Source organism: Prunus avium, chromosome 6 (genome assembly GCF_965620075.1).
Source record: "Prunus avium chromosome 6, drPruAviu1.hap1.1, whole genome shotgun sequence".
Classification (NCBI taxonomy): Eukaryota; Viridiplantae; Streptophyta; class Magnoliopsida; order Rosales; family Rosaceae; genus Prunus; species Prunus avium.
The window spans coordinates 28,555,127-28,670,079 of NC_142289.1; the positions used below are offsets into that span (position 1 = coordinate 28,555,127).

Genomic DNA, 114,953 nt, shown 5'->3' on the forward strand with positions numbered 1-114,953 from the left:
TGACAATGATAGATGCCTTAAATTTTGAAATCTCGGTGCTCTGCCTTGTTTTGATAATTATGTTGCTTAAACTCTGCCTTTTGGGGGGAGTTTCTTTATGTGTAATGTGTACATATTGAAATTAAATTCAGCCACTTGATTTTAATTGGTTTGAGTATGATTCTTTGCAACTTGTGCTCCGTTTCTTATTCTCTTTAGCCTAATGCACTTTTGTGTTTGTTAGCTATTTATGGAGAGTTTGCTTGGTTAGTACGTCAAGGGTTCATTTCTTTATGTTATATTATACTCAAGGTATTAAATATCGATATTATCCCGATAATATCTGATTTTTGGGGGGCCGATATTTTAGCAACTAACCATGGTGTTATCGTCAATATATCGATATTATCCCGATAATATCCTGATAATATCGGGGAGATAACTTCAACATTTTTATGAATGATTTGGGCAATATATCAAGATATTATCGATAATATCCCGTTAATATCCCGATACGAAACCCAAAAAATACATGATTTTTTTTTAAAAGCCTCCCCTGTTGCACATAGAGGGAATCGAACCCCTCCCATTTTACTCCTTCAACACCTTAACTACCATATCACTTATGTTTTTGTGAAAATATGCTAAAATATTTATATACATATATGGTTTTGTTTTGAATTCTTTTTGCAAGAAACAAATTTTCACATGAGATGAGAATGAATCTTTGACCATTCCTTTTGGGGATTTATCATTTGATGACTACTCTTCACAATATACTTACTCTACACATAGAGATGATGAAGATAGTGAAAATTTTGAACCTCATAGGAACTCTATGTGGTACTAAGTCACTCATGTATCTTACCAAGTAATGTATAAAGTGTAAAATATTGTAGTAATTCATTATATATAAATGATTATGGTGTGTTTAGTCTTCTTTCATTAATTACTACATATTTTCTACACTTATAGTGTTTGCCAGCTCACTATATAATCAACTTAAATAAGTTAAATCCATCATGAAATGCATTTCCTTCCAATTTTTTGTGATAAACTAATAGATAATTGACTAAATAAACATATTGCAAAGTTTCAATAAAAATTTCCAAGTTTTTCTTACAATTTCCGTGGTTTTTATTCAATTTTTACCGATACCGATAATATCCCGATATTTCCATCGATATTTCCGTGTTTTTGGACTTCCGATATTTTCGATACCACCGATATTTTAGACCTTGATTATACTCAGGGGCAGTATGTTTTCTAAAGGGGTGCTTTGGTTTAGGGGGAGTTTCTTTTTGTGTAATGTCCACACATTGAATTCAATTCCATTCACATGATTCTCATCGCTTTGGTTATAATTCTTTGCACCTTGTGCTACATTTCATATTTTCTCTAGCGTGATGCACTTTTGTGATTGAGGGCCTTAGGGGTAGAGTAGATTTCTTATTTTTAAATGAAGGCTCTTATGTATTGTAACTTGCTTCCTTTGGTCTCTTGTCTCGCCTATTTTTCATCTATCGAATTTAGGGGGAGTAAGGCTTTGCCTTATTTGCACAGTTTCATGCTTGATACTCTTTTTATACTCATTCTTGTAGTGCTCCTCTATTGCATTATGGTTATTTGATTCATATTCTTCCTATGTTTTATTTTTATAAGTTTATTTATTTGTCTTTCCATGACTAAAAGGGGGAGAATATTTTCTACGATATGATGGACTTGCTCTTGGTCTTTGAGGTGTTTGTCTTTCAGGTGATTTACAATAATCTCTTAAAAGATTAGGTATAGGTTTGGGTTGTGTGTTGAGTGTGTAAGATTGGGGTTTTTGTCAAGGAAAGCCAAAGGGGGAGATTGTTAGTTTTAGGATTGTTAGAATTGGCTTTCCTTGCCAAATGTACACTTTCATGTAATTCCTCTTAGCTCATCTTTAGAAAATAGGCATTGGGTATTTGCTACAAAGTTGAAGTACATTGAAGAGCTTATGAGGCTACAAAACCAAGGTAATTGTGCATTCATTTATAATGGGCATCAATAGGAAAATCAGCATTTGCATCCATATACTTTGTCGAGATGACTAGTCATATAGGCCAAATCAGTATTTGCTACTTTGTTGAGATGACTAGTCATATAGGCCAAATCAGCATTTGTTACTTTGTCGAGATGAGTCATATAGACCAAATCAGTATTTGTTACTTTGTCGAGATGACTAGTCATATAATCCAATATTTCTAGCACGGGATTTTTATGACTAGTCATATAGGCCAATATTTCTAGCATGGAATTTTTAACCAAGGCACATGATTTTCCTTATTGTAAGTCCAATCATTGACTGCCAAGTGTCCTTTTGATCTACCAAAAAGGCTGGGGCTGGTCTAGACTCACCAGCTCTCACATTTACAATTTATGATATGGTTTTTTAGAGAGAGAGAGAGAGAGAGAGAGCTCTAGTGAGAGACTAGGTATGGGGTTTGATTTTTGAGAGGATTTTTTTTTTTTTGTCTTTGTCAATTTCAGAGAGAGAGGTTTTGAGAGTTTTGATTTTGCTCTGCATCTTCTCTCTAAGAATGAGGTCTGCATCTTTGAGAGAGAGAGAGAGAGAGAGAGAGAGTGGTCTTCTTCTTCTTCTCTGCATTTGCATCTGGGTATGGTTTGAGTTTTCAAATGAGGTTTTCTAATAGCTTTTGAAATATGTTTTTATTTTCGAAATCTACTTTACCTATTGAGAAATTTTGAGAGTAAAACTTATACTCTGCATTCTCTAAGGTTTTTCATTGTGAGATTTTGAAAAATGCTTTTTTAAAATCTGCTATGCTTTTTATAATCTGCATCTGGGTTCAGTTATGACTAGTCATCTTCTTGTGTCTGCATCTGGGTTCATTATGACTAGTCATCGTTCTTAGTCTGGATCAGATTCTTGGATGATTTCTTCAAGAGTATGGTTTCTTGAAGGAATTGACCCTTTCATCTCAGAATCTATATTTCATTATGTTTGTTCGATCAGGAGCTGAGTTGCCGGTGCTATGGAGTGAAGGAGCAAATGGACTAGCTGCCACTTACATGACGGACTAGCTACTAGCTCAACTAAGTTGGAGAAGAAGATTGCACAGAGGAGGTATATCTTGTTTCCTAAATAGATCTAGGATTTCTTGAGCTTACTTGTGTATTCTCTGTAAGAATCTTATTTGCTTAGTGGATTGCCTGGTCGGATGATGACCCCCAGTTTTTCGTAGTGGTGGGTTTCTGGGTGAACAATTTTTCTGGTTTTGTTGTTCACAATTTTCTGGGTTTGTGTTCTTGATAGTTGACTAGTCATCGCATGATGTTCATGTATTTCTGGGTTTGTGTTCTTGCGGTTGACTAGTCATTATTTGTTGTTTGTTGTTTACTTGATTATGATGCTTTCACACACTTTCACCATAGTTGTTGCTAGCACAGGGGATGCCTAGATTGACGGGTCCTTCTGAGTGCCTAGGTTGTCCCTAGTAATCTTCTAGGCTTGCAGGTACAGATTGGTGTGCTCTGTGTGTTCTTGGTTATGGCACTACTACAAAAAGGGCAAAAAACGACCAGAAAAAGACGACGGTAGAACAAAAAACCGTCGTTGTTTTTAAAAAGACGACGGTAACAAAAAACCGTCGTGGATAAGTGACTTAAACAACTAAAAAATGGAGATACTGTTGAGAATTTTTTTATAACGACGCACACAAATAAAAAAGCGTTGTCTTATTAAAAAGCTTTTCTTTAGATTTAAAATCTGACCAAAAAACAACGACAGCAGGTATGACAAGCGTCGTCTTTTAAAAATCAAGTGTCCTTTTTTTGGTAAAGACATGGTTGTTTTGAAAGAACTGTCGTCTATTATATGTAAAGATGATGGTTTTTTTTATAAAAAGGGTCTACTTTGAAGTAAAGACGACGGTTTTTTATAAAAAGGGTCGTCTATTATATGTAAAGACGACGGTTTTTTATAAAAAAGGGTCGTCTATTTTGAAGTGAAGACGACGGTTTTTTATAAAAAGGGTCGTCTATTATATGTAAAGACGACGGTTTTTTTATAAAAAAGGGTCGTTTATTTTGAAGTAAAGACGACGGTTTTTTTATAAAAAGGGTCGTCTATTATAAGTAAAGACGACGGTTTTTTTTATAAAAAGGGTCGTCTATTATATGTAAAGACGACGATTTTTTTTATAAAAAAGGGTCGTCTATTATAAGTAAAGACGACGGTTTTTTATAAAAAGGGTCGTCTATTATATGTAAAGACGACGGTTTTTTTATAAAAAAGGGTCGTCTATTATATGTAAAGACGACGGTTTTTTATAAAAAGGGTCGTCTATTATATGTAAAGACGATGGTTTTTTTATAAAAAAGGGTCGTCTATTATATGTAAAGACGACGGTTTTTTATAAAAAGGGTCGTCTATTATGAAGTAAAGACGACGGTTTTTTAATAAAAAGGGTTGTCTATTATATGTAAAGACGACGGTTTGAAAAATAGCGTCGTTTGAAAAACCTTTTACGTCGCTTTTTAAAAAACTATGATGTTGTTATGTGTGTACAACGTCATTTTAAAGAAATCATGGTTTAGAAATGCGCTCTTCGATAATCATCGACGGAAAGCAAAAAAACCGTCGTTAACAATATAAATAAACATGACGCTTATTACATCTATACCCTAAACCCTAAACCATAAAATATAAACCCTAAATTATATATATATGTTTAAATAATTTTAGAAAAGGGATTATGGTTTTACGGCCTAATATATATTAACCATAAACCCTAAACCCCAAAAATAAACCTTTATCCCCCTAAACCCTAAACCCTAAACCATTAAAGTATAAGTGATGTTGTGACTCATGAAAACATTTTTCTTTTTGGTGGTAATTTTAAATTTGTATAACTCAAACTTAATTTTTTAAAGCTTAAGGGGGAAGAAAATATCTCAATGACTTCATAGGAGTTGACGTTGCATTTTTTGGATTTATTTTAAATTTATTATGAATATTTCGAATTAAATAGAATAAAATATTATTAATAAAACCCACAAACCACGTCGGCATTAAGAAATTAAAGACGTTGTAAATCATAATAAACGACTTAATTTTAAAACAAACGAATGACGGATTATGTAAAGACGACGGTTTTTTATGAAAAGAGTCGTCTATTATATGTAAAGATGACGGTTTTTTTTAAAAAGGGTCGTCTATTATATGTAAAGATGACGATTTTTTTATAAAAAGCGTCGTCTTTTAAAACACGCTAAAAAAAGGCCGCTTAAGTGAATTCGCGCTCGACAAATTTTCAAATTTTCCCCCGTCTTTGAAAACCTTATCTCTCATTAACAAGCGCCGTCTTTTAAAACACGCTAAAAAAAGGCCACTTAAGTGAATTCGTGCTCGACAAATTTTCAGATTTTCCCCCGTCTCTGAAAACTTTATCTCTCCCTCCTTGAAACCTCCTGAGCTCCTCTCTTCTTGAAACCCTCCTGAGCTATCTGAAACACTCCATCTCTCACCTTTCTACTCCTCATACGTACCTACCAGCCATCGACGCTATCGAAACAGCGACGCCATCAACGCCATCGACGCAGCGACGCCATCAACGCCATTGTTCTTCGCATCAGTCATCACTAGCTGCCATCGACGCCATATTCACAGTCAACGACGATGATGTCCTTGAAAACATATCTAGAGACCTTGCGAGATGGGAAAATCCTAGAACATCAGATCTGGTCTTCGATGTCGCCTGAGGTTCGATGACAGATCTCCATCACGCCTTCTTGGTGAGCTCTCACCATCCACGTCACAGAAGCAACTCTAAGTTAGTCAAAATGTTCTTCTGTATTGTGTTACAAATGAACTTTTCCTACATAAGCTTATGCTTGTATAGATGATGCATATTTTTTGTTAGTTAAGATGACCTTGAAAACAGATCTAGAGACCTTGCGAGATGGGAAAATCCTAGAACATCAGATTTGGTCTTCGATGTCGCTTGAGGTTCGATGACAGATCTCCATCGCGCCTTCTTGGTGAGCTCGCCATCCACGTCACAAAAGAAACTCTAAGTTAGTCAAAATGTTCTTCTTTATTGTGTTACAAATGAACTTTTCCTGCATAAGCTTATGCATATTTTTTGTTAGTTAAAATGACAGCAAGATAATGTAATCTTATTGTGGTTTTTTATTGCTCAGGTAAGAGGACATGGCAAATAGGTGCTGCAGCTTATATCAAGTGTAGCTCAAAGGCCAAGATGACAACTTAGAAGAATATAAGATCCATTTGACCAAGATGACTTAGAACACTACTCCAAGATGACAGCTGAATGTGGAGAACAAGTACAAATTGTGGAAGATACAACAACCATAGGTTAATGCTTTGGATATGGTATTTTGTAATAATAGGGTATAATGTTATAAATATGGTATTTTGTATGGATATAGTAGGAATCAAGATTGGTAAACAATGTAATTACAATTGAATCTTCAAGTTTTATGAAAGAAATAATTTTTTAGGATATCTAAAATGAAATTAGTACATCATTTTTACAGATAATAAACGGCGATTTTTTGGAACAAAACCGTCTTTTTTAGATTTAATAGACGTCTTTGGATATAATAAACGACGGTTTTTAAGAAAAAGTGTCATCTTTACATTTAAATAGACGACGGTTTTTTCAGAAAAAGTGTCGTCTTTACATTTAAATAGACGACGGTTTTTTCAGAAAAAGTGTCGTCTTTACATTAAATAGACGACGGTTTTTTCATAAAAAGTGTCGTCTTTACATTAAATAGACGACGGTTTTTTCATAAAAAGTGTCGTCTTTACATTTAAATAGACGACGGTTTTTTCAGAAAAAGTGTCGTCTTTACATTAAATAGACGACGGTTTTTTCAGAAAAAGTGTCGTCTTTATATTTAATAGACGACGGTTCTATAAAAAAAAGTGTCGTCTTTACATTCAATAACGACGGTTTTTTCAGAAAAAGTGTCGTCTTTACATGTAATAGACGACGGTTCTTTTAAAAACCGTCGTTTTTACATATAATAGACGACGGTGAATTACCGTCGTAGTTTGACTTTCAAAAAGACGACTGTCGTTTTAACGACGGTTTGAAAAAGAAAAAGACGACGGGGAAACGCCGTCGTCTATTTCAATTTTTGTAGTAGTGTGGCTTTCATGACTAGTTGTTGACTAGTCATAATCATCTTTGATCAAGTTTTAAAGTGTGTGAATCTTGCTGTGTCTGTTTGAATAACATTTAAATTAACCCTTCGTCACCTAAGTACCAATTTCAATCTGAACCTTGATATAGGAAAAGTTAGGCATGTAGAAACAATCAAGTGCCCCATGCTCCCGTTTGGGAAGAAAAGTATCACTATACATCCAGCAGTGTTACAATACATAAAATAATTTTTGACAAATGTCCTATCAAATTAAGTATTTGAAAATAAATTTTTCAATCACAAGCAACAAATGGATGCTACAAGATCCAACACGACATGTATATATAAAAGGTGGGTTTAAGTTTCTGTAAATAAATGAACAATACGATGGTTTACAGATACAATCATCCATCTTGTTCTAGCTGAGAGTATTTTGACTGATATTTTGGCTGGTTTGCATGTATACAAGGATATTGCAAACTTATAACACATGCGTACAAAAATATTATTTTATTGTGTAATGGCAATCTATCGACTCTTCTGGCTATCACTTAACCATAACATGCTTTCGGAGGCCATGGATGTGAGTATTCATAATGTAGTCTTCCCAATCAATGCAATTCGGATCAAAGTTAAATATGTTTGCATCTATGTAACTCTCACTTGCCACCTTTCGCAGCTCCTCCGAATTGGTGTCATCAAAGCTATAATCAAAACACATCAGTTGTTAATGACGGAGCTAGAATTTTTAATAATTGAGGGGCCAAAATCTAAAACTTAACTATAAACGACTTTACCATCTTAAATGAGGCCCATCACTAGTTTAATTGTGAAATAGTATCATTTTTTTATATAGAAAGGGTTATAAAAGGGGTGAGGGCGAAGTTCAATTTAGACTTGACTTTGGCTCCGTCCTTCATGTAATTAAAATTAAATGATAAAACTCTATCTCTAATCATAGAAGTAAAGTATACGTACATGCCCTTGAATAACATATACGGTTTGTATAGCTCTACGAAGCGCATCACCAATTTGAGTTTTCGGCTATAGTTAACGTATGCATCTTGGAAATACTGGCCACATGCTTTGTTTACGTACTTTAATCCCTTCAAACAAGAATAAATCAAAGGAAATTAATGAGCAGAGAAAAAACTATAGCAAGTTTGATATTATAAATGATCACATATAGTGATAGAACAAACCTCCAAAGGTATCATGAAGCAAATTTGCATGTACATCCGGAAAGTAGCCATAGTGCTGAACATTGTGCACTTGCCAACCTTAACAAGGTTTCCATCTTTGTCAACCCACGGATCTTTGGTGAAGTGCCGAAACACAAAATCGTGAATTTCATTTATTTTTATAGGATTTCTAAATGAGGATCCCACATGGTAAATGGCAATAGAAGATTGATTTGCATTCACTGCCATCGCTGAAATTATTGAGTTTACCACCATGTCAACAGGAATCTGCGTTATTTCAAACATTTAACCCTTCTTTAGTCTTATACATACATATATAAATAACCAACAAATAGGTATATGAGTGTAAACTCACCATATCAAATACTGTCGTAGGATCAGCAAGTAGGCATGTGAGCTTCCCCTTACAATAACCGGCAATTACGCTATCAATGGTTCTGTAATCACCAAGAATAAACACATATATACAAATTTAGTTGGTATTTGCACCAACCAATGTATGCTTCATATTCAAAATCTAGCAAAATAAGAATTTGTATGAATATAATTAAGTTTGGTAAGAGAATACTAATTTTTTTTTATTTTTTTTTATTTTTATGGAAAGAAAATACTACTTATGTTAAAAAGACTATAGAGACAAATATAGAGAGTATTAGTCAGGGACGGATCTAGAATTTTAAAATGGATTAGACTGGATTTACTTTACAAACAAACTCAACGACGCGAACAAATCTGATTGATAACAAAAAATGATACACGTAATCAGGAAAGGCCATATGATACAAAGAATTTTGAATTGGTGTGCCTCGCTCGCAGCAGTCCACTTCGGTTCTCTATGGCTGCTCTCTGTTTCTCACGTTATTATTATTATTTTTTTAACTAGACGTAAATCAAACTCTTAGTTGACCAAATTCGGAATTTAGAAGAATATTATTTTCTTACGTAGTAAATTATAGGGGTTAATGATAGTTCAGAACGTAAAATTTGTAGGTGCAGGCAGAGTTCATTACCTAAAACCTTGAATCCAACCTGGAAATGGCTCTTTGTAAGTGCTGGTAACCACAGTTGGGCGAATGATAACTACAGATAGCTCATCTTTTGAGCGCCCCAGAAATACTTCTCCCATCGCCTTTGTAAATACGTAGGTGTTTGGCCATCCATAATGTTTAGCCCTAATTATTTTTGTATAAAAGAAATACAAATAGTAATTAGCATGAGAGAAAATTTAATTCCAAAGGCACAATATATGTAGAAATATTATTAATAATGTCAGCCTAATTTTCCCTTTTGATTCAGCCCGGGAAAATTAGGCCAAATACAAAGTTATAATTACGGGTTCATAGTGGCCAATTAGATATATCAATACCTTTCAATGCCAAAATCCTTCATTGTGCTTGTAATAACTTCTTCTGAAGCACCTTGTGCTTTTAGTTCAGTCAATTTCTTCTCCACGACGATCTTTTCTTGTTCTTTGAAATCAAATTTGGTGGTTTCCTTTACTATGTCGTCCGTTAATGAAGGTGAGCCCTCTGGTATGAGTCCTACCCTCTCACCACACACATAAGCTGGAAAATATACATATCAGTTAACCAAATTCAAAGACATCAAAACCAATATATATACACAAATTCTCCTATGCGGACGTCCGTACATTATTACCGTGTGGACACTATGTATTTTCAACTACGTTTCCCTAATTACAATGGCATCCACACGGTAATAATGTGCAGACATCCAGATGAGAGAATAACTATATATATATATAGTACCCTTCTATTGAGGGATCCCTCAAATATTTGAGAGACACCCTTTAGGATCCCCTACTAATTTTTTTTCAACGATCCAAACCATCTAATTTTTAAGTTGACATTCATAGATTATCTTTGCAAAAAATTAGACAAATTGGAAACTGTCTTGACATCTAATTGTATCCTACAAAATCAATGAACACAATGCTCCAAGAAATTGCTAAAATTTCTATAATCCAATTGAGTGGTTAAATGATATTAAATTCAAGTGATTTTTTGTGGAATCTTTGAATGAATATCTACAAAATAGACGGTTTGGATTAGTAAAATACAATATGGAGTGGGCCATACAAGGGTGTCCCTCAAATTATTTGAGGGATCCCTCAACTGAAGCTCCCTACATATATATGAATATCTACAAAATAGACGGTTTGGATTAGTAAAATACAATATGGAGTGGGCCATACAAGGGTGTCCCTCAAATAAATTTGAGGGATCCCTCAACCGAAGCTCCCTATATATATCACTTGAATCCGATATTATTTGACCACTCAATTGAGTTATTGAAATTTTAGTATTTTCTTGAAGCACAATGTTTATTGATTTTATAGAACACAATTGGATATCGAAACCGTTTCCGATTTGTCTAATTTTTTGCAAGGATGATCTATGAATATAGACTTAAAAAATAGATGGTTTGGATCATTGAAAACAAATTTGTAGGGAACCCTAAAGAGTGTCCCTCAAATAAAATTATTCACGGAATCCCTTCAATAGATGGGGACTGTATATATATATATATATATATATATATATAAGAAAGAAGCCAAATTTAGTCAAAGAAAACGTTAACAAAAACAACCAGTTGATACGTGGAGAAGCATCTCTAGCTTTAAACATTTCTTTGCAAAGCTCACCACATGCAGAATTCCAAATGTATTGACGTCCAGCGCAATATCATATCTGCACACAAATATATGGACAGGTTTAGTTTGATTAATTGAAGAGAATTATATGTTAAAAATATTGCAGAATATCAATATTTTGAATGCATATAAAATTGGATGTAATACATCACCTTTCATCAAAGTTGGTAGTTGCAGCAGAATTAAGTATGATTTCTGTTTCATTGCACATTTCTTCCCTCAATTTGAAGTCTTTCACTCCAAGGTTTTCAGAAGTTACATCTCCCGCGACAGCCACAACTTTTTGCGACACAAAGGAATCAAAATCCGCACCATGTTTGTCCCTGAGAACTCTGAACAACTCCTTTCCTATGATCTTAATTTTTATGAAAATATATTAATAAAATTATTTGACCAGTAATTCCAAAGTACATGAAAATGCAATAGCATTGTCTTTAATAATAATGGTATTGAAATATAAACCTCATTTTGCATGCGATCCGTGGCTGAGTTGGTATTGGAAGCTCTTAAAAGAAGAAAGATTTTTTTCACATCTGGTTGAACCCTTAGTATTTTCTCCACAAATACTGCATGAATAATTATAAAATAAAGTTACGATTAATAACACCACATCAAGGTAGAGAGGGAACACCGCGTCATGGTAGAGGGAGAGGGATAGGGATAGGGAGAGAGAGATGGTATACCCATTGCAACGAAGCCAGTGGCTCCAGTAACCAAAATGGTCTTGTTCTGAAGATATGCAAGTATGCTCTTCAACTCCATTTGGTGAAATGAGAGAGAGAGAGAGAGAGAGAGAGAGAGAGAGAGAGAGAGAGAGAGAGAGAGAGAAGTATTTTGAAAGTTGAGAAGGAAGTCTGGGTTGATCTGTATTTTAAACTAAAATTTAGGAGACTTCCCAGCATTGAGAATGATAGTGGGAACACTTGGTGGAGTGTACTTAACTAAAGTTTTGATGCTTTGTCTGAGATAAGTTCAAGAGTTTGGTTTATATTAAAATAAATATAAGCAAATCACAATTGTCCGAAGAGTATCATTTCGATGAAATCCAAACCTTTCCTGTAATTCGGTAAAAATTTAAAATTCTCTTGCTAAACTAGGTTGTAACTATGTAATAATGCATTTTTTACTGCAACGACTAGGTCACCCAAAACAAACGAATGCTTAAGAAAATAGATATCTTGGACAATGACAAAGGTTAGGTGCGTTGCCATTTTTTCTGATGGCCTATACCATATATAGCTAGTTTCAACTGAGACACCCTAGGGTCTACTTCGTCTTATATTTTAATAATCAGAACTGTCTATTGTTAAGGTTTTCCTTAAAGATAACATTTAGGGTTTAATACTAAACGTTAATTTGTCTATTTTTTTCCTGTTTTTTTTTTTTGCAAAGAATCATCTATGCATGAGTACTTGAAAAATAAACGTTAATTCAAATCATTGAAATAACATTCGTACGTAGCAGATCCCACAAGATGTCCAGCGAATAAAATTATTCGAAAATTCCCTCAATAGTAAGGAAACCCTAACATATACGTATAAATTACTTAATGGTAACAATATGTAGAGTGTGGGTAGTACTGTCTGACTTTTATTATTTAAAAGATAGCCCTTTTCAATACATAAAGGTTACCTGTAGACAAATGGTTTACTTCACATAGTTGAGAATGTTCTACGGAGGTGTGTACTCTCGCATCTTGTCTTCAACTTATAGTTAACCCCTAGGTTTTATCTATCACCTGCCAATCAACCCAGCAATTAATTTATTATTTTTTGTCATCACTCTCAACCCACTCTCCCTTTTTATGTATATTTTTTTCTTCCCTCGTTAGTTTTTCTTGATTAAATGTATACGCATAAAAAAAAATCAAAGAAACAAAATATACTCATCACATATTTCCAAGGAAGCCCAACCACGAAATGTTTAAGACATAAGTCACTCAAGCTAAATTAATGATTTTTTAAAGGCTTCTAATCCGACAGTGTTCTTTACCAACAAATGTAAATATCTGATTCAGGCCCTAATCAGTCCGTCAATAATATTTTAAAACTTATTTTAAGAAAAAAAACATTAAACACGAAAGGGAGGGCTTTGGAAATTTGGTTAGATGGGGTACCAAAGATAAAATCCCCTCAAAAAAAAATTATGACATATTAGGGCCCGTTTGATAGCCATTTTAATTTTAGTTTTTATTTTTTATTTTTTGTGCTAAAATATAGAGGAAAAAGAGGGAGAATGAAAATGAGAATGAGTGAAAATGGGAGAGAGGAGTAACAAAAGTGAAAACAAAAACTAAAAATTGAAATCTATTTGAAATTATCTTCAATATCAAGTTTTTGTTTTCACTTTTGTTACTCATTCCTTCCATCTTACCATCACATCCTCTCTCTCTCAATCTCATCTTCACTCCCATTACGACTCTCATTTTCCTCATTTTTCGCTCTACTTTAGCGTAAAAAAATAAAAATAAAAAATAAAAAATAAAATAGTTATCAAACGTGTATCTTTAATAGCCTACCTTAGGCTTACCCCACAATCTCCACTAGACACCATCAAAGTTCCTTACAATTTGGGTAAAAGGCCCACCTCCTTCTATTCTTAATTTATTTGCCATTTCAAGGAGGACTAAACTTCTCCTATCCTTATTTGGATCTTATCTTATTTTTCTTTGACGTGTCTCACTTCTGTCTGCACGTAAAATTATAACTTCGATTTGAAAAATGGAAAAAAAATCCCAACAGTTCAAGTGTCATATCCATTGAACCAAACTTCCTATTGTCGCCCACGCGGTCGTGCCATTGCCACATGCGAATTCACCAATATCAATCTACCAAACAACATGAAAAGTTGCAAGAAAAGTAAGTAATAACTCACACCAACACTCCATTTCAAGTTGGTGTATGCACATATCTCGCATGACTAACTTATTCAGCGAGTCATGAAAAACTCAACAGAAGATTCTGTTGTGAATTTTAAATAACCTGAAAACAAAGATTTTTCTAAACACAACTTATACTTCGTAAGTGCAGAAGGTCAATCACAATTTAGCAAGGTAAGCATGAGGTCATTCCCACGAGGATTGATTTTAACCTAATTTACTTTACAAAGAACTATAACTACTTTAATTAATATAAACAAGAAATTAAACATGTAGCTTATTCACATAAGCACAAAGGGGGGTTTTTGAATGAGCGATTCAATTAACTAAAACAACCAAAAATTAAAAAACAAAATAAATAATAAGTCAAAGCACACAAAGATGAGAAATTCAAACTGATGAAAGCACATGGACAATGAATTTACCAATAGTAATCTGATCTAGCCTATTATTACGTACCTATTAATTAATTCAATTGATGTTGCCGCTTAGTTTTCCTTTTTCATGAATTACCTATGGTATTTAGGGAAACCCAAAAATTTCTACATGCAATTCACCTATGGTATTTAAGTCAAATATCAACATATAGAAACTCATTAATTAAGATAAGTGAAAAACTCTAACAAGCATGTAACCCCTAGGAGTATGGTAATTACCCTAGCTAGAAGAATTACACATTGTATTCAAGAAGCAAGCCTCAAATTAAGTATGGTATTTACTCTAATTTTCATCAGATAAACTCAATTAAAAATCTAGATGGTGATCATGAAATTGATACTTAGGTGAAGATGGGTAAATTAAAGGTTATTCTAAAGACTTACCAACTACACAAATCTTAACTTAACCTGAGATCAATATGACTAGTCAACTATTACTCATAAACTAGCAACAATCACACATACAGACGAAACAACCAATACCTGCAAACCTAGAAGATCACTAGTGACAACTTAGGCACTCAGAAGAACTTGTCAATCTAGGTATCCCCTGTGCTAGCAACAACTAAGGTGAGTAGTGTGTGTGAATACATCAAGATCATATATATATAGCAACATTCAGATGATGACTAGTCAACAGCAAGAACACAACACCATAAAAACATGAACAACAAAGCCAGAAAATTGTTCACTCAGAAACCCATCATTGGGAAAAATTGAGAGTCATCATCTGACCAGGCAATCTACTAAGCAAAGAAGGTTCTTACAGAGAAATCACAAGCAAGCTAAAAGAAACCTAGGTCTATTTAGCAATCTTCTTTTCCAAACTTAGCCAAGCTTGTAGCTAGTTCTTCATGGCAATGGCAGCTTCCTCCTCAGCTCGTTCATCCCATGGCACCAGCTCACACAACTCAACTCCAAACAAGAACGAGAAATTTGGATTCAAAATGAAATGATCAATTTCTTCAAGAAACCATACTCTTGAAGAAATCAATTTAGAATCTGACCTAAATTTATATAAGAATGTGTTTGATTTAGCTAGATGCAGATTTCATCTTTCAAAGCAGTTTTCAAAATCAAGTTGAAAAACTCATTTATGAAAAGATGGAGAAATCACTCCAAAGAAGAGGATAGCAAAGGAGGAGAAACTCACAACCTCTCAAACACCCTTTTACTGAAGTGATGGCTCCAAAAGGAATGAAGGGACCGTTTACCCAAAATTCCTTGGTTTGAAATAGACAAATGGCATCAAGAGAATATCAGAGAATAAGACAAAATTCGTTAGGACCCAGCTGGAAAATGAAATGAGCTGGTAGACCTCATGATGCACAAAAGATGACTAGTCAAACATATACAAGTTGACTGTCATAACCTAATGCATTCTAATGAATGTAATGCAAAATTTATCTTTGGCATTCCTTGATTATGTTGAGCAATTGATGAACACAGTCAAAGGAAAACAACTAGATACAAATTTAACCTAGTCTAATAACCTTAAGCTTGAGAAATAGATTACATGTCCTATTACAAAGTTGGCAAGGAAGCTAAAGGAATACTAGCTAGAATACAACTCAACAGATCAAGCATAAAGAAAATCAATCAAGTTATTAAGCAGAGTGATTAAGAATCCAACATCAAACGGCAATCAAAAGATATGCAAAATAAGAAAACTAGATTATCATACTAGGGTTGCATCATGCCCTATCAAAAGAAACTTAGTTACACATAGTCATAGAATTCGCAATAAGCAAAGACATAAGGAAGAAATAATAAAACCCTAGCAAAGTTGCAGGACTCTTCCTATGCTCTCTAATTTCTCCAATCTTTCATCCTCATTGTAAGGAGTTGTTTCTCACGTTTATATAAAGCACCTCACTTCTGATCCTAGTTTGTTCATTAAGCATAAAGTTTCAGATGTCATTGTTTTATCGCTCTATATGGATGACATTATTGTGACATGCTCAAATACAGCTCTTGTTCAAGCAACTATTGAGAATTTGGCCTCATTATTTGAACTTAAAGATATGGGATTACATACTTACTTTCTCGGACTCTAAATCTCTTATACATCCACAAGAACTATCTTTGCTAACGAATATAAATATGCAAAAGAATTGTTAGCTAAAGCAGGCATGAGTAGTTGCAAGGCATGCTTAACACCTGCAAACCTCATTCTCAAATTCTGACAACAAATGGTGAACCTTTGAAGGATTCAACTTTGTTTCGCAGTTTGGTAGGAGCTTTACAGTAATTGACATTCACAAGGCTTGATATTGCTTATGCAGTAAACACTATGTGCCAATACATTTCAAATCCTACAGAGTCTCTTTTCTATCTTGTGAAAAGAATTTTATGATATATTCAAGGCACACTTCAATATGGCATCACATTTTCTTCTGGTCCAATGTAGTTGACAGCTTATAACAATGTTGATTGGGCTGGAGATCCGTTTATTCCAAGATTGTGTTTCTTGGTCATAATCCAGTCTCTTGGCAGTCAAAGAAACCAGGACCAATAGCTTGAAGTTCTACAAAAGAAGAGTATTGTGCTTTAGCTAATACTGCTGCTGACGTTGTATGGATTCGACAGGTTTTAGCTGATTTACATGAGTTCTTGCCAGAGCCTCCTTTAATGCATTGTGACAATCTGTCTGCCTTGGCTCTAAGTTCAAATTATGTTTATCACTCTAGGATCAAGCACCTCAATATTGATTTTCACTTTGTAGGGGAGCATGGTCAGCTCAAAGATCTTATTGTGCAGTACATACATACAAATGAACAACTGTCTTCATAGAAGGATTACATGGTCCTCTCTTTGCAAGAAATTGTAGCCAGGGCCGACCCTAGGCGATAAATCAAATGAGGCCCCTCCTTGATATACAATAAAGCTTAATACGAAAAGAAAAAAAAACTTTTCTCATTCATTCTTGTTGGTTTAAACATAATAATTTCATTCTAACAAAGCAAAGTACATGAATCATAAAATTTAAATTAAAAAAAAAAAAAAAATCATATTTAGGTCCATACATAGTCAGATAGCTTCTAACATTCAACAAAACAACCTATTATTTGACAATAAGTTCTAAAGTAGCTTGTTTTTTTTGGGCCAAAAGGTGCTCAAACCAATGAAGAGAATCAACAAACCACCTAACAAAAGATAGAGGCCAAGCCCCAACAACAATCAGTGGAAGGAAAAGCAAGAATAAAACTCAACAGAGACCAGTATATAGGGTTTACGGTGGGAAAAAAGTTCGCTGGATAGGAAAAAATATAAAGAAAAATTCATAAATCTGATTGCCTTTTCAAATTCTTATACTCCTCTTCTCTTGGTCACCATCAATCTCAAAGACAAAGATCAAAAAGAAAAATTGTGAGAAACTGAAAATAATAGATTGAAGAGAGAACGAGAGAACAAAGAATAACATGGTGGATTAAATAGAGAGCATGTTCCATGGAGAAACTAGGAGTAGGACAACCAAAGTCTTCTGGAAAGAGGAAAGTGTGGCGAAGAGGAAGCGCGTTTCTTCTAGGAAGAGGAATCGTGTTTTACTCATTTAATTTTAGCTTGTTTTTATTTATTTATTTTTTATAGGTTAGACGCTTGGTGTATATATATTAGGGCTGGGCATCTATACCGTATATACTGAAACCGTGTCAATACCGTGTCATACCATACCATATAATACCGTACCGAACTCCCACCGAATTAAAACGGTATCATACCGTACCGTACCACACTTGTATGACACGGGTGCGGTATCAAATATTAGCCACCGTATGCCACCGTACCGTACCGAATAGTAACCCTAAACAAAAATACACGCAAGTTTTTTCACTCTCGACAACACTCGATCTCTCTCACTCAGACCCAGACTCTCAAACTCTCCTCCCACTCCCAGCCAGCTCTCTCTTTCTATCAAACTCTCGATCTTTCTCAGTCGCCCTTGATCGATCGAACCAGGCCAAACCCTTGGATCTCTGTCTCTTTCTCACTCTCTCACTCTCACGATCTCTGTCTCACTCACTCAATCTCTCGAATTTGATCGATCTCTCGATCTCTGTCCCACTCTCGATTCAATCTCTGTTTCTCTCTCTCGACTCGATCTCAGTCTCTCTCTCTCTCGATCTCTGTCTGTCTCATTCTCTCGATCTTTCTCTCTCTGTCTTTGAAGCCCCAAATTGATGACCTGTTGATCTGTCAATCTGTCTGGAAGCCCCAAATCGACGAAGCCTGCTCCTCTCGATCACTCTCTCTATCTGGAACTGGAAGCCCCAAATCGAAGACTCAAACTCAAATGGTAAGTTTATGTTCAACAAATTCTCTGGCTGGAATTGAAACTTTTGATAATAAGCTTTTGATTTGCATTGATGAATTGATGAATTGATGAATTGATGTCTGGAATTTATGAATTGTTGCTGAATTGATGAATGATGAATTGGCATATTTATGAATTGTTGCTAAATAGATGCCCAACCCTAGATATATTTGTGTCGTATTTATGTATGCCCATCCCTAGATATATGTATGTTGGGTTCGGTATTTATGAATTGTTGCTGAATTGATGAATTAGGACAATATCTACATTTATTTTGATGAAATTGTTGCTGAATTGATGAATTGTTGCTGAATTGATTAAATATGTTGGAAAGAATGCATGTGAAGCAGAAACTGAAATGATTGGGGTTTATTTTGATTTTGTTAATTCTTGTCATACAGTCTCAATCAAGCAAGCATAAGGAGAACAATGGACTTGCTATTTCTTCAACGGCAACATCAGCACCACCACAGTGGTTGATTAGGATTTGGATGTTGAATTTGTTGATGAATATTGATTTGGTTGATTTGGATATTGATTTGGTTGATTTGGATATTGAATTTGTTGATGTATATTAATTTGGTTGATTAGAATTTGGATGTTGAATTTGTTGAATCTTTGAATCTTTGGTGAATTCATAGGTTGAATATTTAATTGGTTCATTTATGAGTTTTGTCATTTTGAATACCGAAATGGTACCGTACCATACCGATACCGATTCGGTATGGTATGGTACGGTACCAACTTTGGCAAACCATAATCCCATACCGAACCATACCGGTTTTAATTTCCGGTATCGGTAGCGGTACGAGCCCAATACCGTACCGTACCGAACCGTGCCCACCCCTAATATATATAATATAAATTTCTTTTGTGCCCCTCTTAATTGGAGGCCCATGGCCATCGCCCTTTCAGCCCAATGCCGGCCCTTATTGTAGTAATCCCAGACTAGGTAACCCAGCTGAGATTGAGGGCGGATGTTTGGCTAATGGATAAGATGACGGGGCATTGTTGGTAGCCTGTTTAAACAGACTCACGTGTTTTGCATTAGTGTGTAAGCTAAGTCTGTAGCATAAATGTAACCTTTGCTGTGTCAACATTTATTCAGAAAAGTGATAATAGAAATCTCAGATTTTTCTCTAAATCTTCATGAAGCTTCTAGATTCTTCTTCATCTTCAACCTCTGTTAGCAAAAACATACTCTTCAAATACAAAATAAGCCAACAAAAACCTAATGTATCTGAAGTACTGGAGGATGGTAGTAAGTAAAACACAAAGGTTTGAAAATTGACACGTCAACGGGAATCTGCAAAATCTCAAAAGTAGAATCATCCTTTAGTTTTACATTTTATAAAGAAAACGTGGTAGTAAGTAAAACACAAAGGTTTGAAAATTGACACGTCACATTAAAATAATTTAGATGAGACTCGCATATTTAATGTTTCCTTATGTGTAAGTAAAACACAAAGGAAGTCAATGGAAATCATTCCCTTTCTTGTCATTTCCATTACTAGTAAGTAAGCGTGAAGAATCGAGTCGTGAAATTTAAAATCACCAAATCAAGTACTGGTACAGGATCGGCAAGTATGCATTTTCCCCACACACATAAGCTGGAAGGCATTTACGGTCAGTGTATGTACGTGAAATTTAATATACGAAGATGAAATTTAGCAAAAAACAAAATAATGAAAATGAAGTTTAAAACAGAAAATATATTTTGATGCTAACGTAGTAATTAATTATATTCTCCTAATGGCTCCGCCCTACTCTGATGTGTGGAGACGGGGATCGAACTCGGATGCAAGAAGTCACACTGCCTTAGCCAACTAGCCTAATTCACATATGCTAGTGATGATTATAATTGGGTCAAAATCACATTCCGGTAAAATTAATTGACGTAAAGGCCATGTATCGTATTATAATCATTAGGCTAATAATTTGGATATTTCTTTTAATTCTGAAAACCTTCTACATATGCTTAACATGTGATATTTCTAACAATTAATCAGACATTAATGTGATTTTGTATATGCACTTAGATTTCACAATAACTACAACTTTACAAGTATGATTGCAAATATCTGAGTTACATAGACGAAAGTAGAATGAGATTCCAATTCTTAGTGATATATATTTTAATATTGAAAGAAGATTTCAGTACAAATTTTCGGTGTCCTGTTACAAAAAGAAATAAATAACTACAGGTGTCCAAAACATTAGTTGAAAAAGAAAGCAACAGTAACCTGTTGATACATGCACAAGTATCTCTGGTTTGAAACACTTCTTTGCAAAGCTCAGGATGTGCAGAACTCCAAATGTATTGACGCCCAATGAAATATCATATCTACACGCAACGCAAATATACACAATATTATATATCTACACATAATTAAGTAAAGTCGTGTGTGCATCGTGCATTATAGATTACCTCTAATCAAATTCGGTGGTTACTGCAGAATTACATATAATCTGTATTTCATTGCACATTTCTTCCCTCAATTTGAAATCTTTCACCTCCAAATTTTCGAAGCTTACGTATCCCGGGAGAGCGACAACTTTTTCTGATATAAAGGAATCAAAATCCATCCCCCATTCCTCTCTGAGAACGCTGAACAACTCCTTCCCTATGATCTTTAATTTAGAGAGAAGAAGTAAATTGTCAAATAAATGTTGGCTATTGCCTGCTCATGAAAACGCGAGTGCCGTTGTTTCATGTGGCAGTTCTGCATTTATATTCATTTGTAAACCTCATTATGCATGCGATGCCTGGCTGAGTTGGTATCAGAAGCTCTTAACAGGAGATAAATCTTCTTCACATCTGGCTGAACCCTTAGTATTTTCTCCACAAATACTGCATGCATATATTTGCAAGTAATTAAGTTACAGAGAGAGAGAGAGAGAGAGAGAGAGAGAGAGAGAGAGAGAGAGAGAGAGAGAGAGAGAGAGAGAGTACCCATTGCAAGGAAGCCAGTGGCTCCAGTAACTAAAAAGTCAAACAATATGGGTAGAATATTTTCAGATATATTTCATTCTCCGAAAGGAGGTATTTATAATACAGGTTACAAACCCTAATAGGGTTTAATTATGAAATAAGTGGAATCCTAATTACATAATATCTATACAAAAGGAAAAAATAAATAAAACCCAAATAGAATAGGATATATTCTACTCGCCAACACTCCCCCTCAAGTTGGAGCAAAGACGTCACGCATGCCCAACTTGTCAAGCGAGTTGAGAAAGATACTTGTAGAAACAGCTTTCGTAAGAACATCAGCTAACTGATACTCTGAACGGATGAAGGGGAAGGACACAATCTCCGCATCCAACTTTTCTTTAATGAAATTTCGATCAACCTCCACATGTTTTGTACGGTCATGTTGTACAGGATTATGAGCAATTGCAATCGCAGCCGTATTGTCACAATATAAATCCATGGGTTTATTAGGCCCAAAACCAAGGTCTTTCAACAATCTCCTCAACCATAGTAACTCAAATACACCATGGGCCATTCCCCGATACTCGGCCTCAGCACTAGATCTAGACACCACATTTTGTTTCTTGCTCCTCCACGTAACAAGATTGCCACCCACAAACATAAAATACCCAGATGTCGAACGCCTATCTGTGGCTGAACCTGCCCAATCAGCATCTGTATACCCTTCTACATTCGTATGGCCATACTTGGAGAAAATTAACCCCTTGCCAGGAGTTACTTTCAGATACCTTAAAATACAAGTCACAGCCCCCATATGATCCACACTAGGAGAGTGCATAAATTGACTCACTATATTTACAGCATACGCAATGTCCGGACGGGTATGAGCTAAATAAATCAATTTCCCCACAAGTCGTTGATAACGTTCTTTATCAGTCGGAACTTGATCGGGATATATCCCCAACTTATGATTCTGCTCACTAGGGGTATCAATTGGTTTACAATCCAACATTCCAGTTTTTGCAAGTAAATCCAAAACATACTTTCTTTGGGATAGAAAAATACCATGTTTAGATCTGGCAACTTCAATCCCAAGAAAATACTTTAAATCACCCAATGATTTCATCTCGAACTCAGAAGCCAGATACTTCTGAAGACTCTATATCTCTACATGATCATCTCCAGTCACAATCATATCATGAACATAAATAATTAAAGCCGTCAATTTACCTTTATGACGCTTCAGAAACAAAGTATGATCAGAGTTACTTTGCACATACCCAAACTTCTTCATCGATGCAGCAAATCTTCCAAACCACACTCTTGGAGACTGCTTTAATCAATACAAGGATTTCCGTAGCTTGCACATTACACCCTCCTTAGAAGTCACAGGGATACCTGGCGGAGGATCCATATATATTTCTTCCTTGAGGTCACCATGAAGGAATGCATTTTTGACATCAAATTGTAGCAGCGGCCAGTCACGGTTAGCAGCTAAGGATAAGAGTACGCGTACAGTGTTGAGCTTAGCTACTGGAGCAAAAGTCTCTGTGTAATCCACTCCATATGTCTGAGTATACCATTTTGCTACCAATCTTGCCTTGTAATAGTCAATGGAACCATCAGCCTTGTGCTTCAAAGTAAACACCCATCTGCACCCAACTGCCTTTTTTCCTTTTGGTAAAGGAACTAACTCCCAAGTAGCATTCTTGTTCAAGGCTTCCATCTCAACATACATTGCATCTACCCAATTTTGATCAGATAGAGCATCCTGCAACTTAGTTGGCACACATACACTAGATAATTGACACAAATATGATGCACATGACTTAGATAAACGATGAGTTGACATATAATGGTTAATGGGATATTTAGACTTGACATGTATATCAGGAGAATATTGCACTTTAGGTTTCCCACGGGTAATACGTGGGGGCAAAGAATAGGTAGGCACATCACTAGAAAGTACCTCATTATCACAACTTGATTGAGGCAATGGCAGGGCAGAGGGGGGTCTATTATCAATTTCATCTGTACGAGAGTCGCCAATATCACTGTTATGTCCTTCTGAGAGAGGCTCGAAAACACCAACAATTTCGTCTGGCGACCAGTCGTGGCTTTCCTCGCGACCGGTCGCGTCACTCGTATCGGTACTGTTGTCGCTCGTCGACGCGAGCGACCGGTCGCTTCCTATGTGCAACCGGTCGTTTTCATCACAGAGTCATTGGCGACCGGTCGCGTCTTCCCTGCGACCGGTCGCTTCCTGTTTGCCAGAAATTCCTTCTTCAGGTCCAAAAACTTCCATATTTTCCACTTCGAAACTCTTCAATTCACTCCCCCTCTCCCCCTGAATTGAAGAGGAGAGAGAGACATAGTAGGGTACTTCTTCATGAAAAGTAACATCCAAAGTGACATGTACCTTCTGAGTAGGCGGGTGATAACACTTATAACCCTTCTGAGTAGTAGAATAACCAATGAAGACGCAGTGGAGAGCACAAGGATCAAGTTTACTCCGTTGATGGGAGTAGACATGAACATACGCAACACACCCAAACACCTTCGGAGGTAACTTAGAGACCGAAACCGGAGGAGTAAGAGCACACAACACATCAAGTGGAATCTTGAAATCAAGAACCCGACTAGGAGTATGGTTAATCAAGTAGGCCGCGGCCAAGACACCATGTCCCCAAAGATAATGGGGAACATACATATCCAACATAAGAGAGCAGGCAACTTCAAGTAACTGACGATTCTTTCTTTCAGACACGCCATTCTGTTGAGGAGTGAATGGAGTGGTAGTTTGGTGAATGATACCGTGATCACGAAAGAACTGATTCAATGTATGATTCACATATTCACCGCCATTATCGGTCCGAAAAACTTTAACATGAGCATGAAACTGAGTAGACACCATGGCACAAAAATCAGGGAGAATAGAGGCAACATCATGTTTATTCTTCATCAAATACACCCATGTTAAGCGAGTGCAGTCATCAATAAACGTAACAAACCAACGGAAACCATTTGAAGTCACACGAGCAGGACCCCATACATCAGAATGGACTAACTCAAAAGGCAAGGCAGCTTTATTATTACTTAAGGGAAAAACAGTACGGTGACTCTTGGCCATTACACAAGTCTCACATTTGAAGCTAGATTCATCACAGGAGCGGAATAAAGATGGAAACAGACGCTTAAGGTAGCCAAATGACGGGTGTTCCAAGCGACGATGCCATAACCAAATTTGCTGTTTGTCTTTGACACTGCAATGTTGAACAGTATTAACGACACGATCACGAACTGGTGCAGAAGGTAATGTCAAATAATACAACCCCCCTATCCGTTTACCATGCCCAATCACCTCGTGAGTCTTGAGATCCTGAAAAGAGTAATGGGTAGGATAGAAAGTAGCAGAAGCATTAAGTGTATCAAGTAAGCGACCAACAGATAACAAGTTACAATAGATATTGGGAACTAATAACGCACGAGACAAGGACAGAGTTGGGGTGAGAGAAATGGTGCCCTCGCCAGTAATTGGAGAGGGCAAACCATTATCACTAGTTATGTATGGGTCACGGGTGTTACTAGACAACTCATCAAAAAATTTAGCATTATAAGTCATATGATCAGAAGCACCAGTGTCAATTATCCAAGTATTAGAGCCAGTACCTGGAATAGAGTCAGAAACACGCAAATTTGCAGAAGCAGCAACAGCACCAACAATGGAATTATCACCCATGATTGTAGCAGAAACTCAACAAATCACGCAGAGTATACAACAAATCACAGCACAGACACAAATATAACAGATGCACGAAGACAACAGAGGCACAAACACAGTAGAGGTAGATGCACGAACACAGTAGAAGCACGAACACGACAGAGCACAAGGCACAAACACAGTAGAGGCAGATGCACGAACACAGTAGAGGCACAAACACGACATAGCACACAGCGGAACACGGCAAAGGCACAGACACAAGAACCCTAAAAGAAATTAGGGCACACAGTAGAACACGGGTGGGCACAACACACACAGGTCACCAGAAAGTCAGTTCTGATGCCAAGTCAAACAATATGGGTAGAATATTTTCAGATATATTTCATTCTCCGAAAGGAGGTATTTATAATACAGGTTACAAACCATAGTAGGGTTTAATTAGGAAATAAGTGGAATCCTAATTACATAATATCTATACAAAAGGAAAAAATAAATAAAACCCAAATAGAATATGATATATTCTACTCGCCAACATAAAATGGTCTTATTCTGCAGATATTTCAGTATGCTTCCCGACCCCATTGAACTCAGAATAAAAAATTCAAAGTGATAGAGAGGGAAATTCTTGGTTGAGAAGAATTACAGGTTAGATGTTGTTTTGGATGAATTCAAAAGTTTTTTGTTGGGTTTATATAGAACTAAACTACCTTGATCACACAGTTATTATATACATAGATGTATAGTAGATGGGGGATTACAATCTATCCGAATTAAAAGAGGGAAATATTATTTGTTTTCAGTTTATTTTTATTCTTTGTTGCTTTTTTTGCGGTGTTTAATAAAATATTCTTTTCTCTGCTACATCCTGGTGGGGAAGAGGGTTTTAAAAAGGGTACAATATCTTAATCTAATTATTTATATTTTTGCACTTTGTATTTAACAGAAATATTCCAACTGCAAACGTCAGATTTAGTCTTTATAAAGTAAATTGCTTTTGTTGTTGGTATGTGTTATTATATTATAATTTTACATCATAACCAAGCAAGTAAAAGAGCACAACCTACTCACACATTCATTTTGATAATATGTATTTTTTTGTTGTTGCTCTTAATATGTATTTTTTTTCTCTTTATGATAAAGTTTTATTAGAAATTAGTCAATGAAGCTATAATTTATATGAATATTATATACTTTTATTTATTAAAAACTACAGGAACAATAAATTTTTAAGAAAAAAAAAATCATTAAATTTTAAGCTAAAAATTTTAGGTAGCCCATTCATAGTTCCTGCCAATTTTTGTGATTGATATTGTTACTAGAGAAGGTCCAGTCCAGCCGTCCTGCCTTATTATAGATTCGTTAATGTATTTTTGTGTGCATGTGCTTATATGTTGCTTCCATATTCTCATGGTGAAATACGTTGATTATATCCCATATACTTCGTGTAAAAAATAAAATAAAAAAAGGAATGATCTGTTAGGCCATCTCCAATGCAAGGCCTCAAACTCAAAATATTGCCCCAAATCTCTTCCAACCCAAGAAAATGAAGGACCAAAAATTTGGGAAAATCCAAATTTGGACCCAAATATGGGTCCAAGTATTGCATGGACCCAATACTATTCATTGGACCCCACGCTGAGGTGGCAGAGCCCATGTGCTTCTGAAAAATAGTGGGACCCGCGCTAGTCACATGTTCTGATGGGCTTGTTTGTGGCATGGGCCACGTGTCAGCACTAGGTGAGAGAGCCGTTGGGCTTTGGCTGTCTCCTTTAAAAAAAATAAAAAAAAAAATCAAATAGTATCGATTGGGCCCACATAGTCACTTTTTGGACTTAAAATTTGAGTCCGAAGGGTTGAGAGAAAAAACGATTTGAGTCCGGGCAAAACCCAAATAGTCACTCTTTGGAGGGGGAAAATTTGGGTTTAGCCCCTCATGGGTTGAAGATGGTCTTAGGTTTGGGATTGATCTTTGACAATAGGTCGAATCATACCAATTCAAGTATTTGAATCATCTATTTTATTTAAGGAATTATTCAAATAATTTTATTTAAGGGATCGTTCAAACAATGTTATTTTAGAGACACATTTTCAAGTCCACTACAAATTTTATTTAAATAACCTGAAAAGTCTATTTTCAAAGTCTTCATTCACAAATCATTCTTGCCAAAAGTTAGACAAATTAAAAATCATTAAGATATTTAATTGTGGCAAATCAAATAGACGAATACGGTGCTTCAAGAAAACACTAAAATGACAACCATTAAATTGAGTGGTCAAATGATTTCGGAATCAAGTAATTTTTAACAAAAACAATCTTTGAATGAATACCTAAACGATAAATTAATCGAATCATTGAAATACAAAATTCATCTCACAAAGGTATCTGTCAAATTAGCAGTATTTGAGGAACCTCTCCGTTAAAGCTGATTTGCGTCACTAACAATTGTTAATTCCTCGATTTCCCCAATATCGAAGTAAGGTGTTTCCTCAAAAGTCGTATATACAATTTAAGAAGAGCTCCTACTTAGTATTCTACTACATTATATATAGTAATCTCTCCCATATAAAACTAGAGGTTTTCACCAAACAGTTCCTAACAACAGTAGGTAGATAGTAGATAGAATAGGGTCCATTTTGTCATATAAGTTTTGTTACACCATTTTCGTCCGGCCATAAGTATTTGTTATTCAATGAAGTTCGGTTTTTCCTACCAACAAGACTAGAGGGTAGATAGACTAGTCTGGCTTTGAAAATATTACATAAACCCAACATTTGTTATTTTCTATTTTTTTTTGCTACCATATTTCTTGTGTCTTTCTTCCTCTCTCTTGTTAGCTTTTGTTGAATTAAAAACTTATATGGATATAAAAACAAAAATTATGGATCACATGCATTCAAAAACACACCAATAAAGATTTTAAGGTTTAAGTCACTCAAGCTCATGATATGATTTTTTATTTCTCGACCGTACGAAATTTTCATGTGGTCTAGGTATTTGAATGTGACCCATCAACAAATGCTAAAATTATAATGTTATGATAATTATATGACCCCTAATTTTATCAAACATTATGCCTATTCTCTCACTTCTCCTCCAATTAGAGCATCCATAATGGGATCCCTAAATCACCTCCTTAGACAAATTTTAGGGAGTAATTGGAACTATACAACTCTAACCATGCCCCTATTCACCTCCTAAAATAGGGAGACCTCTAGGACTAGGAGCTCCTATATCTCAGGAGAGAGAAAAGACTCCTAGTGACTCCCTATAATTTAATATTGCTTTATTTTATGCATAGTTTAAACTTTTAATTAAAACTATATATATGTTTTTATAGAGATAGACCAATCATATTGGATTAAAAAATAATTATAGTATTTATGACTCCCTAATTGGAATAGATTAAAGGAGAAATTATGTACTACGTTGAAGTTTCAATTTATAATGTAATGTTTGTGATATAATGTATGACTATGAATTATGAGTCTATTAATATTGTGAGTTCGAAATGGTTGTGTGCTGAAAGAAAAGTAAAAAGAAGTTGTGGTGCATTTTTGTGCATTCCAAAGCTTCACTCCCAAATTGTATTTGTGTTTAATAACTAAGCAGCTTATCGTGGGGTTGTAAATTCGGAGCGTGACACTTCTAGTGAGCCAAGTACGATTGTTGTGCAAACAATTTGTTCATTGTTTTGTACAATTTGTGGTTCTTAGCTATAAAACATATATATATCTATATGTAAAAAAATTCAATCATATTTCATGATAAATATTTAGCTATAAAACAAATTAACCAAACAACATAATAAAAATAGGTAAAAAGTCAATTTTGGTCCATATGGTTTATCACTTTCATTATTAAGGTCTCTTTGATTTCAATTTGAAGTTATTTAAGGACAATCCTCAATTTCTGTCAAATTTTTTGTTGTTTATGGAGAGCCAATCCGGTCAACAAATTATTAAAAAATTTCCTTTTAAAAATAAATATTAAAAACCAATAAAAAATAAGAAGAAAAAGAATCTTAAAAGAATAAAAAATTTAAAAAATTTAAATCGCAGCACTTGGCTCTTATACCGACCCCAATAAACCACCACCCGAACCAAAATGACCCACCCAACAACAACCGTAGTAAAAATTAAAAACAAATAAAAATAAAGAATAACTAGCATGGCCCGTACAAGAATTACTTGCATACTTGAGTATTGGACAATAAGTAAAAACAAATACCAAAAAAAAAAGACAAAAAACCAATAAATTCAAAAGGTCAAACGAAATAAAAACATGAATTTTGATAATTTAATAAAATAATTGAAGTTAGCAATTTAAAAAAAAAATTTAATATAAAAATTGTGATTATATTTTGCCTCTTTGTATGGATGAAGATTGAGAGAGATAAATAAAAGAAATTATAAAAATGAAAAAACAGAAGGAAAATGAAGAAGAAACAAAGAAATGAGTTGGCGGGTTGGTGGGTATTACATGGGTTGACACGAACTATTTAATAAACGGATTATATAAGTATTTTAGCGGGTTGATGGGTTGACCCGAAACTCACCTATGTATTAAACAGGTCATGGCAGCTTGACCTGAAAATGACCCAACAATTAAATCGTGCGAGTTGACCCTATAATTTTCCGTGTGGGTTTCGAGTTGTGTATCATGTCGTATCGAAAACTGCCACTCATACTCCCTACCACCACCTTCTATATCCCTTTACCATCTAAAGCAACCCCACCACCATACCTATCATACCCACAATTTAAATCATCATACCCACCATCAGGGGTGGTCCTATGCCTAGGGAAAGGTAGGCTGCTGCCTACCCCAAAATTTTCAACAAAAAAAAAATACCCATATATAATAGGCCAACTCATGTGAAACATACAAACCTATGCCCACCCAAAAAGTAACCCACATGTATTCATAACCTAAAATTTCTCTCTTCTTTAATTATCTCCTCTTTAATTACCTAACCCCAAATTTTAAGATGTTGTATATGACAACATTGAATCTAATATATTTTAAATAGGTTAGAATTATGTGTTCTAATCTATTCTAGTGTTTACTGAAGAATGAATTATAATTTGCTGACTTTGTTGAAATTAATTAAGTCTTTGATTTTTGGAATTTTGTTGAGATGTTTGATTTGATATTGGTATTGTTGAGATATTTGATTTTTTGTATGTTAAGTTTGATCAAAGGCATTGATGTTATTATGAGAATTTATTTGATTTTTTGTTGGGATGTTGGATTAAATAGGTTATCTTTTGTTATGTCGGATCACAATCCGAACCCCAAGAAAACAAAGAATTTGTTGGAATTTTTTTTTTTTAAAGAAAAAGAATAGTTTTTTTTGTTGCTAAACTTTTATTTATGTATAGAGATGCATTTGAGTGTAAGGCTTATTTGTCCTTTTACTAGGTGTATATTTTTATGTTTATTAATGAGATTCACTCATAACGTTGAGTTTTTAATGTAAGTTTCGACCAGTTGGATTTCGAATCTTGGATCCCCCACTGCCCACCATCTAAACCACGATATCCAAATCTGAAAACAACAAACAAACAATAATGGAGGCGACCTTGCCATCCTCCAAATTGAGATGGCTGAGATCAGATTTGGAGAACAATCTGTTCCTCTCTTTCTATCATTTTGTGCCGTCGTTGATGGATGACGTATTTTTAGGAATGGACAAAGACTTTGGGTTGATGGGTTGTGATGGGAAAGATGGGGTGGGTTCAGAACAAGAGGTGAGGGATGGGGAGGTTGTCACATCCCGGGATCGGCTTCGCTATAGCACGATATTGTCCTCTTTGGGCCCCCTCTCTGCCCTCACGGTTTTGTTTGTGGAAACTCACGAGCAACTTCCCAGTGGGTCACCTATCTTGGGATTACTCTGGCCCCCACTCGCTTAACTTCGAAGTTCCCATGACTCTGAAGCCAGTGAGCTCCCAAAAGGCCTCGTGCTAGATGGAGGCGGGCATGTACATATAAGGCACATCACCCCCTCTCCGTTGGTCAATGTGGGATGTTACAATCCACCCCCCTTAAGGGCTCGACGTCCTCGTCGGCACACTAGCACCACACAGCAGAGTGGCTGTGATACCAAATTGTCACATCCCGGGATCGGCTTCGCCGTAGCACGATATTGTCCGCTTTGGGCCCCCCCTCTCTGCCCTCACGGTTTTATTTTTGGAAACTCACGAGCAACTTCCCAGTGGGTCACCCATTCTGGGATTACTCTGGCCCCCACTCGCTTAACTTCGGAGTTCCCATGACTCCGAAGCCAGTGAGCTCCCAAAAGGCCTCGTGCTAGATGGAGGCGGGCATGTACATATAAGGCACATCACCCCCTCTCCGTTGGTCAATGTGGGATGTTACAGAGGTCATGGTAGGGTGGGTGATTGTGTAAGTGTCCTAGCTGGGCTTAGGAGAAAAGAGAGTTCGAATTGGAGTGTCTTTAGAAGTTTTGCAATGGGAGGTGGTAAGGGTTGGTTTTTGGCTGGGTGATGTTGGGTAGTGGGTTGTTGGGTGGGCTTGGAGTGGTGGTGGTGAGGGTAACTTGGGGTTGGGTGGTGGTTGAGGTCTTGTATGAGAGAGAGAGAGAGAGAGAGAGAGAGAGAGAGAGAGAGAGAGAGAGAGAGAGAGAGAGAGATGACATTTTTTTATTTTGTATTGTTTAATTTTAAAAGGAATGATTTTTTTAATAATTTAACCAAATTGCCCTCCACAAGTAACGAAAGGAAAAAAAATGATATAAATTGAGGATTGTCATTGAATTGCTTTAAATTGAAACCACATGGACAAAAATGATCAAATTGAAATCAGAGGGACCTTAACACTCCGTTTGGATGAAGGAATAGAAAATTACATAGAATTCTAAAATAATGTAATTTAGATTTCCATCATTTCAATTTCGGGCAATTGAAGATTTCAGTGTTTAGATTTATGTATGTTGAATTTTGTAAATGGCACTATGGAAATTCTGAAATGATGTCTATTTTGGTGGAAATTAAACTCGAGAATTTGATGCCCCAATTTTCACAATTTTTTCTGTGCGTTATTTAATAAGTTCAGGGCTTAGGTTACCAAACAATGGAATTGTCAATTTCTCCTTTTAAATTCCTGATTTCTAGCTAAATTCTGAGTTAGTTTCCCTAATCAAAACGGAGGATAATGGTCAAAATGATAAACCACATGGATCAAAAGTGACTTTTTACCTTAAAAAATATGTTCTTAATTGTGGAAAAATTACTCTAATCAAGGAGATTTATTTGGATAGTGAGTTTCCCAATGTTTTTATTAAATCTTATGAAGGAAATTGTGTACGTATTGAGATCGATGAATGTGCATTATTTTGAATACATTAAGTACTTCCAAAATAAAATTAGATATCCTTGGATGGGTACGTTACAAATATATATAAGTACATTAAATATACCTACAATATAGAAATGAGTATATGATCTATATTTGTATCAATATAAGAGTGGCCACGGTATATCCATGGCTTATTTGGAGCTTTTCTAGTAGTGAATATATACCGTCAATGATATGTAAGACAATTTATTATCTTAATCCACGAAAAGGTGATCTTCTAATCCTAAGAGGACTCGAGTTTTGGTCTGATCAGGAGATAGAACTCAATCCCTATTAGATAATGCTTGTACAGAGCTTATTAAAATCAAACACAAGTGTTATCAGGATTCCTAATTCAACATGGATTGAAACAAACCTATTCTAATGCAAAAAGGACACTCGAATGCTTCTTGATAGGCAAGGCTTTCATAGTGATGCATCTATAAATAGAGGTCCCTTCCCTTGCAGCAAATACACTCTCAAATCAGATCTCACCCTATCTAAGAGAAAGAGAAACTAAAGTGCTGCAAAAGGGAAGAAGACTCTCTACAAGAAATCGAGATACTCTACTGCTACCATGGCTGAACAAGGTTAGTATTATAGTTTAAAAGCTTAGTACAGACTTACATGTGGTATCAGAGCTCTAGGCTTTTCTTCTTTAATCTGACTAATTGATTGTAAGCTATAAAGTATGCAGTTTTTCTTTTGTTTGCAAATCTTAACTGTTAAAGAGCATAAGGTTATCTCTGCTCATAAAGTTTTGACCAAAAATTTGAAAACTGCTATGCAGAATGAGTAAGCCACAGCTGCTCAGGCTGTGTAGGAGTTCTTGAATTTGACAGTTTGGTCAGAAAATTGCATCAATGTTCGTAGCCTTCTATATGATTCTCCATTCACAGATGGAAAGTTGTACTGATTGATCACAGCACTTATGGAACAATCTGGACAGTTGATTGCACTGGCTTGTGAGTATCTTTACATCCACAGATGTGAATTACTTGCGCAGGAAGCTTGTCAAATTAACTGTTTAGGGTTTTGGAACATGTTAAACTTAAACCCACGGGTATAAGATGACATGTTTAAGTAAAGTTTTAGGGACAGTTTTATTTAAATTGTATTGCAAATTCTACAGTGAATCACAACTCCATCGAAACCTTGACTGGATCAAATTATAGCAAGTGGAAACAAGATCTGGAAATATCTCTAGGTTTTCTGGATTACGATTTTGTGCTCAGAGAGAAACCTCCCCAGGAACCAGCTGTAGATGCTTCTGCAGAAACTAAAACTAAGTTTGCCAAATGGGAAAAGGCAAACAAGATGGCTATGTTAATCATGCAAAGGGCTATGTCTTCATCAGTGAAAGGAACCATTCCTAAATCTAAGAATGCACAGCAATACTATGAGTCAATTGCACAAAGGTTCAAGGAATCTGAAAAAGTTGTCAAGAGTTCCCTGCTGAATCAAATGATTGATATGAAGTATGATGGACAGGGTTGTGTGAGAGCTCATATCATGAACTTGATTGACATAGGAACGAAATTACAGGAGCTGGATATGACAGTAGATGAGGACATGATGGTCCATTTTGCACTGAATTCATTGCCTAAAGAGTTTAAATCTCTCAAGGAAACCTACATTGCTCAGAAGGAGACCTGGACCTTGAATGATCTTATTACTAATTCTGTCCAACAAGAGCATAATATCATAAGAGAAAGGGGAGCCAAAATGGTCAACATGGTTCAGACTAAACAGAACAAGGAAAACAAGTATAAGCCTGCTGCTGGGAAAGAAAAGGAGAATAGTACAGATAAGGCTTTGAAGCCTACAACTAGATTGGGTTGTTTCTTTTGCAAGAAAGCAGGACACATGAAGAGAGACTGCAGGAAATACAAAAAGTGGCTGGAAAAGAAGAAGGGAAAAGGTAATAACAATCTGATTTTGGTCTGTTTCGAATATAATTTGGTTAATTTCTCATGTGATTCATGGTGGTTGGATAGTGGTGCTTCTATTCATGTGGCTAATTCCTTGCAGGAGTTTACAAGCAAGAGGCTGCCAAGCAAGGATGAAGTGAAGGTGTTCGTGGGAAATGGAGAAGAAGTCCAAGTTAATTACATAGGGACAGTTAGAATCAAGTTAGAATTTGGTTTTGTTTTGGAATTAGATGAATGTTCCTTCTATGAAGAAGGGTTTGATTTCAGTTACTAGACTTGTAAAATCAAAGTTCAGTTTGAATTTTGATGGAACTGGTTGTTCTATTTTCAGAAATAAAGATTTAGTTGGCAAAGCAAGTCTCATTGATGGAATGTTTCGATTAAACTGCAAAAGAACTAAAATGGAAATAAACACTGTGCAAACTAAAACCAATGAGATTTCCTTCAAATTATGGCATAAAAGACTTGGACATGTTTCAAAAGAAAGGATAACACAACTGTGCAAGGAATCTGTCTTACCACCATTGAATCATGAAAACGAAGATGAAGTTTGCATTCCATGTGTCAAAGGGAAATTAACCAACTTAAGAAAGAAAGGGGCATTGGGAAGCAAAGGTTTACTGGAACTCATTCACACGGATATATGTGGACCCTTTCCAAATCCAACTCATGAGGGATTTAACTACTTTATAACTTTTACAGATGATTTTTCAAGATATGGATATATCTATCTCATTAAAGAGAAATCAAGTGCATTGGACAAGTTCAAAATTTATAAGGCTGAAGTAGAAAACCAGTTGAACTTGAAAATAAAGGTGGTTAGATTGGATAGAGGAGGAGAGCACTATGGAAGGTTTGATGAGACTGGAAGGAATCCTGGACCCTTTGCTAAATTTCTTCAAGAAGAAGGAATTATAGCTCAGTACACCAACCCAGGTACACCTCAGCAAAAAGGAATTTCAGAAAGAAGAAACAGGACCTTGAAAGACATGATAAGGAGTATGATGAGCTGTACAAATCTGCCAATTTTTCTTTGGGGAGAAGCCTTAAAAACAGCCAACTATATTCTAAATAGAATTCCAACCAAAAGCATAAATAGAATTACCTATGAAGTCTGGAATGGAAGGAAGCCTAGCATTAAACATCTGAAAGTATGGGGCTGTAAAGCAGAAGCAAAACCTTACAATCCAGCAGAAAAGAAGTTGGATCCGAAAACCATAAGTGGCTATTTTGTTGGCTATCCTGAAAGAACAAAGGGATACAGATTTTATTGTCCCAAACACACTACCAGATTCATAGAAACCTCAAGAGTAGTCTTTATAGAAACTGACCAAGAAATAGATGAGGAAGAAAGTTTCAGTTTTGAAGAAATAACCTTGAACCATGACATGCCACAGAATCCAAGTGAAGAAATTGTTAGATTACCTCAAATGGATTTAATCAACACTCAGTTGGAACACACTGAAGAAACCAATGTCAATGGACCTGAAACTACAGAACCAATGGAATTAAATGACAATCAAGCACCGCCAACAGAAAATCAAGACATGGCTCAAGCACAAGAAGTAGGAGATCCAGAACCAAACTTGGAACTAAGAAGATCACAAAGGCAAAGAAAACCTGCCTTAGGAGATGATTATTTTGTATACCTACAGGGAGCAGAACATGATGTGAATACCATGGAAGATCCTGCAACATTCAAACAGGCCATGACAAGTGAAAAGGAAGAAAACTGGTTTGCAGCAATGAAGTCAGAACTGAATTCAATGGAGAAAAATGGAGTCTGGAAGCTTGTGACCTTATCTCAAGGTTGCAAACCAATTGGTTGTAAGTGGGTATATAAAACGAAACTGGACTCAAAAGGATAGATAGACAGGTATAAGGCAAGATTGGTTGCAAAGGGATTCACACAGAAAGAAGGAATAGATTTTAATGAGACTTTCTCACCAGTCTCAACCAAGGATTCATTAAGGGTTATCATGGCCCTTGTAGCACATTTTGACCTCCACTTGCACCAGATGGATGTCAAGACAGCCTTCCTAAATGGAGATTTGGAAGAAGACATATACATGGTACAACCTGAAGGTTTTGTTCAAGAAGGGGGAAAGGACTTGGTTTGCAAGCTAAACAAGTCAATCTATGGATTAAAGCAAGCCTCTAGACAGTGGTACCTAAAGTTCAACAAGGTAGTGAAAGACTTTGGTTTTGTTGAAAATGTTTTAGATGAATGCATATACATGAAGATGAGTGGGAGACATTTCATTATACTAGTTTTGTATGTGGATGACATTTTACTAGCCTGCACAAATCTCACCATGTTACATAACTGCAAGAATTTCCTATCTAAGAACTTTGAAATGACTGATCTAGCTGAGGCATCATATGTTTTAGGCATTGATATAAGCAGAGATCGAAAGAATGGGGTACTTGGACTATCAAAAAAATCCTACATAGAAAAGGTGCTCAAGAGATTCAATATGCAGAACTGCACAGGAAGTGATATTCCTATTGCAAAAGGGGATAAACTAAGCACTGAACAAGCACCTAAGACTGAGCAAGAAAAGCTGGAAATGGTTGACAAACCATATGCTTCACTGGTAGGAAGCCTAATGTATGCGCAGGTTTGTACCAGACCTGACTTGGCCTTTGCAGTCAGTGTACTAGGAAGATTTCAGTCCAATCCTGGACAAGCTCACTGGATTGCAGGGAAAAGAGTGTTAAGATACTTGCAAAGGACAAAAGATTATAAACTGACATTCAAAAGAAGTGACACGTTGGAATTACAAGGTTATGCAGATGCTGATTTTGCAGGATGTCAAGACTCCTTGAAATCAACATCAGGTTTTGTATTCATGTTTGGAGGAGGTGCAATGTCATGGAGAAGTGTAAAACAACCTCTGACAGCAGGTTCAACTATGTTTGCAGAGTTTCTAGCATGCTATGAGGCCACCTTTCAAGCCATATGGTTAAGAAATTTCATTATCAGCTTGAATGTGGTTGAATCGATACACAGACCAATTCAAATATGGAGTGATAACAGCGCAGCAATTTTGTTTGCAAAAGGAAACAAAAGGACAAAGGGTTCAAGACTATTGGATGTCAAGTTCATAATAGTGAAGGAGAAAATTGCTCAAGGCTATACTAATATAAGTCATATTAGTACAGACAGAATGATAGCAGACCCTTTCACAAAAGGAGTCCCAAATGCAGTGTTCCATAGGCATGTTATGAGCATGGGATGAAGGAATGATTTGAATGCTTAAATCAGTGGGAGCCTTGTTAAGTTTAGAGTAGTTTTCTGTTATAGTCTTAATTTCAGTTGGTTATGGTTTTCGATGGCTGTTGATTTCAGTTTCTGATTCAGAAATAAAGTTTTCTAGTTAAACAGCTTACACGTTTAATTGTTATGTGTATATATACTTGAATGAATTGAGCAGAAAGTTAGCTGAAGATGTCTGCGCATATGATTTTCATTCATGACACGATATCATTTTAAATGATAAGACCTTAGTAGTTAAATTAAGGGACATTGAATAGACATGTTCATAAAGCTTAACAGTGAAACATGTTTATTTTTTTGTTTAATCTTGATGGAAGCTTATGTGGTTTTAAAGAATGATCAATGTGATTATAAAGACTCTGGATCCTTATATATTCAGTGAAGTCTTGATGGTTCCTTTTCATTCTTTAAAATTGACTATTGCTTGATGGAATCAGATTGAGTTATATTTCACAAAGGCCTTAAGTGATCAACACAAACCTTTGGGATTAATCGATCAAGTGGGAGAATGTAAGACAATTTATTGTCTTAATCCACGAAAAGGTGATCTTCTAATCCTAAGAGGACTCGAGTTTTGGTCTGATCAGGAGATAGAACTCAATCCCTATTAGATAATGCTTGTGCAGAGCTTATTAAAATCAAATACAAGTGTTATCAGGATTCCTAATTCAACATGGATTGAAACAAACCTATTCTAATGCAAAAAGGACACTCGAATGCTTCTTGATAGGCAAGGCTTTCGTAGTGATGCATCTATAAATAGAGGTCCCTTCCCTTGCAGCAAATATACTCTCAAATCAGATCTCACCCTATCTAAGAGAAAGAGAAACTAAAGTGCTGCAAAAGGGAAGAAGACTCTCTACAAGAAATCGAGATACTCTACTGCTACCATGGCTGAACAAGGTTAGTATTATAGTTTAAAAGCTTAGTACAGACTTACATGATACAAAATATATCGACCAATCAATGCATTTATTTATTTTCTCAAGGACAATGCATACACCTCTCGATTATCGTTTCATCATAACATGTTTCTGGAGACCAGGAATGTGAGTATGCATAATGTAGTCTTCCCAATCAATGCATCTTGCATCAAAATTGAAAGCTTCCGCATCAACGAACTTCTCCCTTGTTATCCTTCGCAATTTCTCAGCATTGTTGTCATCAAAGCTGCATTTAAATCAAATTAACCTCAATGATAAAAACACATGTTTAATTAATAACCAAACTGGAGCTAGCATATACGTACATGCCCTTGAATAGCATATAAGGCTCGTATAGCTCTATCAAGCGCATCATCAATTTGAGTTTCTGATTATAGTTAACATACAGATTTTGGAAATATCCGCCAAATGCTTTGTTCACGAACTTTAAACCCTTCAAAGAAGAATTAAAGTAATATTATGCATATAAATATATAAATATAATATGTAATTACTGTATAACATTACTATTAACGGTGAAATAACAAACCTCTAAAGGTAGCAGGAAGCGAATTTTCATGTACATGCGAAAAGTAGCCATAGTCTTGAATAATTTAAGCTTGCCAACCTTGGCATGCTTTCCATCCTTCCCAATCCAGGGTTTTTTGGTGAAGTATCGGAAGATAAAACTCTGAATATCATAGAAAGTTACAGGATTTCTTAAAGAGCTTCCCACATGGTAAATGACGCTAGAAGATTTATTTGCATTAGCCACCATTGCTACAATTATTGAATGTACCACCATGTCAACAGGAATCTGCACATTTCAAAAAATTGATTTGCTCTTTATTAGTTTTCATTATCAGAATACTTTGGTCACATAATGTAAAAGTGCATTGAAAGAGAAACTCAATAAGAGATCGATATATGCCTAAAAGAATTCTATCTTTCGTAAATCTTGTTCTTTGACTGGATTTTCCTCATTTGGAGGTTTTTTAAGACAAGATTTTAATGAGGCCACATAGTTGCATTGCAAATTTCCAGTAAAAAATTTGAATGCTTGTAAGATGTTTATATGATTTGAATGAAGTTCATTTGCTTTCGATGAAAAAAAAAATTCTATCTTTGGTAAATCTTTTCTTGAAATTTCATTTTATTTTTTAAGAGATCTAGCACATTAATGCTTATGATGCCAAACTGTGAATCTAAACCACATATTCAGGAAAAACCAACCTAGTCAATGGTTCAAATTCATAATTTGACTAGATAAGCATATTTTTACCCACATCACGAAACAACAATATTGTTTTCTTAATTAACCTCAAAAGAATAGTAAGTTCCATACGTCGGGTTTCTGCTTAAACATTCATCATTGCGTGCCACTGTGATATTTGTGGTGCTATGAAGTATAAATAAACTTACCATATCAAGTACTGACATAGGGTCCCCAGGTAGACATGTCACTTGCCCTTTACAATAACCACCAATTACGCTATCAATGGTTCTGTGACAACAAACATTCAACGCATATGGGATTAAATTTAGTTATACTGGTTCTAGAACCTAGGGGATGATGACATTTCCCAAAGAAGTGTTTGCAAGCTTCATACCTGAAACCTTGAACCCAACCTGGAAATGGCTCTTTGTAAGTACTGGTGATCACGGTTGGACGTATGATGACATGGTGTAAATTATCTTTTGAGTGTTTTAGAAGTATTTCTCCCATCGCCTTTGTAAATACGTAGGTGTTTGGCCATCCATACAATTTCGCCCTATATCATTAATTGTTTGAAAGAATAAGAAATAATAATTAGACTATTTGACAAGGATATTAGTGCAAAATATACTAACAATTCCTAATTAGACATTTCACAGTACAAATTTTTTTATTTAAAAAAAGACATCTTGCACTCATTTTAATTATCTCAATTCAGTAAATGAGCAAGTGGGTCAGAGAACTAAGTAACTGACTTGTTTGTTACTTCCCGTTGCACTTATTTAAATTATCTTTCACGTGAATAATAACAACTCTTGCCTTCCCTTGCCTTTTGTCATGACAAATGAGGTGGAAATGCTCTTATTGATAAAAATTCTGTGTTTAAAATGTCAGATTTCTATGCATGCTCTTATCTTTTTTTCTTTTGCTTTTGATCAAAATTTGGAGAAAAATAAGTCCAAAACTCGGAATAAGTCCGAAACTAGGATAATGAGATCGATTCTAAACCTTTCAATGCCAAAATCCTTCATTGTGGTTGTAATAACTTCTTCTGTCGCATCTTCTGCTTTTAGTTGATTCAATTTCTCCTCAACCAGATTCTTCTCTTGCACTTTGAAATCAAATTTAGTTATCCCCTTTACCATGTCATCCATGCATGACGAGTCCTCCAGTATAAGTCCTGCCCGTTCACCGCATACATAAGCTGAAAAACACAAAATATCAGTGAAGCAAATCAAAGGAAATTGAGACCGAGAAAAAAAATTTGAAATTCTAAATAAAGTTGAAACTTAACATTTCCTTGAGTATATAAAGTTTAGAAAATGAAGGGTCATGGGAAACAACATATGTGGGTGGCAATTCCTGCTATTGAGTGAATGCAAATGCAGTTGGAAATTCCTGATATTAATGTATGGAAAATGCTAGGCTTATTACATTTATATACCATATTGTGTACCACATCTTTAATAGAGGTGGGCCCTATCGTATTGGTGGCCTCCACCTCTATTACAAAGGTAGTATATAAATGTGCTAAGCCTAGCATTACTCAGTATGTATTAACAATCAAATCTCACATACGCAAGCCTCACTCGAGAAAATACTAACCAGTTGACACGTGGAGCAGCATCTCTAGTTTGAGACATTTCTTCGCAAAGCTCAGTACGTGCCGAACTCCAAATGTATTGACGCTCAATGCAATATCATATCTGTAAACCAAATATTATATACATGTAAATTCTAACAACATTTTTATTTATTTATTTATTTATATACTTACATGCATATATAATAATTACCTTTCATCAAAATTGGTGGTTCCGGCAGAATTAAGTATGATTTCAATTCCATTGTACATTTCTTCTCTCAACTTGAGCTCTTTCACTCCCAGGTCATCAAAAGTTACGTCTCCTGCAACAGCCACAACTTTTTCTGCTACGAAAGAATCAAAATCTGTGCCCCAGTTCTCTTTGAGAACCCTGAACAACTCCTTCCCTATTATCTGAATTTATATACATGAAAGTCATTATAGGATAAAATAAAATTACTTGGTCATTTTAATATACGTATTTATACATATAAACCTGATCATGCATGCGATCTGTGGCTGACTTGGTATCCGAAGCTCTTAACAGAAGATAAAGCCTTTTCACATCTGGTTGAACCCTTAGTATTTTCTCCACAAATACTGCATGCGTTTGTAAATTAAGTTACTGAGAGAGAGAGAGAGAGAGAGAGAGAGAGAGAGAGATGAAATGGTACCCATTCCAAGGAAGCCAGTGGCTCCTGTTACTAAGATGGTCTTGTTTTGCAGATATCTTATTATGCTCTCCAACTCCATTGTGTAAGGCTAGAGGGAAAATGTCTAGGTTGAGTAGAGATATCAGTTCTCTTGGATTCAGAGTACTTATAGAAGGAAAGTTTACCTACTTTTAGGCCTCAATTAATGTTATTTTTTAAAACATTTTTAGCATGGAATGGGTCTATATTAAAACTTCTTAGGTCTTTTACCCTCCGGTCCACGGCAACCTAACCATTGACATGTGTTCTTCATTTTGAGTTCTGATTTTTTTCTTTTAGTCATAAATGTTCAAAGTCAAATTCAAAATTTAAGAGTAACAATGCCTTAATTCAAGGACTCTTAATTTGTTTTAATTATTTAACTAAAAGGGAAAAATAGCAAAGAATGTTTTATTTCCAATTGAAAACTAAAGAATTTAACCAAGGTGGTTGGTGTGAGTAGTTCGGCACTCTCATTCCTTAAGAGAGGTCAGGGGTTCGATCCCTGCTCTCGTACGGAGTCACCACTTTAGCCAACACTTTACCCCTTACGGGCCGACCTGGTGTGAGTGATGATTAGTTTGAGTTGTGGTTAAGGCTTAAAGGTGCCATCCATAGTTGGGGCCCATCCAAGACCACCTCATGGTTCAGACCAAAAAAAAAACTAAAGAATTTACTAAAGGCACCCAAAACTATAAAAACTCTTACCCTAAAGCCTTCCTTTTCCAAAGCTCAAAACTTCCTTCTTTTTTCTTTTTCTCTTTCAGAATTCTTCCTCTCCCTCTCCTTCTTTCTACTAGTAAAGTGAGCTAAAAACTGATATGAAAAATCCTTCTCTAACTTCAACTATTTATAGGTGAAAAAGTCATGATTAAATCCTATTACTGGCTCTTCCACTTCCTCTTTATAGCTGGGATTACTCAGCACTCTAGCTGGGATTACTCCGCCATATAAATTGCTTACAGAGCAATCTAAGTTCATCACCAATAACCACCTCCTATAGACTCTCCACCTCTTACCTAGCCCTTCCACCTCCTCCTTAAATCTTGCCACCACCAGCTTATAGAAGGAAAGTTTGCCTACTTTTAGGCCTCAATTAATGTTTTTAAAAAAAAAACATTTTTGGCATGGAATGGGTCTTTTAGCCTCCGGTCCAAGGCAACCTAACCATTCTTAATTTCTCAATTTCATTTGACTCACATACATTAAGTCTCGTATTTGTATTTGTATAAGACCTGTATAGCTTGTGTATTATATTGTTCAAAATAATCACAATTTCTAATTCCCTTTCATTTTCCAATAAATTATTAAAAATGAATATATTATACACTACTACAAAAAACACTTTGCGCGACGAAATTTTGGTCGTGCAAGTTCTGTCGCGCAAAGATCGTAAAGAAAGGTTTTGCGCGACGAACTATAACAACTTTGCGCGACGAATACTAACGTCGCTCAAACATATTTTGCGCGACGAATTATAACTACTTTGCGCGACGAATATTAATTACTTTGCGCAACGAATAATATTATTTTGCGTGAAGAAAGTTAACGTCGCGCAAATACACTTTGCACGACGAATCCTAATGTCGCGCAAATCTTTGCGCAACGAAATATTCAATTTTTATTATTATTATTTTTTAAAATTTTAATTAAAATAAACTAGTTTAATAGTTTGCGCGACGAAATATTTTGTCGCCCAAGGTTTTTGACATTTTGTTTTATTATTTCTTTTATATCAATTTCATTATATTAATTTTTCAAATTTTTACTTTTTAAATTTAATTTAATTGTATGATTTTTTTTAATTACTTTAATTTAAATTGACATATTCAAAATAAAATTACATATGAAAAATAGTGGTCAAATTATCCAATATATATAATATTCAAAATGTATACATAAATTAACAAAGTACAATAATAAAATCTACAACCCTATTGTGGTGGTAGTGGCGGAGGATATGTTTCGATAGCGTCCAAATCCTCAACTTTAGCTGTCAAAGTCTCGACGATTCCCTACAAAAAAAAACAAATATTGTCAAATAACAACAAAATAACAAAAAATTGGCATAAACTCAAAACTAACTCCAAAAACACATATTAATGAAGAAAAAAAATTAAAGTTTGGAGAGAATATACCTTTTGGCAAGATTTTGAGTGAGTGAGAATGAGAGGGAGAAGTGAGTGTGAGAGAATAGAGAAGATAGTGAGAGAGAGATGAAAGAGTGAGTGAGAGTGAGAAAAATCAAGATTTAACGGTTATTTCAACTATGATTTTGATGATTTTTTACAGCTACACTCCTTGACCCTATATGAATACAATGATTGCATTCGATGATCAATTTAAAACATTTACACTAGTGGATACCACAAAATCTTATGTTATATTTAATGAAAGTATAAATAAACTCTTAATTGTTAGTGAATATATTGTTTTGATGGCATACACATTCTATGAAACTAGTTTCAACGATCCAACCATCAAACTTGTTTGTTTACACATCGAGATCATATACGCCAAAAATTGGGAATTTTTTTTTTTTTTCAGAGATCAAGTAACGAGACAAAACATTTTGACGGTTATAAACGAAAAATCAAGATTTAACGGTTATTTCAACTCTGATTTTGATGATTTTTTTACAGCTACACTCCTTGACCCTATATGAATACAATGACTGCATTCGATCGTCAATTTAAAATATTTACACTAGTGGATACCACAAAATCTTATGTTATATTTAATAAAAGTATAAATAAACTCTTAATTGTTAGTGAATATATTGTTTTGATGGCATATGTATTCTATGAAACTAGTTTCAACGATCCAACCGTCAAACTTGTTTGTTTATACTTCGAGATCGTATACCCTAAAAATCGGAAAAAATAAACATTCAGAGATCACGTAATGGGACAAAACTTTTCGATGGTTATAAACAAAAATCACGATTTAACGGTTATTTTAACTCCGATTTTGATGATTTTTTTACAGCTACACTCCTTGAACCTATATGAATACAATGACTCAATTTGATCTTCAATTTAAAATATTTACACTAGTGGATACCGCAAAATCTTATGTTGTATTTAATGAAAGTATAAATAAACTCTTAATTGTTAGTGAATATATTGTTTTGATGGCAAACGCATTCTACGAAACTAGTTTCAAAGATCCAACCGTCAAACTTATTTGTTTATACTTCGAGATCATATACGCCAAAAATCGGAAAAAATAAACATTCAGAGATCAAGTAATAGGACAAAAATTTTCGACGGTTATAAACGAAAAATCATGATTTAACGGTTATTTCAATTTCGATTTTGATGATTTTTTACAGCTACAGTCCTTGACCCTATATGAATACAATGAACCAATTTGATCATTAATTTAAAATATAATACATTTAAAATATTATATTTTTCTAACAAAATAATTTTTTTTATTTTATTTATTTTAATTTTTGTAAAGACTTTGCAAGACGAAGTTTATAAATTCGTCGCGCAATGTCATGCAAAGATTTTTATAAAAAAAATTATTTTATTTATTTTTCTAAAGACTTTCCGAGATGACACACACTTCGTCGCGCAAGACTTTGTGCACCGAATTTTATTGTTTCGTCGCGCAAAGTCATGCAAAGATTTTTACAAATAATTTTTTTATTTTCTTTATTTTTGTAAAGACTTTACGAGACGAACCACACTTCTTCGTGCAAGACTTTGTGCACCAAATTTTATTGTTTCGTCGCGCAAAGTCATCCAAAGATTTTTAAAAATAATTTTTTATTTTGTTTATTTTTGTAAAGACTTTACGAGACGAACCACACTTCGTCGTGCAAGACTTTATGCACCGAATTTTATTATTTCGTCTCGCAAAGTTACTTTGAGCGACGATGTTTTGTCGTTGCGCAAAGGTTTGTCGCGCAAAGTGACTTTGTGCGACGATTTGTGTTTCGTTGCGCAAAATTTAGTCGCGTTTGAGCGACGAAGTTTAATTTTCGTCGCGCAAAGTCACTTTGAGCGACGAATTGTGTTTTGTCACGCAAAGAGTTTTTTTTACTAGTGATATTAGCCAATTTCACACCATATTGTTCAAACTCCTGAATCCAAGCTGATCTGTAAATACAAAAAGGCCTTGCAAAGTTAATGGTGGCGTCGCCAATTATAGAGCATCTCCAAGGGAGATGTCAAATACCAAACATCAAATTTAAATTTGATGGTTGATGGGGTTCAACGGTAGGAAATTAACTGGAAAGAGGAAAAAGGAAAAAAATAAAAAAGGAAAATAATAAATGAAAGTTACAGTCAGTTGTCTTTAAAAAATAATAAAATATTCATTTGACATCTTACTTTTGGGCTGTCAAAAATAACAATTGAACCTCCAACCTTCATTCCACATCAGCTTTGACAATTCGGTTGGAGTGATGTGAGATATTATTTCTAACCGTTAAATATCTATGTGGCACTTTTGACATATCGGTTGGAGATGCTCTTATAAGTCGGGAGCTTGAGGTTCAAGCCAAATAGTAGGGCCTGAAATAGTACAAAACCCACCCCTATAGAAATTCAAAGAAAAAATCCTACGTCTATTTTCAAAAACAAAACAACACTCAAAACACCTATAAATTACAACAGTGCCACCAACTGTTCCCAACCGAAGTTTCATTGAAATCCCAAACTAAATTACAACTTTGCCATCGCCTTTTGACAACAAAAATCCAAATTGAAGCTCAACTTGAGTTTCATTAAAAGACCCAAACTAGATTACAAGTTTGCCACCTTTAGCAAGATGAGTCCTCTAGTAAGCTGAAAAACATTCAACATATCTGTGAAGCAAATAAAAGGAAATCGAGATCGGGAAAAAAAATTGAGATGATAAATAAATCTGAAACTCGACATTTAAAGTTTAGAAAATGAAACTCGACCTTTAAAGTTTAGAAAACAACACATGCGTGTGGTCCATTCCTGATATCGAATGCATATAAATGCATTTGGAAATTCTGGATATGTAATGCACTAAAGATAATGTGGTAAGCCTAGCATTTTCCAATTTTACATTCTCTGAAAAAATTCTTAATTCGAACCAAGAGAAGAAAAATAAACACTAACCAGTTGACACATGGAGCAGCATCTCTAGTTTGAGACATTTCTTTGCAAAGCTCAGTACTTGCTGAACTCCAAATGTATTGACACTCAGTGCAATATCATATCTGTAACCTAAGGGCCTGTTTGGTGAGCCGGATTGGACAAGACTAGATTGGGCTTGGAGTGTTGGACTGGGTTGGCTAGGACTAGACCAGACTTTGAGTCTATTGTTTGGTGCTTTACTTAACTTTGGACTGTACTAGACTTAAGTCTAGTGCACTGTTTGGTACAAGACAAGATTGGACTGAACTGGACCTCCAAAAAAATTTTAATTTTTTTAGTGCATATTAAATTATTTAATATAAAAAAATTAATTTCATCCAAAAAATAAAAAAATAAAAAAATGTACATAATTAAATTTTAGAAAGCCCCATCACTTGCTAATTCTAAAATAGCTCAAAACATATCCAAATTTAACAAAGCAATTAAAATACCTATTTGGCTTTTGCCCATCAAAATATAACAAAATAACAACTCAAAACTACGTTTCAACAACGAGATCTATAATCTCTAAGAAGTGCCGTCACATACTCGTACCTATCATCACCCTCATCTAATGTCTTGAACACACGCACTTTTGCCGAATCAGTAAATAAAGTCAGCAAAGAGATTCTATCTGAAATAGAAAATTCCATCTTTTTTAACTCATCTCCAACAAATTTAAGATCATCATCTGCATTCTACTCCTTTAAGCTCTCAACCAACCTTTGCACTTTGGCATCAGAGTTCTCCACCATACTCTCAAATGCATTGGCAATTCTTCCCAAACCATCAACCATTTTATTTCCTTGTCTTACCCATTTGTTTCTTGATGATGATGATTTGGATTGAGCATGAGTTTGATCAATATGATGGCTCCCATCCAACTGTACATCAGGAATGTTACTCTCAGATGCTTCATCATCATCATCTAGAACCATCTCAGCAGGAGCTAAAGCAGAATTTCCGGTTGCACGGTCCTTGCCAAATACTTTTCAAAGCCTATCAAACTTTGCAAAAGATTTATCTCTCCACCCAACAGCATCATTATGGTGCTGCAATAAAATAAAACTAAGATTTGTTAATCCAACCAAAACATGAACTAAATTAGAAAAAACAAAAAAATAGAATGATGAATTACCAACCTCTGCATAAGCATTCCACACCTCATCGCTATCAACCTCTACACATTTCTTCTCATCATTCCAAGCAAAACCACTTTGGTTTAACATGTCAACAACAATACTATAATCTTTCTTCAATCTCTTCAATTTAGAATCCAAATGGGGTTTAACTCTAATAGGTGTATGTGGGATCAATAATCTGAGTTTAGTTTCTACCAATTTCATCGTTCCCGCTTTGAATGTGCCGGCGTCACAACGTTGACCACTCGCAACTAATTCATCAAGGATATTTAACAATGCTTCCTCTTCATTGGCTTGCCATACATATATATCTATTAGCCTTACCCTTAGACATCTACATAAACTAACAACCACGCATATGAACGTAAGTACAAAACACACATAAAACAAGGACACAAACTGTTGCATTCCTAAAAGGACACAAATTAATGTGCAAACAACCAATTAAAAATACCCGCAAGTGCACGAATCTATCGAAGTATAGATTATGTAAGTACGGGGTCGATCCCACGAAGAACTTGTCGGTTTCCTATAAGTTCTAATTCGAGTACAAAGAGAACACTTAATTAACACACCACAATGCACAAATGCAAATTTGAAACTAAAAAGAAAGTAAAGAAATGTAAAAGAAACAAACAAAACAAAAAGGAAATGTGCTGTGAACAGTAACCAGCGACCGGTCGTGAGACACTAGCGACCGGTCGTTTTTGCACAGAGTCGATACTCAAATTTTGACTTGATGAGCGACCGGTCGTTTTTGGGCAGAGTCGAAACTCAAATTTGGCGTGATGAGCGACCGGTCGTCAGGTAAAAGCGACCGGTCGTTTTTGCACAGAGTCGTTTTCTCTGTTTTTCAGTTTCGACATCTGTCCAGTTTTTGACCTATAACTTTCCAACCGTACGTCCAAAATTCACGTTCTTTATACGGTTGGATTCAGCACAGAAAATGAAAAAACACAACGCGGACCAAAAGTCCAAAACAATTACAGAAACAAATACAATTCAGTAACAAAGACACATAACGTGTCGAACACGCAACTCACACACACATTGGGGGGGGGGGTTTGATTTGTTTGAAGTGACCTATTTCTATTGCATGAAAGTAAATGGACTTTGAATTCAAATGAGAATGGTAAAGATGAATTATCAAAATGTGGAATTAAAATGTAACAAACACTAGGGTTTCGGAATCCACCCTAAACAATTCTACCCATGTTCATGGATACTCAAGTGATGAACTCTAAACGTGTTAATGAAGATGTTCGCAATCAAGACCATGGGTCGTGGCTCAAGATGCATTGGTTCTCTCTAATATACGTAAAGTGCATGGTTCGTGCTACAATACTTGTGCCCTCCCCATAACCGAACCTAGGTATGGTTCGTACTTCGATTCAATTACAAGGAGAACCCATTAAGTTCAAAGAGAATATGAACATCACAAGAATCCTAATAGCATGGTGTTTACATTAGGTATTCAAGAAACCAATTCACATGGATGATTCTTACTTCATCCATTTATTGCTTAGGATAACATGAAGATACACATAATCCCAACAATCTCAAGAAGCATGCTTTCAAAGATGGCCAACCAAGGAAAAACACACATCAATGATAGATTAATTTGGTGAATTGGAATTCATCAACAATATCTAGAAATTCATACACTCAAGCATCAAAACAATAAGGTAATCATGTTTAGGGTTTCAACCTAAGCCCTAGCTATGGAGTTTAGTTGCTCATAATTATTTCAAACACAAATTCGAAATATAACTAGAAAGAGTTTACAGATTTGGAAATGATGAAAAGCTTGAAGTCTTCAATGGTGGAAGTCTTCCTTTGCTTCTTTCCTTGCTGCACCTCTCCTTCCTCTCTTGGTCCAAGCTCTCCAAAATCTGCTCTCAATGTGTAGATTTCTTCAATCAATTGCCTTCTTACGTTCCAAAAACTCCCCCACTTCAGATTGCAATTCCCTTTTGCTTCCCTCTCTCCTCCTTTCCAGCTTTTACTTTTGCCAAAGTCTTCACCCATCATCCTTTGTCTCCTTCCAAATGATGAAGCTTTGTCCTCACAAAGATGCCAATTGCTTCAGAAAGTACTCATTTACTAAGGTAACTTCTTGTTACCAAGTGTTATGGTAACAAGAAGAATCAAAATGACACAATGGAGGTGAAAGCTGGCCAAAATAGGAATTCCAGAGCTGCTGTAACATATAGGATCAGTTGGATAGGCTAAACTTGTCCAATGGAGCTCAAATTTGGATATGTTGTAGTTAACATCCATTGGAACAAGTTTCATGAAGATCTTCACCTCATCCGAGCATTGGAGCATGCTGATCTAAAGCCAAGGAGTTGACCTACGAAAATGAACAAAAATCAGAATTTATAACTAATAATGCACTTTTAGCTCATTTTCATCCCAACCAAGGTAAAATCTAAGAAAACACAAAAAGGAAGTAAAAAGCTATAAAATGTCAAGAACTAACTCGAAATAGTGGGTGAATAACATGAAAAATCATGTGTAAAAATGAACCGAACACAAACCAAAGACAATATTGCAGATACATGTTAGATACATCATGCTGGACCAAATTTAGCTAATTGGCCTGTCATCAAATGTACAGCAAAGGATTGGCACGAAAATGAAGAGGGAATTAAAATAGTGTTGACAGTGCTCAAAGTAAAAGTTAACAAGTAAAAAATAATAAAATAGTTGGTAAAACAATTCAATGAAGCTCAAATAAATCAATGAAATCTGAAGCATTATCTACCTATGCATACTTTGCTAAGCATGCTCATAAACCGAGCCAGTCACGAGTTTATATTATGTTTTAACTTGACCAAACCCATGAATCTGTCTCACTTTGAGTTTAGGCCTACTGCCTCAAATCAAATTAAAGATTGTTAAATTGGCAATGTCAAGTTTACTAAAGCTAGAAACTTTGACATAACTAATGGCACTTAAGCCTATTTAGATTCTTTGTCAATCTAGTTTCTGCTTGAACATAAATAAATAACTACACCATTTCCTTTCTTCAACATAATAAGCATTTCAGAATTGAACCCAAAACCACAAATCATAAAAAGGGTCTATCTGATGCCAAATTCAGCAAAGAAGCCAAAGCCATTAAACTTAACAAATAAAAGAAAAAGAAAAGAAAAGAAAAAAGGTATTTGTAAAACTAAAAAGATGGAGAAAAAATAAACCAAGGTGGTTGGAGTGAGGGGTTAGGCACTCTCATTCCTTAAGAGAGGTCAGGGGTTCGATCCCCACTCTCGTATAGGGTCACCACTTTACCCCTTACAGGCCAACCCGGTGTGAGCGGGGATTAGTCTGGATTGTGGTTAAGGCTTAAAGGTGCCACCCATAGTTGGGGCCCATCCAGGACCACCTCGTGGTTCATACCAAAAAAAAAAAAAAAGATGGAGAAAAAACAACGTATTAATCCTGAAGATTGAACAAGACCCTAGAAAACCCACACCCCAAAACCCCAAATTAAAGACCCTAGAAAGCCCCAAATCAATGACCCTAGAAAACCCCAAATCAAAACCTAAAAAGATAATGCAGAATATTAGCATAATGAACAAAAAAATACTCACTTGGGTTTGAATTTTGAGGCGAAACTTCTACACAATCTCGGTTTTCTGAAGATTGAATGACAAATTTGTCAGCCATCAACCATCAGACGAATAGAACAGATGCAAAGAAGAATGACGTAGAGAGATGAAATCACAAGGAGAAGGCGGAGGTGACGAAGAGATGAGACGTGAAGAGGAGGCAGAGGCGACGAAGAGCAAAGACGTAGAGCAGAGGCGATGAGATGTGAAGGAGGAGGCGGAGGCTTCGAAACCCGTGGTTCAGCTTGGGTTTACAAAACCCTCATACGATGGATTCGTATCTGGAGCAAAAAAAATAAGTCACAACCAGTCCAATGTGCTATTTAGATTCACCAAACAACGGTTATGACTATAATCCATTTTAATTGGAAAAATCTAGTCCAGACCAGCCCACCAAACAGGGCCTAAATATATATATATATATATATATATACTTATATGCATATATAATAACAACCTTTCATCAAAATTGGTGGTTCCTGCAGAATTAAGTATGATTTCAATTCCATTGCACATTTTTTCTCTCAACTTGAACTCTTTCACTACTCTGGTTCATCAAAAGTTATGTCTCCGACTACGGCCACAACTTTTTCCACTATGAAAGAATCAAACTTTGCGCCCCATTCCTCTTGTAAGATCCCACATCGACCAACGAAAAGGGGGTGATGTGCCTTATATGTACATGCTCGCATCCATCTAGCACAAAGCCTTTTGGGAACTCCGAAGTTAAGCGAGTTGGAGGCTAGAGCAATCCCAGGATGGATGACCCACTGGGAAGTTGCTTGTGAGCTCCCAGAAACAAAACCGTGAGGGTAGAGAGGGGGGCCTAAAGCGGACAATATCGTGCTATGGCGGAGCCGATTCGGGACCTAACAATTTGGTATCAGAGCCACTCTGCTGTGTGGTGCGAGTGTACTGACGAGGACGTCGGGCCCTTGAGGGGGGTGGATTGTAAGATCCCACATCGACCAAGGGAGAGGGGGTGATGTGCCTTATATGTACATGCCCGTATCCATCTAGCACAAGGCCTTTTGGAAACTCCAAAGTTAAGCGAGTTGGGGGCCAGAGCAATCCCAGGATGGGTGACCCACTGGGAAGTTGTTCATGAGCTCCCAAAAACAAAACCGTGAGGGCAAAGAGGGGGGCCCAAAGCGGACAATATCGTGCTACGGCGGAGCCAATCCGGGACGTGACACCTCTCTCAGAACCCTAAACAACTCCGCCCCTATTATCTGAATGGAGAAAAATATGTAAATATTAATAAATGTTATATCATTACATGATAAAATAAAATTATGTTGTCATTGTAAAAAACATATATATATAAACCTGATCTAGCATGCGATCTGTGGCTGATTGGGTATCCGAAGCTCTTAGAAGAAGATAAAGTTTTTTCACATCTGGTTGAATCCTTAGTATTTTCTCCACAAATACTGCACGCATTGTAAATTAAGTTACTATGAGAGAGAGAGAGAGAGAGAGAGAGAGAGAGATGAAATGGTACCCATTCCCAGGAAGCCAGTGGCTCCAATTACTAAGATGGTCTCGTTTTGCAGATATCCTAGTATGCTCTCCAACTCCATTGTGTAAAGCTAGGGCCTAGAGGGAAAATGTCTAGGTTGAGTAGAGATATCAGTTCTCTTGGATTCAGAGTACTTATAGGGCGGGCCAGTTTGGCATTGTTATGCTGTGAAAATAATCGCTGTCAGACTTGCTGTGAGAGAAATTAGCTGGGAGAGAAAGCAGTTTGGCGTTTGGTAACACAACCTTTTTTGCGACGAAATATTTAGCGACGAACCATATTTTGGTGGCCAAAAAGGGATATCAGCGACGAAACGATTCCAATTGGTCGCCAAAAGGTTCGTGATATTTAGACATCCGTGATGACTTGAGTCAACTAAATAGAGACTAATTTCTTTGAAAGGGCGACGAAAGATTTTGGTGGCTAGACTAGGTCATGGCGACCAAATATATATTTGGTTGCGAATTTCTGAATTGTGTTCGCGCGAAACTCTAAAAGTTTTGGCGACGAAATTATTTGGTTGCTGAGGTTCAATGTTTTGTTGCTAAATTAGAATTCGCGCTTAAAAATTTCATGGGGTCGGCGACCACTTGTTTTTCGTCGCAGACCATCGTGCTTGGAAAATTTAAGCCATAAAACGACTTAGTTTTATATATGTTAGCTTAAGGGCGACCAAATAGTTTTTGGGGCCAATCTAGAGAGTATAAATACAAAAATAAAAAATAAGTAATTCCCAACTCGTTATTTCCTCTCAGACCCACTCTCCGCTGCTCTGACATTGGCAAAGCAATCCTCCACCGACGTCGACAGAGCAATCCTCCACCGACGTCGGCAAAGAGATCCTCCATCTCGCACGCCTTTCCATACCAGTGTTAGAAATCGACGGCCATCTGAAAACTCCATCTCCGAAATCCTCCTCACTATGTGTTTCAGCGGCAAGCTTCTGGTGAGTCTACCTTGTCTCGCTTACCTTCATTTTCTTTTGAGCTTTGATTTTCAGTTGTAGATTTCATTTGGTTGCTGAGAAAATAACCAAGGAAAATCAGAAATAGATACCCAGGAATTTAAATCGGACCTGATTTCAGTGCTTGATTTTTCCTTTTTGATATCTTAAATGCTTGAACATTCAATTGTCCAAGTATTCTGAATAAAATGACTTTTCCTTTTTCAAGTAGTTATTGTGGGTTCTGTGTCAAATTTGAGTAGGGTTTTGTGTCTGATATGAATGCCCTGTTTTCCATTTGATGTGGGTTCTGAGTCAAATTTGGGATGATTCACTTGCACACGTACCCATTATTTATTTCATTTTTTATGTTTTAATGCTTTGAGTCTGATTGATTGTTTTCCAAGTCATGAATGTTGGTTTGATACTTCTGGATTAAATCTGAATTTCTTTACTATCCGTGGGAAGAAAGAATATAACAATTCATTTATATAATTGAAGTAAAAAGTTAGAAGTTGGAAGTTGGTCATGTGGGTGTGTGTTCGTTTCAAGGTTTCTTTGCCTTTGTCTGTGAGCTTATGGTTTTGTTGTTGTTATTATTATTGCCAATCTAGCTTATTGAGTTCTCTTTATAGTTTAGATATAAGCTAGCTGTAGAGTTGTCTCTATATTTATATATAAGCTAGGTGCAAGGTCATGGTCCCATAGATTAACTCGTCAGTTTAGCAATTATTTTTCTTTCCCTTATAGCATTGGTGTCTTAGTGTAGTACCACTTAATTGGATGATAGAATTTAACTAATGGAGTATCATCCTTCAATGATGGTTTGATTGTTTTGGAAATCCTTTTCAAGCACTTCCAGCCACCTTTTTTTTTTTTTCTTTTTTAACGAACCATTTTGGCTTTATGTGATGATCACTGGTTGCTTGAATTTTATGCAAGGTAATTCAATTAGCTTCAAGGGTACATTTTTGTTAATTTTGAAATGGTTTTTGTCATCATTTAGGGCATATATAATTAAAAACTGTAAAGAATAATAATTTGTTTTGGAATTGAGATGAAGAGCCTAATTACTAGTTTCAGATCATTCATATACTACATGAGAGACATGTGACCTTAAGCCTGATTTTATTCATTGTACATGTTATAACTGTATAAAGTGGATGTGTTGACTACAATATTCCTTTGAACCATTTGGTTTTCTGTTTAGGCTTTTATCTTGGATATTTGGTGCTTCCTGCGATGTCTTATTATGTTACTATTTTGAGTTAACTCAGAAAAATAATGTTTTTGTTTAATGATGAGTAGTGAAACTTAGAGGGCGAAGGCATACTATTTTGAGTTTGAATACTAATTTGGACTCAAGCCCTCCAAAAATATAGTGTCTAACAGATTTGTGTTTTTTATTATTATTTTTTACGATACGGTGTTTGAATTACTTGCTTAAGAGGTATGGATAGCTAAAAATCTGGCTTCTGGCTTCTTCTTTTTTTTTTTCTGACTTGTGTCATGGGTTTATTATGTCTAACTGTTTTATTTTATTTTATTTTTATTTTATAACTTTTGTTTGCAATAGGTTGTTTGAAATACTTTCTTAAGAGGCTATATTTGCTTAAGAGGTATGAATAGCTACGATTCTTGCGCCTGCCTTCATTTCTTTTTTTACTGGTTTCATGGGTTTAGCTAAGTTGTGCAAAGTAATGTGGAAAGAATTGTATAAAAAAAAAAAAATTGTTACCATGATACTTACCCTTAAAAAACATATTTAATGTGGAATCTCTCTTTTTATAATTTTCCTGTGAAAGAGTTATTTGCTTGTATCTATATAAGTGTTTTTTTCTAATCATGTTATGAAATTTTGAAACTGCTTCAAGTCATCACCGATTGAATTGGACAAGGCCCATTATATGAGGTATAAGGAGACGGAGACAAGGTGTGTTAGAGATGTTCAATCATTTTTTGATAAATAATTCCTCTATCTCAAGCATGTTTGTGATGAGAATCGATGTCATAACAGCCGAAGTATGATATTCAATCATTTGGTTTTTTTTTTTTTTCAGGGAATGATCTAGTAGCATGTTGATGTATTCTCTCTTTGTTTATGTGTTTGTAAATGTGCAGAATGACACTTAAGAGGGCTACTACCTTAAGCAACAATAACAATAAGAAGAAGAAAAACTTCAACTCTACTGCCACCACAGCCACTTGAGCAACCATGTCAGCTGCCACAACAACAATCAACTCAGCCACAACAAGGTACTTTATCAGCCTCGGGAGGGGGTTCTCGCCAACAGGGTAACTGATACAATATTTTGTGCTCTTAATTTTTATATATTTATTTTGTGCACTCTAGTTACTGATTTTTTGATTTTTGTCTTCTAGATGAGGGAACGCATACTCAGACTTCTTCACAGGGGAAGAACACTCGTTGCCGAACTGTGGGAGCTGGCACTTGTGATGTTGTTAAAAAGAGGAAGAGTTTGTTTCCAATACGGATGGATCCATCCCAGAAATTGGTGGCAACTATTGAGGCTTAGAAACTGTTCGTCTCTGAGATTTGGTTAATCACTCGCAATAAAGCTCCATTGAATGTTTTAGGGATGAAAAAAGTGAGCTTGGAGTCTAAGAAAGATATGGCATTGGGATTGCAGGTAATCTTATCTAATACTGCTTTGTAGTATGTGCAGCTTAATTCATAATTCAGGGACTTGCAAATAAAAAGCTTGTGGCAATATATACAAGGGTAAGCCAATGTTTCTATTTGCATTGAAAAATTATAACTAATACTTGTTTTGTTTATGGTTAATTGATATTAGTTCATGTTTGATGTGGACTTAACGGATCCTAACTTGCACGAGCAACACCTCCCCCTGAAAAGATGTTTGGTACTCGAAGGACTCTAGAAGAGTGACATTATTTGGTTGATACGTTGTACACAAATGAGTAATATTAGGTATTTAATGTCTCATAACATCTGCAGTTTTCATTTTTTGATTGGGAACTTATTCTAAGTATCAAATAGAAAAAGAAAAAAAAAATTAACAATTCATGTATATAATCAAAACAGAAATGTTGCAAGGCCAATGCTGAGAATAGAGAAAAAAAAAAGAAAAAAGAAGTTTGATCATATATACATGGGGTCACATTCTTTCCTAAAACACATGGAAGGTGTTAAAGAGGTTTATAATTTTAGGCCACTTGAAATCTTTATTTATTTATTATATTGTAATAATTTCAAGTATTTCTCATTTTCTTTTTGTTGGGAAAATGTAGAAGGGTGAAAATCCTACATACATTAGCTACTGGAACAACATGTGTATGTGTAAGGATAAGAGCCTGTCGATCAATGAGGCTGCTGAAATTAAAAGGGTAAGGAATACATAAACCTGCTGACAATTAACTATTGACTTGCATATATATATGTGACATGCATGTACTCTTCATGGCTTTTTAGTTTATAATCTGCAATCAAAAACAAAATCAGCCGACTGGTCATGCAGGTTTTTGACGACCCATTATTTTAGATGCTAATTGTGTACCTTGGTTTTAGCATCATATAAAGACTTTATCCATTGCAAATAGAACTAATTAATTAGAAATACAAAGAAGATATGTGTAAGTTTTCTAAATTTTCCATGATCTTATATATTGATGACCAAAATAACGTGCATGCTAAGATTGTTTTGAAACCGAGCTGCCTGCAGTTGTACTTCTCTTCCTCTTTGGAGGCCCAATTCCAAACTCCAATTAAACAAATTCAGTTCTAATAACCCGTTGTGCTCTTAGAAGTTCAAATTTAGGCCCAATTATAAGGGGGCCATGTTGCTGGGCAAATATTTATAATCCCTGTTTTTCGAAGTTTCTTGTTTGTATTGTGCTTTGGGGAGATGCAGAAAAAGGATCTTATAAGACCTGTGAGTATTTTCAAACTTTCTGCAATCTGTATATCCAAAGAGATATATTCCATTTTTTATGTGCATTTTCCTTTTATTATTTGCTTCAAGTTGATTTTATTTTTTGTTTGTGACTGATTTGGATAATTGGCACTGCTAATTTATGAACGCCATTGGTGGTACTAGCATCCCATTCACTTCATTCTTTTTATGCATTTATAATATTGACATATCTTTATTTTGCTTCTTTTTGTAGAAGATGTATGAAGAGTATAAGAAGGCCAAGCAACAAGTGGCAGAGAGTTTAGGAACTCCACTAGATCAAATCGCACTCCCTATCCCACAACAGTTAGAGATCATGACTGCAGAACTTGGGGTTGCAAAGGGCAAGAGGATTCGAGGCTTGGGTTCTAGTCTCCGAGTGGAGAGTTCGCATAGTGGTCGAGTTGCCTCCTCTTTTGCTACAGAGAAAAAGGTTGAGGAACTTCAAGGCACAGTTGGTGAGTTGAAAGGCATAGTTTGCAAGCTGGCACAGTGGGTAAACTTTTGAATGTCATTGAGTGGATGCGGTCCTGTACCCTCACATTTAGATGTTCCATCCCAGCATACTGGTGATTCTTCTTGTGATGGTGATCAAGGTAATAGTGGTGGTTCACGTAATGTTTATGATGATCTTGATGATATTGTAAATATTCATTAGGTTGTGTGTACATCTACATACTTGATGGTTTTTATATGTAGCATACCTTGGGGGGTTCTAGAGGGTTTCTATATCTAGCTACTTGATGGTTTTTGTATCTTTAGCATACCTTGGGGTTTTTTGTATCTAGCTACATTGATGTATGCTTAAACTAGTATCTTCTGAACAGTAATTATGAGATTTTTATTAATTTCATCTATTTAGTGTTTTTCAGAAACTTTATGGACTAAATAATATTCTGTTACAAAGCTTGACACAAATTTTTATTTCAAAAAATAATAATAATCTATACACTTTTGGCGACGAATTTCTTTTCGTCGCTCAATCTGACAGCAATTTTTAGCGACCAATCTGTTCGTCGCCCATTCAGTAAACCCACTAACATATTCCACAAATAAACTCCCATCTTTGGCGACCAAACATATATTTCGTTGCTAAATAATTCCATTTCGCGGCAATTTTCGGTTGTTTTGGCGGGAACTCCCTCTCTATAGGCGACCAACTTGGAGCTAATTGGCGACGACGTGTTTTAGTCGCTAAGTTATTTTAGCGACGAAATTCTATTTCGTCGCATGGTACTTTTAGACACGAGCTTGCAGCGACGACCTTGGCGACCAAAAATATTCGTCGCTATTTATCTTTGGCGACGAAATATCATGTAATAGCGACCAACTGGTTTCGTCGCTAAAAGGGATTTTCCTTGTAGTATGAACTTTTTGTTAAGAGTGTTGTTGGTACTAATTCCCACATAATCAAAAAATGATTCCCGCATAGTCATTAAACCTAGCGCCTCTTCGAAACTGATTCCTGCATAATCAGAAAATGAAAGCACCTCATTAGTTGCTTTCCCTTATAGCTTTCTCTCACAACAATTTTTAACAATAAGTGATTTTCTCATAGTTTACCAAACGGGCTGGGCTTCTCAAAATTTTAAAAAAATCACTTATTACCCCAAATAAGCAATGCCAAACTAGCACATAGAAGGAAAGTTTACCTACTTTTAGTACCAAAAGTAAATAAATCAGTTACTGCGGCTTCCTCCATAATTATAGCCCATCTTAGCATAAATTTTTAATTTTTCTTTTCCTAATTTTATATTTATGTTTTCCTCAAAATTGATACTAAAATTTCGACAATCATGCTCTCTATTTTTCATAGGAGAAAGCTATTTTAGAAACTCTTTGTAAAATTTCAACTTCAACCATACTCCCTAGTTTATAGAGTCATAAATGCTTTCATTCTTTTTTACTTCATTTTTGAAATAGCGTGTGACTAGAAAAGAAGGGAGCATATCCAAATCTTCTTCTTCTTTCTTCCTCCTCTTCAAAAACCAACAGCTTAGTTAGATAAAACATAGGGAGATAGAGAGGCGCAGGGATGTGTTTGGCTTTTTGGAATTTTTTTTTTCTCACACTTTCTTGTGTGTTTTCTCGCTGAGAGAGGAGGAGGAAATGTGTGAAGACCCGTCATTACTACATTTTACTATTTACGCGATGATATTTTGCGCGACGAAGAGAAATTCATCGTGCAAGAGACACTCGCGCGATGGACAACAATATGCGTAGAGCAAAATCGCGCGACGAAAACATTTCGTCGTGCAAAAATACTTCGTGCGACAATAAGTACTATCGTCGCATAAAGCTAGGAAAAAAAACCGCAAACGAATTTTTTTGGCGTCAAAAACTTGCGAGACGACAAGTGTCGTCGCGACAAAACCCTTAGTGCGACAACCGTTCATTTCATCGCGTTAAGTTAAGAAGAAAAACACGGGGCTAGTTTTTTTGGCGGTAAACCTTGCGCGACGACGACTCTTGTCGCAATAAGTGCTCTTGCGTGACGACAAAAAACTGTCGTGGCGCAAAAAAAAACACGGGAAGAAAACAAAGGATAATGGTAAAAATGATAAACCACATGGATCAAAAGTGACTTTTTACCTAAAAAATATGTTAGTTGTCTTAATTGCAGAAAAATTACACTAATCAAGGAGATTGATTTGGATAGTGAGATTGTTACGTATTGAGATTCATTTTTTTTTTAATATCAAAGAATAAGAAATTTTCATTCCAACCATCAACCATACAAATTGCAACCAAAACATGGATGCAACAAGAGGTGGCCTCATTAAAACCTCACCATAAGAACTCCCAATGGAGGAAATCCGGTAAAAAAACAAGAGTACCACAGCATCCGAAACCGATAACTAAAAACAACTACCCACCCTCCATGTCTGTTACTAACAATGATACAAGCCAGTCAGGAGCAAGACCAACCCAGAAAGAATGATGCTGTTCTTGCAACCCAAACTGCGCCAAAGAGTGAGCTACCCGATTACCCAGATGTGGCTGAAAAAAAAAAACATCACTAACACACAATTTTGAATACATTAAGTACTTCCAAAATAAAATTAGATATCCTTGGAATGGGTACATTACAAATATATATATAGGTACATTAAAATTTACCTACAATATAGAAATGAGTATATGATCTATATTTGTATCAATATAAGATTTTGGCCACGGTAGCTTTTCTAGTAGTGACTATATCGTCAATGATAAAAAAAAATATATCGACCAATCAATGCATTTATTTATTTTCTCTAGGACAATACATGCACCTCCAGATTATCGTTTCATCATAACATGTTTCTGGAGACCAGGAATGTGAGTGTGCATAATGTAATCTTCCCAATCAATGCATCTTGCATCAAAATTGAAAGCTTCCGCATCAACGAACCTCTCCCTTGTTATCCTTCGCAATTCCTCAGCATTGTTGTCATCAAAGCTGCATTTAAATCAAATTAACTAACTCAATGATAAAAATACATGTTTAATTAATAACCAAATTGAAGCTAGCATATACGTACATGCCCTTGAATAGCATATAAGGTTCGTATAGCTCTATCAAGCGCATCACCAATTTGAGTTTCTGATTATAGTTAACATATAGATCTTGGAAATATCCGCCAAATGCTCTGTTCACGAACTTTAAACCCTTCAAACAAGAATTAAAAGGTAGTATTATGCATATAAATATATAAATATAATATGTAATTACTGTATGACATTACTATTAACGGTGAAATAACAAACCTTTAAAGGTAGCAGGAAGCGAATTTTCATGTACATGCGAAAAGTAGCCATAGTCTTGAAGAATTTAAGCTTGCCAACCTTGGCACGCTTTCCATCCTTCCCAATCCAGAGTTTTTCGGTGCAGTATCGGAAGACAAAACTATGAATATTAAGGAAATTTATAGGATTTCTCAAAGAACTTCCCACATGGTAAATTATGCTAGAAGATTTATTTGCATTAGCCACCATTGCTACAACCATTGAATGTACCACCATGTCAACAGGAATCTGCATAATTTCAAAATTTTGAATTGCTCTGTATTATTTCTAGATAAACACAATATTTAAATTCACAATTTAACTAGATAAGCATTTTTGGCCCACCCAACAAAAGATAGTTAAAATCGTTGTGTTCAAAATTATAGCAAATACCATATGGCTGGTTTCTGCTTAAAGATTCACCTATGTGTGTCGCTGTGATGTTTAATTAAACTTACCATATCAAATACTGACATAGGGTCCACGAGTAGACATGTCACTTTTCCTTTACAATAACCAGCAATTACGCTGTCAATGGTTCTGTAACAACAAGAAATGTTGGAGTTGAGTTATTCTGGTTCCAGAATTTTGTGGATGATTATATTTCCCAAAGAAATGTTTACCAGCTTCATACCTGAAACCTTGAACCCAACCTGGAAATGGCTCTTTGTAACTACTGGTGATCGCAGTCGGACGTATGATGACAATCTTTTGATTGGCCTAAAAGTATTTCTCCCATCGCCTTTGTAAATACGTAGGTGTTTGGCCATCCATACAATTTAGCCCTATCATTAAATGAAAGGATAAGTGAAAGGATAAGTGAGACAAAAATGACATTTTTGTTGCTATAAAAATTCCGTGTTTAAAATGCCAGATTTCTATGAACACTATTATCTTTCTTCTTTTGATTTGAATCAAAATTTGTGGCTTAGAATTGTCTTTGTGCATGCAGATAGATCAATGCTCAAAAAACCTTTCAATGCCAATATCCTTCATTGTGGTGGTAATAACTTCTTCTGTCGCATCCTGTGCTTTTAGTTCATTCAGTTTCTGTTCCACCAAATTCTTCTCTTTCACTTTGAAATCAAATTTAGTGATCTCCTTTTCCATCTTATCCATGCAAGATGAGTCCTCTAGTATAAGTCCGGCCCTTTCACCACACACATAAGCTGAAAAACATTCGACATATCAGTGAAGCAAATCAAAGGAAATGGAGATCGGGAAAAAAAATTGAGATGACAAATTATTATGAAACTCGACATTTAAAGTCCATGGGAAAACAACATATGCTTGTGGTCCATTCCTAATATCGAAGGCATATAAAGATAATATGGTAAGCCTAGTGCAATTTCCAATTTTACATCCTCTGAAAAGATTCTTAATTTGAACCAAGAGAAGAAAAACAAACACTAACCAGTTGACACGTGGAGCAGCATCTCTAGTTTGAGACATTTCTTTGCAAAGCTCAGTACGTGCTGAACTCCAAATGTATTGACGCTCAATGCAATATCATATCTGTAAACCAAATATTATTATATAAATGTAAGTTCTAACTAAATTTTTATTTATTTATTTATATACTTATAAGCATATATAATAATTACCTTTCATCAAAATTGGTGGTTCCGGCAGAATGAAGTATGATTTCAATTCTATTGTACATTTCTTCTCTCAACTTGAGCTCTTTCACTCCCAGGTCATCAAAAGTTACGTCTCCTTGAACAGCCACAACTTTTTCTGCTATGAAAGAATCAAAATCTGTGCCCCATTTGTCTTTGAGAACCCTGAACAACTCCTTCCCTATTATCTGAATTTATATACATGGAAGTCATTATAGGATAAAATAAAATTACTTGGTCATTGTTATATACGTATTTATATATAAACCTGATCATGCATGCGATCTGTGGCTGACTTGGTATCCGCAGCTCTTAACAGAAGATAAAGCCTTTTCACATATGGTTGAACCCTTAGTATTTTCTCCACAAATACTGCATGCATTTGTAAATTAAGTTACTATGAGAGAGAGAGAGTAAGAGAGAGAGAGAGAGATGAAATGGTACCCATTCCAAGGAAGCCAGTGGCTCCAGTTACTAAGATGGTCTTGTTTTGCAGATATCCTAGTATGCTCTCCAACTCCATTGTGTAAAGCTAGAGGGAAAATGTCTAGGTTGAGTAGAGATATCAGTTCTCTTGGATTCAGAGTACTTATAGAAGGAAAATGTCTAGGTTTATGTTATCCTCTGAATTGGCACTAACCTACTTGCATTGCATTGCCTGGGACAATACTTGGCAATTAAAATAAACTTAAATTAAAAAAAAAGAAAAGAAAACTTTGGAGGTGTACCAAACATGGGTTAGGGGTGTTATTTAAGCTAGTCCAATCCAAGCCAATCCAAAGAGGTGTACCAAACATACAGATAGAAGCAAAATTTACCTACTTTTAGGCCTCAATTAATGTTTTTTCCAATGCAAATTAGGCCTCAATTAATGTTTTTTTTAAAAACATTTTTAGCATGGAATGGGTCTATATTAAAACTTCATAGGTCTTTTAGCCTCCGGTCCACGGCAACCTAACCATTCTTAATTTCTCAATTTCACCTAAAGGAGCTCTTATTTGGGGACTCATCAAAGCTATCTTAAGTAGTATTCTCCACTATAGATTGTAATTTCTCTTATAGCCTGGAGGGTTTCACCAATAGTTCCTAACAACCAGGGCCGTCCCTGAGATTTTGAGGGCCCTGTGCGAAACTTAAATTGGGGCCTTGCATAATCTAATATGAAAATACTATCAATGAAAATTTGCAATAACTTAATGTCATAAATAATTTTTTATAACTAAAAGTGACCATCAATAAATATGTAATGACAATCAGAAATCAAATTCATAAAAATATAAATGTTCCCATTTGATAAAGTTAAATGTTTGGTACAAAAATAAGCTCATTGTGCCCCTATAAGGTCCCTTGCTGCCTCCAATAAGCAATTTGTGTTTAATAGGAAAAAAAAAAATTGGCAATCACAAATTAAAGAGTAGTTGCACACAAATGTCATTAACAAATTAGATCATTAAACATAAAAGCAACAACAAAAACATACATGACTATCCAAAAGTCATTCAAATTGTATTTGCTGTCTTTATTTGAAGAATTAAAACTATTACGAGAGCTGTTTCCCCAAAAGAAAAAAAAAACACAGCTAGTACAATACTAATGTCTGAAAATTGATCTTCATGAATTTTTAGAAGAGTAATCATCATCAAATGTTCATAATCAAGTTTTTCTAGAAGTTCACTTTCAATTGAAATCAAAGCTAGTCCGTTTAACCTTTCTTGTGACATAGTTGATCGCAAGTATGATTTTAACAATTTTAATTTTGAAAAACTTTTTTCTGCAGATGCAACAGTAACAGGAATAGTCAATAGGATTCTATATGCAATGAATGCATTTGGAAAACAATTTAATCTTTTCAAGAAAATTAATATTGCAGGTAGCTGTGGTATTTTCTTTTCGTAAAAGCTCTCGTAAAACTTTCAACTCAACAAATAAATCCTCCCCATCGATATTAGAAAACCTGTCATTTTTCAAAATGCTTTCCAAATGACTGCAATAATTCTTCAAATTGCAATCATCCAGTGAATTTAACTTTTATGAAGTAAACAAAAACCCAAAAATATTCTCATACTCTTGATATTGTTGAAACCTTCTCCGTAAAGAACCAATAGCTTTAAAGGCTTTCTGTTTTTATTTTTATTTTTTATAATCTTTTTTACTGATGTAAAGTTTGTAGTTATAATGCAAAAATAATATAAAAACAGGCAAATAGAAGTTATAATGCAAAAATAATATAAAAACAGGCTAATAGATCGACTTCAGCAAGATTCAAACTCTAGCACTTTCGTTAAATGGATATGTGCTCCAGCCAACCCCACCAAACACACTCTTGTGCAAATGTTCAGCACGCTATAATATATATACGATTCCTATAATATTAAAAAAAAATATATATATATATATATATAATATAAATAAATTTTTTTTGGGGGCCCTTAAGAATCGGGGGCTCTGTGCGGTGGCGCCACTTGCACCACCCCAGGGCCGCCCCTGCTAACAACTATAGGTAGATAGTAGATAGAACAATGCGGTACGTCCATATCCTCATATATATGTTTTGTTTAACAATTTTCGTTTTGTCATAAGTATTTGTTATTCAATGAAGTTCGGTTTTCCTATCAATAAAAACAAAGGTCTATCGCTACCCATGGGTTTGGCATGTGTGTTACACGGCTGGTATCTTCTGTCTTCTGCATTTATCTATCACCTGCTAACCAACCCCTACATTTGATCTTTGTTATGTTTGTGCCTGATAAATCACGGTCGTACACTGACCAAAGGGGTCTTCCCCCTCGGCCTCAGCACCTGTTCGCAATCCAAAACGCAGCACTTTTGCCTTCCTCAAAACAAAGGAAAAGTTGTGAAGGCATAGTCATCTCGGCCTTGCAAACACGGTATCGACAGGCCGAGGCCGAGGGACGAAGGGGACACGGCCGAAGATATTAAGAGTCAAAATCGTCACATGGCAGCAGGGTCCCACGCTTCATTTAATGAAGTAACGCCTCTGACTAGCAAACCCACTAGCCGCAAAAGGGCATTTAATGCACGAGGGAAGAAGGGAAGTGACTCAAGTCAGGATTTGGTGACAGAAATCAGAGTGGTTAGGCGCCAACATACTTACAAACATTCTTACAAATTGAGGTCATATCACCAACCACCAAACAAGGACATTAAATGCGTCCCTACAGCCAGAAGCGCAGAACCCACGATCAGGGCGGCGGCATGCAGATTTTCAGCCTCGATTACCAGGATTCATGGGGTCACACCACCATGCTTCACTATCCCAAATGTCGATTGGACTACCCACTTGCTTTGATCAGGCTCCACCATGCAGATTTTCAGCCTCGATTACTCCTCCAAGCGCTCCTCCTATAAATACCAAGTTCGAGCTACATTCAAAGGGTTCAAACACCAAACCAAAGCCTCCCACGGAGCAAATTATATTTTCCTGTAATGCACTTTCAATATCTTTACTTGCTTTCCTAGGAGTAGTGTTAGTTTGTAAGGAAAATCTATTCATCAATATATCATACGACCCTTGATTTTCAAGGCGCCGGAGCATCATCTCTGTTACTCTTTCATTCATCCTATATATCATACGACCGTCGCTCCCTGAGCAACGCGCCGGAGCAACGCCCAAAATCCACCATCAACACCACCATTAAACGGCCTTGTAGCTCAGGCCGTGAACCTGACGGTTGAGATCAGTTCCTCTCTCGGCCACAATCGTTTGATTAGGAGTCGAACCCAAACAGGCGCACCACTTAACCATTTTCATCCACATCACCATCTCGACGCACGGTAGACCGTGTTGGCACGCCCGCGCACAACCGCACCGCATCCAAAAGAAGGAAGCCACATATTAATGCACATCCCCTCGGCTGGGAACTCCAGGCCGTGAGATTTGCGTTGCAAACATGTTACCAATGAGAGAGTATTCGTGACATAAAATGTTGACTTTCCTAAGGCGGCAATTGAGCTCAACATCATGTCCAATCAGAATATTTTATTATTTTGTTACCTTTGACTCACACACATTAAGTCTCGTATTTATATTTGTATAAGACCTGTATAGCTTGTGTATTATATTGTTCAAAATAATCACAATTTTTAATTCCCTTTCATTTTCCAATAAATTATTAAAAATGCATATGTTATATTAGCCAATTTCACACCATATTGTTCAAACTCCTGAACCCAAGTTCTGTAAATACATAAAGGCGTTGCGAGGCATCACTTGTATTGCCTCACCAATTATAAGTCGGGAGCTTGAGGTTCAGGCCTAATAGTAGGGCTGCAATAGTACAAAACCCACCCCTATATAAATTCAATGAAAAAACCCAAAGTCTATTTTCAAAAGCAAAAACAACACTATTCTGGTCGCTCTCTCATTCATGCGAGGAGAGCCTTGATGGCTAGGGTTAGGGTTTCTTCAGTTTTCTTTACTCATTCTCTGTACCGTCTCTCTTAGTCTTCTTTGATTGTCTCTTTGGGTTTTTCTTGGTGAATCGGGTATGACGTTTTTTTTCCTCTTTTGTTCTCTGTGGGGTGGCTGCGTTGGCTTCCTTTTCGGGTTCCCAAGGAGCCCGTCGTTGGTGAGGGGTCTCCATCGTAACGCTATGGAGATGGCCACTGCCTCTTCTGCTCAAGGGGATGACCAGTATGCGGCACCAAGCGGGAATCAAAAGCATGCGAAAACTAGTGTTAGGCATCTGATTGTTAGTGGCATGGATTTTTCTGGTAAGCATAGTTTTTGTATCGAGGATTTTGTTGACAAGGCGGAGGAGACCAGCCTCGAGGGGTCTCCAAGATCTCCCTAATAATTCTCCTATGGAACGTTCGTGGGCTTAGCAATAAATGAACTTTCCTACTATGAAGATCTTTCTTCGGAATTTTCTTCATGCTAAGAGGTCAATCTTGGTCTCCATTGCTTGTCAAGTGGGGTTCTGGATCAAGAAAATTGGAGGTGGCGATTGGTCTTTGGCGGGATCTGTTATGATGCTCACAATACGTTTTTGACTCTGTACGAAGAAGTATGATGCTTTCTTTAGATCATAGGAGGCTTTCTTTGACAGTATCTGCGTAGTGGAAGAGATGTGTTTCAATGGTTTTGCGGTTGGGTGATTAGCTGGATCTATTTTGATACCCATAGTACGTTTTTGACTCTGTACAAAGAATTATGATGCTTTTTCTAGATCATATGAGGACTTCTTTGATAGTACCTACGTAGTGATGGGATGTTGTTTTAAGGGTTTTGTGGTTGGGGTTAAGGTTGGTTTGTTTCGTATAAATTGTTTGACTCTTCTGTTTAGTCAGTAGAATGGGTGACACTCTTTCCTACCCCAGGATTTTGTTTCTTTGGGAAGGTTTTAATGAGGCCGCCGTACGTTAACATGCTAGTTCTTACCACGTAATGTTCCTTTCAATTTAATAAAATACCATCTTTTCTCAAAACACAAAAACAAAAACAACACTCAAAACACCTATAAATTACAACATTGCCACTGACAGATCCCAACCAAAGTTTCATTGAAACCCCAACTAAATTACAACTTTGCCACCGCCTTTCCACTACAACAACTCAAAAGGAATCTCAGCTCAAGTTTCATTAAAAGACCCAAACTAGATTACAAGTTTGCCACTGCCTTTAGCACACAACCCAACAAATCCTAAACCTCCTTCGGCACATGACCCAAAGCATCCTCAACCTTCAACAGTGTATGATTCTCTCTACCCAACCCCTTAACTCCAAAAACATCCATAATTGCCGGCACACTACACAAACAATTTACGTTCTTCAAACTTCAACAACCATCGAATCTTCAGAAATAGCTCAAAAGCATCACAACAAGCTACAAAGGCCAACATTCAGCAAAAAAGAAGAAGAAAAGAACAAAGGTAAAACCTAAAAACCCATGTACTCCAACAAAGCCTAAATCAAAGATGACGGCGCATACCCACTTCTTAAAAAAAAATTCCATTTTCACAGCTAATATATGACGTAGCCCCATTTTATACTGGATTTAAACTTCTATTACTTACATTGCCTACTACTTTGAGTTCTAATTTCACTTGTAGGATTATTTTGAATTTTTATGACATTTGTGTAAGCACATAGATGAATACATTTAATCCAAATAGCATACATGCAAAGAACTACACTCATCATGTGAATTGAACCATAAGAACTAAGAGTACAAGAATTAAGTCTTACCTGATGAAGCCATTGATCACAACAGACAAGGAAGGCTTCTACTCTCTACAGCACCGAATGCTCTAACTAGTAAATAGGACTAGGTGTTTTAGAACGTGTATAGCTGTGAGAGCAGGGACCTCCTTATATAAGAATACAATACAAATCAGATCCCCCCTATCAAGGAATGTAATTGCTCCTTTCAGTATCTTATTTAATTAATACCAATAGACACACCTTATTAGGGCTTGATTGCCCTCCTTATTAGGATACTCTATTAGTCAACTAATCAGGGCTCCTTCTTAGTCTTAATCATAGTAAAATTGTGCCTTGTATAAAATCAATCAAAGCCCAAATTATCTTACATTCTCCCACTTGGGCGTAGATGGATTATACTGCATATATTTTACCATGAAAAGTCCAAGAGTCTTTAGTGATCACTGAGCCCATATACTTGACTGAATCCTAGAGCACTAGTCAAAACTAACTCTTAATACAGAACCACAGAAAAAATTCATGCATCTTAAATTGCATTACTGTTCTGTGATTACATGGATTAGAATCATAATTACAAGATACTTTCAATAAGATGCGATAGTGACAAAACCCTACAAGATGTTTCCACATGTTGGTCCTTCCTAATGGCACTTTATACTTCAGTAAAGAAGTCCTTATGTCTTGCTTAAACAAAACAATTGTATTTCTTTCAAGTCACTTTGCAGAAGATGACATCTATCAAAACAACAAATAAACAATGTTTAAAACAAGAGCTTGTGTTCTTCCTTAAATTCAAACAGTATAAAGAACTGAATTGAAAAAACAATAATGGCATTTATTTGCATAACTTTCTTCAAAACATAATGAAACTGAAACATGTATTAAGCAAACCTTACTCCCACTTATCAAAAGATTCAACTAATCCCATTCGAGTTACATGATCCTTAAAAACTCCCACTGGTAATGCCTTAGTCAAAGGATCAGCAATCATGGATTGAGAATCAATGTGTTCAATGATGATTTCTTCATTCTTCACTATGTCTCTAACAACTAGATATTTTACATCCATAATCCTTGAGGCAGATGTTCTTTTGTTGTTCTTAGAGAAGAATACTGCAGCCTTATTATCACAAAAGATCTTTAATGGCCTTGATACAGAGTCCACAATCACAATATTTCCAATGAAGTTCCTCAACCACACCGCTTGTTTAGTGGCTTCATAACACCCTATATGCTCAACTTGCATAGTAGAGGTTGAAATTTCAGTTTGCTTTGCACTTTTCCAAGAAATAGCTCCACCAGCTAGGAAAAAGATGTAACCGTTTGTAGATTTTCTATCATCAATGCACCCAGCAAAATCTGAATCTGTATACCCTATTACTTCAAGTTTATCCTCTTTTCCATACACAATCATAAAATTTTTGGTTCTCTATAAGTAACACAAGACCTTCTTAGCAGCTACCCAATGAGATACACCAGGATTTGCTTGAAATCTTCCCAAAACACTAATAGCAAAAGCCAAATCTGGTCTCGTACACACCTGTGCATACATTAAACTTCCTACTAAAGAAGCATACGGCTTGTCTTGCATGCATTTCTTCTCCAATTCATTTCTTGGACATTGGTTTATGCTGAATTTATCTCCCTTGCCTATAGGAACTTCACCATGAGAACAATTTTCCATGTTGAATTTCTTAAGCACACGGTCTATATATGCTCTTTGTGACAGCCCCAATAAATTCCTCCGCCTATCCCTCATAATTTCAATGCCAAGGACATATGAGGCTTCACCTAAGTCCTTCATCTCAAAATTGTTAAACAACATGGATTTTGTGTCTCGCAATAAATTCAAATCACTACCAGCGAAGAGTATATCATCAACATATAATACTAAGAAGATAAATTTGGAGCCATTGATTTTAAGATAAATGCATTCATCCAACTTATTTTCAATGAAACCAAAAGCAGTAACTACCTCATCATATTTAAGATACCATTGCCTTGATGCTTGCTTGAGGCCATATATGGATTTTTGAAGTTTACACACCATATTCTCCTTCCCATTTTCAACAAATCCTGGTGGCTATATCATATAAATAGTTTCAGCTAGGTCTCCATTTAGGAAAGCTGTTTTAACATCCATTTGGTGAAGCTCCAGATTAAAGTGTGCCACTAATGCCATAATAGTCCTTAAAGAATCCTTCAAAGAAACTGGTGAGAAGGTTTCCGTGTAGTCTACTCCCTGTCTTTGTGTAAACCCTTTTGCAACCAGCTGTGCCTTATGCCTCTCAATGTTGCCATTAGAGTCTCTCTTTGTTTTAAATATCCACTTACAACCAATTGGTTTCACAGCTGCATTTGCATCAACAAGTGACCAAACTCGATTCTTTTTCATAGACTGAAGCTCATCCTCCATTGCTTTTCTCCATAGATCAGCATGTTCACTTTCAATTGCTTGCTTGAAATTAGAAGGGTCATCTATATCTCCAATATAGTCAACTTCTTGAAGGTAAACAACAAAATCCTTATGAATAGCTGACTTTCTAACCCTTTGTGAACGTCGGCTTGGCTCTTGAACAATTGGTTGAATATTCATTGTAGGGTATGAAGGTGGTACTGAAGCACTAGATGACCCAATGTCTGGCTGTGTTGAAGGTAATGATTGATCAATAATTGGCTGGGCCATTTGTGCATTTACAGCTTCAGGAGATGCATGGATAGCTGCAGTTTCTGTGCACAACTTTAATGGTATAGTAAATGAGACATGATCTGGAGGTATAGCTGCATCAAACTTTTCTTCCTCAAAAATAAAGCTGCCATTTGATGAATTTTCTGCATCCAAATCCTCAAGAAATTTTGCATTATTAGTTTCGACTATCCTTGTGTGCAAATGTGGGCAATAGAATTTGAAACCTTTAGATTTGTTAGGATATCCAATGAAAAAACAACTTTGAGTCCTGGGATCCAACTTTTTCTCCATGGGATTATACAATCTAGCCTAAGCTCTACATCCCCAAACATGAAGATGCATAAGGCTAGGTTGTCTTCCTACCCACATTTCAAATGGTGTCTTTGGAACAGCTTTACTTGGCACATGATTAAGAATGTAATTTGCAGTCTTTAAAGCTTCTCCCCACAAAAATTTAGGCAATGTAGATTTGCTTACCATGCTCCTTACCATGTCTTTTAAGGTCCTATTACGCCTCTCTGCCACTCCGTTTTTTTGAGGTGTACCAGGTGTGGTATATTGTGCCATGATTCCACATTCTTCAAGGTAATTGGCAAAAGGCCCCTTATGTTGTCCAGCTTCAGGGTACCTGCCAAAATACTCACCACCCCTATCGGATCTCACTATTTTAACATGTTTTTCCAATTGTTTTTCAACCTCATTTTTGAAAATTTTAAAACAATCTAAAACTGAAGATTTTTCAGAGACAAAAAATATATAGGAATAACGTGAATAGTAATCTATAAACGTAACAAAGTATTGATTTCCACAAATTGTTTTAATTGGAAAAGGGCCACAAACATCTGTATGAATAATCTCTAGAAGTTGTTGACTGCGTGTGGAACCTAACTTTCTTTTATTTGTCAGTTTTCCCTTTATGCAATCAACACAAGTCTGGAAATCATCAAAATCAAGTTTTGGTACGTAGAATGTTTTCCTTCATTAAACGTTCTAATCTTGCCTTTGAGATATGCCCTAATCTTCTATGCCAAAGCATAGAAAAATTCTCATTGATAAGCATTCTTTTATTAGAACATTCAATATTCAAACATTCATGAAAATAAGAACATTCAAATTGCCACAAATCATTGTTCAAAAAGGCTCTTCCAAGTAAAACATCAAATTTATTTTTCTCAAACATCCTTACACTATCATTATCAATAATGAAAGCATAACCAGACGCGACTAATTTATTTGCTGAAATTAAATTCCTTCTCATAGAAGGTACATAAAGAACATTTTTCAGTTCTAAAAAAAAAAACTTGAAAACAAATGCAACTTGACAGTCCCTATAGACTCAACAACAACTTTCTTCCCATTTCCAACAAAAACTTTGAACTCATCCTTATTTGGTGCTCTCTTGTTTGTTAATCCCTGCAAAGTATTGGTGATATGCACAGAAGAACCAGTGTCAAACCACCAAGAATTCATAGGGACAGCAACAAGATTAGACTCAATGCACACAAAAACATTTGAAATACCTTTCTTAATCAGCCACCTTTTGTATTTGTCACAGTCCTTCTTCATGTGGCCAGACTTTTTGCAAAAATAGCATTTGAAAATTTCAGTTTTGTTGACTTTAACGTTTTGAGACCCTTTAGGTGGTGGTTGGGCAGTTTTGGCAGAAGCATTTGAAGACTTAAAAGCATGAAAAGTCTTACCAGAACCTGATGCACCATTTTTCTTACCATGAGTCGAATGCACAAGGTTGACAACTTCCATTTTATCACATTTCAGCCTATCCTCCTCTTGTACACACATGGAGATCAACTCATTAAGATCCCAATTTTCCTTTTGCGTGTTGTAAGAAACTTTCAATTGTCCAAACTTTTGTGGTAGTGAATTAAGAGCCACATGCACGAGGAAAGGGTCAGAGATGGTTACTTCCAAATCCTTGAGCTTATTGGCAAATGTCAATGAGTTTCATAATGTACTCCCTGACACTACTTTCACCATCATATCTCTTAGTGGTGAGGGCATTCATCAAACTTCCTGTCTCAGCCTTCTTTGACTCCTTGAATTTCTCCCCAACAGCCTCTAGGAAAGCTTTTGCCTTATCATTGCTCGGAATACCACCTCTCACTGTTTCTGTCATAGCCCTCTTCATAATGAGAAGAGACATCCTGTTAGCCTTATGCCATTTTTCATGTTGCCTTCTCTGTGCATCACTGCTTTCATTTGTAAGAGCTGCAGGTTCATCCTCTCGTAGAGCAAAATCCAAGTCCATGAGCCCAAGAACAATCTCCACATCTTGCTTCCATTTCTTGTAGTTACTTCCAGTCAATGTCTCAATTGAAGAGAAATTGAAAGAGGGATTCACAACTGATGAAGCAACCAAAACATATTATGTTAATTTACACTATCAAGAACAAAAAAAAAATGAACTTTAGTTTTGTTCTTTAAATCCCTAAGAAACTTTATGCATTATTATATTTTTCCTTCGGGCAAAAACATAGTATGCAATGAAAATTTTCTTTATTGTACCACCAATACAAAGAATACAAGGTCTATAAATAATCCCTACACCTTTAGGTAGAAGAAACCATTCACAACCAAGCACTCTAAAATTGTAATACACTAATCTCAAGTTGAACCAGATAAAGAGAACAATCTCCTTTGAGAGATTTAATTTACCCGTTATAACTTAGAAGATTACAAATTATGGTCTGTATATTTCAAATGAACTTTGAATTAAGATAGATTATTTAAACTATCCACTTTGGTGAACATCAAATATCTCCTTAAAACTAGGCCAATTTCTTGATTACCATACTTACAGTATGTACAGTAAAACCAAACTTTATGTTTATGCATGATGAAAACAAAAATAAACATAAATTTATTGTATAAGAATCACACACAAAGGTGTATACATCTGATTGATTAAGTACATGTAATTTTTTACCTTGTTTGCTTCTTCCTTAACCTGTGATGTTAGCGCAGCAAGAAGCAAGGTAGGAGTGGAATAGATCTCACCATCATGATCAATCAAAAACCAGCAGAAGCATTTGAAAATTTTGATTTTGGGTGAATTCAATTTGCCTGATGAAGAAATCCATATGCCCAAATTGAATGGAGATGAGAAGAAAAAGAAACAAAAACCCCAAATGCCCAGATCTAATGAAGGGAGGAGAGGACGAGACGTAAGGGTTAGTGGGGCCCTTTTTTATTTATTTATATAATATTTATTATTTTATTAATAATAACAAAACAACAAAAGGCAAAACCTGTACGTTTCGTCTTTTATCAAATTCCTTTTAACCAAAATAATAATGATAATTTAAAACAAACACACGATTGCATATTTCTTTGTTCAACAATTTAGTGAGCGAATTCTAAGCATATAGCAGGAGCTCTGATACCACATGTAAGCACATAGATGAATACATTTAATCCAAATAGCATGCATGCAAAGAACTACACTCATCATGTGAACTGAACCATAAGAACTAAGAGTACAAGAATTGAGTCTTACTTGATGAAGCCATTGATCACAACAGACAAGGAAGGCTTCTACTCTCTGCAGAACCGAATGCTCTAACTAGTAAATAGGACTAGGTGTTTTAGAACATGTATAGCTGTGAGAGCAGGGACCTCCTTATATAAGAATACAATACAAATCAGATCCCCCCTATCAAGGAATGTGATTGCTCCTTTCAGTATCTTATTTAATTAATACCAATAGACACACCTTATTAGGGCTTGATTGCCCTCCTTATTAGGATACTCTATTAGTCAACTAATCAGGGCTCCCTCTTAGGCTTAATCATAGTAAAATTGTGCCTTGTATATAATCAATCAAAGCCCAAATTATCTTACAATTTTCTCTAAAATATGACTTATAGTGCACTAACAGTGTACTTTATGGTATATACTATTTGTTGTCCAGTTTGTAATTTACAATTTAGGCTTTTTATCATAAATGGTCCTTGACGTTTACGAAATTATCACGAATGGTCCTTGAGGTTTTTTTGTGACACTAATAGTCCTTAACGTTTGGACTTTTTATCACAAATGGTCCTTGCCGTAAAAAATTATGTTAAGTGTATGATGTGGAAGATAAGTGGAGCCCATATGTACAATCACATCGTGACATGTGGATTAAATAAATAAATAAATATTTTTTTTTTAATGAAAATCCATTAAAAAACCATTTAGAGAGTAGAGAGAGAGATAGGCTAAATGGTTTTTTTAATGGATTTTCATTAAAAAAAACAATATTTATTTATTTATTTAATCCACATGTCACGATGTGATTGTACATGTGGGCTCCACTTATCTTCCACATCATACACTTAACAGAATTTTTGACGGCAAGGACCATTTGTGATAAAAAGTCCAAACGTTAAGGACTATTAGTGTCACAAAAAAACCTCAAGGACCATTCGTGATAATTTCGTAAACGTCAAGGACCATTTGTGATAAAAAGCCTACAATTTATACTGCCATATTTTCACTCTTTCCTATGATTCTTATCAATATAGAATTAGGACTCTCTACACATAATTTTTCATTCAAATGCTTCTTTCTCTACCTATGTTGCACTTCTATTACCAATCAAAAACATCATATATATAACACTGATTTACTATTTTGCCATATTGTAATTTACAATTTACAAATATTACTATATTGTCATATTGTGATTCTTTCTCTGCCTTTGTTGCACTTCTATTACCCAGCAATAACAGTACAGTAATATTGATTTCATATTTGTTTACTAGATGTGAGACACCTCACCAACAACAGAAGAAGAAGAAGTCACTCCAACACAAGAAGTAGAAGAAACCACACCACCGACACCAAAGGCCACACCGAAAACCAAAGCCAAACCCACATAAAAATCAAAATCAAAATCAAAACCCAAAACCACAACAAAATCCTCAAACAAATCCAAGGTAAAAGAAACATTAGGAGACCCCATACCAACAATAGAAGAAGAAGTCACTCCAACACAAGAAGTAGAAGAAAACACACCACCAACACCAAAGGCCACACCCAAAACCAAAGCCAAACCCAACAAAACCAAAACCCAAAACCACACCAAACACCACAAACAAAACATAAAGTAACAAAAAAAAAATCCAAGGAAAAATACCTAACCAGTTGAAAACAAAAGACCAAGACCAAAAAAGGCTTGATGACCCAAATTATGTCCAAATTAAGAACAACATGTTCAGATTTGCAGCCACAATGAAGGACATAGGAGAAAACTTGAAAAAAAGGAAAGATGTTGGGAGGATGCTATCAAAGACTCCATTTTTGAAACTTATTGAGGCTTATATGAAGAAAAGGTTCATAAAATAAGAATGTCAAAAGTCAAACAGAGACATAGTTAGACTGATAAAATACTATGACCAAAAGACCAAGCAATTCCAGTTTGGGCTAGGAAATAACTGTCAGATTACAAGCCGAGATATGGCTGAAATCTTTGGCTTGCCAAATAAAGGCAAAAATCTCCCGAGCACAACAACCTCGACAAGAATGAGCTTGGATTTTCTCAAGACATACTTCACGAGAGCTGAGAAGATCACAAAAACTACAATTGATAAATGTTTAGACTTAACATTCAAAGATGAAACAAAAGAGGGTCCAATGGATGTCACAAGATTGATAATCCTACAACTATTCATGACCAACCTATTCTACAATTTTTGTTCAACACTGACATGGACATACATAACAATGATAGACAATTGGACACATGGAGTGCTAGACTATATGCACTTTGGGCTGGAGAAAGCAACCAAGAACAAAAAAGACAAAAAAAAAAAGCAACCTAGTGTCAGTGGATGCCTTGTCTTAATACTGGTAAGAAACTAAATGCCATTGGTTATTAATACTATAATCATTTGCTCTTCATATGTATTAACACTTCACATTAAAAAACATGTTTGGAGTGTTGGTTGTGTCAAAGAGGTAACTTGATAAGTCCAATTTTTTGGAAGAGAAGACATCACTCCGACAGCAGCGAGATAGACCCTTCCAGAGCTGAACGCGAAGCTGACTCATTTACTATGACCCTGTTAATACACAATAGCATCTACTGACTCCATTACAAAAAGAAATAACAATTCCTAAAAATTAAGACAACAATGAAGAACAAAGAGTGATACTGAGCGTAATAATGGTAGAGATGATGAAGATAAAGAAGAGAATCAAGGTGTAGAACCAATGCTTCAACAACTGCAGAAAATATATAAACACGCGGTTGAAGTCGAAGATCAAGAATTGGAATTAACTTTGAATGATTGGGTAAGCTAACCTAGACTCCACAAATATTTAGATTTGATACATACATTTGACTTTTATATATGAATTACAACTAATCATATCTTATTGACTAACATAGATCTATTCTTAATGTATGTACACTCAAAGGGTCAAAAAAAAAAAAATACAAGCAAAGGGGTAAGTGATATTGCTAAGCAAAAACCGTTTGCCATTGTTGAAATTGTGAAAAAAAAAAAAGTGCAGAGCAAACAACCTCAAATCCATGAGGAAAATGTATACCATTTTCAGCAATTAGAGAAGATAAAATACTCAAATATTCAAATATTCAAATACAACAATTATAATTCAACAATTTTTTTCTTCCTTATTTCAACAGAACAACATGAATGAAAAATACATGGATGAAGACATTACTATTGCCGAGAATGAACAAATAGTATAATACTCAAAAAGAAAATCAAACTACTTTCCCCTTATTTTATGGAAGAAAATACAAAAATTAACTTCTTTTTTTTCCTTTCACCAGGATATTGTTGACAATCAACAATAACTTGGATGCAAAATGAATGATGAATTGGAAGAACAGAGAACATATCTTGCTAGTGACTTGATGCCCACAATTGACACCACTGTTAATGTCCAGCAAGAGAAGAATAAGAAGCAACTTGAAAGCCAAGACAAGGTGTATCAAAACATTTTTGAGGAGATGGTGGGATCAAACTAGAGTACTACAAGGATAAACTGAAGCCTACCTATGAACGCATCTAGGAGCTCAAAGAAGCAGTTGATTATTGGATAGACAAAGCAAATGATCTCAAGGATACGATGCAGGTTGCAATTCAAAGCTGCATACAAAAAAATGCCTTTACTAACAAAATCTAGAATGAGAAGGAAGATGAAGAGAAAAAAAAATGAAATTAAAGAAGAAGCGCACATCTAGAAGGAAGAGAAATTGAAGATGAGACACGTGCAGGATAACTATGAACTGATGGATGGAGAGAAAATGTACTGCATTGAGAGCATGAAAGAAAAGGACATTGTTATTGCATCTTTGATAGTAAAGTTGCAAAAATCTAAAAATCAAAAGGCAAAAGATCAAGTTGAATAGAAACCACAAGCTAAAGATAACAAAACAGTGGAGGAACCACTTGATAAAGAAGTTTAGCAAGGAAATAAAGAGGAAAAGATAGAGGAAGAAGGAGAACCAAATGAAAAAATGATGCAACAAAAGATGGGAAAAAAGAACTACAAGAAGATGTAATACATAAGAAAATGATGAAGAAGAAGATACATAAATGAAAGAAGTTGAATATGCTGAAGATGATGAAGCAAAAAGAGAAGGAGATGATGAAGAAACAAGCTCTGCACAACATGATGTCATTTTATTGAATCAAGAAACTCCAAGATTGAAATCAGGCTTCATAAGAATCAAGGACATGGATGATAGAAAGATCGCTTCAAAACCAGACTACACATACTCAAAAGCGCATAAGAAAGGAAAAAGAAAACAAGTAGGTTAAAAGGAATATACCTTCAATGGAAGACATATGGGGTTTACAACGTTCTTGATGACTTCTCCAAGCAAAGACTCGAGGAATATTGGAGATCTTCACTTCATTGGTACGAAATTTTTATTATGTTGTAATTGAAACAAAAAAGTACACTAATTAGTACACTAGTACATATAAACGATAACTGTTATTATACTGATACTGTGACAAAACTGCTATTACATATTGAACTTGTAATGTGACAACACTACTACTGTAGTAGTGCATTTTGGAGCGGAAAGAAAGAAAGAATGTACATAAATGATATACAATGGTTGATAGGTGATACATCAATATCTGCACAAGTAAAAGATGCCAATAAAGAGCTACTTCAAATTGATGAGAATAGCAACCAAGAAAAATAGTAAAATGCATATATCTGTTGCTATATTTATGTAAGAACACTTCTAATCTGTCTCTGCAATCATCTTCAATGCATTTTTGACATGGTTACTAAAGCCTAACATAATACTGAACAACTTTTCGTACAAATTTTTGATTGACAATGTACACAATCAAACTCATTTTGGCCTGTATATGCCACTCCTGGAGAACATAGGAAGAGTTCGTAAAGTGTTCATACCAATCACTAATCAGAGCCACCACACACTACTCGTGTTTCACACAAATTAAAAAAAAAATTGATACATGACAAAATTCATAGGCAAACCAAAAGAACCTGTGCAATAATATCATAAGAAAACAGTGGCTTTGGTAAGTAATCATTCATATACACTGTTAATACATAGTATGACCACAAAATTTTAGTAAATTTCAATGGCAATAATACATACATGTCCATGATGTAAGCAAAGGCATTTCGTACGGGAAGCATCTCAATTACATAATTTGATAATAGTACAATCAGCCTCAATAGAGCTCATGATATTCTCATTAGAGGAATCCAAGTTACAAAAGCATATGCCAAGACCATCATGCCTTATAGGATTTTTGACACATCGACAGCTGCTTGCTTTCACTTCCTTTGTATCTTTTGGGTGGCCAACTTCAACAATCTCCAACTTGGCAAGCTAAAAATCAAACTTGTGAACAATTGCTTATCCCCAAAACCCCTTGAACCTCTTGGAAATCATTCTAGTAATTGCTAAGACTTCCATCTTTTCAAGAAACCTCTTGCCTCAACTTACCTCAAGTGTCAAGGTGCTTTACCTAGAACAACTTGGGTCACCGGGATCTATTGTGCAGAATCCCTCTCCAAAATTCCTTGCTCTTTGTCATAATAGACCCTTTAATTATTGACATACCTTGATTTGCGAACCCCATACCAGCCTTTGTTCTATAGATCTACATGCAGCTGCTAACTTTCCTCCAGGATTTATGAACCAATTCCTTTTCGGAATACTTCCCTTTCATCATAATGCCCATCCAACTGTCTCGCTTATTGCTGCGAAAATCAACTTGAAACGTAGTTGAATCTTCCTTGGCCTTCCCTGAACTAGAACCTCCTTGTGAAACTATTACTTCTTCCCATCTTCTTCAACCCTTGTGTCAAGCTCAACTTGAACTGGAGTACAATCCATAACCACGTTGATAAGAATTCTTGTGATGTTCATATTCTCTTTGAACTTAATGGGTTCTCCTTGTAATTGAATCGAAGTACGAACCATACCTAGGTTCGGTTATGAGGAGGGCACAAGTATTGTAGCACGAACCATGCACTTTACGTATATTAGAGAGAATCAATGCGTCTTGAGCCACGACCCATGGTCTTGATTGCGAACATCTTCATCAACACGTTTAGAGTTCATTACTTGAGTATTCATGAACTTGGGTAGAATTGTTTAGGGTGGATTCCGAAACCCTAGTGTTTGTTACATTTTGATTTCACATCTTGATAATTCATCTCCGCCATTCTCATTTAATTTCAAAGTCCATTTACTTTCATGCAATAGAAATAGGTTACTTCAAACAAATCAAAACCCCCCCCCCCAATGTGTGTGTGAGTTGCGTGTTTGACACGTTACGTGTCTTTGTTACTAAATTCTATTTGTTTCCGTAATTGTTTTGGACTTTTGGTCCGCGTGGTGTTCTTCCCTTTTCTGTGCTGAATTCAACCGTATAAAGAACGTGAATTTTGGACGTAAGGTTGGAAAGTTATAGGCAAAACACTGGATAGAGGTTGAAACTGGAAAAACAGAGAAAACGACTCTGCCCAAGAACGACCGGTCGCTAGTGTCTCACGACCGGTCGCTCAGCACACAATTCTGAAGTTTCGACTCTGTACTAAAACGACCGGTCGCTTTTACCTCACGACCGGTCGCCAGACAAAAAAACGACCGGTCGCTCTTAACAAACGACCGGTCGCTGGTCACTGTTCACAGCACAATTCTTTTTTTTGTTTTGTTTTGTTTGTTTCTTTTATATTTCTTTTTAGTTTCAAATTTTCATTTGTGCATTGTGGTGTGTTAGTTAAGTGTTCTTTTTGTACTCGAATTAGAACTTATAGACAACCGACAAGTTCTTCGTGGGATCGACCCCGTACTTATACAATCTATACTTCGATAGATTCGTGCACTTGCGGGTATTTTTAATTGGTTGTTTGCACATTAAATTGTGTCCTTTTAGTAATGCAACAATTTTTGGCGCCGTTGCCGGGGAACTGGCACGGTTGCTTATATGTTTTGTTTGAGTATATTTAGAGTACTTAATTTTATTTTCATTTTTTTTCTTTGTTTGTCATTTCATTTTATTTGAGTTTGTTTTTGTTTTCTTCTTATTGCAGGAACATTTTGCTTATGTCCCTTCTGAATTTGGATATTTCATTAGATTGCACTGTAGAAGATATCCAAGCTCAAGCTTTGAGAGAAAGGAACATCCAACTAGCTGTGTCTACTCCATTGCCTTTTTCACTCTCGCCATTTTCATCATCACCAAGCTCACCAAAAGTCGAGTCACCTCCACCTTCACCAATGGCGGCAGCAGCTGCAAATGCGGAACTTACTATGCAAGAATACTCTTCACCGCCAACAACTGGACAACCATCTTGCATAGTATATCCCGCAAGCACTTTGGAAAACTTTGAGTTGAGATCGGGCATGATACACATATTGCCTAAGTTCTTGGGAAATCCTGGAGAAAATCCTAATGCACATATCCTAGACTTCGAGGAAGTGTGTTCCACAATAAAGATTGAAGGCATGAGTAGTGATGAGATAAGAATGAGACTTTTCTCATTTAGTTTGAAGGATACAGCAAAGGAATGGCTTCACTATCTACCTCCAAATTCCATCACAACATGGACGGATCTTGCTACAAAGTTCTTGCAACATTTTTTCCCAGCACAAAGGACAAATGAACTCCGAAGTCAGATTACAGGAATTCTGCAAAGGCCGGGAGAAAGCTTCCAGGATTATTGGGACCGTTTCAAGAAACTTCTAATCACTTGTCCGCATCATAACATACAAGCTTGGCTTCTAATGCAACACTTCTATGAAGGACTTTTTGAAGCGGACCAAAACAATGTGAATGCAGCTGCAGGAGGAACTATAATGACCAAGACTCCAACAGAACTGCGAGCAATATTTGATCTTGTTGCTGCAAATGCTCGCCAATATAATTCAAGGCAAAGACCAGTCAGAAAAGGGGAATCCTATGATGTAAGTACCCTTTCTAGTATGGAAGCTCAGATTGCAAACCTAACCAACATGGTGAAGAAATTGGCACCGGGATCATCCAAGGTTTGTGCATTTTGCTCCACAATTGGTCATGACACTGAGGATTGTCCCTTGGCACATGAGGAAGCAAATGCAGTGGGCTCATTTCAGAGAAATCAGTGGCCTAAGAATGATCCTTTCTCACAAACATACAATCCGGGGTGGAGAAATCATCCAAATTTCAGGTGGAGTGACAATTCGAATGTTCAACAAGGGCCAACTCAACCACCTCAAGGTCAACAACATACTCGCCCACCTCATGGTCAAATGCACTACTACAATCCACCACAACCACCACCTCAACCACAATCTACAGGAAAATCTTTGGAAGAACTTGTTGCTTCCATGGCTAGAAACACAGATAGTTTCATCACTGAGACAAAAAGCTACATGCAGAGGAATGACACCCACATGCAGAAAACGGATAAGGCCATTTCCAATCTAGAAAATCAAGTGGGGCAAATTGCTCAAGCTTTGAGTCAAAGGGAACCTGGTATGATGCCTAGCCAACCAGAGATTAATCCAACTGGGCGTGAGCATGTTCAAGCAGTTACCTTGAGAACTGGTAAGGTAATTGGTGAAATAAATGGTTCTAAAGATTTGATTCACAATGTTGATGACATGCAGGTTGAACAAGTGGCTGAGCCTAAAGAAAAGGATGAAAGCAACAAAGAGAGAGATAAGCAAGCAGCTTCTTCATCCGAGTGGATCCCAAAGCATGAACTTGCAAGAAGGGCAAGAAAGGAGAAGGTAAGTCGTGAACCTACTGACGAAGAAATCTTACGTGCTCCTTTTCCTCACAGGCTTATGAGTTCCAAAAAAATTCAACAAGCCAAGGAAATATTGGAAACCTTCAGAAAAGTGCAAGTCAATATTCCTCTCTTGGATGCAATCAAGCAAATTCCGAGTTATGCAAAGTTTTTGAAGGACCTTTGTACCACCAAGAGGAGATTCCAAGATCATGAAACGGTTGCACTAACGGAAAAAGCTTCTGCTGTTTTGCAAAGGAAGCTCCCTCCCAAATTGAAAGATCCAGGAAGTTTTACAATTCCTTGCATAATTGGAGATAAATTGTTTGACAAAGCTTTACTTGATTTAGGTGCTTCAATTAATCTGATGCCTTATTCTGTTTTTGAAGCCCTTAACTTAGGTGATCTTAAACCAACTTCTGTTAGCATTCAATTGGCGGACCGATCAGTGAGATATCCAAGAGGAATTTTGGAAGATGTACTTGTGAAAGTAAATGATCTCATCTTACCAGCTGACTTTTTGGTGCTAGAGATGGAAGAAGCTCCTATTCCGGGTGCGGATCTTCCATTGATTCTTGGCCGCCCTTTCATGGCCACTGCAGATACTGTGATCAATGTTCGACAAGGAACATTGACAATGACAGTTCAAGGGGAAACAATAAAGTTCAAAGTTTATGATGCCTTTAAACTCCCCAATGATGAACATGAATGTTTTCGTATTGATACATTGTGTCATATTGTGCAAAATACATTTAATAGTACTCATGGTACAGATTCATTAGAAAAGGTGTTGACACAAAATCCTCAAGTTGCTGAAATTGTTGATAATGAGTTACTTGAGGCTGTGAAATTCCTTGATGCATGTCCAGCCATACCACGTAAGTACACTCCAAATTTTATACCTTTGCCAGTCAATACTGAAAAGCTTGTTCCTTCTCTTGACAGGGCACCCGAGTTAGAGCTCAAACCATTGCCATCCCACTTGAAGTATGTTTATTTAGGTAAAACAGAGACATTGCCCGTGATTATTGCTAGCAATCTCAATGTGGAAAATGAACAGAAGTTGATGCAAGTGTTAAGAGAACACAAGGGAGCAATTGGTTGGAGTATTGCGGACATCAAGGGAATAAGCCCAACAAGATGCATGCATAGAATTTTACTGGAAATTGATTCCAAACCCACAAAGGATGCTCAACGCAGGTTAAACCCAATCATGACAGAGGTAGTCCGAAAAGAAATTCTGAAGCTATTGGATGTGGGTATAATTTATCCTATTTCCGATAGCAAGTGGGTAAGCCCGGTCCAAGTGGTTCCTAAAAAGTCAGGAATAACTGTTGTAAGAAATGAGGGAAATGAACTTATTCCTTCTCGTGTCAAAACGGGATGGCGTGTTTGTATTGATTATAGAAAATTAAATACCGCCACCCGAAAAGATCATTTTCCATTACCATTTATTGACCAAATGCTTGAACGTCTTGCAGGTCACAGTTACTACTGCTTCTTGGATGGCTATTCAGGATACAATCAAATTGCCATCGCTCCTGAAGACCAACACAAGACGACATTCACATGTCCTTATGGTACCTTCGCCTACCGGCGTATGCCATTTGGATTGTGTAATGCCCCGGCCACCTTCCAACGATGCATGATGAGTATTTTCTCCGATATGGTAGAAAAATTTATTGAAGTATTCATGGATGATTTTAGTGTGTTTGGTCATTCATTTGATTCATGCCTTAACAACTTGTCTTTAGTTTTGCAAAGATGCCGGGAATGCAACTTAATTCTCAATTGGGAAAAGTGTCATTTCATGGTACAACAGGGAATCGTTTTAGGTCATGTGATTTCCAGTCAAGGCATTGAGGTTGACAGAGCCAAAGTAGATGTGATAAGCGGGTTGTCACCTCCCACATCAGTGAAAGAGATCCGATCCTTCTTAGGACATGCCGGGTTCTATAGAAGATTCATAAAAGATTTTTCTAAGATCTCTCGACCATTGTGTAGCTTGCTTGCCAAAGATGCAAATTTTGATCTTAATGATGAATGTTTGGCAGCTTTTCAAAGGCTCAAAACTCTTCTCACAACTGCACCTATCATTATGCCTCCAAATTGGAATTTACCTTTTGAATTAATGTGTGATGCATCTGATTTTGCAGTTGGAGCTGTATTAGGACAAAGAGTTGAGAAGAGATTGCATGCAATATATTATGCAAGCCGTACCCTTAATGATGCTCAGTTGAACTATTCAACTACTGAGAAAGAGCTGTTAGCTGTAATTTTTGCTTTAGAGAAATTTCGTTCGTACTTGATAGGCTCTAAAGTAATTGTTTTCACTGATCATGCAGCTTTGAAATATCTCTTGGCAAAGAAGGAAGCAAAACCAAGATTGATACGATGGGTTTTGTTGCTCCAAGAGTTTGATATTGAAATCAGAGATAAGAAGGGATCGGAGAATGTGGTAGCTGACCACCTTAGCCGATTGATCACTAACTCCAATACCGAAGAAGACACTCTTCCTCTTCGTGAATCCTTTCCTGATGAGCAACTTTTTGCATTACAAATTTCTGACCCATGGTATGCTGACATTATCAACTTTCTCGCTACAGGAAATATACCAAGGGATTTGTCAAGAGGTCAAAAGGACAAATTGCTGAAAACCACCAAGTCCTATGTGTGGGATGACCCATATTTGTGGAAGTATTGTTCGGACTCCGTGATTAGGCGATGTGTTCCCGAGACCGAATCTCAGTCCATACTCACATTCTGTCATTCGAACGCATGTGGTGGCCACTTTGGAGCCAAGAAGACAGCTTTAAAAGTTTTGCAAAGTGGATTCTATTGGCCAAGCTTGTTCAAAGATGCATCACAATTCTGTCTATCTTGTGATAGGTGTCAACGAATGGGTAACATTTCATCTCGAAATCAAATGCCTTTAAACCCAATTCTAATTGTTGAAATATTTGATGTTTGGGGAATAGATTTCATGGGTCCATTTCCTTCATCTTTTGGAAATCTATTTATTCTACTTGCGGTTGATTATGTTTCAAAATGGGTGGAAGCAATTCCAACCAAGACTAATGATGCGAAAGTTGTTCTTAGCTTTCTTCGAGCCAATATCTTTTGTAGGTTTGGAACACCGAGGGCCATCATTAGTGATGGGGGATCCCATTTTTGCAACCGATCATTTGAGACCCTACTCAAGAAGTATGGCATAACTCACAAGGTGTCCACCCCCTATCACCCTCAGACTAGTGGACAAGTGGAGATTTCTAACAGAGAGGTGAAGCATATATTAGAGAAGACTGTTGGTCCTACTCGAAAGGATTGGTCTTTGCGCCTTAACGATGCTCTCTGGGCCTACCGAACTGCTTACAAAACTCCAATCGGTATGTCTCCATTTCGCTTAATCTTTGGTAAACCTTGTCATCTACCTGTTGAGCTTGAACACAGGGCCCTTTGGGCAATTAAGAAGTACAACTTCGACATGAAGGAAGCAGGAGATATCAGAAGGTTACAACTGAGCGAACTGGATGAGCTTCGCAATGATGCTTATGAGAACGCAAAAATTTACAAAGAAAAAACAAAGGCGTTTCATGATAAGCATATCATTAGAAGGTCGTTTGAAGTAGGGCAAAGAGTATTACTCTTTAACTCTAGGTTCAAACTCTTTCCAGGTAAGCTTCGTTCCCACTGGACTGGCCCATTTGTTGTTACTAATGTCTTTTCCTATGGTGCAGTTGAAATCCGACCAATAGGCATAGGAAAGGAATTCAAAGTTAATGGGCATAGGTTGAAAATCTACCACGAAAATACTTTGCATCAAGAAGATGAAGTGCTTCACTTCATTGATATACATTCGGGGATGCAAAACTGAGTTGGGAAGGTAAGTCCTTAATAAAGTTTTCAACCCAAAAAAAAAAAAAAAAAAAAAAAGAGAGAGAGAGAGAACGACCGGTCGTACATGCCTCGCGACCGGTCGCTCGTTTGGAGTTTCAGAAAAAATTGAATCTGCTTCGAAACGACCGGTCGCTTTTCACTCGCGACCGGTCGCTCGTTGTTTTTCTTAAAAAAATTGAATCTGCTTCGAAACGACCGGTCGCTTTTCACTCGCGACCGGTCGCTCGTCGTTTTTCTTAAAATTGAATCTGCTTCAAAGCGACCGGTCGCTTTTCACTCGCGACCGGTCGCTCGTCGCAAATTGTTTAAAAAAACCGTCTTTTTCTTTCCTTTCTCTCTTCTCTCTCCTCACTTCCTCTTCTTCCCAGCGACAGACCCACCCCCCCCTTCGACTTCTCTCTTCTCCCTCCCTCTACCTCCCTCACAACCCACCCTAATCCTAACCCAAATCACACTTTTCTCACTTAATTTTTCGAGTAGAATCCGTTTTTGGCATCTATTCCTTGAAATTTCAAGTGTTTTCTTCAATTTGAGGTGATTTTCAGTTAGGGTTACTGTAGCACCAAGGTAATTTTCGAATTTTTCTTGGTGTTTTCTCTTTGATTTTCTTACTCTAATGCATTCCTATAGTTGTTTTGTTTCTAATTTGTTGTTTCTCTTGTTTTTGTTTTGGGTTTGGCTTGTGTTTATCATTTGGTGTGATTTTCCTCAATTGGGTATGTTTTTCTCACTCTCAATCTCTTATTTGATTATTGTTGTTGTTATTTGTGTTTATTATTGGAATTTTGTCATTTTGGTTGAATGTTGGGAATGTTGTTTACATTTTGGAATTTTGGCTTAATTGTGCATTATGATTAATATTGTGGCATTGTGGTATTTTACATTGTGATTAAATTGTTGACTCGTTCGAATTGGTGTATATTTGTATTGTGGCAAATTTTGGCTATGTGCATGCATTTTGGTTTTGATATTGGTATAATTGTGGCGTATTGCATGTTTGGGAATTGTGGCATGAATTTTGTTGTTGATTTGTTTTGTGCATATTGGTTTTTTTTTCTCCTTAGATGTCTAGAGCTAGACAGGGTACCAGAGGGGGTGCATCTTCTTCACGAAGTGCACCTCAACCGGAAGAGGCAATGCTCACTGCCACTGTGGTTACTGAGCGTAACTTAGATCTTAGTCCCTCCATCCAAACCGCTGGACTTATTCAAGTCCGGCACCTTATTAGGGACCGAAACCTCCTACCCTTAGCTCACATCTATGCAAAATATAATGAATCAATTGTGCGTGAGTTTTATGCCGCTTTCCCTAGGGAAGAACTTAGACGTAATGCAGAGGTGCCCCTTAAGGTTCGGGGCAAAAATATTGTACTATCCACCTCCATTATCTCTGAGGTTCTTCAAATAAGTGACAGAGAGAATACTGTTAATTGGAGACAATTTTTGGGTGAGGATTTTGACATGCAAAGGGCAGCTGAAACACTTTTTTATGCTGACCCTGCTGCCTTTGCATCTCAAACTAAAAAGACGGTCCTCATTCAGGGTAAGTTGACACCCTACTTTGCCATCCTGTGGAGCTTTGTGCGCCACAACATTTATCCATCCGGCCAACGGTCGGAAATTCCATCAGTAGGGGTCAAGCTCCTGCAAATTTTGCATGAGGGAACTTTTATCCTACCAGTTGTTGACATCATTTTTGAACGCCTGAAGGCTTGTGCACGTAAGAAAAGCATAATTTATTATCCTTGCCTTGTTAGCATGATTTGTGACCGCTCAGGTGTTCGGGCTCGCCCCACTGATATATATGTTGAGCCCATGGGTCCCATTTCGGACACTTCTGTGTCCAAGAGTATCTCTCAGAGGCGCCATGCACATGCACCTGCACCCGCACCTGCTCCAGTGCCGCCTCATATGCCACCACCACCACACGGGCCGGCCTCATTCCAGCCATTCCCGCCTGCTCCCACTGTCGACACTTCTGCTTGGGAGCCCTCTCTCCAAGCCATTTGGGACTTGCAGATGCTCCAGTATCAGCAGATGCAACATATGAGCACTTCCATTGACGCCATTTGGACGCACCTCCAGATGCCAGGTCATCCCGGGACCTCTGCACATGTTGATGGTGATGATGTTGATGGTGATGATGATGATGAGACTGATGATGATTAGTAGTACTTTGAGCTTTGTACCCTTTTGAACTTTTAATTTATTTTGTTTTTGGGTTTTATTTTGAGACGGTTATTAGTTTGTTTGTTTCAACTTTTACTGTTAGTTCAACTTTTAATTGTTTACTATTTCTTTTATTTTGTGATTATCCATCCCAATTTTTCTATATGGCATTGTTTAGTATTAAATCTCCATCATTTATAAACATTGTTTCATATAAGTTTGGGAAGTAGGTTGTTTATGTTTATGCACTCAGAATTTTGGCTCAAATGCTTATTTCATTCCAAAACATGTGATTCTACACACAAATTTCTAAATTTTAAAAAAAAAAAAAAAAAAAAAAAAAAACAATAAATTTATGAATCACTTGTTTCTTTTGCATTTTGAGCTAGCTGAGGCTTCTGCTAATTGCCTCTGTCTGTTCTTGCTTGTAGAATCTGCAGCAGCTCTACATGATCTTCGTTCCTTTTCTGCAGCATCTCTACATGCTGGTTGGCGCTGTAGAGCCGCTTCTGCAGGTCCGCCACCAGAGCTTTCAGGACCGCCACCTCCTCACTCAGTGCCCCGCACTCTCGTGTTCTCGCCAGTAGGCGCATGCCCAAATTTGTGGCCGAGACCGCGTTGAGGACGGTTAGATTGTGGGACTCGTCCACTGCCATCTGGTCAGACCTCTGCGCCACATGCAGGTGATCTGCAACTGTCAGTCTGCTGACAGTCATGCCCTCCGGCATTACTGCCCTTCGCGGCACCACCTCAGAGAAGTTTGAGGCCGAGCCATGGTGGTATGAGGAGTTTGGGAAGATAGGGTTTGGAGGAGCCCTTATCTGGGAATTTGGTGGTGCTAGTGACAGCTCAAGGTTGAGATCATCAAGGTGAGTACATGTGGATGCCATTGTTTTGTCTTTGGATGTTTTTGATGGTTTTCCTTGAGTTTGCAGAAAGAATTGCAGGGTACTCTTCCGCTTGCAGAGGCGTGGCTTAAATAGACATATGCAGATGAGAGGGAGAGCCAACGCCATTTCGGATTTCCCGGGCATGCTCGACCTAATCGCTTCAAGGGGGAGCACATTAACTTTCACTTTACTTTTCTTTTTTCCGTGTTTTTCTAGTGTTTTGTGTTTTTGCCTTTCCCTTTCGGCTATCACCTTTGTCTTATTTTAGTTAGGGAAGTGTGTTTTCCCTTTCGGCTGTCGTCTTTGTTTTGTTTGGGAAGTGTGCTTCTTTTTCTTTTGCAACTTCATTTCTTTTATTTCTGACAAAAAAAAAAAAAAAAAAAAAAAAAAAAAAAAAAAAACAACAAGCAAATACACGGAAAGGGCAAAGACAACCAGGCACACCACTAATACATTAGAAATTATTCTTTCACAGTGCTCGGTGTCTCGGCCATTGGACCTTTGAGTTTAGCCCTATGGCTATCCTCTTCCGGGGCTTCACGCACAGCCTCTTGGGGCTCATCACTCGAGCTCCCAAAGATCGCACTCTTAGCTTGAGCATACCTACTCTCGCGATCGGTTTTCTTGCGTTTACCCGGTTGGTCCAGGTCCTCCAGCTGCTTTCTCATGTCATGGGCGTAAACACTTACCATCTTTGAGAGATTTTGGTTCTCTTCCCGCAACGCCTCTAGCTGGTGTCGATTCACCTCCACTATCCTTGCCCTTTCCCTTTTTAAACTTTTAATAATACTCTGGCACTCTTCCACCATACTTCGCTCCGCCGCCAACTGACCTCTTAGCACCTCCACTTCATGGGACTTCGCAAGTAGGCGATGACCCACACTTGCGACTGTTGCGGTGCTTTGCACGCTTAGTGCCAGAGCATCGCTCACGACCCGGTTGTCATCCCTTGATCCCAGCACCCGTATATCCTTGGGAGTTACTAGATTTCTAGCAACTCCAAGGGCAACATCGTTGTCCAGCAGTATCGAGTCATTCACTGTCACGTGCCCCCGTGCAGAGGCAAAGTAGGGCATCCACACTGGTGCCACTGCTTGGCCCCGAGTCTGAGTCGGTGGAGCTAGGTTGAGATCCAACGAGAATGGGTAGGAAGACGCCATTTCAACTCTTACTTTCTTTTGTCTTTCTTTTCTCTTTTGTGTGTTTCTGAGTTTGTGTGTTCTTCCCCAACTCTTTCTCTTCTTCTTTTATAGAGTTAGTTTTTACGTAACCCTAGCCACTGCGCTTCTGCGTTTTGCGCGGCCCTTACGGCCTATCCCCTTAGGTCACCTCACCTGGTCCCCAACCCCTTTAATTACAGTTCCGCCTTTCAGCGCTTTTGAGAAACGAAAGTCGTCACACCTTCCTATGAAGCCAATAATTCTGGCTTGGGACCGAGAGAGAGACCGCTGCTTGTCGACACGTCTCTCACTTTGTTTCCCATGACTCACAGGTGCCGAGACTTCAGGGCCCACTTTTTTCTATTTTACTGAGTCCTCGCTCTTTGTGCTTCTGACTTGGTTTCTCTGTTTTTTATTTTTATTTTATTTTTTTTATTTACTTTCTTCGCTTTTGGGCTTTCGTTTGGGTTGGGCTTTCATTTGGTTTGTGCATTTCATTGGGCTGGATTTCTGCATGTGTAAGATTGTTGTTAGGGCTTACTGTTTGGTTTTGTTTGGTGTTGTTTTGTTTTGTTTTGTTTTGCAACCGTGTTGTAGTTGTTTTTCTTTTTTTTGTTTTTGTATTTACTTGCTCTTTCCCTTTATTTCTTGTTATAACGTTGTTAATGCCTGAATTCTTTAACATTGAGGACAATGTTTATTTCTAAGTTTGGGAAGGGATAGCAAGTCTTTTTCGTTTCGCTTAAATTCTTGCTTTAATTTGTTCTGTTTTCTTTTCAGTTTTGAGTTTTTTTTTTTTTGTTTTCAAGTCACTTTCCGGACATATATGATGAGATTGTGATGAATGTTTACATGACTTGATTGAAGATGTTAAAAAAATAAATATAAAAAAAAAAAAAAAAATTTGTTATTCACTAAATGGCATCGTTCTAGCATGATATGTTTGAAACCCTCTATGCACTTGCCATTTGTTTCATAATTCTCCAGTTGAGGGACTTGCATGATCCAAAGAATTGTATCAAGCATGAATTAGACTTGTATAACCATATAATGTGAGCTTTGAGCCTTGTGCTTCAATTCATGAGTGTTATACACATATTCTTACTTTTCTTGTCATCTGAGTTGTTGTCTGATCTCATTATTCATTGATTTGGTTGAGCACTTAAAAGTTACTCATTCTTGTGCAATTTGATTACATGACATTTGAGAAATGATATTAAGGCCCTCTTTGGACCGTTTGTGCCTTTCAAGCTAACCCTATGCATGCTTAAGCATGATTTTCCATTGTTAACCACCTTGAGCCTATATGTATGCCTTTTCTTTCAAGTAACCAATTATTACTTCTAGCCTTAGCCTGAAAAACAAGAATTCACCTTTCTAAGGAACTCGTGAGCTTTAATTTAGATGTGTTTTTCATGCTAAGTTTGGGAAGGGTTATTACATTCTTTAAAAATAAAAAAAAATAAAAAAAAAGTACTTCACTCAAAGGGTGAAAGAAAAGAGAAAAGTCGTGGTTAAGTGGCAATGGTTTCAATTTCAATTCCATGTTTCTTGGTTGTTCAAATGGAAGGAAGGAGTGTGAATCATAATTAGTGGAGGTATAAGGCTTTGTGGTCTATTTGATCACCAAAAACTGAGTGAAAATCTCAAGCGTGATGTTTCAAAGTCTTTTAGTCAACGATTATATGCTCTTACATTGTGAGTTCCTTGGACTTTGTTGTATCCATATCTTTCATTTCTTACTCACCTTACACCCTTAGCCCCATTACAACCTATAATAAAGACCTAAATTGATCCTAAATGTCATGTGGTTGATTTGCACACATTTTTCAGCTTTTAAGTGTTTAGCATCCTTCTTGAGATCATATTCATGCATGTTTTTTCATCTTGCTAATTTGGAGTTAAGTCCCTTATGGTTTAACTCTATTCTCATATTTACTATTGAGTGATGCATTGTAACCCTCTTCCGAGTGATTCATTTGTGAGAGGACAACTTTGGTGAGATTTGAAGTTACATTTGTGCTTGGTATGATTTTTGAAGTTGTGTGAAAACTGAAATTGGAGAATGAGTTCCATTTGGCTATCACACTACTACACTTGAGCATGTTGTGTTCTGAACTTTGCTGCCTTGTGAATGATGTCTAAACCGAGTTTTTCTTGTGAAAACTTTTGAGTCAGTTGCATAAGTCACTCTCTCTTTGGAAAGTGTTCGGAAAGTTTTGTTTCGAGTCTTGTTTTAGTTTCTGTTTTGCTCGAGGACTAGCAAAAGATAAGTTTGGGAAGTTTGTTCGGTTCATTTTTACACATGATTTTTCATGTTATTCACCCACTATTTTGAGTTAGTTCTTGACATTTTATAGCTTTTTACTTCTTTTTTGTGTTTTAATAGGTTTTACCTTGGTTGGGATGAAAATGAGCTAAAAGTGCATTATTAGTCATAAATTCTGTTTTTGTTCATTTTCGTAGGTCAACTTCTTGGCCTGGGATCAACATGCTCTGGTGCTCGGATGAGGTCATGATCTTCATGAGACTTGTTCCAATGGATGTTAACTACAACATATCCAAATTTGAGCTCCATTGGACAAGTATTGCCTATCCAACCAATCCAGCATGTTACCACAGCTCTGGAAATCCGGATTTGGCCAGCTTTTACCTCCTTTGTGTCATCTTAATTTCTTGTTACCATAACTCTTGGTAACAAGGAATTACCTTTGCAAATGAGATATTTTCTGAAGCTTTTGGCATCTTTGTGAAGTCAAGGCTTCATCATGGCAAAGGGGACAAGGGCAAAGGCTTTAACTAAAGTATGAGTTTTATATTATATTTGTGAGCTGGAAATTGATGGGCAATGGAAAGTTAATTGCAATCTGAAGTGGGAGAGGTTTTGAACGTGGGTAGCCCATTCATTCGATCATTCTACACAATTGAGAGCAGATTTTGGAGCTTGGAGCTAGGAGAAAGCCAAGGTGCAGTCAAGAAAAGTGGAGAAGAAGACTTCCACCATTGATGATCTTGAAGCTTTCATCATTTTCTGAAAATCTGTAAACTCTTTCTAATTTCATTTTGAATTTGTGTTTGAAATGATTATGAGGAACTAAACTCCATAGCTAGGGCTTAGGTTGAAGCCCTAAACATGATTACCTTTTTGTTTTGATGCTTGAGTGTATGAATTTCTAGATATTGTTGATGAATTCCAATTCACCAAATTAATCTATCCTTGATGTATGTTCTTCTTTGATTGATCACCTTTGAAAGCATGCTTCTTGAGATTGTTGGGATTATGTGTATCCTCATGTTATCCTAAGCAATAAATGGATGAAGTAAGAATCATCTATGTGAATTGGTTTCTTGAATACCTAATGTAAACACCATGCTATTAGGATTCTTGTGATGTTCATATTCTCTTTGAACTTAATGGGTTCTCCTTGTAATTGAATCGAAGTACGAACCATACCTAGGTTCGGTTATGAGGAGGGCACAAGTATTGTAGCACGAACCATGCACTTTACGTATATTAGAGAGAATCAATGCGTCTTGAGCCACGACCCATGGTCTTGATTGCGAACATCTTCATCAACACGTTTAGAGTTCATTACTTGAGTATTCATGAACTTGGGTAGAATTGTTTAGGGTGGATTCCGAAACCCTAGTGTTTGTTACATTTTGATTTCACATCTTGATAATTCATCTCCGCCATTCTCATTTAATTTCAAAGTCCATTTACTTTCATGCAATAGAAATAGGTTACTTCAAACAAATCAAACCCCCCCCCCCCCCCCCCAATGTGTGTGTGAGTTGCGTGTTTGACACGTTACGTGTCTTTGTTACTAAATTCTATTTGTTTCCGTAATTGTTTTGGACTTTTGGTCCGCGTGGTGTTCTTCCATTTTCTGTGCTGAATTCAACCGTATAAAGAACGTGAATTTTGGACGTACGGTTGGAAAGTTATAGGCAAAACACTGGATAGAGGTTGAAACTGGAAAAACAGAGAAAACGACTCTGCCCAAGAACGACCGGTCGCTAGTGTCTCACGACCGGTCGCTCAGCACACAATTCTGAAGTTTCGACTCTGTACTAAAACGACCGGTCGCTTTTACCTCACGACCGGTCGCCAGACAAAAAAACGACCGGTCGCTCTTAACAAACGACCGGTCGCTGGTCACTGTTCACAGCACAATTCTTTTTTTTGTTTTGTTTTGTTTGTTTCTTTTATATTTCTTTTTAGTTTCAAATTTTCATTTGTGCATTGTGGTGTGTTAGTTAAGTGTTCTTTTTGTACTCGAATTAGAACTTATAGACAACCGACAAGTTCTTCGTGGGATCGACCCCGTACTTATACAATCTATACTTCGATAGATTCGTGCACTTGCGGGTATTTTTAATTGGTTGTTTGCACATTAAATTGTGTCCTTTTAGTAATGCAACAGCAGGTCCCCGACCTTAATGGGGGGAGATTTCAGGACCAAATGGGTATCGGGTACGGGGATCCCCGGACTTGAAAAATCCCCGACGGGTATGGGGAGGGGATGGTATTGTCGTCCCCATCCTCGAACCCGACCTGAAAATATATATGTCTATATTTAAATAAAAAAATATAATTATAATATTTATGTTTAACCCTAAGTTAACCTCCCTCTCCTAATTCTTCCTAATCTTCTTTGGCATTTCATATTGAAGTGATTTTGAATAGTTGAGTTGAACTTTATAGTTAATTTGGATGTGTTGAATGGTAAATTAGTATGAAACTTAATGTTAAAATGTATAATAAATTTTTTTTATGCAAAAAAAATCAGGGATTCTGGGCGGGTATGGGGGATAAAACCCCGACGAGGACGGGGATTCCCCGAAACCTATTAAATGGGGATGGGTTCGGGGACCGGGGCAGGGATGGCGAGAAGGGACGGGGATGGTATTGTCATACCCGGCCCCTACCCAACCCGTTGCCATCCCTAGTGGGGTGTCTTGAGAAGTTTTGTGGCGAGAGCATGGTAAGGGTTGGTTGCGTGGTGGGTGATATCGTTGGGCAGTGGCTTGTTGGGTGAGGTTGGAGTGGTGGTGTTGAGGGTGGCTTTGGGTTGGGTGGTGAAGTTAGGGGAAAGGGAGCGGGAGCGGGAGGGGCCGGGAGAGAGAGGGAGAAGAATATATATATATATATATATTTTTTCATTTTGTATTGTTTATTTTTAAAAGGAAATAATTTTTTAATAATATGACCGAATTGCCCCTCCACAAGTAACGAAAGTTTAAAAATTAGCTTGCAAGTGAGTTGATTGAGGAGAATGCATGAATTGGCTTACTAAGCCTACTGCATGAGAGATGTCAGGACGAGTAATAGTAAGATAAATAAGCCTCCCAACCAGCCTTTGATAACAACTAGCATCTGCTAACAAATCTCCATCGAGATTAAGTTTGGCCTTGCAGTCAATTGGGGTAATGGCTGGTTTGGTTTCTAACATTCCAGTTTCTTGAAGAAGATCCAACACATACTTGCGTTGATTAAGAAATAAACGTTTGCTTGAGGAGGCAATTTCAATACCCAAAATATTTTAAGGACCCTAAATCCTTAATAGCAAAATTCTTGTGAAGGAAAGACTTGAGTTTATGAATCTTTGTCATATTGCTGCTTGTAATAATGAGATCATCAACATATATAAGTACCACCAATCTTCCAGCAGGCCCATCTTTAACAAACAAAGAGGAATCTGCATTACTTCTTTTGAAATTTATACTTTCAAGAACTGAACTTAATTTGGCATACCAAGCCCGTGGGGATTGCTTAAGTCCGTAGATAGCCTTGTGCAATTTACAGACCGTTCCTTCTTGTTTTTCTTGAGGATGAACAGGTGGCAAGCTCATGTAAACTTCCTCTTCTAATTCTCCATGCAAAAAGGCATTCTTCACATCCATTTGAAATAAAGGCCAATCATTATTGACAGCAACATATAAGAGAACTCATACTGTGTTCATCTTTGCTACAGGAGCAAAAGTTTCCTTGCAGTCTACTCCAAAAGTTTGAGTAAACCCTTTAGCCACTAGCCTTGCCTTGTGTCCCTCAATGGATCCATCGCTGTTAAACTTGGTCTTAAAAACCCATCTGCAACCAACCACTTCTTCCCTTTAGGCAACTTGACAATACTCCAGGTTTGATTTTCATCAAGAGCTTTAAGTTCTTCTCTCATTGCATTTTGCCAAATCAATTGGGTTTTTGCCTCTTGAAAAGAGCTGGGTTCACAAGAGTTTGAAATTTTGCTTAGAAAGGCAGTATGGGAACGAGACACATTTGCATAGGTAATATACCTTTCAACTGGATACCGAGTGGCACAACTGACATAGTCCTTGAATTTTGGTGGAGGATTCCGCGCTGGACTTGGATTTCTTCGTGGTGCAACCAAAGAAGGAAGAGTAGAAGGGTTAATAAGCTTAGTTTGAACACTGTCGGAAGGAGTACCTTCATTGTTGGAAGGTGTTCCTTTTCTGCTGGAAGTTATATTTACGCTGCTGGAAGTTATATCTCGAGAACAAGGAACACTTGTAGGACTATGATCATCAATGGTTTCTACAATTGGCAAAGGCACTTGATCAAGAAAGCTCTCCCCCTGAATATTATTTCCATAGGATTTATCAAAGAAGGAACATGTTTCATTAAACACAACATCACGAGATATAATGATCTTTCGGGTTCTTGAATCATAGCATTTGTACCCTTTTTGTGTTGAAGAGTAACCCATAAAAACACACTTAACTGCCCTGGAGTCAAATTTATCTCAATGTAATCCTTGAATATGAATAAAACAAACACAGCCAAAGATACGAAGGTGGGAAAGATCAATTTTCCTTCCTTTGAGAATTTCAAGAGTAGATTTGTAGTTAAGAACTCTACTTGGAAGCCTATTGATCACATAGGCTGCTGTAAGAACTGTTGGTGTGTAATCCTTCAGCCGAGTTTTTGGAGCTAAAGGAATTGTGTCTGCTCTGTTTTCATTTCCTTTTAGTTGTTTATTTTTTCTTCAGTTTTATTGTGCACCCTTGGATCACAGTCCAAGTGTTTTAATCTCTAGCATAGGTTTAAGTGACATGTGTAAGCATCTAATAGGATGCTAGAACTTGAGCTTTTTGTAAATATGGTACAGGGAAGAATATCTCTTTTCCTCTCTCTGCCTAACGATTATAACCAAACAGTGGAACATATATGAAATACACATAAGCATTTTTTCATTCTCCAGAGCAACGCTCTCTCTCAATTTTTCTGTGATTTTCTTCTTTGCTCCCAAAATATCCAAAATATGAAATGCTGAAACTAAGAATTCTAACATGGTATCGCGAGCCTGGTTCGATTGCTTGAGCTGGGCGTGAATCTGTGATTGAATTGGAGAAATTGGGTTTTGTTTGAGCTAAACTTGAGCTCATCTGAAGATCGCGATTTCTCAAATCCAATGTCTAATATGGCAGGATCGAGTACCTCTGAGCTGCGAACTCCAATTTTCAATGGAGAAAATTATGAGTTCTGGAGTATCAGAATGAAAACTATTCTGAAATCTCATGGTTTATGGGATCTGGTCGAGAATGGGTTAAGTGACCTAGATCTGAAGAAGGAGAAAGAGGAGGCTGTAGACACTGAGAAGTCTATGGTGGTTCAGACTCTGATGAAGGATGCACGTGCACTTGGATTGATCCAAAGTGCTGTTTCAGATCAGCTATTTCCAAGGATTGTGAATGAGGAAACTTCGAAGGGAGCTTGGGATATTCTGAAGCTGGAATTCAGAGGAGATAAACAGGTACGAAATGTCAAATTGCAAGGGCTGCATAGGGAATTTGAATATACCCGCATGAAGGATAGTGAATCTTTATTTGTATATCTGGTTAGGTTGTTTGATATAGTAAATCATATGAAGAGTTATGGTGAGGAACTATCTAGAGAGAGAATTGTCCAGAAGCTATTGTTTAGTTTGCCTAAATCTTATGATTCTATCTGCTCTGTAATTGAACACTCTAAGGACCTTGAAACTCTTGAGGTTCAAGAGGTTGTCGCTTCACTGAAGAGCTTTGAGCTCAGATTGGATAGACACACTGAGAATTCTACAGAAAAAGCCTTCTCTAGTCTGAATGTTGGTAGGAAAAACCCTGAAAATGGAATTGCTTCTGCAGATCAAATACCTCAGAAAAATTGGAAATCCAATGATGGAAACAAAATGGCCTGCAAACATTGTGACATATTTCATTATGGCAAATGTTGGTATGAAGGGAAACCTAAATGCCATGGTTGTGGGAAGCCTGGACATATGATCAGAGATTGCTATGGACACAAGAATGTGCAGAGAGTGAATTATGCAAATCAGGAGGAAGATTGTGGCACTTTGTTTTATGTGTGTAATGCTGCAACTGATGTGAAGGTAAATCACTGTTGGTATATTGACAGTGGTTGTAGTAACCACATGACAGGAGATGAGGGACTTTTGGTCAATATTCAAAGGAATTTGAGCTCTAAGGTGAAGATGGGAACTGGAGAAGTGGTCCCAATTGCTGGAAAAGGGACCTTGGTGATAAAAACTAAGTTAGGCAAGAAGCACATTCATGAAGTAATGCTTGTACCTGGCCTTGAAGAAAATCGGCTTAGTGTTGGGCAAATGATGGAACATGGCTATCACCTTGTGTTTGGAGGAAATGTGGTGAGTGTTTATGACAATCAGTCACTAGAAAATCTGATTGTGAAGGTGCAGATGACAAATAATAGATGCTTTCCATTGACAATGATGCCTGCGAGTGAGTTGGTCCTAAAAGCAAGTGTCACACATTGCTTGCAGACATGGCATAAGAGGCTGGGGCATTTAAATGAAAGAAGTATAAAATTGCTTGAGAATCAAGGGATGGTTCATGGCTTACCTCACTTGGAGCAGAAGTCAGTTGTATGTGATGGTTGTATGCTTGGAAAACAGCATAGGGATTCTTTCCCTTTGGAATCCACTTGGAGAGCTTCAAACCCTTTGGAATTGGTTCACACAGACATCTGTGGACCAATGAAAACAGAATCACTATCTGGAAACAGGTACTTTCTACTGTTTACAGATGATTTTACTAGAATGTCATGGGTGTACTTCATCAGAAATAAGTCAAGTGCATTGGAATGTTTTAGAAAATTCAAAGCTATGACTGAGCTGCAAAGTGGGTATAAGATAAAAGGCTTGAGAAGTGACAGGGGTGGAGAGTTTCTATCTGGAGAATTCAACAAGTTTTGTGAGGAATCTGGTATTCAAAGGCAGCTAACTATGGCATATTCTCCACAGCAAAATGGAGTGGCCGAGAGGAAGAACAGGACAGTAGTGGAAATGGCCAAGTCCATGTTGCATGAGAAAGGTGTTCCCTATGAGTTTTGGGCAGAAGCTGTAAATACAGCAGTCTATTTGCTGAATAGATGTCCTACCAAGGCTCTTAACAAGATAACACCATTTGAAGCTTATACTGGCAGAAAACCAGGAATTGCACATTTAAAAATATTTGGATCTCCTTGTCATGTGTTTATTCCTTCAGCATTGAGGCATAAGCTTGAAGAAAACAGTCACAAGTGTATTTTTGTAGGCTATGGTCTCTGTGAAAAGGGATATAGGCTGTTTGATCCAAGTACTAGGAAGATAATTTTGTCCAGAGATGTGCAATTTGATGAAAATGGCTTATGGAAGTGGGAAAATACAAATGAAGAAGAGATGGTAGTCCCTTTGCCTACTGAGAATCAAAGCTGTGAACCAAGTCAAAGCTTGGATACACCACTGCAAATGGATGAAGAAGTCACATTACAAGCTGAACCAAGTCAAAGCTTGGATACACAAACTCAAATAGTTGAAGATACCACTCTGCAAGATGAAGGCATAGGTGAAAGTTCTCATTTCATTGATCACACACCAAAGAAATGGAGAAGTGTAAGTGAAATCATGGCTAAGTGTAATGTGTGTATTGTGGAACCTGAAAATTATGAAGATGCAGCTCAAGATGAGTCATGGAGAAAGGCAATGGAAGCTGAACTGGAAATGATAGAAAAAAATGACACTTGGAAACTTGTCGAGAGACCATTTGCTAAACCTGTGATTGGTGTTAAGTGGGTCTACAAGACTAAACTGAATCTAGATGGTACTGTGCAGAAAAACAAGGCTCGTTTAGTGGCTAAAGGCTACTCACAAAAGCCCGGTATTGATTACAATGAGACTTTTGCCCCTGTGGCAAGGCTAGACACCATTAGGACCTTGATTGCTCTTGCTGCATGTTGCGTAGATTTAGCTCCACCAAAATGGATTAAGCTGCATCCTCAACTTGTGATACTCGCAAGTGCACGAACCGTTGGTAGTATAGCATATGTAAGTGCGAGGTCGATTCCACAGGGATTGGTGATTGAATGATCCAATTTAGTTTCCCTACACAAAACAGAAATGAAAAAGAAAGGAAATAAATAAAACAAGGAAGAAAGAAATAACTAACTCAAGTAGATAAGTTCCCAAGTTCAATTAGATTAACGGATTGATTCTAGCTAAAGTATGATTAAGCCATGGTGTTTGGTCATAACCTTGTGTTCCTAATTCCCTAATTTGATCATTTGTTGTCTAACCTAAAATTAAGCATTAGGAACCCATTAAGCATAGAAGAACAATTTAAACAACCAAGCATGTATCTAATCCCTGTTGTCGAATGTCCATACATACTCTTCCTATTCATAGTTCAATTCGAATTAAAGCATGATGTCTACTCTTAATTCAAACCAAGATAGCTAACATGCAAGCCTAAATGGTGATCAATCATTCAAACTAGCATATTAACTTATAAGCATAATGAATAAGAACAAAAATCATAATTGAAACTTGGAAACTAATCAAACTTGAAACTAAAAAAAAGAATTTACATAACAATGAAAATTAAGTAGAACTTGGAAAAACTTAAGGAGAATTTCAGCACAAAGATCTCATTATAACAATTGAAAACTAGAAAGAGAAACTAAGAGAATTTGAGGGAGAGAAGGGAAGGGAGCTCTAGAGAAGTGTTTGAGAGCTCCCCCCCTTGGGGTGTGTTTACAAGCTTAGAGAACCTCCCTATTTATAGGCCTAGGGGAAGTGAAAATCTGAATTATACAATTGAATTTTCTAAACACACTAACTTCACCTAACACACAACACTTAATTCATCAACTTAACCTAACACACAATTGCATTTGAAAACAATTCTTCTTGTCATTAAGCTTAGTGTTGCATCATCCACTTCAACATCTTTCAATTCATTTGGCTGCTGCAAAATTCCACTCAATTATAGGAATTGAATATGCTTCACCTAACTTCCCCACAATCAATAACACCTCATGCATATGTCAAGCATGACAATGCATTGCAGTCTTCTTTTGGGCTCGTTTTGGGCTTGTTTCTCCATCCATAAAATTCTGGAAAAATATGGATCTTGAAGATCTTTGAATTATCTTTCCAAGCATATGCAGCCCAACTCAAGGAAAAATCCGGAAGGCCTTCAAATGTGATTTTTGGCCCAGTAACGCAGATGCTGCCGAATTTGACCTTAAGTTGCCAAAACATGTATAACTTTCTCTAGAAGACTCGGAATCATGAACCGTAAAATTCTACAGAAAATAGACTTCCGTATATTTCCAATGATGTATGGCTCATCATCTGGTTCTTCTTGAGAAAGTGCAGTCCAATCCGTGAAGTTGACTGATCTGCAGACACCGTTTTGAGCTAACTTGTCTCCAAAATGCAATTAGTGATTCTCAAGCTTATCACACTGAAATAAACACAAAACTTATTAAAAGCACAAATTTAACTCAAAAACATAACCAAATCATAAATTAGAAGGGTACAAAATGATATGTAAATATGCACCGATCACTGCACATAAGGAATGGAGCTTGTATCAACTAGATGTGAAATCTGTATTTCTTAATGGAGTTTTAAAGGAGGAAGTATATGTGGAGCAACCACAAGGATTTGTAAAGAAGGATGAGGAAACAAAGGTATACAAGTTACACAAAGCTTTGTATGGTTTGAAGCAAGCACCAAGAGCTTGGTATGACGAGATTGATGCCTATTTCAACAAGGCTGGTTTCAAGAAAAGTCCAAGTGAGGCAACTTTATATGTTAAGGCAGAAGGTTCAGATGTTCTTATTGGTTCTCTATATGTTGATGACATAGTGTACACGGGTAGCAGCTCTCAAATGATTGAAGAATTTAGGAGAGATATGATGGAACACTATGAGATGACAGATTTGGGAGTATTACACCATTTTCTTGGAATGGGGGTGATACAGTCTAAACAAAGCATTTTCTTGCATCAGAAGAAGTATGGACAGAAGCTGGTTGAAAAATTTGGTTTGAAAGATTGCAAAATAGTGGCTACACCACTTGCAATGAATGAGAAGTTAAGTAAGAATGATGGAAGTGAGGCTGCAGATGAAGGAGAATATAGACAGATTGTGGGCAGCTTGCTCTACTTGACTGCAACTAGGCCTGACATAATGTTTGCAGCTAGCCTCTTGGCAAGATTCATGCACAATCCCACCAAGAAACACATGGGAACTGCTAAAAGGGTATTGAGATACATTCAAGGAACAATAGACTTTGGAATTGTATTTGAGAAGGGAAAAGAAACTACTCTTATTGGCTATTGTGATAGTGACTGGGCAGGAAGTGAAGATGACATGAGGAGTACCTCAGGGTATGCTTTTACTATGGGATCGGGAGTGTTTTCGTGGGCTTCAATTAAGCAAAATACAGTTGCTTTGTCTACAGCAGAGGTAGAATATATAAGTGCTGCAGAGGCTACTTCTCAAGCAAACTGGCTGAGATTTGTACTTGAAGATTTTGGAGAAGAACAGATTGAAGGAACACAGACAATGTGTGATAATACATCAGCAATTGCTATGGCAAAGAACCCTGTTTTCCACCAGAAGTCAAGGCACATTAACAGAAAGTTTCATTTCATTCGAGAAGCAATTCAAGCCAAGGAGATAGAACTTGTCTACTGCAGAACTGAGGAGCAAATTGCAGATATTCTGACTAAAGCTTTGCCTAAGGACAGGTTTGCATACTTAAGGGAATTACTTGGTGTTAAGTCGGCTAAAGGATTAGAAGGGAATGTTGGTGTGTAATCCTTCAGCCGAGTTTTTGGAGCTAAAGGAATTGTGTCTGCTCTGTTTTCATTTCCTTTTAGTTGTTTATTTTTTCTTCAGTTTTATTGTGCACCCTTGGATCACAGTCCAAGTGTTTTAATCTCTAGCATAGGTTTAAGTGACATGTGTAAGCATCTAATAGGATGCTAGAACTTGAGCTTTTTGTAAATATGGTACAGGGAAGAATATCTCTTTTCCTCTCTCTGCCTAACGATTATAACCAAACAGTGGAACAGATATGAAATACACAGAAGCATTTTTTCATTCTCCAGAGCAACGCTCTCTCTCAATTTTTCTGTGATTTTCTTCTTTGCTCCCAAAATATCCAAAATATGAAATGCTGAAACTAAGAATTCTAACAAGAACTCCCTGAGACCAAAACTTCTTAGGAACATTCATTTGCAGCATGAGTGACCGCGTTTTTTCAAGGAGATCACGATTTTTTCTCTCTGCCACCCCATTTTGTTGGGGTGTGCCAACACAACTTGTCTGATGAATTACACCATAAGAACTTAAGTATTGTGAAAGGGTACTGTTCATAAATTCAGTACCGTTGTCCGATCTCAGAACTTTAAGATGGGCTGAAAATTGATTCATTATAAGCCGATGGAACTCTTTGAAGACAGAAGCAACCTCACTCTTTGATTTCAATAGATACAACCAAGTAGCCTGAGAGAAGTCATCGACAAAGATAACAAAATATTTAAAACCATCAAAAGATTCTAAGGGTGTTGGCCCCCATACATCTGAGTGAACAATTTCAAAAGGTCTGGTGGTTTTTGACAATGAATGACTAAATGGCAAACGTGTCTGCTTTGAAAAATGACAAATCTCACAATCTTGGGATGCCTTATCTAGTGCTGGAAATAAGCTTGACAAAACAGATTCAGAGGGATGTCCCAAACGTTGATGCCACAAAACATGATTTGGGAGAGAATTGACCTGGAGCCCTCTTGAGTTGTTAGGAAAATTATGAAGAAGATACAACCCATTTGAGTAAACACCTTCACCAATCTTCTTCTTGGTAATTCGATCCTGAAAAATCACATTAAAAGGAGAAAAAATAGCATCACAGTTTAAGGAATTTGTCAGTCTCCCTACTGACAATAACTGAAAAGGGAACGATGGTACATATAAGGCAGTAGGTTCAACATATGTACCAAGAAATTTAACCTTCCCTTGTCCCAAAACTGAGACATCAGTACCATTAGCTACAGAGACAGAGTGAGCCTTAGTGAAATTCTTAAAATCACAAAGATACTGTTTTTTATTTGTCATGTGATCGGTGGCTCTCGAATCTATAACCCAAATATTTGACATAGTGCTGGAAATAAGAGCAGTCACAAAGGCTTTGACAATACCTGAGACATCAGAAGTAGAAGATTTTCCATATTGTTGAAGAAAATTAGCAAACTGTCCAAGAAGAGCAGCAGAGTTCGAGGCAAGATTTGCTCCAGCATTATTAGAGACACTTGCATTAATTTTACGATCGGGATTCTCATTTTTTGGTGGAGATATGCAGCAAACTCACAAAGAAAAACTGAAGGGTTGGTAGTGAATTTTTCAAAATCATCAGCAGCAGAAACTTGATTGGCATTGTGTTTTTGTTCTCCCTTGCCTTCCTTTCCGAATTTTGGTTTCAAATGAGGGTGGAGAATCCAACACCTATCCTTGGTGTGACCTTTTTGTTCACAATAACTACACTCCAGTTGCCCTTTTTTCCTTTGAAATTTTTGCTTCCTTCGTTTTTAGCACCAGCAACAAAAGCTTTATATTCAGAACTTCCAGCGCCTGATTTGGTTTCTACATTCATGACTTTCTTCCTTACCTCTTCTCGTTGAATAGTAGTACAAACAGTATTGAAAGAAGGCATTTCAGCACTCATCAAAATGTGACTGCGTAAGTCTTCATAATCTGGATCCAAACTTGCCAAGAGTTGGAAAATTTATCCTCTTCAGCTCTTTTCAGAAGAGTGGTTGAATCAGTAGTATGAGGTCTGTAAAGATCAAGCTCATTCCACATGCCTTTAAGCTTTCCCAGATGTTCAATAAAAGATTTTCCATCTTGATACACTCCAGCAATATCCTTCTTTAGTTGAAAAATCATGGCTGCATTATTTTGATTTCCATACATTAATTCTTTGACAGCAGACCAAAGATCTTGCGCAGAATAAAAAAAACTGAAAATCTCAGCAACCTAAGGCTCCATAGAGTTGAGCAACCAAGACATGACAAGTTGATCCTTGCAGAACCAATCCTCATACTTTGGATCATCAACAGTAGGTGCAGGAATATTTCCATTGATGAAGCCAAGTTTCGATCTTCCTCCAAGAGCCAAACTGATAGCTCTTGACCAAGGAATATAGTTAAATCCATTTAGAAGAACCGAACAAAGGCGAAGATTGGGATTCCCATCGGATTCGCCAGAAAAAACAGAAGCTTTCCCAGAAGAATCACCCATTGAGAAGACAAAGAGACAGGAATTTCAAAGGTCCTGTTCTGATACCATATAGAAATCAAAGAAAAAGAAGAAAATAGAACAACACAAGTTTAACGAGGTTCAGCAATTTTGAGCCTACGTCCCCAGCGGAGTTTGAGATTCTTATTCATCATATAGATATCAGTACAACAGGCTGCATATATAGGCAGGCCTTTTACAGTCTTTAGAAGCAATAAAGGCTTTTACAGAACCAAGACAATACAGCCGTTGGAAGATGAAGAGTTTCCAACAGCTGTAAGAAGACGAGGAGTTTCCAGCAGTAGTTAATTATTTTACATATTCCAATACCATCCTCCAAATTTGATGTGGTTGGGATAAGATCTGGTGGACACTCTCCCTCTCTTTCTATGCTTTCGTGTTGTTGTTGATGGAGGCCTTTTTTTAGGGAGTGGATAAAGATTTTGGGTTGGTGGGTTGTGCTGGGAAAGAGGGGGTGGGTTTGAAACAAGGGGTGAGGGAGAGGGGTGGTCGTGGTGGGGTGGGTGACTGTATAGGTGTCAGGGATGGGCTTAGGAGAAGAGAGAGAGAGAAAGAGAGATGGGGTGTCTTGAGAAGTTTTGTGGTGGGAGCATGGTAAGGGTCGGTTGCTTGGTGGGTGATGTTGGGCAGTGGCTTGTTGGGTGAGGTTGGAGTGGTGGTGTTGAGGGTGGCTTTGGGTTGGGTGGTGGTTGTGGTATGGTGGTGAAGTTAGGGGAAAGGGAGCGGGAGGGGCCGGGACAGAGAGGGAGAAGAATATAAATTATTTATTATTTATTATTTATTATTTATTATTTTGTATTGTTTATTTTTAAAAGGAAAGAATTTTTTAATAATATGACCGAGTTGCCCCTCCCCAAGTAATGAAAGTTTAAAAAATTTGACAGAAATTGAGGATTGTCCTTGAATTGCTTCAAAATTGAAACTAAATGGCCCTTAGTGGTAAAAGTGATAAACAAGGACCAAAGTGACATTTTGCCTAAAAAATATGTTAGTTTTCTTAATTGTAGAAAAATTACTCTAATCAAGGAGTTTGGATATAGTGAGTTTCCTAATGTTTTTATTAAATCTAATGAAGGAGATTGTGTACGTATTGAGATTTCAACAATGTACATTATTTTGAATATATAAGTAATTCCAAACACAATTATATATCATTTAAATGGGTACGGTACAAATATATATATATAGGTACATTAAAATCAAATTAACCTCAATGATAAAAACACATGTTTCATTAATAACCAAATTGGAGCTAGCATATACGTACATTCCCTTGAATAGCATATAAGGCTCGTATAGCTCTACCAACCGCATCACTAATTTGAGTTTCTGATTATAGTTAACATATAGATTTTGGAAATATCCGCCAAATGCTTTGTTCGCGAACTTTAAACCCTTCAAAGAAGAATTAAAGGTAATATTATGCATATAAATATATAAATATAACATTACTGTATAACATTACTATTAACGGTGAAATAACAAACCTCTAAAGGTAGCAGGAAGCGAATTTTCACGTACATGCGAAAAGTAGCCATAGTCTTGAAGAATTTAAGCTTGCCAACCTTGGCACGCTTTCCATCCTTCCCAATCCAGGGTTTTTCGGTGCAGTATCGGAAGACAAAACTATGAATATTAAAGAAATTTATAGGATTTCTCAAAGAACTTCCCACATGGTAAATTATGCTAGAAGATTTATTTGCATTAGCCACCATTGCTACAACCATTGAATGTACCACCATGTCAGCAGGAATCTGCATAATTTCAAAATTTTGAATTGCTCTGTATGATTTCTAGATAAACACAATATTTAACTAGATAAGCATTTTTGGCCCACCCAGCTGGTTTCTGCTTAAAGATTCACCTCTGTGTGTCGCTGTGATGTTTAATTAAACTTACCATATCAAATACTGACATAGGGTCCACGAGTAGACATGTCACTTTTCCTTTACAATAACTAGCAATTACGCTGTCAATGGTTCTGTAACAACAAGAAATGTTGGAGTTGAGTTATTCTGGATCCAGAATTTTGTGGATGATTATATTTCCCAAAGAAATGTTTACCAGCTTCATACCTGAAACCTTGAACCCAACCTGGAAATGGCTCTTTGTAACTACTGGTGATCGCAGTCGGACGTATGATGACAATGGGTAAATGATCTTTTGATTGGCCTAAAAATATTTCTCCCATCGTCTTTGTAAATACGTAGGTGTTTGGCCATCCATACAATTTAGCCCTATCATTAAATGAAAGGATAAGTGAAAGGATAAGTGAGACAAAAATGACATTTTTGTTACTATAAAAATTCCGTGTTTAAAATGCCAGATTTCTATGAACACTATTATCTTTCTTTCTTTTGATTTGAATCAAAATTTGTGGCTTAGAATTGTCTTTGTGCATGCAGATAGATCAATGCTCAAAAAACCTTTCAATGCCAATATCCTTCATTGTGGTGGTAATAACTTCTTCTGTCGCATCCTGTGCTTTTAGTTCATTCAGTTTCTCTTCCACCAAATTCTTCTCTTGCACTTTGAAATCGAATTTAGTGATCTCCTTTTCCATCTCATCCATGCAAGATGAGTCCTCTAGTATAAGTCCTGCCCTTTCACCACATACATAAGCTGAAAAACATTCAACATATCAGTGAAGCAAATCAAAGGAAATGGAGATCGGGAAAAAAATTGAGATGACAAATTATTATGAAACTCGACATTTAAAGTCCATGGGAAAACAACATATGCTTGTGGTCCATTCCTAATATCGAAGGCATATAAAGATAATGTGGTAAGCCTAGCGCATTTTCCAATTTTACATCCTCTGAAAAGATTCTTAATTCGAACCATGAGAAGAAAAGCAAACACTAACCAGTTGACACGTGGAGCAGCATCTCTAGTTTGAGACATTTCTTTGCAAAGCTCAGTACGTGTTGAACCCCAAATGTACTAACGCTCAATGCAATATCATATCTATAAACCAAATATTATTATATAAATGTAAGTTCTAAACTACATTTTTATTTATTTATTTATTTATGTACTTTTATGCATATATAATAATTACCTTTCATCAAAATTGGTGGTTCCGGCAGAATTAAGTATGATTTCAATTCCGTTGTACATTTCTTCTCTCAACTTGAGCTCTTTCACTCCCAGGTCATCAAAAGTTACGTCTCCTGGAACAGCCACAACTTTTTCTGCTATGAAAGAATCAAAATCTGTGCCCCATTTGTCTTTGAGAACCCTGAACAACTCCTTCCCTATTATCTGAATTTATATACATGAAAGTCATTATAGGATAAATAAAATTACTTGGTCATTTTTATATACGTATTTATATATATAAACCTGATCATGCATGCGATCTGTGGCTGACTTGGTATCCGAAGCTCTTAACAGAAGATAAAGTCTTTTCACATCTGGTTGAACCCTTAGTATTTTCTCCACAAATACTGCATGCATTTGTAAATTAAGTTACTCTGTGTGTGTGTGTGTGTGTGTGTGAGAGAGAGAGAGAGAGAGAGAGAGATGAAATGGTACCCATTCCAAGGAAGCCAGTGGCTCCAGTTATTAAGATAGTCTTGTTTTGCAGATATCCTAGTATGCTCTCCAACTCCATTGTGTAAAGCTAGCGGGAAAATGTCTAGGTTAAGTAGAGATATCAGTTCTCTTGGATTCAGAGTACTTATAGGAAAGTTTACCTACTTTTAGTACCCAAAAAAATATTATTAATAAGAGCTATCCATCTTAGCATTAAATTTTGGTTTTTCGTTTCCTAATTTTAGGTTTATGTTATCCTCGGAATTGACACAAACCTACCTGCATTGCATGGGACAATACTTGGCAATAAAAATAAACTTAAATTAAAAGAAAAGAAAAGAAAAGAAAACTTTGGATAAAGAGAAATCAAAAGGGACTCCATGTTCATCCTGGTCCCGTAAACTTATCAATAGAATCTCAATTTTCATCACTGCTGGTGTGTTCGGGAAAGATCTGATATCTCTACACAATTTACGAATAGTATTGAAAAGTATGCTTTAGTTTCACATGATGGTCATGAAGCTGGATGGCCAACCATTGAATTAGTATAGCTTCTGGTTCACACTTGTAACATTTGAAAGAAGCGTCGACTATAATCTGAAAATTATTAGTTTGCAATAGTATATTATATTAATTCATGACAAACATTCTTTTATAAAAAATTCATCAAGAAGAACTTTGAAATTTAATACTGAAAAGTTGGTTGGGGATTGGGGGGTGGGGGGTGGGGGGTGGGGGTTGGTTGGGGGGACGGCAGGGCAGGGGGAATCACACACACACATATATATTTGTATAATTCATAAAATAAGTTTATTCAAAAGATACTCATTATTGGACTTATAGTGATTTGACCGTTTAGTTTTTAAGTCTCTTTTAATAGATCGTCTCTACAAATATATATTAAAATTACTTAAAACGTAACGATTGTTTTAACCACCCGGCACAATTGTTAATGCCCAATTTAATCAGCTAAAGATCTCTTCTTTGGAGTCACCAAGAATATCTTAAGACTCACAGTCACTCAAGCCCATGATATAATTTTTTTATTTCTTGGCCTTATATGATATTTTCGTGTAGTTCAGGCACTTATTTAAAAGTGACCCATCAACAAATGCTGTGTTTTTAATCATAGGATAGTGATGTCCCTTACTTGTATCAAACATTGTTGCTATTCTCTCAGTTTTCCTTCCCGGTGTGCCAATTTATACACATTATATTATATAATGGGCGAAGAAAAAAAAAAGGCAGTAAAGAAACATTCTATTTCTGAACAGTAATACAATGATTGAAGCTGTTCATTATTGTTTAGATTTCTTTCTGGGATCATTCAATGTGCACACACACAAAAAAGCATAATCGAAGATGATGAGCAAAAGGAGACTTGTTTCCATATTCTTGAAGACCCAATTGATCTGTATCTTAACCATAGTTTTTGAAGCCGCTCACAAAACTATGGTTAAATCGGAAATTGCTTCACTCCTGGGGTACATGGGCAATTTCTGGCACACCCAAACCCCACACCCACTTCCCCACCACTGCAACTTAACTCTCCCCATCCATATATCCCCCTCCCTCTTCAAGCGAAGCCCATTAAAACCCACCACCAATTGAGGAATGATATATATGTTGGCGAGTCCTTACTTAGTTAGGATTTTGGTTCCCTATTTAGTTAGAATTTTGATTACTTACCAATTATTATTTAGTCATATTGTAATAGAGATTTATTTCCTAATGTAATTTAGATATATTTCCTATTTTATTTAGGGTTAACACATCTTTGTACTTGTATAAATACCTCTATATTGGAGAATAATAATAATATGAGCGTATCTTAGCATAACTGAATATTTACCCTACTTTGTTTGACAATATATATATATATATATATATCCCTTTCCTCCAATCTAACAAAGTCATGGACAAGCTCCACCCAACACTGAGCCAATTACCCACCATTGGCGCTCCCACAACCCACAACCTACGTCCCCACCCAAACCATACCCACCCCCCATGTGATGGCTTCTGCCCCTCACTCTATTTCACGTCCTCGATTTTGTTGATGAAAAAAAAAACATATATTTCATCCTGGGAAAGAGGGGTTGGGACTAGGTGGGATGGTGAGGGTGAGGAAGGCTCGGTGGTGGTTGTGGGTTGTGTGTGTTTTGGTGGGGTTGGGTTGGCGAGGTTGTGGCTACTGTGGCCAGGATAGGAAAAATATTTTTTAGTTTTTATTTTCATTTTTATTTTTTGGTTGAAATGAATATTCAGATGGTGAAAATTAAAAATAATACAAAAATACCATTTCGCCGTTACATTTAACAGAAAAGATGACAAAATTAACGGCATAACCATTTAAACTAATGAATCTGAAGTTGAAGGACCACGGGTACAATTTTGGAAATTGAGGGACCAAAATGGGAATTTGGTCCAAATTCAGGGACCATTAGACCTAAAATGTAACATCCCGACCCAAAATAAAAGGATTTGTGAATAATTCACAAATCCTTTTATTTTGGGTCGGGATGTTACAATAAAACCCTTTAATTTTTATTGTACACACCTTTTTTTTCGTTCGATCATACATTATTGAAGTCCTAGGATT

The 114,953-nt window shown here is 36.6% G+C and overlaps 5 protein-coding genes, 1 non-coding gene and 4 pseudogenes across 15 annotated transcripts; 2 read left to right on the forward strand and 8 right to left on the reverse strand.

The window, feature by feature from the left end:
* Nucleotides 1–7,474: 7,474 nt before the first annotated feature.
* On the reverse strand, nucleotides 7,475–11,944 carry LOC110745659 (fatty acyl-CoA reductase 3-like). Its single transcript, XM_021945781.2, has 10 exons — nucleotides 11,703–11,944; nucleotides 11,482–11,585; nucleotides 11,172–11,374; nucleotides 10,956–11,056; nucleotides 9,712–9,910; nucleotides 9,356–9,517; nucleotides 8,701–8,782; nucleotides 8,346–8,612; nucleotides 8,122–8,249; nucleotides 7,475–7,847 (listed from the first exon to the last, which is right to left on the reverse strand). Exons 1-10 carry the CDS (start codon nucleotides 11,779–11,781, stop codon nucleotides 7,691–7,693), a joined length of 1,482 nt encoding a protein of 493 aa, XP_021801473.1. The 5' UTR covers nucleotides 11,782–11,944; the 3' UTR covers nucleotides 7,475–7,690.
* An 8,256-nt stretch (nucleotides 11,945–20,200) lies between these two features.
* Nucleotides 20,201–25,887, reverse strand: LOC110763297 (putative fatty acyl-CoA reductase 5; annotated as a pseudogene).
* Nucleotides 25,888–34,138: 8,251 nt separating this feature from the next.
* LOC148293979 (uncharacterized) lies at nucleotides 34,139–34,731 on the forward strand. The gene is made up of 2 exons (XM_088254772.1): nucleotides 34,139–34,586; nucleotides 34,697–34,731. The coding sequence occupies exons 1-2, from the start codon at nucleotides 34,139–34,141 to the stop codon at nucleotides 34,729–34,731; spliced, it is 483 nt and encodes a 160-aa protein (XP_088110898.1).
* Nucleotides 34,732–38,886: 4,155 nt separating this feature from the next.
* LOC110763306 (fatty acyl-CoA reductase 3-like) lies at nucleotides 38,887–42,353 on the reverse strand. Its single transcript, XM_088255587.1, has 10 exons — nucleotides 42,275–42,353; nucleotides 42,097–42,200; nucleotides 41,812–42,014; nucleotides 41,621–41,721; nucleotides 41,024–41,219; nucleotides 40,410–40,571; nucleotides 40,222–40,303; nucleotides 39,350–39,616; nucleotides 39,126–39,253; nucleotides 38,887–39,046 (listed from the first exon to the last, which is right to left on the reverse strand). The coding sequence occupies exons 1-10, from the start codon at nucleotides 42,351–42,353 to the stop codon at nucleotides 38,887–38,889; spliced, it is 1,482 nt and encodes a 493-aa protein (XP_088111713.1).
* A 5,036-nt stretch (nucleotides 42,354–47,389) lies between these two features.
* On the reverse strand, nucleotides 47,390–53,751 carry LOC148293980 (putative fatty acyl-CoA reductase 5; annotated as a pseudogene).
* A 667-nt stretch (nucleotides 53,752–54,418) lies between these two features.
* LOC110762245 (uncharacterized) lies at nucleotides 54,419–59,421 on the forward strand. 8 transcript variants are annotated; one of them, XR_015836797.1, is made up of 8 exons: nucleotides 54,419–54,636; nucleotides 56,508–56,655; nucleotides 56,755–56,889; nucleotides 57,016–57,284; nucleotides 57,450–57,586; nucleotides 57,701–57,801; nucleotides 57,907–58,002; nucleotides 58,783–59,421. XR_015836797.1 is itself a non-coding variant. In XM_088255700.1 (8 exons), exons 5-8 carry the CDS (start codon nucleotides 57,573–57,575, stop codon nucleotides 59,074–59,076), a joined length of 516 nt encoding a protein of 171 aa, XP_088111826.1. In that variant the 5' UTR covers nucleotides 54,419–54,636; nucleotides 56,508–56,655; nucleotides 56,755–56,928; nucleotides 57,016–57,284; nucleotides 57,450–57,572; the 3' UTR covers nucleotides 59,077–59,421. The 8 variants fall into 8 exon arrangements, 6 of the variants coding, with proteins under 6 accessions (XP_088111826.1, XP_088111821.1, XP_088111823.1 ...); XM_088255700.1 differs by having other exon boundaries at nucleotides 56,755–56,928; nucleotides 57,701–57,812; XM_088255695.1 differs by having other exon boundaries at nucleotides 57,701–57,812.
* Nucleotides 59,422–61,834: 2,413 nt separating this feature from the next.
* Nucleotides 61,835–64,584, reverse strand: LOC110763324 (fatty acyl-CoA reductase 3-like; annotated as a pseudogene). Its single transcript, XR_015836508.1, has 10 exons — nucleotides 64,400–64,584; nucleotides 64,224–64,327; nucleotides 63,941–64,143; nucleotides 63,751–63,851; nucleotides 63,310–63,505; nucleotides 62,971–63,121; nucleotides 62,795–62,876; nucleotides 62,319–62,585; nucleotides 62,093–62,220; nucleotides 61,835–62,010 (listed from the first exon to the last, which is right to left on the reverse strand). The product of XR_015836508.1 is annotated as a fatty acyl-CoA reductase 3-like (transcript).
* A 6,365-nt stretch (nucleotides 64,585–70,949) lies between these two features.
* LOC148293981 (uncharacterized) lies at nucleotides 70,950–75,988 on the reverse strand (annotated as a pseudogene). Its single transcript, XR_015836509.1, has 3 exons — nucleotides 75,773–75,988; nucleotides 74,349–75,189; nucleotides 70,950–74,241 (listed from the first exon to the last, which is right to left on the reverse strand). The product of XR_015836509.1 is annotated as an uncharacterized LOC148293981 (transcript).
* A 7,977-nt stretch (nucleotides 75,989–83,965) lies between these two features.
* Nucleotides 83,966–84,072, reverse strand: LOC148293982 (small nucleolar RNA R71). Its single transcript, XR_015836904.1, has one exon. It is a non-coding gene; the product is annotated as a small nucleolar RNA R71 (small nucleolar RNA).
* Nucleotides 84,073–109,665: 25,593 nt separating this feature from the next.
* On the reverse strand, nucleotides 109,666–112,449 carry LOC110763299 (fatty acyl-CoA reductase 3-like). The gene is made up of 9 exons (XM_021966055.2): nucleotides 112,352–112,449; nucleotides 112,160–112,263; nucleotides 111,876–112,078; nucleotides 111,681–111,781; nucleotides 111,241–111,436; nucleotides 110,890–111,051; nucleotides 110,714–110,795; nucleotides 110,302–110,568; nucleotides 109,666–110,209 (listed from the first exon to the last, which is right to left on the reverse strand). Exons 1-9 carry the CDS (start codon nucleotides 112,428–112,430, stop codon nucleotides 109,970–109,972), a joined length of 1,434 nt encoding a protein of 477 aa, XP_021821747.2. The 5' UTR covers nucleotides 112,431–112,449; the 3' UTR covers nucleotides 109,666–109,969.
* Between the last annotated feature and the right edge of the window lie 2,504 nt (nucleotides 112,450–114,953).

Excerpts from the sequence above, each read along its gene's own strand:
- LOC110762245 (XM_088255700.1), top strand. Across the intron at positions 57,813-57,906 it reads ACATGGAAGGTGTTAAAGAG|AAGGGTGAAAATCCTACATA; the intron begins GTTTATAATTTT and ends GGGAAAATGTAG. Across the intron at positions 58,003-58,782 it reads AGGCTGCTGAAATTAAAAGG|AAGATGTATGAAGAGTATAA; the intron begins GTAAGGAATACA and ends TTCTTTTTGTAG.
- LOC148293979 (XM_088254772.1), top strand. The coding sequence starts at position 34,139 with ATGAAGTATGATGGACAGGGTTGTGTGAGAGCTCATATCATGAACTTG. Across the intron at positions 34,587-34,696 it reads GGAAAAGAAGAAGGGAAAAG|GAGTTTACAAGCAAGAGGCT; the intron begins GTAATAACAATC and ends AATTCCTTGCAG.
- LOC110763299 (XM_021966055.2), bottom strand. The coding sequence starts at position 112,430 with ATGGAGTTGGAGAGCATACTAGGATATCTGCAAAACAAGACTATCTTA. Across the intron at positions 111,437-111,680 it reads GCTGCTCCACGTGTCAACTG|CTTATGTATGTGGTGAAAGG; the intron begins GTTAGTGTTTGC and ends AATGTTTTTCAG. Across the intron at positions 110,796-110,889 it reads GGTTGGGTTCAAGGTTTCAG|AACCATTGACAGCGTAATTG; the intron begins GTATGAAGCTGG and ends TTGTTGTTACAG.
- LOC110745659 (XM_021945781.2), bottom strand. The coding sequence starts at position 11,781 with ATGGAGTTGAAGAGCATACTTGCATATCTTCAGAACAAGACCATTTTG. Across the intron at positions 11,586-11,702 it reads CACTGGCTTCGTTGCAATGG|TATTTGTGGAGAAAATACTA; the intron begins GTATACCATCTC and ends TTATTCATGCAG. Across the intron at positions 8,250-8,345 it reads GCTTCATGATACCTTTGGAG|GGATTAAAGTACGTAAACAA; the intron begins GTTTGTTCTATC and ends TCTTGTTTGAAG.
- LOC110763306 (XM_088255587.1), bottom strand. The coding sequence starts at position 42,353 with ATGGAGTTGGAGAGCATAATAAGATATCTGCAAAACAAGACCATCTTA. Across the intron at positions 41,722-41,811 it reads ACCACCAATTTTGATGAAAG|ATATGATATTGCATTGAGCG; the intron begins GTAATTATTATA and ends TTTGGTTTACAG. Across the intron at positions 40,304-40,409 it reads GGTTGGGTTCAAGGTTTCAG|AACCATTGATAGCGTAATTG; the intron begins GTATGAAGCTTG and ends TTGTTGTCACAG.